Genomic DNA, 144,179 nt, shown 5'->3' with positions numbered 1-144,179 from the left:
AAATAGCTGTATCCTGTAAGATACAATTTTTTTTTTTTTTAAATGTTTGAGACAAGGTCTCACTGTGTTGCCCAGGCTGAATTGCGGTAGTGTGATCACGGCTCACTACAGCCTCGACCTCCTGGGTGCAAGCGATCCTCCCAACTCAGCCTCCTGAGTAGCTGGGACCATAGGCGTGTACCATCATGCCCAGCTAATTCTTTTTTATATTTTTTGTAGAGATATAGTCTCTCTATTTTGCCCAGGCTGGTCTCAAACTCCTAGGCTCATGCAATCTTCCAGCTTCACCCTCGCAAAGTGCTGGGATTACAGGCATGAGCCACTGCGCCTGGCCTGGGGTACAGTTTTTGAGTAATTTTCCTGACCTTAGAAAGCTAGTGAAAGATACATTTAAAAATTCCTAAACAATTAAAATTTTAGTTTATTGATATTGGATTCAAATGCTTTATTTGCAATTTCAATCTAGGTAAAAAGCCAAGAAAATATTGCATTTTTCTAAGTCTCACGTAGCCATTGCCCAGTCTTCTCTTGCAAAGCAGAGAAGCCAAATGGAAACTAAAATAGACAGAGTCCCCTGTCCCATTGTTCCCAGTTAAGTGCCTCTTTCATTTACTTATGCAATCATGACCTTCAGAAAACAAGTCTTTCATGAAAAAATCCAGGGCATGGTTAGGAGGAGGAAGAGGTCACAGAATAACCATTCGAATCATCCATTTGTGGATGGTGGGGACTGTACTTCTTTGACAACATGGAGGAAATTTAATATCAGCACTGTTAACTTTTTTTTGGCTTAAGCTACTTAATGTTTGAAATGCCAGTAGACTGTCTTGATATCTTTATAATTAAAATTTAATGTAGTGTACTTTATTTTGTCCCTGTTTTATTTTTAAACACAGGGAGTTATTTATTCCCAGACTGCTATGGAGAACTATGGTTCCCAGGGACAAAGCTTCTTTGAAGAGTCTTTTCAGAAAATCCCCGCTAAACGAATTGGTGTTCCTGAGGAGGTAAGGTATATTTCCAGCATTGATTAGAATTGCTGTGTGTTCTACTTTGGAATTTGTAATTCAGTGTCATTTTTATGCGGTCTGGATGACATTATTTCTCCCACTGCCAGCAGATCATTTCCCCTGTTCTTTCTGGCTCTCAGGGATATTCTGGTTGTGCTTTGACTACTGACAGCAATCTGTACTTGAGAGTGAATGCGGTATAAATTAATAACAGCGTTTTTTTTGTTAGTTTGTTTTACTGTATTTTCAGCTACATTATTTTATTACATGGCATTTGTTGGTACGCAGGACCCTAAGCAAATCAGACAGTTATGGCCATATGAAGTTCCACATGAGATTTCGGTTAAGGTTGAAGTCTGTAAAATCAGCAGCTTTCCAAACTGCCAACAGCAGTCTTTTTTTTTTTTTTTGCTTGAGACAGTGCCTCACTCTGTTACAGGCTAAGTACAGTGTCACGATCATAGCTCACTGCAGGCTTGAACTCCCACCTTGGCCTCCCAAAGTGCTAGGATGATGATGATGACGATGACGAAGATGATGACTTTTTCGACAGAGTCTCTCTGTCGCCCAGGCTGGAGTGCAGTGGCGGAATCTTGGCCCACTGCCAGGCTGGAGTGCAGTGGTGCGATCTTGGCCCACTGCAACCTCCACCTCCTGGGTTCAAGCAATTCTCCTGCCCCAGCCTCCCGAGTAGCTGGAATTACAGGTGTATGCCACCACACCCGACTGATTTTTGTGTTTTCAGTAGAGGTGAAGTTTCACCATGTTGGCCAGGCTGGTCTCGAACTCCTGACCTTAAGTGATACGCCCACCTCAGCCTCCCAAAGTGCTGGGATTACAGGTGTGAGCCGCCACACCTAGCTTTGCATCAGTCTTGAAATGTAATTTTTTTTTTTTTTTTTTTTTTTTTTTTTAAGAAAACGAGGCCAGGCGCAGTGGTTCACGCTTGTAATCCCAGCACTTTGGGAGGCCGAGGCGGGTGGATCACGAGGTCAGAAGATCGAGACCATCCTGGCTAACACAGTGAAACCCCGCCTCTACTAAAAATACAAAAAAAATTACCCAGGCGTGGTGGCGGGCACCTGTAGTCCCAGCTACTTGGGAGGCTGAGGCAGGAGAATAGCATGAACCTGGGAGGCGGAGCTTGCAGTGAGCTGAGATCACGCCACTGCACTCCAGCCTGGGCGACAGAGCAAGACTGTATCTCAAAAAATAAAATAAAATAAAAAAAAGAAAAAAGAAAAGGATGTCTTTCCCACAATAATAAAAATGAAAACAATTAGTAGTAAACTTACCTCTAAATGAAAAAAAATAAAAATAAAATCACCTGCCTCCTTAGGGCAGTGCGTCACTTTCATAAATGAAAAAAACAAAACAAAACAAACCCCTTTTTCTGTGGAGCAGCAAAAAGACCAGATTAGGGGCATATAATATTCCTTGATGGGGAGAACCAATTTTATTAAAAAGTCAGGTTTCCCTAAATTAATTTATAAATTTAATATCTTTTGGGAATTTAACACGCTGATTCTATCAAAAATATTTATGCAAAAATTGCCAAAAATGTTTTGAAAATGAATAATGAGAGGATTACCCTTCATGGTGTAATGAAACCATGAAGCTATATTTATTTATGTACTGTGTATTTACATACTATGAAGCTATATTTATTTACAGCATCTGGTGCTGGTAATGAAACATATTAAAAATAGTAGAACAGAACAGATTCTTGAATTGGAACCATATGTGGGAGTTTATGGAGTCAAAGTAGCATTTCAGTCTGTAAGGAAAGGATTAAACACTCAGCAAAGTGTTGGGGGCATTTGGCCGTTTAGTAATAAATTAGACTCCCTATCCTGTATTATATACAAAATGACTTTCAGATTTATTAAAGTGATAATTATAAAAGCAAACCCATGAAACTCTTTAAAAGAGTTATCATGCTTAGAACTAGCTTTTATTATCAGTTTGGTGAATGTCTTTCCAGAAATGCACTATGCATGCATTAAAAATTTGTATTTGTTGCCTCTTTTTTTTTTTTCTGAGACGAAGTTGCACTCTTGTTGCCCAGGCTGGAGTGCGGTGGCATGATCTCGGCTCACCACAACCTCTACCTCCTGGGTTTAAGAGATTCTCCTGCCTCAGCCTTCAGAGTAGCTGGGATTACAGGCATGCACCACCACACCTGGCTAGTTTTGTAGAGACAGGGTTTCTTCATGCTGGTCAGGCTGGTCTTGAACTACTGACCTCAGGTGATCCACCTGCCTCGACCTCCCAAAGTGCTGGGATTACAGGCGTGAGCTACCACGCCTGGCCTATTTATTGACTTTTTTACGAAAACAGGATTTGCTCTGTGTTATTTTCTGAAACTTGTTATGGGTATATTACAATATAATCAAATCCCATTATGATTTGGATTTTATTTATATTTTTGTTCTTGCGGTAATTCTGCGATGAACATTATGAATATAATCATGTACTCTTGTGTGAGGGGATATGTTTCTAGAAACAGAGTTCCTGAACCAAAATAGACTTGCATTGTATTTTGGAAGATACTGTTAAATCAAACATCTGATGAGCCATGTTAACCAAGGTCTTTGGATTTGTATTCTGAAAACTAAGAGTAATATTTAATGAATTTTAATCAAGGGAATTATACTACATTTTTATTTTGGATAGAATACTTTGGGAGGCTAGGCACAGTGGCTCACACCTGTAATCCCAACACTTTGGAAGCCTGAGGCAGGCGGATCACTTGAGGTAGGAGTTCAAGATCAGCCTGGCCAACATGGCGAAACCCCGTCTACACTAAAAAATACAAAAATTAGCCAGGCGTAGTGGCATGTGCCTGTAGACCCAGTTACCTGAGAGGCTGAAGCAGGGCAATTGCTTGACCCCGGGACATGGAGGTTGCAGTGAGCAGAGATTGCACCACTGCACTCCAGGCTGGGTGACAGAGTGAGACTCCTTCTCAAAAAAAAAAAAAAAGCTTTCCGGAATAGGAACAGCTCTGGTCTACAGCTCCCAGCATGAGCAACGCAGAAGATGAGTGATTTCTGCATTTCCATCTGAGGTACTGGGTTCATCTCACTAGGGAGTGCCAAACAGTGGGTGCAGGACAGTCGGTGCAGTGCATCGTGCGTGAGCCGAAGCAAGGCGAGGCATTGCCTCACTCGGGAAGTGCATCAGGGGTCAGGGAGTTCCCTTTCCTAGTCAAAGAAAGGAGTGACAGACGGCACCTGGAAAATTGGGTCACTCCCACCCTAATACTGCGCTTTTCCAACGGGCTTGGAAAATGGCACACCAGGAGATTGTGTCCCGCACGTGGCTCAGAAGGTCCTATGCCCACGGAGTCTCGCTGATTGCTAGCACAGCAGTCTGAGATCAAACTGCAAGGCAGCAGCCAGGCTGGGGGAGGGGCACCCGCCATTGCCCAGGCTTGCTTAGGTAAATAAAGCAGCTGGGAAGCTCGAACTGGGTGAAGCCCACCACAGCTCAAGGAGGCCTGCCTGCCTCTGTAGGCTCCACCTCTGGGGGCAGGGCACAGACAAACAAAAAGTCAGCAGTAACCTCTGCAGACTTAAATGTCCCTGTCTGAGAGCTTTGAAGAGAGTAGTGGTTCTCCCAGCATGCAGCTGGAGATCTGAGAATGGGCAGATTGCCTCCTAAAGTGGGACCCTGACCCCCGAGCAGACTAACTGGGAGGCATCCCCCAGTAGGGACAGACTGACACCTCACTCAGCCGGGTACTCCTCTGAGACAAAACTTCCAGAGGAACGATCAAACAGCTGAATTTGCGGTTCATGAAAATCTGCTGTTCTGCAGCCACCGCTGCTGACACCCAGCCAAACAGGGTCTGGAGTGGACCTCTAGCAAACTCCAGCAGACCTGCAGCTGTGGGTCCTGTCTATTAGAAGGAAAACTAACAAACAGAAAGGACACCCACACCAAAAACCCATCTGTACATCACCATCATCAAAGACCAAAAGCAGAAAAAACTACAAAGATGGGGAGAAAACAGAGCAGAAAAACTGGAAACTCTAAAAAGCAGAGTGCTTCTCCTCCTTCAAAGGAATGCAGTTCCTCACCAGCAAAGGAACAAAGCTGGATGGAGAATGACTTTGATGAGCTGAGAGAAGAAGGCTTCAGACGATCAAACTACTCTGAGCTACGGGAGGAAATTCAAACCAATGGCAAAGAAGTTAAAAACTTTGAAAAAAAATTAGACAAATGTTTAACTAAAATAACCAATGCAGAGAAGTGCTTAAAGGAGCTGATGGAGCTGAAAGCCAAGTTTCGAGAATTATGTGAAGACTGCAGAAGCCTCAGTAGCTGATGCGATCAACTGGAAGAAAGGGTATCAGTGATGGAAGATGAAATGAATGAAATGAAGTGAGAAGGGAAGTTTAGAGAAAAAAGAATAAAAAGAAATGAACAAAGCCTCCAAGAAATATGGGACTATGTGAAAAGACCAAACGTACGTCTGATTGGTGTACCTGAAAATGACGGGGAGAATGGAACCAAGTTGAGAAACACTCTGCAAGATATTATCCAGGAGAACTTCCCCAATCTAGCAAGGCAGGCCAACATTCAGATTCAGGAAATACAGAGACTGCCACAAAGATACTCCTCGAGAAGAGCAACTCCAAGACACATAATTGTCAGATTCACCAAAGTTGAAATGAAGGAAAAAATGTTAAGGGCAGCCAGAGAGAAAGGTTGGGTTACCCACAAAGGGAAGCCCATCAGACTAACAGCTGATCTCTCAGCAGAAACTCTACAAGCCAGAAGAGAGTGGGGGCCGATATTCAACATTCTTAAAGAAAAGAATTTTCAACCCAGAATTTCATATCCAGCCAAACTAAGCTTCATAAGTGAAGGAGAAATAAAATACTTTACAGACAAGCAAATGCTGAGTGATTTTGTCACCACCAGGCCTGCCCTAAAAGAGCTCCTGAAGGAAGCACTAAACATGGAAAGGAACAACCAGTTCCAGCCACTGCAAAAACATGCCAAATTGTAAAGACCATCGAGGCTAGGAAGAAACTGCATCAACTAACCACCAAAATAACCAGCTAACATCATAATGACAGGATCAAATTCACACATAACAATATTAACTTTAAATGTAAATGGGCTAAGTGCTCCAATTAAAAGACACAGACTGGCAAACTGGATAAGGAGTCAAGACCCATTAGTGTGCTGTATTCAGGAAACCCATCTCACATGCAGAGACACACATAAACTCAAAGGGATGGAGGAAGATCTACCAAGCAAATGGAAAACAAAGAAAGGCAGGGATTGCAATTCTAGTCTCTGATAAAATAGACTTTAAACCAACAAAGATCAAAAGAGACAAAGAAGGCCATTACATAATGGTAAAGGGATCAATTCAACAAGAAGAGCTAACTATCCTAAATATATATGCACCCAATACAGGAGCACCTAGATTCATAAAGCAAGTCCTCAGTGACTTACAAAGAGACTAGACTCCCACACAATAATAATGGGAGATTTTAACACCCCACTGTCATCATTAGACAGATCAATGAGACAGAAAGTTAACAAGGATACCCGGGAATTGAACTCAGCTCTGCACCAAGCGGACCTAATAGACATCTACAGAACTCTCCACCCCAAATCAACAGAATATACATTTTTTTCAGCACCACACCACACCTATTCCAAAATTGACCACATAGTTGGAAGTAAAGCTCTCCTCAGCAAATGTAAAAGAACAGAAATTATAACAAACTGTCTCTCAGACCACAGTGCAATCAAACTAGAACTCAGGATTAAGAAACTCACTCAAAACCGCTCAACTACATGGAAACTGAACAACCTGCTCCTGAATGACTACTGGGTACATAACAAAATGAAGGCAGAAATAAAGATGTTCTTTGAAACCAACGAGAACAAAGACACAACATACCAGAATCTCTGGGACACATTCAAAGCAGTGTGTAGAGGGAAATTTATAGCACTAAATGCCCACAAGAGAAAGCAGGAAAGATCCAAAATTGACACCCTAACATCACAATTAAAAGAACTAGAAAAGCAAGAACAAACACATTCAAAAGCTAGCAGAAGGCAAGAAATAACTAAAATCAGAGCAGAACTGAAGGAAACAGAGACACAAAAAACCCTTCACAAAATTAATGAATCCAAGAGCTGGTTTTCTGAAAAGATCAACAAAATTGATAGACTGCTAGCAAGACTAATACAGAAGAAAAGAGAGAAGAATCAAATAGACACAATAAAAAATGAAAAAGGGGATATCACCACCAATCCCACAGAAATACAATCTACCATCAGAGAATACTACAAACACCTCTATGCAAATAAACTAGAAAATCTAGAAGAAATGGATAAATTCCTCGACAAATACACCCTCCCAAGACTAAACCAGGAAGAAGTTGAATCTCTGAATAGACCAATAACAGGCTCTGAAATTGTGGCAATAATCAATAGCTTACCAACCAAAAAGAGTCCAGGACCTGATGGATTCACAGCCGAATTCTACCAGAGGTACAAGGAGGAACTGGTACCATTCCTTCTGAAACTATTCCAATCAATAGAAAAAGAGGGAATCCTCCCTAACACATTTTATGAGGCCAGCATCATCCTGATACCAAAGCCTGGCAGAGACACAACCAAAAAAGAGAATATTTCAGACCAATATCCTTGATGAACATTGATGCAAAAATCCTCAATAAAATACTGGCAAACCGAATCCAGCAGCACATCTAAAAGCTTATCCACCATGATCAAGTGGGCTTCATCCCTGGGATGCAAGGCTGGTTCAACATACACAAATCAATAAATGTAATCCAACTTATAAACAGAACCAAATACAAAAACCACATGATTATCTCAATAGATGCAGAAAAGGCCTTTGACAAAATTCAACAACTCTTCATGCTAAAAATTCTCATTAAATTAGGTATTGATGGGACGTATCTCAAAATAATAAGAGCTATCTATGACAAACCCACAGCCAATATCATACTGAATGTTCAAAAACTGGAAGCATTCCCTTTCAAAACTGGCACAAGACAGGGATGCCCTCTCTCACCACTCCTATTCAACATAGTGTTGGAAGTTCTGGCCAGGGCAATCAGGCAGGAGAAGGAAATAAAGGGTATTCAATTAGGAAAACAGGAAGTCAAATTGTCCCTGTTTGCAGATGACATGATTGTATATCTAGAAATCCCCATCATCTCAGCCCAAAATCTCCTTAAGCTGATTAGCAACTTCAGCAAAGTCTCAGGATACAAAATCAATGTGCAAAAATCACAAGCATTCTTGTACACCAATAACAGACAGAGAGCCAAATCATGAGTGAACTCCCATTCACAATTGCTTCAAAGAGAATCAAATACCTAGGAATCCAACTTACAAGGGATGTGAAGGACCTCTTCAAGGAGAACTACAAACCACTGCTCAATGAAATAAAAGAAGATAAAAACAAATGGAAGAACATTCCATGCTCATGGGTTGGAAGAATCAATATCGTGAAAATGGTCATACTGCCCAAGGTAATTCATAGATTCAATGCCATCCCCATCAAGCTACCAATGACTTTCTTCACAGAATTGGAAAAAACTACTTTAAAGTTCATATGGAACCAAAAAAGAGCCCGCATTGCCAAGTCAATCCTAAGCCAAAAGAACAAAGCTGGAGGCATCACGCTACCTGACTTCAAACTATACTATAAGGCTACAGTAACCAAAACAGCATGGTACTGGTACCACAACAGAGACATAGATCAATGGAACAGAACAGAGCCCTCAGAAATGATGCCGTATATTTACAACTATCTGATCTTTGACAAACCTGACAAAAACAAGCAATGGGGAAAGGATTCCCTATTTAATAAATGGTGCTGGGAAAACTGGCTAGCCATATGTAGAAAGCTGAAACTGGATCCCTTCCTTACACCTTATACAAAAATTAATTCAAGATGGATTAAAGACTTACATGTTAGACCTAAAACCATAAAAACCCTTGAAGAAAACCTAGGCAATACCATTCAGGACATAGGCACAGGCAAGGACTTCATGTCTAAAACACCAAAAGCAATGGCAACAAAAGCCAAAATTGACAAATGGGATCTAATTAAACTAAAGAGCTTCTGCACAGCAAAAGAAACTACCATCAGAGTCAACAGGCAACCTACAAAATGGGAGAAAATTTTTGCAACCTACTCGTCTGACAAAGGGCTAATATCTAGAATCTACAATGAAGTCAAACAAATTTACAAGAAAAAAATGAACAACCCCATCAAAAAGTGGGCAAAGGACATGAACAGACACTTCTCAAAAGAAGACATTTATGCAGCCAAAAAACACATGAAAAAATGCTCATCATCACTGGCCATCAGAGAAATGCAAATCAAAACCACAATGAGATAACATCTCACACCAGTTAGAATGGCAATCATTAAAAAGTCAGGAAACAACAGATGCTGGAGAGGATGTGGAGAAATAGGAACACTTTTACACTGTTGGTGGGACTGTAAACTAGTTCAACCATTGTGGAAGTCAGTGTGGCGATTCCTCAGGGATCTAGAACTAGGAATACTATTTGACCCAGCCATCCCATTACTGGGTATATAGCCAAAGGACTATAAATCATGCTGCTATAAAGACATATGCACACGTATGTTTATTGCGGCACTATTCACAGTAGCAAAGACTTGGAACCAACCCAAATGTCCAACAACAATAGACTGGATTAAGAAAATGTGGCACATATACAGCATGGAATACTATGCACCTACAAAAAATGATGAGTTCGTGTCCTTTGTAGGGACATGGATGAAACTGGAAATCATCATTCTCAGTAAACTATCGCAAGGACAAAAAACCAAACACCGCATGTTCTCACTCACAGGTGGGAATTGAACAATGAGAACACATGGACACAGGAAGGGGAACATCACACTCCGGGGACTGTTGGGGGATGGGGGGAGGGGGGAACGGACAGCATTAGGAGATATACCTAATGCTAAATGACGAGGTAATGGGTGCAGCAAAACAACATGCACATGGATAGATATGTAACAAACCTGCACATTGTGCACATGTACCCTAAAACTTAAAGTATAATAATAATTAAAAATATATATATATATACTTTATGTGGTTTACATTATCTATATTTGCTGTATTAGAAATTAAAACCAAAATTTAAGAAATACTATTAATTCATTTAAAAATAGTAATAAAGGAGTACATGCTAACATAAATAACATTTACTTTAAAATAGCTACATACAAAAACCTTTTTTTGTTTTTTTTTTGGTTCAAGCGATTCTCCTGCCTCAGCCTCCTGAGTAGCTGGGATTAACAGTCATGCACCAGCATGCCCAGCTAATTTTTGTATTTTTAGTAGAGACATGGTTTCACTAAGTTGGCCAGGCTGGTTCGAATTCCTGGCCTCAGGTGATCCACCTGCCTCGGCCTCCCAAAGTGCTGGGATTACAGGTGTGAGCCACCGCGCCTGGCCAGTTTTTTGTGTTTTTGAGGGAGTGTGGTTTACAGATTGTTAGAGGTTGTGATTACTTGGGTGGGATGGTTGTTGTCTGGATGGCATTTCAGAACGGAGCTCATTGGAGCAAGTCTCTTTTTGATGGGCTGACTTTAACAAACATGTTCATTGGCTGAGTTGTCACTACTGGATCAAACAGGGTTAAAACCAGCTCTGTTGCTTGATACCATGTCTCAGTACAATCTGCCTTTTTACAGCAATGTGGGACCTTTTAAATAGTGAATTCTATACCAGCCCTGTCCAATAGAAATATACTAATAGTCACATTTGTAATTTTAAACTTTCCAGGGGCCACATAAAGTAAAAAGAGATGAAATTAATTTTAATAATATATTTGACTTAGCCTAATACATCCAAAACATGGTCATTTCAACATGTAATCAACATGGAAAATTGAGATTTTTTTCTTCACCCCTTGGAGCATCCAGGATTAATGAGATATTTTACATTATTTTTCCCATACTCAGTCTTCAAAATCCAGTGTGTGTTCTATACTTATGGCACGTCTCAATTTGGACCAGTCATATTGAAAGTGTTTGAGTAGGTGACTATGGCTAGTGGCCTCGTTTTAGATAGTGCAGCACTGTACTAGCTGCTGGGAATACAAGGATGGAGAGAAGGCTTGGCTGCTCTCCAAGCTCTTAGAGTCTTAAGGAGGTATAGCCTTGTGAATATAGGACCAGGACTGGGATGAGGCAAGCAAGGTATGGACACAAAATTTAAGGACCCACTCCCTCTCAGGGAAGATTTTGCACTTGTGTAAACCTGAGAGTGAATACCTCCTTAAATCTTGCACCCTCGACACCTTATTTGCCTCACCCTAGTCCTGGCCCTGCCTGGGGACCTTTTAAACTGCAAAATCTGGGACCCCAACCTCAGAGCTTACAATTGCGATGATCCTGGAAGGATCTAGGAATCTGGAGTCTCAGTAAGCATCCCTAGTGATTCTAATGCAGGTGTTTTGGATCATCACCCTTGGAGAAACTCTGCTTCTTCCCACAGCCTCAAGTGAGAGCTCCTTTACAAGTCAGTGAAATAACTTCCTTCTGTTTGGGTTGGTCGTAGATGTTGCTGAACTGATCAGTTCCCTAGTTGAATTTTTAAGGAGTACAGTGGGAGTCTGAAGTGCCTTTAGTTTATTTTTTTTTTTGAAATGGAGTCTCACTCTGTCACCCAAGCTGGATTGTAGTGGTGCCGTCTCGGCTCACTGCAACCTCCTAGGCCCAAGCAATCCTCCCACGTCAGCCTCCAAAGGAGCTGGGACCACAGGTGCCCGCCACTGTGCCTGGCTAAATTTTTGAAGTTCCTCTTGTAGAGAGCTCCTTTGAATGTGTGTTGCTGGGCTTTTGGCCTGACAGGACCACAGACTGAACAAACCAGAATGCTAGTTTATTGCTAAACAGACACATTGACTATTTCAGGGACCAAAATATGAAAGGCACGAGGTAGTGATGGAAAATGGGGTTGTGGAGGACAATGAAAGGCATGGAAGGAAGTGAATTATTTGAAATGGGAAAGAGCAGAGCTGAAGCACTGAGTTCACTTATGGCTTCTTGATGTCATGTAGCTTGCTTGACACCGCCTAAGGATCCCTCATACCTTGCCACCTTTACCCTAGTCACCTACCTGATTTCGGTGATGCTCAGGGGGAAAGGGAAGTTGTGGGAAAAGGAAGTTGTCTATGTACTGTGAGGTTGTGGTGCACATGCACACACTGTTGGATTCATGTTACAATCATGTGCTTTGAGATGTCTTTACTAGGGAATGTGAGGCGGTTAGAAATGGGGAGTATTTGCTTTTACCTATGCATGTGTGTGTGTGTTTCTGTTTCCAGGTCTCCTCTGTGGTCTGCTTCCTACTGTCTCCTGCAGCTTCCTTCATCACTGGACAGTCGGTGGATGTGGATGGGGGCCAGTGTCTCCATACTTACTTGTATGAGGTACCAGGTGAGCAGCCGAGGAATGAGCAGTCACCAGCTTTATGCTGTGTCATTTTCAGGGGTTTAAAATTTATTATAAGTAGTTACTTAAGAGATGAGGGTGCTTTCTTATAGAACATCAAAATGTACAAAATGTTTATATTCATGATGTGATTTTTTTAATGAAATATTCCTAGTCACAGAAAATATCTATCTTTATTATAGAACTTAGCTTTTTGTGCATGCATAGGTTGGTGGAATTTGAACCCTGAAACATATTCTCAATATGAGTATATGTTTCTAAAGAGGAGACAGAAAAGAGGCAAGAGCGTGCTATAGTTTTAAAGATTTAATTCCATTTTATTCCTCCAGTAAATGGCTTACATATCTGAGCAGAACAATCAGGCCTGCTAGGTGGGGTGGGGTGCTGTGGTGCTATTTTGTGCTCTCTTTGAGATATATATTGAATGAAGGCATATGAAATTTCTGTATTCATCATTTTTTATGTACAAAAACAGAAATTTGGCCGGGTATGGTGGCTCATGCCTTTAATCCCAGCACTTTGGGAGGCTGAGGCGGGTGGATCACTTGAGGTCAGGAGGTAGAGACCAGCCTGGCTAACACGGTGAAACCCCGTCTCTACTAAGAAATACAAAAAAATTAGCCAGGCTTGGTGGCGGGTGCCTGTAGTCCCAGCTACTTGGGAGGCTGAGGCAGGAGAATGGTGTGAACTCGGGAGGTGGAGGTTGCAGTGAGCCCAGATGGTGCCACTGCACTCCAGCCTGGGCGACAGAGTGAGACTGTGTCTCAAAAAAATATATATATATATATATAATATATACATATATATAACAGTTAGTCAGGTGTGGTGGCAGGCACCTGTAGTCTCAGCTACTTGGGAGGCTGAGGCAGGAGAATCTCTTAAACCCAGGAGGCGGAGATTGCAATGAGCCAAGATCATGCCACTGCACTCCAGCTTGGGAGACAAAGCAAGACTCTGTCTCAAGAAAAAAAAACAAGTTTTATAAGTTTAAATCAAATATTGATATTACATGCAAATGCCTTTATGTGTGTGTGTGTGTGTATGTATCTCATGACTAGATAACAGAACTTTGCAGTTTCAAGGGTCCTAAAAGATCACAAAGTCCAGTATCCTAGTTTTATAAACAACAAAACAAATCCACAGAAGTTAAAAGGTTTATCTAAGCTAATAACTCTAAATCACTCCAAAAATGTAGTAAAGGATATAAAATGCAAATGTATTGAATTTCTGTTGCTAAAGATAATTAAGTGGCTCCTAGCAAATTAACATGTGGTTGATGTAACCCAGGTGAATTTGAATTTCATATCAAGGACCCAAGGTCTACGTACTCTTTCAGGTGCTGACAGTCTGATCAAGGCTTAAGGCCTTTTTTGCATTAACAAATGATTAGTATATCTGAGAGGTGATCAAAAACTCAAACTGGTTTTCCTCTGCTCTCACGATGCAACAACCATTAGCACAGAAGACTTCTGTGACCAGTTGTTTGGGGTTACTTCCCCCACACACCAACCAAGCAAGCAGTTCTGCAGCAGACCCCAGCTGGGCGTCCTCTCATTCAGTTCTGACAGTGGAGATAGGGTCAGATCCCACAGGCTGAGGGCTCAGTCCCACAAGATGCCCCCTGCTTTGGACACCGTCACAAGTCTGGGCCTCCAAAACTTCTGACTGACTAGCTTCAAGTTGGGGTTCCCATGACCCCCTCTTTGGGTTAGAGTAATTTGCGAGAGCAGCTCACACAACTCAGGAAAACACTTCGATTTACTGGTTTATGATAAAGGATATTACAGGAGATACAGCTGAAGAGGTGCGCAGGGCAAGGCATGTGAGAAGGGGCACATAGCTTCTGTGTCCTTTTTGGCCCCACCACCTGCCAGGAACCTTCATGTGTTCAGCTATCTGGAAGCTCTTGAACCCAGTCCTTTTGGGTTTTTGTGGAGGCTTCATTACATAGGCGTGGTTGATTAGACCATCAGCCACTGGTGATCAACTTAACCTTCAGCCCCTCTTACCTCCCCAGAGGTTGTGGGGTGGGTATGGGCTGAAGGTCCCAACCCTGTAATCATGCCTTGGTCTGTCTGGTGACCAGCCCCTATACTGAAGCTAACTAGGGGCTGCCAGCCATCAGTCAATCATTAACATACAAGAACACATCACTTTGGAGAGTCTAGGATATTAGGAGTTGTATGCAGGAGATGGGGTTGAAGACCAAATGTATGTTTCACAATATCACAGTATAGAACTTTGATTTTACTTATTATTTTCCCCTCCCACATATATTTCATTACTAATAACATCAGTGTGGTGATGTCCATAAGATACTGTGGTTTTAAGGGTCTTGGTTGGAAAGAAGAAATACTTACATGGTTTTGCCATGTTTTCTGAAAAAAATTCCAAGTAGTGAGGGTGGAGAGAATCTTTCCACTTCTCTCACAGTAGAATTCAGTCACTATTTCTTATCGTAGGTTGCACTGTTTTACCTTTAGAAGGGAAAGAATTTTCAAAGAGCTTCTTCCTTAGGCCTTCAGTGAAATGATTTTCTTTTGTAATTCTAACACTTTTTATCATTAAAAATATTTTTTAAGTTTTTGAGGAAAGCGGGTACATCTATCTTTTAAGAATATACTGCCCCCTCGAATAATGAGAGTATTCAGCCTTTCATTATGGTGTTTTCTTTTAAGACTGGCAGCTCCAAAGTGAGAATGCCTAAGATGGAAGCTTGGCTCTACCCTTATTAGCTGTATGATTGTGAGAAAGTTAATTTCTATAAGCCTCTATTTTGTTCCTATATGCAGGGACACATACAGTATTTATTTCATAGAGCTGTTGGGAGGATTAAATTAAATAAGGGACTTTTTCTTTTCTTTTTTCTTTTCTTTTTTTTTTTTTTTTGAGACAGAGTCTCACTCTTGTTGCCCAGGCTGGAGTGCAGTGGCATCATTTCGGCTCACTGCAATCTCTGCCTCCCGGGTTCAAGCGATTCTCTTGCCTCAGGATCCAGAGTAGCTGGGATTACAGGTGCCTGACACCACGCCTCACTAATTTTTTTGTAGTTTTAGTAGAGATGGATTTTCACCATGTTGGCCAGGCTAGTCTCGAACTCCTGACCTGAAGTAATCCGCCTGCCTTGGCCTCCCAAAGTGCTGGGATTACAGGCATGAGCCGCTGTGCCCGGCATTAGATAATGCACATTTAAAGCCCTATGTCAGGGGCTGGGCACCATGACTCACACCTGTACTCTCAGCACTTTGGGAGGCCAAGGTGGGCCAATTGGTTGATCCCAGGAGTTTGAGACCAGCCTGGGCAACCTGGCGAAACTATATCTCAACAAAACATTTAAAAAATTAGCCTGGCGTGGTGGCATGTGCCTGTAGTCCCAACTACTTGGGAGGCTTAGGTGGGAGGATCACTGGAGCCCAGTAAGTCGAGGTTGCCGTGAGCCATGATCGCACAACTGCACTCCAGCCTGGGTGACAGAGCGAGACCCTGTCTCAAAAAATAAAAATTAAAAAAAAAAGTCTTTTGTCAAATTGGATGCTTTTAGTCACAACTCAAAATGGTCTAATCAGTAAAGGAGTTTGCTGGCTCACATAACTGAAAAACAGGTAAGACTTGACTTAGTAGCTCACTGATCTCATCAAGGACAAGTTTTTCCCTTTTCCTGTTTTTGCCTCCATGGTGTTGGCTCTATCTTAAGGCAGGCTCTCCTCATTGCAGGATGGCTGCCTGCTGTTTCTGTGTGTAAGGCTGATACTTCTGTGTTCATACCCAAATGGACAGAGAGAGAGAGGGCTGGAGGAGTGACTTTGTTCCAGAATTTCTAACAAAATTCTGAGATCCACTCTATATTCGATCAGCTTATGCAAATGTCCATTTCCAACCAATAACTGTGGCGGGGTTATAGTGCACTGACTGACTTAGCTTAGACCACATGCCTTGGTGCCAGGCTTCCCTGGCACCGTCTAGGTCCTTCAATGGAAACAAGCTGTTGGAAAGAAGAGATGGGGACCTGGATGCTGGAGAGGCAAGTAGCAGTGCCTGGTACAAAGTAAGGACACTATTTTTAAATTGTGATTATTAAGGAGACACTATTTCTTGACGATCCACAGTGTGCTAAGCACTGCACACATGGTGTCACGTTTAACCCTCACAACTTTAAAAGGTAGATATTGTTATATCCTTTAATAGAGGAGGAAACTGAGGCTCAGGAAGAGTCATGTGCCCAAATTCAGGAAAGCTAACGCGCGGCAGACCTGAGATTCAAATTGAAGTCTTTTCTCAAATGTTTGCCCTAAGGATTTATTTTTTGGTGCTGAGAAAATGTGTGAACCAGGGAAATTAACAAGAGGATTTGGTGAGAATGAAGAGGACAAATGAGATTGGCAAGTGACAGGAGGCTTTCCACTTCTTTAACAGATCATGACAACTGGCCCAAGGGAGCAGGGGACCTTTCTGTTGTCAAAAGGATGAAGGAGACTTTTAAGGAAAAAGCTAAGCTCTGAGCTGAGGAAACAAGGTGCCCTCCATCCCCCAGTGCCTTCACATCTTGAGGGTATGCTTCTGTACTTTTTAAAAGCTTATAGTTGGTATGGAAAACATTTTTCTGATTTTTAAATGTTATGAATTATATCTATGGAAAAACTATTCCTGAAATATACATACTCTTATGTCCCAATCAAAGTCTTTTAACCTATGATTTAAAAATGTGTAAGTAACAGAAATTAACATATTTTAATGATTTTACTTTTTATTTCTAAGAAAAGTATTTGGAAAATGGAATAATTTTAAATCAATGATAATTCTAGGGATCATGAACTCCCAGAAGATTTTATTATTTAACTGTAAAGGTAGAGGCCAGACGCAGTGGCTCAAGCCTGTAATTCCAGCACTTTGGGAGGCTGAGGCAGGCGGGTCATTTGAGGTCAGGAGTTCAAGACCAGGCTGGCCAACATGGTAAAACCCTGTCTCTACTGAAAAACAACAACAACAACAACACAAATTAGTCGGATGCGGTGGCACACACCTGTAATCCCAGGTACTTGGGAGGCTGAAGCAGGAGGATCGCTTGAACCCAGGAGGCAGAGGTTGCAGTGAGCTGAGATCATGCTACTGCAGTCCAGCCTGGGCTACAGAGTGAGACTGCATCCCAAAACCTAAAAAACAAAAACAACAACAACAACAAAATTATAAAGGTAGAAAAAAATCTAAATTGTGTCATAATTAAGACTATTAAAATTAGAATTATACAATGACTTATTTTTGGTGGCAAATACCTTTGGAGCAATAAAGCCTTTATGGTAATTATTGATGTGTAGTTTCTTTTGTTCATGAAGTCAAATTTGTATAAATTCTCTTAATTCAAAGAAAAAGTTTTATGTGATTTATTTTTGGCAGTGCCTGATTTGTGTCCTGATTTTCTGTCCAAAGTATTCCCTTTTTTCCATGCATATCCTTTTGTAGGCAAAAACAAAATTTCAGTTGTATGCAAATGTATTAGGGTTCCATACTCTGCCTTCCGTGGCTCCAGTCTGATAGTTAGACCCTTATTGAAGAAATGCCTTTAGCAGATTGAATATGTTCATTCTTTGTCTTAATCAAAGTTCTTTCAAGTATCTGAGGTGAAGTAGCTATTTTTTTTTTTTTTTATCATTAACACTCACTTATTTATTTATTTATTTATTTATTTATTTATTTATTTATGAGATGGAGTCTCACTCTGTCACCCAGGCTGGAGTGCAGTAGCGTAATCTCGGCTCACCGCAACCTCCGCCTCCCGGGTTCAAGTGATCCTGCTGCTTCAGCCTCCTGTGTAGCTGGGATGACAGGTGTGCACCACCACGCCCAGCCAATTTTTGTATTTTTAGTAGAGGTGGTGTTTCACCATATTGGCCAGGCTGGTCTTGATCTCCTGACCTTACGTGATTCGACTGCTTTGGCCTCCCAAATTGCTGGGATTACGGGTGAGAGCCACCACGCCCGGCCTGTCATTAACACTCACTTTAAAGTGTGTGATTTACCAAGCTCTGGGGTTTGGGACCCAGAATCTGCAGCTTTCTCATGCTCCCAAGCAGGGCTAGCATGAGGGAGAGGCTAATGAGGTGCCCAGGGTGCAGCATTTAAGGAGGTATTCTCCATTGTCAGGTTTGTGCCAGTGCAGAATTGCCTCTGAGAGTGAGTGTGTCCTTAAATTTTGTGCTCATACTAATAATGTGGGAAGGTCAGAAAGCTTCATTTTCCTCCCAGATAGTACTTTAACAGTGGCCTTCTGGAACTGATAATATCATAACAACTGAGAATTACAAACCATGTTAGAGGGCAAAGTGGCCCTAATACAGGTTGGTGGAGAAGATGGAAAAGGCAGGGCTTGCTTTCACATGAGCTGTGTCAATGACTGCCATCGACTCCTTAAATCTCCATAGCGTTGCCATTTATTTCTGCTTAAGGCACAGAACCTGCCTATGTAGCACTAAACTGAGGTACAACTCCTTATTAGAGCTTCTTCTTAGACTATCACTGGACAGCTGGTCATTATCTATATTTTAGAATTATGAATTTATTATCCAGGACTCTTATGTACATCATAATAGTATCCTGTCAATAATGTACTTTTGCAACTACGCTTAGTAAATTTTGTTGTAGAGCGACTGTTCTTGAATAGGCTTAATAATTGGGAGCACCTAGTATGTATTTAGCATTATGTTAGGAGTCAGACATGCAATGGTGAAAAAATACACATGTATCTTGTCCTTATTAAGCTTACAGTAGAGAGAAAATGAGAGAGAACACGAGTGCTATAAAGGATAAGGCCATGATGCCCACGGCATATAACTGAAAGACAGGAAACAAAATGAAAATTCTATATTTATGTAAAAAGAGCTTGTTGATAAAGATGACCCTTGTGAACCTTATACCTCCCCCACACTCTAATCTTATGGTTTGTGGCTTATGTTACTTCAGGTCCTCTGAAAAGCAGGTGCCCAGACATAATGAGATTTGCATGACACTTATTGGGCACCCTGTGGAGGATAAGGGCAGGGAGCCAGAGAAGGCAGCGATGGCCTTCAGACCATGCTGCAAGGCTGACCCCTGTTAAAGAGAGGGGAGAGAGGATTGGGCAGGAGGCATCTCAGATTGCAGCAAAGTGATGCTTTCTTAAGACAGGCTTGCTGAAAGTATGCATTCACATTTACAGTGGCCCACAGGAATACCAGCAGGCACTCAATGGGTCATGTGGATTCCCTACTGTGTAAAAGTAACTCTGTCTCCTCCTGCTGATGCCTGGACAAAGGGAGTTCAGAGATCAGTTCAGGCATCAGTCAGTTTGTAGCTCACTGGGACCTTACGTCCCCTGGCAAGAGCCTCTCTCTTTGGGACCAGGATTTCCAGTGCTGCTATTCTCCTTAAATCCTGCAGCAGATCACTGGAAATGATGGAATGCAGGGCCACTCCCAGTTTCACCCACCAGATCCCAGACATGGTCCCAAACCTACTGAGAACATGCATCCTTGAAGACAGCACTCCATCCTGGCCCTTCAGCCCAGCCGGGTCTTGGTTGTTCAAGCCCTCTGTGAGGCTGGCTGTCCATGGATGGTGCGGGGTGTGGACGGACAGTGGTTCCACAACCAGGGGCTCACTCTTTCGTCTCCTTCACTGGGAAGTGAGTCACCTGATTGGATGCTATGCCCCATGGGATTCCATGCCTATGGACCAGGCTTTCTATAGCCCCCAGATAGTCATGGTGTCTGAGTCCCTGCAGGCAGGAAAGACAAACTCTTGCCTGGAAGAGGCATCTATCACTATGACGAGTGACGCAGAAAACACACGGCAATTTGAACAGGACAGTTAATAGTGAAGAGTGATTATCACAGCAGATTGAAGTAGTGAAGGACTGGCTAGTAGGAAGTAAAAAGAACTTGAACATGAGAATAGCAGATATCGGGAGTAGTCCTCACTAGGACTAAGAGTGAGAGCTCAAAAGAAGAGCCCTGGCTGGGCGCGGTGACTCACGTCTGGAATCCCGGCACTCTGGGAGGCTGATGTGGGCGGATCACCTGAGATCAGGAGTTCGAGACCAGCCTGGCCAACATGGTGAAACTCCGTCTCTACTAAAAATACAAAAAATTAGCTGGGCCGGTGGCTGGCGTCTTTAGTCCCAGCTACTAATGAAGCTGAGGCAGCAGAATCATTTGAACCTGGGAGGTAGAAATTGCAGTGAGCCAAGATTACGCCACTGCACTCCAGCCTAGGTGACAGAGTAAGACACTGTTTCAAAAAAAGAAGAAGAAGAGCCCTCCACGGCACCCCTGGGGCTGACACCCAGATTGAGTAGGGAGGGCAAGGCTGTGGCTCAGTGGAGGGCAGAGAAGTCTCTGTGGTGCTCTGCTGGTGGAACTTGCTAGAAAACTGCCCTCTGGGGTCCTGGGGAAAACTGCACAGAGAGATGTCCTACCAGAGGCCTCTGATGCAAAACTCCCTGAGGGAGATGCTGGGAAGCTGGTGCTGCTTAGCACCCCTGCGGAGCAGTCTGCACTGCACAGGTCAGGAAGCAAAACTCTCTTCCTCCTCTAATGTCTCTCCATCATCCTCTCCTGACAAAGCTTCAGAGCCCACTGGCCCAGGGAAACAACTTAGAGGGCCCAGATCCATTTTGACGGAACAGAGGAGCAGTACATCTGGAGCCTGCTGCTTGTCGACTGGCCATCCCGTGGCCTGTTGGTCTCCTTAAGGAGCAATGCCATTTCAGGGCTCAGCAGTGGTCAATGTTGCAGGCAGGTTGGACATTCAGAGGCAGCAACAGCTCCGTTGACCTCGGTTAATGGGGAGTCCATGCTAATGGGTCATCTATAGCCTCCCTGCATCCTTGTGCCTGTCACACCACTTCTGGGCTGGCCAGCTATCAACTGGCCGAATCTTCTAGGCTGCTTGGTTGTTGTATGCCTCTTCTGTGAGGATTGCATTCTGGGGACGTTAACATGGGAGGCGGAAATGACACTCCCCTGAAGAGCCCCACTCTCCTGGGCTCATCCGTAGGCCTCTATCCCAGACCTTGTTTCCTGGCCACTGTATATATTCTCATCTCGGGCCACTTTTCATTCCATTGCAGATACCAGTTGCACCCTTGCACGCTGTCCATTAGTAAGATTTTCCATCTCCACCATCACGGGGCCACTCCTGAACAGGGCTGTAATGAAGTTCTGACAACTGAAGGAGAGAGAGAAGGAAGGGAATTGGGTAGGAAAAAAAATCACAGACTGCAGTACAGTCCAAGAAAAGGAGGATCAGGTGGATGGGAAGTCCTCAAGCCAAAGTCATCCGTGGGAGCCACCCTTTTCCTAAGGGAACAGCCTAGATGGACAGCAGGGCTGTGCTTGTCACATGCCTGGAGCAGCCCGAGGGGAAAGGCAGTGGTGGATGGAGACGGGCAGCAGCTGGGACCCACAGCCAATCAGTTTTGTTTCCCGTAGCAGGAGGTCTAAGGGGTTTCTTTTCATGGTTGCCACCTGGCTATTCTGCAACTGTAAAACTTCACCGTTGATCTCATTCATTTTTTAACACGACCTGGGGCTTGGCTCAAAGCAGTGCCACCTTGTGGTTAGTTGTGGAACACCAGCCTGTCTGGGCAGTGGCTTCTTAGGATTCAAGAACTGGTTGCAAAGCTTCAACGTGAGCTTTTGTTTCTTGGCTTTGGTATTTCTTCTGCACTCCTTGTTTACAAGGATTTCATTTCAGCAAAGGAGGCATCTATTGAAATAAGATCAACCAGCGGGAAGATTCTAAACCATATTCAAGAAAGGTATGCTACATCAAAACTAGCGATTATTGAGCCCATGTTTTAAGACAGCCAAATCTCTAGGCTATTTTGGATCTTATCCTGGACAACACTATTTCTGATTTGTATGGTAACCAAGGCTCTCTGTGGGTTAGTGCCAGCTTTCAAGCAGCCGTGCCTCAGTCTAGTGAGAGGCACTCCTGCGTTCTGCCTGGTGGGAGTCAGAGTCTTAGGATCTGCCAAGCCCTGATGCCGTCAGCATTCACATTGCCTTACAGGGGTCTCCTCCCCAGTCCAGGATAGGTAGGCCCACCACCTGTTCTTGTCTGCAGCCTTCAGACTTGCTCTCCTTGAGGTCTTCATTTCCCCAACAGGAAATATCTTGAAATCCCCTTCTTTTGCTGAGGTTACTGACCTTTCTGCTTGCTGCTTCGTGGCATCCTGTTTCTCTGCTTATTTTACCCTTTTCTGCCAGTTCCTGCAGAGCTCTTGTTGGATTCTCTCTTTCCGTGAAGTACAGATTTTAGAGTGCACTGGAGTCCAACTGCTTGTGTTCGAATCCCAGCTTCTACCACTTACTTGCTCTTGTGAGGGCACTGAGACAGCTGAGGAATTTGTATGCAGACTTACTGGTCATTTTGTTTGACTTGATAATGGCATGGCAGTTGTTATTATTTTTTAATTTAGAAATATTGATTTCTAGGATTTACTTTAAAATATTCCAACTTAAAAAAATGGAGGAAGGCGGGTTGGTGAAATGAGATTGGCAGCGTGGTAATAATTGTCTAAGCTGGGTGGCAGATACATTATAAATTATACATTATCTGTCTGCAGCTATATTATACATTATATGGTTAATTCTACTAGTCTCTCAATCTTTGGGTAAGTTTAGAAGTTCCCCAACTAAAAGGTGTAAAGGTTTAAAATGTGTAAAATGAAAATGGCCTCATGAATTATGAATGAATTATTTGGATTCAAATAATTGTGGTTAGTTGTGGAACACCAGCCTGTCTGAGCAGTGGCTTCTTAGGATTCAAAACCTGGTTGCAAAGCTTCAACTTGAGCTTTAGTTTCTTCCTTTGATATTTCTTCTGCACTCCTTGTTTACAAGGATTTCATTTCAGCAAAGAAGGCATCTATTGAAATAAGACCAACCAGCAGGAAGATTCTAAACCATATTCAAGAAAGGTATGCTACATCAAAACTAGCGATTATTGAGCCCAAAATGAATTATTTGGATGGGGGTAACATGGGGAAGAGCGAGCTGACTACATATAAAATTTATGGGGAGAAAAAAGAGGGAGTTTGCACTGAGCCTCCCGTAGTTTATGGTGGTTCATGAGTGTGGCAGAGAGAGTGGGAGACCAGGTCCCAAACAGTATATATGTTTGATGGTGCAAAGCTATTGCCTTCTGACCTGGATTCTGCTCTGCAGGCCATAGGAAGACCCCTGTACCCCTGGTCAGCCTCCCATGGTGGGTTAGCATTACCAGTCAGCTCTAGCATAAGCCAGTTGGGTAAACGGAGAGTTGCAAGAAATGGACAATGCCATCCAATTATTCTATAGCATTGTTGTACCTGAGTTCATATGCTTTGAGTGGGGAAATTATATCCAGTTGGTAAATTTGGAAAAAAACTCAAACAAATCAGCAGAATAAAAACAATATTCCTTGTTTCTCTTGCATATTTTGGACCATTTGGCTTTTGTTTTCGTTTGTCTGGACTGAGTTACAAGTTTAGTCAGAGTTTGTAGTTCTAAGTATGACTCAACAGAGTCAGCTTTTTCAAATGCAAATGATTATCATGGACTTAAATAGCAAGGATTTGAAGAAAAAGAGTCATTTCTGTAAGTGATTCACAGTAGATGTAAGTTAGAATTTCTTACCCTGTAATTTTACCTTCTGCATGAAAAGCTGTCTATGAAAAGCTATTTTGTTAGATGTCTTTGGCTTCCTGTTCTCAGATCAACCAAGAAGAGAGGAACAGCCTATTTCTGGTTTTACTGAAGCCTTTTAAAAAATCCTTGATGATTTAAGAAATACAAAAATACAGAGAAGTGGAGAGGTTCAATTAGAGTTTATAGTAAAAGATGAGGAGGAAGATAAGGTCCTCAGGTAGGTAAGACTTGCTGTGAGATTTAGCTGTGAGACATCAAATCTGGATTGGTTTCAATGGGATTGATTGTGAAGTGGAGGTAGGCTGGTATGGACATTAGGGGAATTGGGGTAAATTGATGCTTTTATCCAATTCTTTCTTTCTTTCTTTCTTTCTTTCTTTCTTTCTTTCTTTCTTTCTTTCTTTCTCTTTCTTCTTTTCTTCTTCCTTCCTTCCTTGTTCCTTTCTTTCTTTCTTTCATTCGTTCCTTCTTTCCTTCTTTTTTTCTTTCCTTCTTTCCTTCCTTCACCCCTTCCTTCCTTCCTTCCTTCCTTCCTTCCTTCCTTCCTTCCTTCCTTCCTTCCTTCCTCCCTTCCTTCTTTCTTTCTCACTCTGTTGCCCAGGCTGCAGTGCAGTGGTACAATCTCAGCTCACTGCAACCTCTGCCTCTTGGCTTCAAGCAATTCTCCTGTCTCAGCCTCCCAAGTAGCTGGGTTTACAGGTGACCACCACCATGCCCGGCTAATTTTTATATTTTTAGTAGAGACGAGGTTTCACCATGTTGGCCAAGCTGGTCTCGAACTCCTGACCTCAGGTGATCTGCCTGCCTCAGCCTCCAAAAGTACTGGGATTATAGGCGTGAACCACCATGTCTGGCCTATCCAATTCTTTCTAATGCGTTGTTACCATTTTACTTGGAGGAATGAAACAGAAGATAGATATTTCAGTGAGATACAGAGCAGATGTTTTGATGTGCAAGCAAATGAGAGAGAGCAGAGACAGAGTGTGTGTGTGTGTGTGAGAGAGAGAGAGTGTGTGTGTGTGAGAGAGAGAGAGTGTGTGTGTGTGTGTGTGTGTGTGAGAGAGAGAGAGAGAGAATGGGCTTCATAGTGGGCTTGTGTGTTCAAATTGGAATGCCGAAATAAATTGCCCACAGAATTAAACTATGGAATCAAAACATCTGTAATCCTAGCACTTTGGAAGGCCAAGGTGGGCAGATCACCTGAGGTCAAGAGTTCAAGACCAGCCTGGCCAACATGGTAAAACCTTATCTGTACTAAAAAAAAAAAAAAAAGAAATACAAAAATTAGCCAGTTGTGGTGGTGCGTGCCTGTAATCCCAGCTACTTAGCAGGCTGAAGCACAAGAATCGCTTGAACCTGGGGGCAGAGGTTGCAATGAGCTGAGATTGTGCCACTACACTCCAGCTTGGGTGACAGTGCGAGACCCCGTCTCAGAAAAAAAAATTGCAAAATATTTTGGGTAACAATAGCTAGCATTTATTAGGTGATTACTATATGCCTGACACTGCTAAGCCCTTTCCATGCATTATCTCGTTTCAGCCTTACAAAAACTCTGTGAGGTAGTTTCATTATTAACAGCATTTTACATTTGAGGAAACTGGCACGAACAGGTCAAGAAACTTGTTCAATATCTCAGCACATGGCAGAAGTGGCATTGGAACCAGAGGAGTTTGGCTTCAGAGCCACTGACCCCTGCCCTGTACTGAGAGAGACAGACCGGCACCAAGGACAATGAAGAGGTAATTTTGAAAATTTTTAATGGAATTTCTCAAACACAGGCTAAAGAGAATAGTGTAATAGTACCTGTCACCCCCAATTATCTATATTTTTACAAATTTGTCTATCTGTCCTTCTTGATTTATAAGTATTTTAGAGCAAATTTTAAAACCTTAGTCTTCCTTATAACCTTTTAACCTGTCATTTCAGAGCAAGCAGTAATTTTAAGGTGGTTGAAAATATGAATGTGAACACAAAAATGGGGCTCACAGTGGGAGACTGGTCCACCATGATAGCATATGAGAAGCCCATGTGACCACCATGAGCGTGTGCACCGACCATGGGCCATCAGAGATGCGACCCAGCCATAGGCCACAAACATTTGGTTTGCTTGGCATGCACATTCCTCTCTTGTAAAATGATGCATCAGACTCTCAGAGCTAAATTCATTAAACCATCTCCTTTTCCTCTGAATCCCTGTCAAAAACAAATCTAAAACTTTGATTTGCTGTGCAACTTTGCCTGAAGGGAAATACTGGACTATTCTGGCCCTAGGCATTTTCAGCCATTCTGGGAGTTTTGTGTTAGTCTAGGCCGTGTATTTCAGCTTCTGGCGAGTTTGTGAGCATGACCTAGCATCCTTGTATTTTGAGAACTCTGGAAAGAGGGATAACAAGTTTGAGTTTCTAGTTCTTCAAGCCCAAGGGCCAGCCTGGAGGCAGTGGGAGGTGCTTATTAGATCTTCTGCCTTGTCTTTATCATTTTGCCTTTGTTATCCTAACTCAGCAGCCTCAATCCTTTTGAGTCTCGTTCTCTCGCCAGGCAGAGTGCAGTGGCGTGATCTCGGCTCACTGCAACCTCCACTTCTCAGGTTCAAGCGATTCTCCTGCCTCAGCCTCCTGAGTAGCTGGGACTACAGGCGCATGCCACCATGCCCAGCTAATTTTTGTATTTTTAATAGAGACAGGGTTTCACCATGTTGGCGAGGATTGTCTCAATCTCTTGACCTCGTGATGTGGCTGCCTCGGCCTCCCAAAGTGCTAGGATTACAGGCGTGAGCCACGGTACCTGGCCAGCTTCAATCCTTCTTTACACCCCCTCCCATCAAGCTGCTTTCATCCTTTTATTTTAAAAGGAAATTATTTATTTCCTTTTAAATAAATAAATAAAGATGAATATAACATCTTTTGGATTGTACTGGTATTTATTTTGGAATTGCTACTTGTAAGTGCTCTGATCAGAAATTTGCATATCTTGAGTGGTCTGCACTTAATTCTATATTCCAATGAGGGAAAAACCAAAACTATGTCTCTCTTTTTCTCTGTCTGATAGAAAGAGCCTTATTTTTTCTTCCTTTTTCTTTTTTCTTTTCTTTTTCTTTATTGTGGTATAACTAATATATATAACATAAATTTTGCCATTTTAATTTTAAGTGTGCAATTATTACTGTAATTATAGACAATTACAGAATTGTCTGTAATTGGTAGAATTCCAATTTCTCAAACAGCAAGATAAAAATCAAATATGCATTACCTTAACCCTATACAAATTCAGATTCCCAAAATCCAAGTATAAATCCAAGTATGTTTGAGAAAATATCTAGAGTACATCGAGAAAAAAATGGAATTAAATAAATACACAATTATTGGAAAACTATGTCAGCTATCACACATTAAAATCCTGCCTAGAAATATCAAATGGAATTTTTTCTATTGATCTGTATATATTTTCAGATTATCTGTTTTTTTTTTGTTTGTTTGTTTGTTTTTTTGTTTTTTTTTTTTGAGACGGAGTCTCGCTCTGTCGCCCAGGCTGGAGTGCAGTGGTGAGATCTCGGCTCACTGCAAGCTCCGCCTCCCAGGTTCACGCCATTCTCCTGCCTCAGCCTCCTGAGTAGCTGGGACTACAGGCGCCCACCACCACGCCTGGCTAATTTTTTGTATTTTTAGTAGAGACGGGGTTTCACCATGTTAGCCAGGCCTGGTCTCGATCTCTTGACCTCATGGTCTGCCCGCCTCGGCCTCCCAAAGTGCTGGGATTACAGGCGTGAGCCACCGCGCCCTGCCTATCTGGGTTTTTTGAACAAATTAGTGAAAGACATCTCTGGTTTACAACCATACCATAATTTACATGTCATGTGTTTCCACTTAAAGCCTATGTTTTACATTATATTCACATGAAGCATTAGCAATTTGGTTTTAGTGTAGAAGTCCAAACTCTTGAATGGAAGTCAAAATGCCCTGCCTCAAATTCTAAACTTTTCCTTCTGAAGTAACTGTATTTACATAGAAAAATCAGAAAACTACAATGTTGAGAATTAAACATTAAAATTTCAACTTTTATTAAATAATTGACTGTGTATTTTGAAATTTAGCGTGTTTGAAAATTTATTCAACATTTTCAGATTTAGAATGCTTTTAGAAAAACAATGCAACTTGTGAATGACTTTTTAATCACAGAGGGTGGGGGAAGGGAGAGTTGGCTTGACTCTTTCTTGTTCAGAATGGACATTTTTGATATTAGGCAAATTTTAAACTGATACTTTATATTTCTTTCCTTCTTTCAAGGTCCTGGTATCTTAACTACCTCATGCCTTTTTTTTTTTTTTTTTTTTTTTGAGACAGATTCTTGCTCTGTCAGCGAGGCTGGAGTGCAGTGGCATGATCTTGGCTCACTGCAACCTCCACTTCCCAGGTTCAAGTGATTCTTGTGCCTCAGCCTCCCAAGTAGCTGGGATTACAGGCATGTGCCACCACGCCCAGCTAATTTTTGTATTTTTAGTAGAGATGGGGGTTTCACCATGTTGGCCAGGCTGGTCTCGAACTCCTGGCCTCGAGTGATCTTCCCGCCTCGGTTTCCCAAAGTGCTGGGATTATAGGGGTGAGCCACTGCACCTGGCTACCTTGTGGCTTTTGGACTATTATTCTTTTTTTTTTTTTTGAGACGGAGTCTCGCTCTGTTGCCCAGGCTGGAGTGCAGTGGTGCAATCTCGGCTCACTGCAAGCTCCGCCTTCCGGATTCACGCCATTCTCCTGCCTCAGCCTCTCCGAGTAGCTGGGACTATAGGCGCCCACCACCACGCCCGGATAATTTTTTGTATTTTTTAGTAGAGACGGGGTTTCACCGTGGTCTCGATCTCCTGACCCCATGATCCGCCCGCCTCGGCCTCCCAAAGTGCTGGGATTACAAGCGTGAGCCACCGCACCCGGCCTGGACTATTATTCTTACTTCAAAGTTAAATTTCTCTTAGAGAGCTTCTAACCCTACTGGGTAATGGTGGTGAAATGGTGGTGGCACCGCGTTATCCGTTTAAAGATAGTTCAATTCACGTATTTTTTAGCTTCCAACAAGTATATTCACACCATTGTTTTGTCTTTCTGTCACCAAACACCAAATGTATTACAGCGAAATATTCCTATACCACCTTTCACATTTTACCAATAAGAGATGATTTCATCAAGTATCTTTGAATTGTTTGGAGTGTGTCTTTGCAAACAGTTAATTATTTTGGAGACCCTGAATCTCTAAACATCATTTTTATTTCAAGAAACTTTAAAGAGTATATGATCATAACACTTCAAACTCCTTTTGAAGGAAAATATTCTTTACATGTAGACAGAAGTTCTCTCTCATGTTTAAAGTATAGATTTACATAATTTGGCTATCCAGAGCCTACTACATGGATAGGACGCTTGATTTTAAGTACAGATAGTTTTACCTAATTTGCCTTATGTGATGTAAGTTTACTCTGAAGACAGAGTAACAACATTTTAATAATTCCTAGTTATTAAAAAATTAAGGTTCTTACAGTACAGCATTAATTTTCATAAAGTGGGTTGTTTCCAGGGAAGAGATTTTTTGTGTTTGATTGTGTGTGTGTGTGTATGTTTTACCCCATTTTATTTAATTGAGGTGAAATTGACATAATGTAAAATTAACCAGTTTAGCCAGTTGTGGTGGCTCAAGCCTGTAATCCCAGCACTTTGTGAGGCAGAGGTGGGTGGATTGCTTGAGCTCAGGAGTTCAAGACCAGCCTGGGCAAGATGGTGAAACCCCATCTCTACAAAAAATACAAAAATTAGCTGGGCATGGTGGCGCATGCCTGTAGTCCCAGCTACTCAGGAGGCTGAGACAGGAGGATTGCTTGACCCTGGGAAGGTTGCAGTGAACCTAGATGGTGCCACTGCACTCCAGCCTGGGCAACAGAGTGAGACCCTGTCTCCAAAAATAAATAAATAAATAAATAAATAAATAAATAAATAAATAAACTAAAATTAACCATTTTAAAACGAATGATCCAGTGGCATTTAGTACATTCACAATGTTGTGTAATCATCATCTTTGTCTAGTTTCAAAACGTTTTCATCCCAAAAAGAAACTGTATATACATTAAGCAGTTGTTCTTCATATTCCATCCCCCACCCCTGTCCCCAGCAGCCACCAGCTGGAGTTATATCTCTCTATGGATATTTCATGTATATTGAATCATATAACGTGTGACCTTTTGTGTCTGGCTTTTTTCACTTATAATATTTTTGAGGGTCATCCACATTGTAGCATATGTCAGTACTTTTAGGGAAGAGTTTTCATCATGTTTATGTGGGTGAGACTGCTTCTACTTGTGGACAATTTCCTGAACCTTATTTCTAGAATGTTCCCTCCAAAGGGCCGAAGGCTTAAGTGTTCATGCCTGGAGGACTTCATCTTATGTTAAAGAAATCTGATAAAAGAATTCCTGGCATTTTGAGAGGAAGGAAATCCTGAGCTTGTGTGACTGCCTACAGGGATGGATTTCGGTGCAGGGATTGCTGGGCAGTGGCTGCTGAGATTCGTGGGCTCTAGATCCTCCCTCCGGAAGGAAGGAGCTGCTGGAAGTGTTGCCAGCCATGGCCCTAGCTGTCAGCCCATTTCTGGGACAGCCTCTGCTGAAGAAGGCTGCCTTGGCTAAGGCCATGTTCCTTTCCCAGGTAGCCCTCATCCAAAGACTGATTGTCATGGAGGGGACACAAAGGGCCAGTTCTCGCTCACTGACTCAGAACAGCTCTGAATTTTCATTCTGTCTTTAGGACTCCCCATAGGGTTGACTGAGGCCCAATCAGTTCCTTTGTGCCCTTCTTTTCCACAGGTGCTGGTTCCGTGCACACTCATAATAAATCTCCTGTATGCTAAATTCCATCTCAGAGTTAGCTTTCCTGGGAAGCTAATTGGCAGTACCAGATTTTCTACCAGTTATAGAGAAGGAAGGAAGGTCTGCACCTCCTCTAAGTTGAGAAGCTTTGCTTTTGGGCTACTGGGCTGTCTATGGGTAGTAGAGGTCTTCTCTCCTAGTTTCACAATTTTTGTCCTGTCGAGATCTTTAAATCAACCTCTTCTGGGTATCAGTGGGGTGGCAGCTAAGGATTTTGCCTTTATTAATAAGTTTTGCATTCCTACAAAACCATTCTCCTATGTTGCCATAGAGAAAACATAAACATTAAAATGAGATGTGCATTTTCTTGCATTCTCTTGCTTTTCGGGGATGTCATAGTGCCAGGAATCATGAAAGGGATACTCAAATTTTGAGTCAAACTGTTATGCCAGTTCATCTTTATAATACATTTTCTTTCTTTCTTTCTTTCTTTCTCTTTCTTTTTTTCTTTCTTTTTTTTTTTTTTTTTGAGACAGAGTCTTGCTCCGTCACCCGGGCTGGAGTGCAATGGCGTGATCTTGGCTTACTGCAACCTCTGCCTCCCGTGTTCAAGCAATTCTTTTGCCTCAGCCTCCCAAGTAGCTGGGATTACAGGGATGGGCCACCATGCCCAGCTGACTTTTTTTTTTTTTGTATTTTTAGTAGAGATGGGGTTTCACCATGTTGGCCAACCTGGTCTCGAACTCCTAACCTCAGGTGATCCACCTGCCTTGGCCTCCCAAAATGCTGGGATTACAGGCATGAGCCACCACACCCAGCCAATACATTTTCTATAGGCAAGAAACCGTATTTGTTTAACGACAACTGGACAGGTTCTGCTCTCCCTTGGACTGAAGAATACTTTGATAAGTCATCTGGCCTAGGGACAAAAGAGAGGGCACTGGGCCTCCTTTTTTTTTTTTGAGACTGAGTCTCACTCTGTCACCCAGGTTGGAGTGCAGTGGTGTGATCTATGCCTGGCTAATTTTTGTATTTTTAGTAGAGATGGGATTTCGCCATATTGGCCAGGCTGGTCTTGAACTTCTGACCTCAGGTGATCTGCCTGCCTCAGCCTCCCAAAGTGCTGGGATTACAAGCCCGAGCTAACGTGCCTGGCCGGCACCTGGTCTTCTTATGGGGTACATAGGAAAGATGTGAGCAATAGGGAGGGGTGGCCCAGTTTAAATTCCCTACCTGAAGTGACAAGGCCTTTCTAAATTGAAAAGAGCTCAAGGAGAGAAGACCCTGAAAGGCTCGGCATGGGAAGGGAGAGTGGAGCTTAGAGGCATCCAGTTTCAGCTCCACAAAGTGATTCAAAGGGGTACTCATGCATATACTTGAAAGGGCCCTCTATTTTGGTCAAGCAAAATATTTAATATTAAGCATTTATCAATTGGAGAGGCTGGCCAGGTGTGGTGGCTCACACCTGTAATCCCAGTACTTTGGCAGGCCAAGATGGGCAGATCACTTTAGGTCAGGAGTTTGAGACCAGCCTGGCCAACATGATGAAACCCTGTCTCTACTAAATGTATAAAAATTAGCTGGGCATGGTGGTGGGCGCCTGTAATCACAGCTACTCAGGAGGCTGGGGCAGGAGAATCACTTCAATCCTGGAGGCAGAGGTTGGAGTGAGACAAGATTGTGCCACTGCACTCCAGCCTGGGCAACAGAGTGAGACTCTGACACACACACACACCCCCAGAGAAATAAAATGTAAAAACAAAAAGTTTTAATGCTTCATTTAAATTGCTTCCGTTATATTATTTAAGAAATATATCTAGTGGCCTATACACTTTCCCATGGTTTTCAGGCTAATAAGTCAAATACCAATGCTTAATAAGATGAAATGAAATAGTAATACAATAATCAATGCTATTTGGCACATGGTAGCCAAGAAAAGAGAGGACTTACTTATTGCTCAATTTAGCAGTGCCCTAACAGGTTTAGAGTTTAGTTTACAGCTAGTTTAAATCTCCCACTTAAATATTACTATGTCCCTTTAAGCTCTAGGTTCATACAGGCATTGTGGCCACAGCAGCTTTCCATCTGTTGAGTAAAAGAAAGCTTTAGAACCTATTTGAGATCCTTAGCCCCATCTCCAAAGAGACTGCAGTGAATTTACAATTGGAGGCCAGGAGGTGGCAGCACAGAGGATAATAGGAGGGTTTGTATATAACCTTTGTGGGGAAGTCTAAGCTTTGTATATAACCTTTGTGGGGGAGGTCCACCTGCTGTCTTTACTTTGGTAGAACTTGTCCGGGAGAGTTGCAGGGTTCTGGCCTGTCGATGTGTCTCTTGAGTATTGTGGAGAAAGAAACCATATAAAGGAATGGCGAACTAAAAACCCACAGGCATAAATTCAGTTATCTTTAACACTCAGATGGGTAGGATCTGGGCTTAAAGTTGAGGCAAGCCTTCAGTGGCCTTTCATAGCAAATGCGAATGATGCTCAGGTTTTCTCCTACTATAGCTTTTGATGCATATTTTCTCCTGTTTTGTAACTTCAAGTCACCTTGCATATAGCAAGTGCTTAATAAATGCTTCTTAGAAACTCTGCTTCTACTTCTTAGAGTTTAATTGAATTAGGAAGCACACCCATGATAGCTGGGTCTAGGCTTATGTTTAATTTTGGTTAGGTATAATATGGAGAGACTTTGGAGAACACAGAAAACTTGGAATTGTAGGGGGCTTGTCTTCCGGAGGTAAGAAGAGGTTGAATTCCAAATCTCATCTCTGGGGCTGAGAATTGAGACTGTTCTGGGCATCTGGAAAGTGTTTGTTATGGCAGGAGAATTAGCTGTGACAACAGAGTTCAATATAGGAGTATAGTTAGAGATGGAGATATAATTAAAGTGGGAATATTGTTAGACATAGCAGTATAATTAACTATGGGAGACTAGTTAGAGATGTCAACATAGTTAGCTCTAAGAATCTACTTAGAGATTGCAGCATAGTTAATCATGGGAAATATGGGGGCGAGGTAGGGAAGAGCATATGGTAGGAACTGAAGGATGGGTGACTCAAGGCACAGATGAATACAGAACATTTGAGTTTCATAATTTTCTACTTTTGGCTCTGGGTAGTACTCTGAGGATGAGTACTATTATTATTATTATTATTTGAGACAGAGTTTTGCTCTTGTCACCCAGGCTGGAACACAGTGGCACGATCTCAGCTCACTGCAACCTCCACCTCCCAAGTTCAAGCGATTCTCCTGTCTCACCCTCCCAAGTAGTTGGGATTACAGGCGCCAGCCAGCCACCACACTCTGCTAATTTTTCTAATTTTTGTATTTTTAGCAGAGACGGGGTTTCACCACGTTGACCAGGCTGGCCTTGAACTCCTGGCCTCAGGTGATCCACCTGCCTCGGCCTGCCAATGTGTTGGGAGTATAGGCCTGAGGCACCACAGCCGGCCAAGTACTGTTTATTTTTCATCTTTGCATTCCACAAGAGGTTGAGCACAGTGCCATGCTTACACAGTTGATGATAAGTACTTGTTGAGTTGAATCCTTTCAGATGGTCACAGTTGGCTCTGGAAGCTGATTGGGTCAGATCTGACTAAAGTATGAATACTTAACAATAATTGCAGCTAACGTTTACGCAGTGCTTCCCATTTCCCATGAAACTGTACTAAGGGCTTTCTGTGTGTTATTTCACCCAATCCTGACAGCAGCCACAGGGAGGCACTGTTATGCCAAAGGCCATACTCTGAACAACCCCGCCAGTGGTTCATAAATTTGACATGCCTCAGAATTCCCAAGCCTCTGGAACAGGGGTGACTAGGGTGAGAGGGGAGTGAGGGGCCTAGGGAACAACATTAAAGGAGGCACTCACTTTTGGGGTTGTACAGTTGCAGGGTGGGCCCCAAAAGCGAGTGTCTCTTTAAATGTTGCACTCTAAGCTCCTCATTTGTCTCATTCTAGTCCCTTCCCTTCTCATTCTAGTCCCTATAACAGGCTTGGGAGCCTTTTAAAAATGCAGATTTAGCCGAGTACAGTGGCTCACGCCTGTAATCCCAGCACTTTGGGAGGCCGAGGTGGGTGGATCGCCTGAACTCAGGAGTTCAAGACCAGCCCGGGCAACATGGTGAAACCCCGTCTCTACAAAAAAAAAAAAACCCAAAATATTAGCTGGGTGTGGTCGTGCATGCCTGTGGTCCCAGCTACTCGGGAGGCTGAGATTGGAGAATTGCTTGAGCCCGGGAGGTGGAGGTTGCAATGAGCCGAGATTGCATCACTGCACTCCGACCTGGGTGACAGAGTGAGACCACATCTCAGAAAAGCCTAAAAAGCCTGACAAATACTAAAAACACGGATTCTTGGGCCCCTACCGAAGAACTTCAATTCAGATGATGTCAAATAGGGTCCAGGAATGTGGAGTTTCTGTAGTGCAGGTGGTTAGGATCATCGCTCTGTGAGAAACTCTGCTTCTGCCGACAGTCTCAGATGAGAGTCCCTTTGCATTCAGTGAAATAATTTCTCTCTGTCTGTTTGGTTTGGGGGTAGATGTTGGTGAGGTCACCAGTTTTCTATCTGAATTTTTAAGGGATGCAGTGGGAGTCTGACGTTCCTCTTGCAGGGAGCTCCTGTAGTGTGTTTTGCGGGGCTTTGGCCCGACAGGACTATTCCTTGTGGGGTTCTTTCTGTCCATTCTAGATGGCGGTCCTCCTTGGATACACACACCATGCTTGAAACAGTGCATCGCCAGCTGCTATTACCAAGTGCAGTAGATGTTTTCTCTGGCCCTGCCAGTATCCATTCCCCTTTTTGTGTTTCCAGTTGATTTTCCTTTGGAAACGAGACCTTTCCCACTCTTAGCCCTTTCCTGTCTCCTCAGTTCCTCTTCACTTGAGCTCTGCAAGGGTGTGCATGAGACTAGAACCTGCTAGGTAGATGTATTTTCTCCCTCCGAGCAGAGCAATTGGTTGCATTTGGGCCAAGGAGAGTCAAGCCTGGGCCTGTTGATCAACTGTCTGGGAAGGAGCTATCCTCTTTCTGCTAAGATCACTAACAGAAAAGAGGGTGCAATTCAGGCATAGTGGGGACCTGAGAATGCCATAACTCAGAGCTCAGAGATGAAAAGAGACCAATCTTTATTGTATCTTTGGAGGGCCTGGATCCAGTTATGTCTAAAGCTAGCATTATGTCTGAAGTTTCCAGTTACTTGAGGCAGTACATTTCTTCTTATACTTAAACTAGTTTGAGTGATGTTTTTTGTCCTTAATAATTAGAAGATTATTAATATCCAGAGGATAAAGGTCATAAATAGCTATACAAAAAGGTGTTGAACACACAACAGGGTTAGAATCCCTTCATGAAGGGCTGAAAGAGCCAAACTTTCTTGAAGAAAAACATCTTACCGTGCTCTACACCTCTTCCAGCCCAGCTTATGTGCTTTTTCTTCCTCCGTGGGAAAAATTACTTTCTCTTTTTAAATGCCCAGAATTATTCCCGAGTATGAAGTTGCCTAGAGAGTAATCTCTACTGAATTTTGAGGAGAAGTTATAATATGTTTGTTGCTTGGAACTGAAGAATAAGCAAAGACTATGACTATTAAGGTTTTCTAGAGTATATATTTTGGGGAAGGGAGGGAAGTGAAATTGACCAACAAACTTTACCCAATAAAAATAGTTTGAGGCTGGAAGCAGTGGCTCAAGCCTGTAATCCCAGCATTTTGGGAGGCCGAGGCAGGCAGATCATGTGGTCAGGAGATCAAGAACATCCTGGTAACACGGTGAAACCCCATCGCTACTAAAAATACAAAAACAATTAGCCGGGCGTGGTGGCGGGCACCTATAGTCCCAGCTACTCGGGAGGCTGAGGCAGGAGAATGGTGTGATCCCTGGAGGTGGAACTTGCAGTGAGCCAAGATCACGTCACTGCACTCCAGCCTGGGCGACAGAGCAAGACTCTGTCTCAAAAAAAAAAGTTTGAAAATTTAGAAAGTCCTTTGCGTTATGGGAAACGACAGAGTGATAGGACAGATAGAAACAGATAGATAGTGTCTATTTCTCTTCAGGGAGGTGAAGCCAAGCAGAGAAACAGAAATAAAAATCTCACCTGACTAAATCAAACTTTGGTGTGTTGTACCCTGCCTAAAAGAGGGCTGTGTTCTTTCAGGATTAGCTCTCTCTCTCATCACAATTACCCTTTTCCTGCCTCTTAACCCAGTTCAGGGGACTATATGGGGTTAGTTCTGAAAGCAACAGACTCTAACACTGGTTAACTTAAGCCAAAAAAGAAAAAAAACTTAGTATTGATTGAGAAGTTATGGAGTCACCCATAGAATGATGGGAATACTAAAGAGCTAGAATAATAGATCTTGTTTCGGAAATGCAAGAGCAGGAAAGCTCTAAGCATCTAAAGCCTGGAGCAATTATGGTTGGGTCTGCTCTTCAAGATGCTACCCTTAAAATAATTCATGCCTCACTCCAGCTGTTTTCCAACTTTGAGTCTTTGCCGTTAAGACGCAAATTATAGAAAGAGTGTTTGATTGGCTCATCTTGGTCACATGTCGATTTCTTAGTCACATGTCCATTTCTTGTTGAGGTTTAGGGGTGAGGGATGGAAGGTACCTTCATTGTTATAGCCAACCTATTGAATTGGGGGCATGTTCTTCAAAGGAAAACAAAACACCGTTACCAAAAGGCAGAGTGAGGGATACTACACAGGCAGAAACAAGAGACTCTTTAAGGACCCTTGGCGGATTTTACTTTGGTGACATTAGTCATGCCACTCCCTAATGTGACTTCTCTGGAGAGGTGAGGCATGTTGCTTCTCTATCTTGGATCACTCAGGGTGAGTGATGATGCTTGGCTCAGAGTACTGGTTTGTTTCAGAAGCCCTATTTTTTCTTTAAGGAAGACACTATTTGTTAGTTTTTCTCTGCTGGATGTGGGCAGCTCATAAATAGAGTCCTCAGAATTAAACATACCTTCCATGCCAACACTAAATAGCTCTTTTTCTGTTTTCTTGTGTTTATTCAGCACGTTTGTTAAGTGCCCACTATGTGTGTGCATTGTTCTAGATGTTGTCGTATGGCAAGGTCTGCACTGTTCTAGGCGTCGGGGATATTGCAAAGAACAAAACAAAGTCCCTGCCTCCATGAATGGACCCTACATTCTAGTTCACCATTGTATTCCCAGTTCCTGGCTTAATAAATTTTTGTAGAACGAATAACTGAATGATACCAGCTCATGCTATGTTGTCTAAGCACAACTTTTTGGTGAAATGTGTTCATGATGTGGCATTGGAGCTTAATTTTTTTTTTTTTTTTTGAGGCAGAGTCTCTTTCTGTTGCCCAGGCTGGAGTGCAGTGGTGTGATCTCAGCTCACTGCAACCTCTGCCTCCTGGGTTCAAGTGATTTTCCTGCCTCAGCCTCCCGAGTAGCTGGGATTACAGGCATGCACCACCACCCATGGCTAATTTTTTTTTTTTTTTTGTACTTTTAGTAAAGACGGGGTTTCACCATGTTGGCCAGGCTGGTCTCAAACTCCTGACAGGTGATTCGCCCACCTTGGCCTCCCAAAGTGCTAGGATTACAGGCATGAGCTACCATGCCTGGGCGGAGCTTCAGTGTTTTGAATCTCTAATTTTTCCTCCCTGCCTATGCATTTTCCTCTAACTCCCAGAAGTCGTCAAAAAATTCTTAAAGAGAGGGGCCTCCAAACTCTACTAGTTGTTTTCAAACCAGACTGTAGAGTTTCCCCTGCTATGGGGAAATCTGAAAATAGGAGCCAGCAGGTCTGCCTTGGAAACAAGCAGCTGATGGGTCTGTGAGTCACTGATGTCAGGGGACTGCCTACTCCCCGGACATCAGGTGCCCAGGGGGCTCTCGTTAAAAGTCAGATGCTGCTGCATGTGGTTGGCGGTGTTGGCTTCAACTCAGGCAGTATGAACCATCTAGCGCCACTCTAAAAAAGGGGAAGCTTGCTGCTTGCCTGTGAATGATATCTGAAATAGGATTGTCAAAATGTGACCTCAGCTACCATATTTGAATATGAAACTGGAGAGTTTGGTCACGTTTTTATTCCCATCAAAATTGTAAATTATCAACAAGGAAACAGTGAAGGCATTAAAATTCTGGGAAGATGAATGCTAAGAAAAACACTGATCTAAAAATCCCTAAAAACCTAATAAACAGAATACTCACATCAGTTAATAAGAATGAGGTAGTATTATGTATACTAACAAGCATTGCTCTCCGAGACATATTATTAAATAGAAAAAGCTTGCAAATAGATGCATGCATGCCTTTTAGATAAACAAAACAAAACTCACTACCAATAACGGCACACACAATGATGCTACATCACAAGTACACATATGTGTTTATGTGTCCAGAAAAAGTTTTGTACCTTATTGATAATAATGGTTACCCGGGGGGATGTGGAGGGTGGAGGTAGAAAGGCGATTAGGTTGTGGATAGTCAACAGAGGAAATCTGAACTGTAATATTCCAATTTTTTAGAAGACTATTTCATTTAGAAGTTTTAGAACTTAAAATTAATTTTAAAAATGTTAGTAACTGTTAGAGTTGGCAAACATTTAACGTGATCCTTAGCAAGGCAGGACATTAACCTCTTGATCAAGTTTGTTAAATAGATGTAGTTCTGTGGCTTTCTATAAATATCCTGTCTGAAACAAACCACATAAAAGATGCCTGTATATTGCAGAGGTACAAATGTCATATGCAAGCCAAGTAGTGCTGGAGCAGACATTTCCCCAAACGGGCCTATATTATTTGAATTTGTTTAATAATATTGAATTCTGATATTTCTTCAGGGCTTTATAAAGGTTTTAAGACTGTCTCATTTGAGTCTCACAACTGTGTTAAATAGGGTAAGAATTGTCACCTCTGTTTCATAGATTAGAAAACTGAGGTTCAGAAAAATTAAGTGACGTATTTAAAAATCAGTTAGTAATGGGGCACAGCACCTGTATTTCCCAGGAGCTGAATGCTCCAATTTCTCCATTCTCAGCAAATCCAACTCAAATAGTTACTAGTAGCTGTCCATCCCTAGATTTCATTTTCTTGCTAGCTGAGTTCACATTTTGGGACCCTCCTTTACCCACTTTCTATTTGAACCTAGGTGGATTATCTCAAAATCCAAAATCCAATTTCAGAATATAGTCATTTTTACCAGGGGATTTTCCAGCCAGTAGGAAGTGTGCTTTGTAAAACCACACTCAGCCTCCATCCTGGCACCAGGTGCGAGTGGTGAGTGACATGGTGTGGGCATGACAACACAGTCCTGTGCTGTCTGGTGACAGCTGGTTCTCTGTCACATCCTGTTAATGTTTCATGATGGGTCCATATCCTGTCTCCCCAGCTAAGCCAGAGGCTGCAGGGACCTTCTGTTATTTTTCCTTATCCCTTAGTAGCCTTTCAGTGAATATGTACTTGATAAGTCCCTTCAGCCTCACACTGTAGCTGGAACAGGACCAACCTATGTGTAGTAAGACACTTTTAAAAATAATACACCGCCCATGAGGATTGACACTTTCATAAGCTCTTGCTCCTCCTCCTCACCCTCCAAACCAGCTCCTCCCACACTCCTCTATCTCAGCCAGTGGAGATTCAGCCTCCAAGTTTATAAATCCAAAACTTGGGACTTACTTTTTTTTTTTTTCACACCCTATTTACAATCCTTCAGCATATCCTGTTGGCTCTACCTTCAAATTCCATCCAGAGTCCAGCGGTTCCTTACCACCTCGACTGCTACCACCCACCACCCTGGTCGAAACCACTGTCATCTGTCACCTGGACTATTAGAATGGCCTCCATATACATCTCCCTTGACACTTAGGTTTTTCTCAAGACAGCAGCCAGTGGATCCTATTACCATCTCAGTTAGACCATATCATTCCCTCTACTCAGAAACATCTGAAGATTTTCTCAGCTCATGTGGAGCAAAATCCAGAGTCCTTGCAATCAATGTCCTACAACGTCCCGTGTTCCGCTATCTCCTATAACTCTTCCCCTTCCATGGCCCCCTTCTCTCTAGGGCCCCTGGAGTCCATATCCTCCCACAGGTACCCTATAGTTCATTCTCCCTCCTCTGGGGTTTTGCCCATATGCACTCTGCCTGAAATACTCTTCCTGGCGATATCATGGCTAGCTTGCTCACCTCCTTCAAGTTTTTCTTACATGTCACAGTCTCAGCGAGGCCTTCCCTGACCACCTCATTTAAAAGTGCAGGCACCACTCCCCTCCACCCCACACACACGCACGCGCGCACACACACGTACGCATGCACACTCACATGCACGCACACACGCACGTGCGCGCACATGCACGCACATGGACGCGCGCGCACACACACACATGCACACTCACACACACCCCGCTCTCCCTGGCACTTCTTATTCTCTTCCCCGCCTTATTTTTCTCCATAGTACATATCGACTCCTAACATACTGAATAATGCTTTGTTTGTCTGACTTCCCACTAGAACGTTTGCTCCATGAGAGTAAAGATTTGTATTTGTCTGATTCACTGCTGTATTCCTGGCTCTTAGAAAATGCCCAGCACATAACAGATGAGATGCTCCATAAATATTTGTTGAATAAATCAGACTGGAAAAGACAAAACTTTAGATTGAACCTTGTATTTGGCGAGGGTATAGGGAAGTAGATACTTTCATATGTTGCTGGTCAGAGTGCAAATTCGGATTATTTCTTTGGGGAGCAATTTGGCAAGATCCATCAAAATTAAAAAGGCACCTGACCAATGACCCAGCAATTCAACTGCCAAACATTTATCCGACAGATATATATTTTTTAATCTTATTATTTTTTTGAGACGGAGTCTCGCTCTGTCACCCAGGCTGGAGTGCAGTGGTGTGATCTCGGCTCACTGCAACCTCCGCCTCCCGGGTTCGAGCAATTCTCCTGCCTCAGCCTCCTGAGTAGCTGGGACTACAGGCGCATGCCACCACGCCCGGCTAATTTTTGTATTTTTAGTAGAGACGGGGTTTCACCATGTTGGCCAGGATGGTCTCAATCTCCTGACCTCGTGATCCGCCCGCCTCGGCCTCCCAAAGTGCTGGGATTACAGGTGTGAGCCACCGCGCCCGGCCTATCCAATAGACATTCTTGCAGATGTGTTCAAATACGTTGGTTCAAGAATGTTCACTGCAGCATTATCTTAATAATGAAAGGCCGGAATCCACCCGTATGTCCATCAATAGGGGTCTGAGTAAGTAACATGCGGGCATCCTTAAAACTGCTTAGCATGCAACTGTTAAAATGAGAGGAGGATATCCACGCGCTGACAAGGGACAGCCTCCATGATACACGGATCAAAAAAGCCAGGTGCAGAAATGTGTGGAGCATGCCGCTGTCTGGGTCAAAGGGAGGAGGATAGGCACATATATTAACAAGTTTGTACAAGCACAAATAAATACAACTATATATAAATAGCTCTGGAAACTCACAAGTGGTTGTCTCACAAATAGGGGCTACTTAAGGACTAGGAGGTTTGAAAACAATTTTTCAAATCACTGTAAATATATTATTAAAAAAAAACCCTACGTCGATATGCATCAATCCATGCTTATTTGGTAACTTTTACTCTTGTGGAGCTGACATCAAAAACATGCCCAAAACTCTGCTTTGAAGGCATGTGGGGGTGGGGGAGGATCTTTAATTTCCTCGCGCATTGAAGCCAATAAAAGGTATGAATAGATTCAGCCCAATCTCGTGCTCTGTGGCTCCAGGGCTTTCCCCTCCCCGCCCTCCCCCAGCCCGGCTGCCAGCCTGCGGTGCCCTGGGATTTTGAGGACTGGCAGGAGTCCCTACTTCCCCCTTAGAGGGCGGCAGCGGGGCGTCTCGGGGACGCATGCGCCCCAAATTGCGCTCGGGGAATTAAAAGAGGAGGAAAAAAGCCCCAAGAAAACTCACGCCCCAAACAAAACGCAAGTAGAGGAGGGCGCGCGGCCTGCAGCCCTCTCCCGCGTCCCCGGCCGCGGCGTGATGTGCGCGGACCAGCCGGCGACGCCCGGGCTACCGCTGTCACCGCACCTGGACGCCAGCCCGGTGGCCGCGCCCCAGCCTCGATCGCTCGCCGCGGCGACTCGGCCCCAGGCTCCCGGCGCCGGTGGGGGCCCTCGCTCTCTATGGGGCTGAGGGACTGGCTGAGGACCGTGTGCTGCTGCTGCCGGTGCGAGTGCCTGGAGGAGCGCGCCCTGCCTGAGAAGGAGCCCCTCGTCAGGTGAGTGCGCCGCCCGGGCCGGGATCTGGGCTTACTTGGGCTGCAGCCGGGCGCCGAGAGCGTGGACACCTGTGTGCTTGTGTGAGTTGGGGAGGTGGGCTTGCTGGAAGGGCACGCGGAGGCGCCATCTCAGCCCCTTGGTTCCTTATGGGATGTTTTGGGTTTGTTCCTTGAGTAAGATTTTTGCCGAAAAGCACAAATCTTCGGAGACACCCGAGACCCAGCTGGATGTCTGTGCAAAGTGCGGAGAATTCGGGTGTCCTGCCTGGGCAGGGAAGTAAGGGAGAGAAGTTGATCAGAAGTTTCCATAGGGGTCTGATAAAATACAACTGTGACTGGGTATTTGATCGGTATACTACAGTGAAACGGGCGACTGTGGATTTCTGTGCCACTCAGCAAAAAAAGTTGTCTATTTCTCATTCAATTTTATTACCCAAAGAAGACGATTCCAGTGACTGAGTACAAGGAAATACTTTTCACATGAAAAAAATGCTTGTTTAATCAAGGGGCAGCCTATTCACTAGGATGTTGATTCATTACAGGTTAAGCTATGAAGTGTGAGGAAATGTAATGCTCATTAGCAATAAGCTAAGAGGCTTTGTGAAGAGACCATACCAGCCCAGTTTTGTTCAGGGCTGTGATTTTAAGCAATGATTTTCTATCCTGAGTTTGCTGAAATTGAGGCTGGACTAGGTCATGCCTCAGGGGTAGACATGACAGAAACAGAATATTTAAAATGGAATTAGGAAACAGTATTTCAGGTGGAATTCCAGGGTTGAGTAAGCAAATACTAAAGCCAGGGTTTCTTTCTTTTTAAGTATGAAACTCACGTAATACAGCTTGCACAACTTTTTCTAAGGAATGGTTTACCTTTTCTTACTCTATCAAGTCCAAACACCCCCTTGACTTTGGAGATCTTATATAACCCCTTCCTGCCTGTCCACTCTGATTTTCCAGTACATTAAACAGTGTACACTCCTTGCGGCCGTGGGAATAATCCACTCATTCGCTCCAACCCTCCCTCAGGTGGTGACCTTTATCCTTGCTCCTCCTTCCCAAAAGCTATTTTCAAGGCCTTCTCAAGCAATCTTCTTTGATTACTTTGCCCTTATCCATCTTCCTCTTCTAGGATGTAGGACTTAGAAATTACCATCTACTCCTCGCTGTTTGGTAAGCACACATGTATATAAACATGTAACTCATGTATATTATACATATAAAGTCATACACAAAATACACAGTGTTTTTGATTGCTCTTGTCAATGGCACTCCCACTTATATTTTTAGATTATTGTGCGTAGGGAGAAATGGAATAATCTATCTCTAATCTAATAGGTAGTGGGTAACTACAATCTACAATTTTATGCTTAGGTTATACGCTGAACTTGTCAGGGCTCTTAGTAACGTGAAATACAGACTTGAGCTTAGTTTCAACCTCAGGGGCTTGAGTATTTCCAATTTTCTGTCCAGGATTGCTGTTTCAGTTAATAGTTCTGGTTGTTTTAAAATCTAGACCCTCTCCTGTCTTGGCTTCTATCCAGTGAATACAAGTCAGTGAATTTTGCATGTGATTTTAAGAAGCCCCATGATCAATTGGAGCGGAATAGCATAGGGCTTGTGAATCAGGTTGCCTGGAATGAGTCTGCTCACCCAACTGGGTAACCTGGCACAAGTTATTAAAATTATTTGTGCCTCAATTTCATCATCTGTAAAATGGGAATGATAATAATACATACTTCAAAGAGTTGCCATGAGAGATGAAAGGCGATAATACATATAAAGTGCTTAGTATAGAGTGTGACACATAGTTAACACTCAATAAATTGTAGTTATTAATTATCATTGTTATTCTGAGCATGTGGGTATGAGTGGACTGGTCTCATGTGGTTTAATGTCATTCTGGCACCATTTCCTTATAACAATATTTTGGAAGAACAGCTTATTAATGGATACGTGGAGCAGTGGCGTGTGTGTATATGGGTACCTGCAGGTTCTTTCCTGTATAAGGCATCTGAAGATTGGATCTGAAAACTTTTTTTTAGTTGATTTAAACATTTTTTAAAGTATGCAATTCAGTAGTTTTTAGTATATTCACAAAGTTGAGGAACAATCATCACTATGTATTTTTTTTTGAGACGGAGTCTTGCTCTGTTGCCCAGGCTGGAATGCAGTGGCATGATCTCGGCTCACTGCAAGCTCTGCCTCCTGGGTTGACGCCATTCTCCTGCCTCAGCCTCCCGAGTAGCTGGGGCTGCAGGTGCCGGCCACTGCACCTGGCTAAGTTTTTGTATTTTTAGTAGAGACAGGGTTTCACCGTGTTATCCAGGATGGTCTCGATCTCCTGACCTCATGATCCGCCTGCCTCGATCTCCCCAAAGTGCTGGGATTACAGGCGTGAGCCACTGCGTCCGGCCGATCATTGATCATTTGTCTGTAAAATAGTGAGTGACTTTTGGTTTAAAATTTCATCTTATTAATTAAAAGAAATACTTGGAGTATGTAATCACTGGTTTTCTGTGGTTGCCACCACCACTTCCCATAAACGTGGTGGCTTTTAAAACAAGAGAAATCTGCCGGGTTCGGTGGCTCACGCCTATAATCCCAGCACTTTGGGAGGCCGAGGCAGGCGGATCACGAGGTCAGGAGATCAAGACCATCCTGGCTAACCAGGATGAAACCCCGTCTCTTTAGTGAAACCCTGTCTCTACTAAAAATACAAAAAATTAGCCGGGTGTGGTGGCGGGCGCCTGTAGTCCCAGCTACTCAGGAGGCTGAGGCAGGAGAATGGCGTGAACCCAGGAGGCAGAGCTTGCAGTGAGCCGAGATGGCGCCACTGCACTCCAGCCTGGGCGGCACAGCGAGACTCCATCTCAAAAAAAAAAAGAGAAATCTATTCTTTCACAGTTCTAGAAGCCAAAAGTCTGAAATCAATGTTTCGGCCAGGCCACGGTCCTTCCAAAGGGTCTAGGGGAGAATCATTTTTCACTGATTCCAGCTTCCGGTCGCTTCCAGTGTTCCTTGGCTTGTGGCCACACAGCTTCAGTCTTTGCCTCCCTTCATCTTTGATGTGTCTCTCCTCTGTGTTTCAAATCTCCCTCCCTCTCTTTTCTCTTATGAGGACACCAGTGATTGGATTTAGGGTCTGCCCTAAAACCTAGGATGATTTCATCTCAAGATCCTTGACTTAATTACATCTGCAAAGACCTTGTTTTCAAATAAGGTCATAATTATAGCGACTGGGGATTAAGACTTGGACATATCTTTTGGGGGGAAACTATTCAGCCCATTACAGAGTACTTTTGGAAAGATGTGTGAGCCGAAAGCATTGGTAATTATTTCACTTTTGTAGCATGGCTTTCTTCCATCAGTGATAGGAGCATGCTCTTGCCATATAAAAATCTACCTGAGGCCAGGTGCAGTGGGTCACACCTGTAATCCCAGCACTTTGGGAGGCCGAGGCAGGCGGATCACCTGAGGTCAGGAGTTTGAGACCAGGCTGGCCAACATGGTGAACCCCGTCTCTATTAAAAATAAAAAAAATCAGCCGGGTGTGGTGGCGGGCACCTGTAATCCCGGCTACTTGGGAGGCTGAGGCAGGAGAATTGCTTGAACATGTGATTCTCCTGAGCATGTTTGTGTTCCTGGAGGCACAGCTGCAGTCACCTTTAAGGAGAAAGATGCTCAGGTCTTCTGGCACCATGGAGCCTACTGCCATGTATGATCTAATACAGACATCAGAGGCCTGGGAGATGCTGAATCAGAACACAGAGAAGCTGGCTGTGGAGTGAATGTCATGCACCGAGGGATCTTTCACAAGAGTTGCTTTGAACTTTTTCAGGGAAGTACAATTGTTACTCTCTAATTTCTATTAGCTGTTAACTGATAATCAAACATCGTTACAATCTGTCTGATTTTTCAACAGCAAAAGAAGAAATGGAAAGAATGAACAACGATAGCTATGATTTTATGTGTGGCTCTCTCTTAAGCCACCCAAGTGGACCATATAATGAGCTTCCAAATCTGTTTTGCTCCTTGTTCATCTCGATGCCCACCTGCAGCTTCCATTCATGATAACAAACTTGATGCCCTCTGCAGGCAATGAATGGACAGACGTCACTGTTTTATTTTTCTACAGTGCCTGAATTCCTGGGAGGGAAAAGTAAAATAAAATCTGAGTTTGCTCTAGATGACTGTTTTGTGCCCACACAAAGGATCATTCTAAAAAGGAACTGATCAGGGCCTTCGGGTGTGGGCCAAATTCAAAACAAACTGAATTTTCCTGAATGGCCCACAGATACAAAGCATTTACAACAGTGCCTAGTCTGTCACAAGCACTAAGCCCAATCTGTACAGGATCAGGAGCATGAGGGCAGGGAAGATGAACTCCCCTGTCAGAGACGCTTTCCTCCTCAACTCAGTCTCTGCCCCAAGCAGCGTGACTCAAACTAAACCGTTTCTTCTATATCTGTTAATGAAATCCCCACCATAGCCCTATGAAGCACAGCTGATTCTTGTTGTCTGTGGTAGTTAGGTTCTGTAAAGTCACTTGAACACTGAATTAGTGAATACTGAACCGTTGTTCTTAGGGGAAATACAGGGTTAGGTTCCTGTGAGCCGATGGCAGGATTAGATCCCTGTCAACCAATCAATACATAACTTTGTTTTATGTGTTTCTGCCTAAAGACACCTTATTTAATATATATTGTTGATCTATCAACATTGAACTCACGGCCAACACCCTATATCTCAGGTTGGAGTGAAGCTTATCCAACATGTATGTTAGCACTTCAGCACTACACTTTGGGAGATATTCTAAACAGTGAAATTGCCAGCTAAAAGTACAAAAAAGGAAAAAAAAAAAAAATGCCGCTAAGTGGGGGTTGGGTGCGGTGGCTCACACCTGTAATCCCAGCACTTCGGGAGACCAAGGCAGGTGGATCACTTGAGGTCAGCAGTATGAGAACAGCCTGGCCAACGTGCTGAAACCCCGTTTCTACTAAAAATACAAAAATTAGCTGGGCGTGGTGGCACATGCCTGTAATCCCAGCTACTCTGGAGGCTGAGGCAGGAGAATCACTCGAACCTGGGAGGCGGAGGTTGCAGTGAACCAAGACTGAGACACTGCACTCCAGCCTGGGTGACAGAGCGAGACTCCATCTCTAAATAAATAAATAAATAAATAAATAAATAAAATGTTGCTAAGTGATCACAAAAAGGACGCTTGTTTCCAATCTGAGAGCTGAACCAAGAAGACTGAGTCTTGCCTTTTGACCTCAGCTGGGGCTGTGCGTCTCAGGCAACTCTAAATTTTTTGCCACTCTAAGCATGTTCACGAATGGCCTTGGAAACATCACTGGTATTGATTTTGGGGTTACAGGTAAATTTTGATGAGTGGGCGAATTTGCAAATGCAGAATCTGCAAATAATGAGGATTGGCTGTAATTATGTCCACCATCCCCATTTGGCCACTGAGGAAACTGAGACACAGAGAACTTCAGTAACTTGCTTAGAGGCACATGTGGTGGAACTGGGATTCATATGCTAGTAGATTTCAATGCCATAGAAAGAGCAGAGCCCTTCTGGTGTGCAGAGAGGTGTGGAACTAGCTGCTTATGTGGTGTGTGTTAGAAGTTGTGTTTGGAGTTTGAATCTTTCCCTGAATTGTTATAGCCCGGACTCCAGAAACACTGGGCCTTTTCCTGCATCCAGGCTAGGGAAACCAGGTGCCAGTGGGAAAGAAGGGTGGGGGTAAGGGAGGGCTCACACATGTAAAAGGGAATCACCACCAACTCTAGAAGTATAATAATCTTTTACATTTGTAGAGTTTTTCATTTTACAGTGTGGACTCACATGACCTTGGAGCTGACCAAATCGTCTTCTCCCCGTTGGAAGGGCTTTTAGAAAGTGTTGACAAGTATGTTTATGTCAGTGAGATTTCTCAGACCGGGGCCCAGATGGCCTGACTTTTTTCCCACCACATACTATTGGGTTTTCCGGAGCCAGGTCTCTGAGCAGATTGGGAAGATTGGCACACCTCATCTGTGGCTTCCTGCAGAAACCTGCAGTTTGCAAAGCCGGTAGCTCTGGGGCCAGACAATGATTCACAGGAAGTTTCTGCAGGGGCACAAAGGGTTTTTACTGGAGGAAAGTGCCCTGGCTGGAAGATTCCCATTGCAAGCCTGGCACTTTTGCCTTCTTGAAAGACAGGGCAGTGATAGGGGAGGGCCAGAGGTGCATGAGTGCTGTCCCAGGGACTGGGCTTTAGGCCCAATGAGTAGGAGGCATGCTCTTTATAAGAAGTTAGCTGTCCAAAATTCACAAGGATGACTTTTAAAGGTTTTCTTCCCCGGAAAGCCACAGCATCCCTCTTCTCTTTTTGTGACTTGCATTAGTCAGTCTCAGTGCCATTGGAAGTTCCCGAGAAGATGAAATTTCTTTCTCCTACACATCATGTGAGAGTTTCCTGGAACTTTTTATTCTCTAGAATCTTGAAGTGATCTTATCACTACACCACCTATGTTTAAAAAGTAAACTCTGCTTAAATGCTGGGTAAAATAGTTTATTCTGTTAGCAACTGAAGTCATTTTAGTCTGGTTAATAAATCTTTGTTTTGTGACAGTTATATACCATGCACTCTATTCTTTTGTGTCCTTTTAGGAAATAATTTTGGTGACATAGTGTGCAACTAAAGAACCCCTGGACTGTTTGACACTGTCCTGAATTGGCTCTTACTTAGCTTTTTTTTTTTTTTACAAAAATCTTTTAAAACCTTGTGTTCCAATGTGTGATATTACAGACAAAAAACCATACACAAATATGTTCAGTATAAAGAATAACTACAGGCTGGGCGCGGTTGGCTCACACCTGTAATCCCAGCACTTTGGGAGGCCGAGGCGGGTGCATCACTTGAGGTCAGGAGTTCGAGACCAACCTGGCCAACATGGTGAAACCCTTTGTCTACTCAAAATACAAAAAGATTAGCTTGGTGTGGTGGCGACACTTATAATCCCAGCTACTCTGGAGGCTGAGGAAGAAGAATCACTTGAAGCTGGGAGGCAGAGGCTGCAGTGAGCCAAGTCTGTGCCACTGCACTCCAGCCTGGGTGACAGAGCTAGATCCTGTCTCGAAAAAAAAAAAAAAGAATAACTAGAAAGTGAATACTCTTGTAACCACCTCCCATGGCAAGAGATAGCTATTGCCAGCCCCTTATCTTCTCCTTGATCATATCTAGACTTCTAGCTTTCCCACCTATGTGTGCACTTTAAAGATGTACTTTTGTTTTGCCTGCCTTTAAACTTTGCATAAACGGGATCAAACTGTGTGTTCTCATAGAACTCACTTTGTTGGTGGAGCTTTGTGAGATTCCTCCGTGTTGTTGTGTGTAGCCTTGTTCATGGTTCTTATTGCTTTAGAGTGTATTCCATTTTGTTCCCCTGTTCTACTGTTTGTGGACTTTTGGGTGGTTTCCAGTTTGGGGCTATTAAGTATGGTTTAAAGTCAGCATATAAGGTGAAATTAATTATTCATCCCTCAGTCATACTGGCCTCCCCCTGGTTCCTCAAATATACCACCCACACCCCTGCCTCAGGGCCTTTGCACGTCCTGCCTGCCCTGCCTTGAAGACTCTTTCTCTAGTTTTCTGTGTGGATAACTCCTTCACTTTATTTAGATCTCTGCTCAAAGTCATTTTATCAGAACATTCTTCCCTGACCACTCTCTTAAAACAGTGCCCCACCTTTCACTGTGTCCCTTACTCACTATGTATTTCTTTATAGTCCTGAATGCCACTTGACATAAACATATGTGCTTATCATCTGCTTCCTCCCACAAGACTGTAAGGCCAGTTTTCATAAATTTAAACAGCTAAAAAAAAATGTTAGGAGCTTGTCTGTGAGCTTGAAGGCACAGAGTCATACTCATCTCTACAGTTTACAGCCTTGTGAACTTGGGAAACAAGAGTGCATTGGTTCAGCAAATATTTATTGAGCATTTACTATGTGCCAGGCACTGTTTTTTTTTGTTTGTTTTTGTTTTTGAGACAGAGTCTAACTCTGTCATTTAGGCTGGAGTGCATTGTCATGATCTGTGCTCACTGCAACCTCTGCCTCCCGGGTTCAAGTGATTCTCCTGTCAGGCACTGTTTTAAGCACGTGCGATACATCACTGAGCAAAATAGATACAGATCCCTGTCCTCATGGCTTTTGTTCTAGTGGTGGTGGTGGTAGTGTTGGGGAGCACAATAAACAGTAAACATAATAAGTAAACTAGGAGATAAATAAGTGTGTAGGAAACAAAAGTAGAGCAAGGGAGGGAGCATGTTTGCAATTTTAAATAGGTTGGTCAGAGCAGGCCTTGTTGAGGAGGTGGTGTTTAAACAAAGACTTGAAGGAGAGGGAGGAGTGAGGACGTGGCTGTCAGGAGAAAAACATTCTAGGCAGATGGAGATCAGCCAGTGCAAGGGCCCTGAGGTCAGAGTGTGACTTGACTAATGGGTTCAGGGAACTGAAGATTGCAGGGTGGTCGGACTGTCACTGCAGGCTTGTGGACCACTGCAGGACTTTGGCTTATCCTCTAGGCCAAATGGGTTAGCCACTGGCAGGTTTTGAGCTGAGGGATGACATGATCTGATTTACATATTAAAAGGATCACTTTGGCTGTTGTGTTAAGAATAGAAAGAAATAGCTGGGTAAAAAAGACAACTGTAGAAATTCTTATGCAAAACATAAGAAGCCTTGGCTCAGGGTGTAGTGGTAGAGGTGGATATTTTTTGAATGTGGAGCCAATAGGATTTTCTGATGGATAGGATATAGGGGATGAGGGAGTGGGGGATGCCATCAAGGGTCTTGGCCTGAGCAATGGGAAGGATGGAGTTGCCATCATCTGAGTGGGGAGCCTGTGGATGGGTTTAGCGGGAAGATCAGGTGCTTGGTCGGGACCACACTGAGCTTGTGTTGTCTGTGAGACATCCCAGCGGAGATGGGAAATTTGAAATTTGGGAAAGAGTACTGAGCTGGGGATTCCGATTCGGGAATCTTCCTCAGGTAGATGATGTTTAAAGGCACGGCACTAGATGAAGTGACCAGGTGTGAATGAAAGCAGAGGAGACACCAAGGACTGGGTCTTCTTCCTGAGCCCTCGTGTTTCCTCAGCTGGATGACATAACAGTGCTTGCTTCACAGGGTGCCTGTCAGGACCGTCTTCAAGTCTTGAATGCAGGGCACAGATGTGTGAAGCAGCATCATATAGGGCTCTGCCTCAGCGTGAGAATAGAAAGCCCAAATGGTAGGAGCACATCAGAGTGGGAGGCCAGGAAAGGGGTGCCCAGGGCTTTTCTTCCTTCACACTGAGGCAGGTCACATCTCTGGGGTTGAAGGAGGTCATGAGTGTAGGTGGCGAGTGCTGAGGAAAGCGCTGGAACCAATGGAACAGTCGCCCCACCGTACCCCAGCTTGGGCAACAGAGCAAGACTCTGTCTCAAAAAATAAAAAATAAATTAAAAAAATAAGAAATAAACTTGGGGATAAGACGTATTTAAACACTGGATCAACTAGGTAAGAAAAAGCCAGTATTGGAAAGAACAAAGGAGAGGTAGAAAGAGAGAAAAGAGAGAGAGAAGGAAAGAGGGAATGAGAAGGAAAAAGAGAGAGGAGGAGAGGGAGAGAAAGAGAGAAGAGAGAAAGAGAAGGAAAGGGAGAAAGAGAAACAAAGAAAGGAGAGGAAGAGAGAGGGGGAAGAAAGAAAAAAGAAAGAAAGAAAAGAGGAGAGGGAGAAAGGAGGGACTGAAGGAAAGACAAAGAAGGAGTGCGAGGAGGGAAGCAAGGCGAGGATGGAGAGGGAGAAGGTCTTTGGTTCACCCGCTCCATCCCAGGGAAGTCTCAATAGAGGGAAGAAGGGAAGTCTTGAAGCCAGGCGGGTAGCAGACCCATCTCCGCTGGGATGTCTCACAGACAACACAAGCTCAGCAGGCCAGCGACTTCCTAGCAGGAAATCAGACCAAAAGTCTGTGAGTGTCAAGGGCATGGACCTGGCAGCCTGTTTTACTGGACCATTGATTGCTGTTGACTGGAGATTTTCTTTCTTTGCTTTTTCAGAGTTTCAGTCTTAAGCTAGTGGCCACTGCCACATGGCCTGTGGGGAGAGCAGTAAAGTCACTGGAACTGCTGGTGTCGGCAGCCAGCCTGTGTGCACTGTATTTTGTGGAGCCCTCTAAGGTCTTTTACATGCAGCCCTTGTTAGTAGTGAGGAATCCTGAGGAACTCTTGGTAAACAGCTTCAATGCTGACTAGCACTTTGCAGCCATATCCCCAGGCAGAAGTTAGTATTTACAAACCTTTGTCTCTTTTTTAGCTATAGATCATATTGAAAGAAAAGACTGGATTGATTGGGTCTTGAGCCCCTGGGTGGGATTAAGGGTGAAATCTGAGACTTCTCTTACCCTACCTTTTGAGAGTAAAAGCAGCTTAGTATGTAACATCAGAGCCACCTCTCAAATGCCTGATGTTAATAAAATATTTATCATCAGCAGATGGTGGCTAGGGGAAGAACAACCACTCTCACTTTCTTTAGAGCCTTTTAGAACTCATGATATGGGGGAGGAAGAGAAAGGGAAGCTTCTGACTTATGGTCTGTTTCCCCCCATCTGTCTTCCCAGGGGTTTTCAGGCCCAGACCCCTGGGCATTTGAACTAAATTCTCTTGACACAGGCCCCAGAGCCCTTCATGGTCTGGGATACATAGAGGTTCCAAAGTTGCTTCTCTTTATGCCATTTGCTATAGGCTTCTCTCTGTTCTAGTTTCTCTGTCCAAAGCGTTAAAAGTTTTAAAACAATGTGGCTTGATACCTTGACCTGGTGGCTGTGCAGGAGTGAAAGGGGCAGGACCAGAAAACGGGACCCAGGATCTGGTGAGCCAGGCCAACTCTCACAGATGCTTCTGACACTGCTGAATGAGCTCACAGCCCCTGCGCATTTTCACCAGTATTTTGAAAAAAGTTCTTTATTTATTTAACAGTGGCACCCCACCTTTGCTATGCCCCAAAGAAACCTTGTAATTACTGAATAAGAACTTAGCAGGAGCCAGGTCTGGGTCTGGAGAGGGAGTGGGCAGAGTGGAGGAGGCTGCTTCGTAGCCACGAGCAAGTCAGATCCTGCTGGGGAGGGCCCAGGAGGTCGCAGAGAATCCCACTGCTGGGAGGCATTGCCGGTCTAGGGGCACAGCGGTTGGTTCTCTTTCCTGATTTACATCATCCCCTGAACATCAGTGGCTAGGCAGAGTTGGAGGCTCGTTAGGGGAACACTGCTTCTAATTAGGGCAGGGCTAGATATGGTGAGAACCCAGGAGGCACTCACCTTCTGTAGACGTGGGTACTTCTAAACAGGCTGGGGTTGACCTTCCTATAGAGCTTTACTTGGGCTTGTAGATTAAAGATGAGAGCCTAGTGTTTTATGCTGGCTGAAGTCATGCATGTATGTGTGTGGATGGATGTGATAGGCGAGAAAAAGAGGAAAGACAGAGATGCAGTGACAGCTAGAGAGAGGAGAGGAGAAATAAACAAACAGGAAAAGAAGTGATAGTGAGAGAGCAAGAGAGAGGAAAGAGAGACAGAGACAGCTAGACAGAGGAGGGACAGAGAGACAGAGACAGAGGTTGTGAGAGGGTTGGGAATTGGCCAGGGAGGCAGCTGAGATCGTCATTTTAAAATAGGAAAAATAAATTGTGGCTTAGTAAAGTAAAAGGTGGCTAGATTATTCACGGTCTAATGTTATTTTTACTGATTTTTCAGGCACATACTGGCTCCTTTCTAAAGCTCCTGCTTTAGGGAAATTTTTAAAAGGCAGTAACCATGACTTATGTCTGGGATTTCCTTCAGCAGATTGGGATCACAGCACAGTTTGTTGCATTCAACAAGTACTTTTAAGGCAACTGCTGTGTCCTAGGACCCTGCTATGTGATGTGGGGAAGAAATGTAGAAATGTAGAAGAAATACTGGATACAACCCCTGCCCTATAGGAACTGACCCACCTGTTGAGGAGACAAGACATAGAAATGAAACACATCTGGGGGAAGATGGAAGACCGATGTCAGGAGAAGTACCAGGGTTTCATTGCTCTGGAGGTGCAATTATTGTGATGTTGGAAGCCATGGTTGCAGCTGTTGGTGGAAGCTCTGTGCCAGGTCTGGGTGACTCAAGGAGAGTGCATCCTGGGGACAAGCCACAGGGGAATGTGCTGGTTTGTACAGGGAGCATCCACACAGGTAGTCATTATCTGAGCTGCTTCACTGTGAGTGCATCCCTGTCACAGCATTTGGATGTTGAGTTATATGACAGTGGCTGCTCTGAGATCCCCACCCAGGAACTCATGTTGGGGGGACTGTCAGCTGGCTGCCTGGCCCAGAAGAAGTCAAACACTGCAGTATTCTTGTCCCTATCTGCAAAGTGGGCCAATGCCACCCATCCTTCTTACCTTAGATGCTTGTGTAACGTGAGGGGTGGAATGCAGGAGCCCTTGGCTCAAGCCCTGAATATATTATGCGGTGGTTGCATATCATTGGCTGCAGAAAGAAATTGGAGTCAGCATCTTTCATGTTATTGACACTTCCCTGGTGTCCACCTGCTCTTTGGAATTCCTCTTTGTCCTGCCTGATCTCTCTTTCTTGACTCACCTATTCTCTTCCCTCTCCTAATCCCCTAAGTCCGTTCTTCTGATTCTCTGACCTGCTTCTGTGATGCCATGAAATGCTGTGTATTGCTCCCACATCTAGATCTTTGCCCTGTCCTCGCTCCTAAACCCAGATCCCTGACATCTCCCTGAACATCTTGCAGGCTCATAATGTCAGCCTTGGCTTCTGCTCCATGTGTTGCAGTTAAAGGCATCACCTTTGCTGGTACCTCTGTGCCTCCCACCATGGGCTGCTGTCACTCCCTCTCCGATGCTGCTGGAATCGGTCCTCATTTCCACTCTCACTGCTATTTCCCTTGCTCTCAGCCTCGCTTACTTTTATCTGAATCATAATATCAGAATGTTCAAAATTATGTATTTGTTTAGCAGTAGAACCCCATTTTTCCTGTACCTCAAACAATCTTCCTTCTAGTTCTAACAAAGACTATTTGAATGGAGAAGTTGCTCTGGTTGTGGTTGGTTCGTGGGCTTCTTTTTATCTCTTCCAGAGAAGCCCTGCCCATCTCTTTCTCTACTCCTGCCCCACTGTGGTCCCAAGGCCCCCTGACACCAGGACCTCAAAGAGCATGGCTTGAAAATTACACCTACCCCCGTGTGACAGTTGATTGTGACACCCTCCTAAGCCATCTTCTTGTTCTTCCTTCACCCAGAGTTATTTCTCTAAAATCCAGACCTGACATGGCTCAAAATCCTATTGATAATGTTGCAGTTCACAGAATGAAGCTTGGACGCCAGCACTACTTTTAGTCTGACCCCCACATTACCTTTTCTTCTTCATGTCCCTCCATTTTCCTTGCTCCACACACCACGTGCTGCAGTCATGCAGGATACTTTGATTCCCCAACCCTGTGGGCTCCTGAAGCCTCCATATACTGTTTTGGCTTGAGCTGATCCTTCTACAGGGAATAACTCTGCCCTTGTTTCTCTTCCTGGTGGAAGCCTAATTCAGTCCTGAGGTCTGGTTAGTTCTTGAACTTCCTTCTCATCATATATAACATATCACTTCTTCCTGTTTGTTCCTACAACAATCTGTGTATACTTTTTTATAAAAAAAAGTACTGATCTCATTGCATTATAGTTATGTTAAGGGCAGAGACAATGTCCTATTTATCTTCATGTGCCCATGGCACCCAGCCCAGTACTCAGTATACAGCAGGCATTTATTCCACATTTGTCGAATAAACAAACAATGGAATGAATGAAATGAATGAATTTGACATGCTCATAAAAGTTCATGGCCGGGCGCGGTGGCTCACGCTTGTAATCCCAGCACTTTGGGAGGCCAAGGCGGGCGGATCACGAGGTCAGGAGATCGAGACCATGGTGAAACCCCGTCTCTACTAAAAATACAAAAAAATTAGCCAGGCGTGGTGGCTGGCGCCTGTAGTCCCAGCTACTCGGAGAGGCTGAGGCAGGAGAATGGCGTGAACCCTGGAGGCGGAGCTTGCAGTGAGCCGAGATTGCGCCACTGCACTCCAGCCTGGGCGACAGAGCGAGACTCCGTCTCAAAAAAAAAAAAAAAAAAAAAGTTCACATGGGCAGGGCCCAAAGGCATCATTTTCCTCCTCTTTCACTGGTTCATCATTCTTAGGAAGATTCAGGCTGTGGGGCTGCCTGTGTTCTAGCTTTTGTGGTATCAATCAGTAAAAAGAGAGTGGTTCTGAGCATAGTGTGCTTGAGCTGTGTCTGATTTCCCATCATCTGCACCTTTCCCCATACAGCCAGGTACTTTGTTCAGTTCTAGACCCTAAACTTCTGACCTGCAGCCACAAGGATTTCAGGAGCACTGTGGAACATTCAGTCTCTAAACCCCATGCTGATTCAGGTAGCTAGCCTCCTGCTAGCCTTGGTTCCAAGATTCTGTCCCCACTTTTTGCCCTAGTTTTTGTAAGTGGGCCCTGGTTATTGTCCCAATTATTATTATTATTAATATTATTATTATTATTATTAATTTTGTGAGATGGAGTTTTGCTCTTACCACCCAGACTGGAGTGCAATGGCGCGATCTCAGCTCACTGCAACCTCTGCCTCCCTGGTTCAAGCGATTTTCCTGCCTCAGCCTCCCGAGTAGCTGGGATTACAGGCATGTGTCACCACACCTGGCTAATTTTTGTATTTTTAGTAGAGATGGGGTTTTGCCATGTTGGCCATGCTGGTCTTGAACTCCTGACCTCAGGTGATCCACCTGCCTCAGCCTCCCAAAGTGTTGGGATCACAGGCGTGAGCCACCATGCCTGGCCCTGTCTTCCAAAATTTGAGACTGTGATTGGCAGTCTGACCTGTACCTCATCACTCTAGGGCTGGAGCCCCTCCCTAGCTGGGTGGGTTCCTGCTACTGAACCCCAATCTGGGGACTGGCACTTTGCTTCCTGTTGCAAGATTTCCTTAGTGCCAATTTCTAAGCATCCCATATTGACATCTTAACATTTCCTGTTTCCTTCCACCCCAGGCCTTTGAAGATGCTGTTTCCCCTGCCTGCACCTCTGTTCTTGTTTTTCCACTTAAAGGTCCAGCACCTCTTCTTCATGACGCCTACCTGATGCCCGCCTTCATGAGGATTTTCTCTTAGCAGCTTGCATATGTTCTCATGGCCTCCTGAGCTCCCACTTAATGGCACTTAACACAATTTTTATTTTATAGTCACGTGATCATTCATTGATGTGTTTCCCATGCTAGACTCTAGTGAGGTCCAAGGACAGGGATGATGTCTATTTTGCTCACAATTTTATTGAGCCCTGTGATTAGCATGTGGTCAGTGCTTTATACATATTACTAGATGAAGTGAATAGCTTCTGTATGACCCCTACCTGTCCTTCCCACAGAAGTCAACTGGGGGTTACAGAAGTTAACTGGGGCTGTGTGCAGGCATGCCGCAGATGTGATGCTGTGTCACTAATCTTCTCTGTAAGTCCACACCCAGGTACCACCTTATAAGGCATAAATCATAAAACAAATGTACAGAACGGGACAACTGAAATTCTCACTCAACATTCTGCCTTGTTTATTGAAAGTCTCTGGGTATGCATGTTTATTACTTAATTTTCCTGGCATAAGGAATTTGATAGCTATTATATATCATTGTTCTCCAAGTTTACTATGCTTCCTTGAACTCAGAGGCAGTCAACCGTTCACCCTTTCATATTAATCGTTTTCTTCTTTTAATCACACAAGAATTCTATTCCTGGCTGGGCGCGGTGGCTCACACCTATAATCCCAGCACTTTGGGAGGCCGAGGTGGACAGATCACTTGAGGCCAAGAGTTCAAGACCAGCCTGACCAACATGGTGAAACCCTGTCTTTATGAAAAATACAAGAATTAGCTGGGCGTGGTGGCAGGCGCCTGTAATCCCAGCTACTCGGTAGGCTGAGGCAGGAGAATCACTTGAACCTGAGAGGTGGAGGCTGTAGTGAGCTGAGGTCGTGCCACTGCACTCCAGCCTGGGTGATGCTGGGTGATGAAGCGAGACTCTGTCTCAAAAAAAAAAAAAAAAAGAACTGAATTTCCTTTGTTGTCTTAGCTTCTGGGGTACTCGGTGCTGAATTTCATATTTAACTGTAGTAATTACCTCTGTTCAGGTACATCTGTTTTCTGTTCTTTTTAAAGTGATTTATTTATATTTTTGGTTTGTTTTTACTGCTCTGTTGTGTTATGCTTAATTATTAAAGACAATTCAGACCCTTTTGACAATATATTGATATATGACATAGTATAAGTTTTAATTGATATTGTATGTTGTATGCATGTGATATATAACATTTTATATATATTATAAAACCCCCATCTTTCCTTTTTTTATACAACAGTGATAACAATCCATATTCCTCATTTGGAGCAACTCTGGTGAGGGATGATGAGAAGAATTTATGGAGTATGCCCCATGATGTGTCCCACACAGAGGCAGATGACGACAGAACCCTGTACAATTTGATAGTCATTCGTAATCAGCAGGCCAAAGACTCAGAGGTGAGCACATTTTGACGTCTTGCTGGGCGCAGATGATGCTATGTAGTAAAAAATAGTAATTCCGGAAAGATCCCCTTGAAATAACAAGAAGAATGAAGGATGAAATGTTTGAAATGAAGGGCAGGTATTTTAGCAGCATATATTATCACTGGTTGCTAATTATAGCTAGTCTTGATTGACCTGCTTGATATAGAGATAAGGCTCATTTCTAATTCCTACCTTAATGGCACAGATTACATGCAAGGCAATGCTGTTGAAGAGTGTGAAGATAGTTTGTCATCTTAAATGGCTTAAACTGTCCATCTCTAATCTTTCTAGTTGTTTAGTAAGCCACACTTATTTGATTCAGACTGAAGTTTGAAGGGTACTTTGCATTATCACTAATTTTGAATTAGTGAAGCCTGAATTAGTTTTTTTTCCCTCTTTAAAGGTCCTTAAATTGTGCATATTGATCAGACAGCAGTGTATCCACTATATATTTGAGATACTTCTTGTGATTAGACTTGAACCCTCGCAATAACTCTAAATCCAAAGCGATTGATTTAAGAACACCAGAATATTAAAAAGGAGAGAACTCTGTAAGTTAAAAAACAGCAAAGAGGATCATACTTTTTTTCTCCTTTCTTTGAAAAGTCATGTTTGAGTTAGGTTTCCTGACTTCTGTGTTCATCAGCTACCTCTGAGGAGAAACCTGTATTAAATATACACTCCATCCTTCTTTGTACAGAGGAAGTGAGCAGGGTAGGGAAACTTATAGTTGGGTTTAGTGTGTACGTTGGCGGCCAGGGGCAGGTGGAGGTGCTGTGGAGCTTGTCTTTTCCTTATCGAGGTTTCTTTATTTTTGGTAATTGCTAACTTTTTTTTTTTTTCCCAAAAAAACATATTTTAGCAGGAGGTGATAACTTTTAGAAGTGCCATGTGTCCCGGTCCTTTTATTCTGATGGCACTTGGATGCTTTGGAGGGGTTAGAGATGCGAATCACAGGATGGGGGAAGGGCCGGCAGTTGCCTCTGCTATTGAGGACCGAGGAAGGGTGGACTGGGACTCCTTCAGTGGCTGCTGTGTAGCATCCCACTAGTGACCAAGCACCCACTACCTCTGGCTGCCCATGTCCCCAGCAAAATCCCCTCTGTGATGGGCAACGCTGAAGGCAAGTCATAAATCCTGCTGCTGCCGAGAACTGCACCCCCTGGCTGCCCTTTCTGAGCATATAATTGGCAATGCGTGGCCTTGTTTTCTCTTTAGTGGAAAGAACAAATTCTCACACTCCTGTATTATATTAACCAGTTAAGGTTTCTGCTAGTTGAAAACAGAGTCAGTTCTTCTCTTTTCTTCCTCTTCTTCCCTGACTCTGCCCAAAGCAATAACAGCAATACGGAAATAATGTATAGTGTCTCTTTCTCTCTTTCTCTTTTTCTGTCTCTCTCTTTCACCAGGGCCCCGTGCAAATGTGAAAGGAGCTGGAAAAGGTATTTGAAGCTGAATTTGGCAGTTCTCCCTGGAGGAGCTCCCACCTTTCTTCCCACTTATCTTTACTTTTCAAAAGACAGCAGAGGAACATAAACGACAAAGCCCTCTCGAAAAGCACAGCTTCTAAAGTGGCCCATTGTGTCTTTTTTGCGCTAGTCCTTGGGGTTGGTGTGATGGGCCCTCCAGAAGCTTCCTCCTCCTCCTCCCCCTCCTTCTTTTCTTCTTCTTCCTCTTCCTCTCCTTCTTCTTCCCCTTCTTCCTCTTCTCCATCTTTTTTTAAAAATTATACTTTAAGTTCTGGGATACATCTGCACAATGTGCACGTTACACAGGTATACACATGCCATGGTGGTTTGCTCACCCATCAACCTGTCATCTACATTAGGTATTTCTCCTAATGCTATCCCTCCCCTAGGCCCGCACCCCCTGACAGGCCCAGGTGTGTGATGTTCCCCTCCCTGTGTCCCTGTGTTCTCATTTTTCAACTCCCACTTATGAGTGAGAACATGTGGTGTTTGGTTTTCTGTTCCTGTGTTAGTTTGCTGAGAATGATGGTTTTCAGCTTCATCCATGTCCCTGCAAAGGACATGAACTCATCCATTTTTATGGCTGCATAGTATTTCATGGTGTATATGTGCCACACTTTCTTTTTTTTTTTCTTTTTTTTCTTTTTTTTTTTTTGAGACAGAGTCTCGCTGTCGCCCAGGCTGGAGTGCGGTGGCACGATCTTGACTCACTGCAGGCTCCGCCCCCCGGGGTTCACGCCATTCTTCTGCCTCAGCCTCCCCAGTAGCTGGGACTACAGGTGCCTGCCACCTCGCCCGGGTAATTTTTTGTATTTTTAGTAGAGACGGGGTTTCACTGTGTTAGCCAGGATGGTCTCGATCTCCTGACCTCATGATCCACCCACCTCGGCCTCCCAAAGTGCTGGGATTACAGGCGTGAGCCACCACGCCCGGCCACATTTTCTTTATGCAGTCTATCATTGATGGGCATTTGGGTTGGTTCCAAATCTTTGCTTTTGTGAACAGTGTTGCAATAAACATACATGTGCATGTGTCTTTATAGTAGAATGATTTATAATCCTTTGAGTATATACCCAATAATGGGGTTGCTGGGTCAGATGGTATTTCTGGTTCTAGATCCTTGAGGAATCACCACACTGTCTTCCACAATGGTTGAACTAATTTACACTCCCACCAACAGTATAAAAGTGTTCCTATTTCTCCACATCCTCTCCAGCATCTGTTGTTTCCTGACTTTTTAATGATAGCCATTCTAACTGGTGTGAGATGGTATCTCATTGTGGTTTTGATTTGCATTTCTGTAATGACCAGTGATGATGAGCTTTTTTTCATATGTTTGTGGGCCACATAAATGTCTTCTTTTGAGAAGTGTCTGTTCATATCCTTTGCCCACTTTTTGATGGGGTTGTTTGTTTTCTTTCTCATAAATTTATTTAAGTTCCTTGTAGATTCTGGATATTAGCCTTTGTCAGATGGATAGATTGCAAAAATTTTCTCTCATTCTGTAGGCTGCCTGTTCACTCTGATAATAGTTTCTTTTGCTGTGCAGAAGCTCTTTAGTTTAACGAATCCCATTTGTCAATTTTGGCTTTTGTTGCCATTGCTTTTGGTGTTTTATTCATGAAGTATTTGCCCATGCCTATGTCCTGAATGGTATTGCCTAAGTTTTCTTCTAGGGTTTTTATGGTTTTAGGTCTTATGTTTAAGTCTTTAATCCATCTTGAGTTAATTTTTGTATAAGGTGTAAGGAAGGGGTCCAGTTTCAGTTTTCTGCATATGGCTAGCCAGTTTTCCCAACACCATTTATTAAATAGCAGATCCTTTCCCCATTGCTTGTTTTTGTCAGGTTTGTCAAAGATCAGATGGTTGTAGATGTGTGGCATTATTTCTGAGGCCTCTGTTCTGTTCCATTGGTCTATGTATGTGCTTTGGTACTAGTACCATGCTGTTTCGGTTACTGTAGCCTTGTAGTATAGTTTGAAGTCAGGTAGCATAGCACGGTGCCTCCAGCTTTGTTCTTTTTGCTTAGGATTGTCTTGGCTATACAGGCTGTTTTTTGGTTCCATAAGAAATTTAAAGTAGTTTTTTCTAATTCTGTGAAGAAAGTCAGTGGTAGCTTGATGGGGATAGCATTGAATCTATAAATTACTTTGGGCAGTATGGCCATTTTCACGATATTGATTTTTCCTATCCATGAGCATGGAATGTTTTTCCATTTGTGTCCTCTCTTATTTCCTTGAGCAGTGCTTTGTAGTTCTCCTTGATGAGGTCCTTCACATCCCTTGTAAGTTGTATTCCCAGGTATTAAATTCTCTTTGTAGCAATTGTGAATGGGAGTTCATTTATGATTTGGCTCTCTGTCTATTATTGGTGTTTAGGAATGCTTGTGATTTTTGCACATTGATTTTGTATCCTGAGACTTTGCTGAAGTTGCTTATCAGCTTAAGGAGATTTTGGGCTGAGACAATAGGGTTTTCTAAATATACCATTATGTCATCTGCAAACAGAGACAATTTGACTTCCTCTCTTCCTATTTGAATACCTTTATTTCTTTCTCTTGCCTGATTGCCCTGGCCAGAACTTCCAATACTATGTTGAATAGGAGTGATGAGAGAGGGCATCCTTGTCTTGTGCCGGTTTTCAAAGGAAATGCTTCCAGCTTTTGCCCATTCAGTGTGATATTGGCTGTGGGTTTGTCATAAACAGCTCTTTTGAGATACATTCCGTCAATACCTAGTTTATTGAGTTTTTAGCATGAAAGGGTGTTGAATGTTATCAAAGGCCTTTTCTGCATCTATTGAGATAATCATGTGGTTTTTGTCATTGGTTCTGTTTATGTGATGGATTACGTTTATTGATTTGCATATGTTGAACCAGCCTTGCATCCCAGGGATGAAGCTGACTTGATTGTGGTGGATAAGCTTTTTGATGTGCTGCTGGATTCAGTTTGCCAGTATTTTATTGAGGATTTTCACGTTGATGTTCATCAGGGATATTGGCCTGAAATTTTCTTTTTTTGTTGTGTCTCTGCCAGGTTTTGGTATCAGGATGAGGCTGGCCTCATAAAATGAGTTAGGGCAGAGTCCCTCTTTTTCTATCATTTGGAATAGTTTCAGAAGGAATGGTACCAGCTCCTCTTTGTACATCTGGTAGAATTCGGCTGTGAATCTATCTGGTCCTGGGCTTTTTTTGGTTGGGAGGCTATTAATTACTGCCTCAATTTCAGAACTTGTTATTGGTCTATTCAGGGATTTGAGTTCTTCCTGATTTAGTCTTAGGAGGGTGTGTGTGTCCAGGAGTTTATCCATTTCTTCTAGATTTTCTAGTTTCTTTGCATAGAAGTGTTTATAGTATTCTCTGATGGGTAGTTTGTATTTCTGTGGGATCGGTGGTTATCTCCCCTTTATCATTTTTTATTGCATCTATTTGATTCATCTCTCTTTTCTTCTTTATTAGTCTTGCTAGTGGTCTATTTATTTTGTTAATCTTTTCAAAAAACTAGCTCCCGGATTCATTGATTTTTTTTAAGGGTTTTTTTGTGTCTCTAACTCCTTCAGTTCTGTTCTGATCTTAGTGATTTCTTGTCTTCTGCTAGCTTTTGAATTTGTTTGCTCTTGCTTCTCTAGTTCTTTTAATTGTGATGTTAGGTTGTCAATTTTAGGTCTTTCCTGCTTTCTCCTATGGACATTTAGTGCTATAAATTTCCCTCTAAATACTGCTTTACCTGGGTGCCAGAGATTCTGGTACATTGTGTCTTTGTTTGCATTGGTTTCAAAGAACTTATTTATGTCTGCCTTAATTTTGTTATTTATCCAGTAGTCATTAAAGAGCAGGTTGTTCAGTTTCCATGTGTTGAGCGGTTTTCAGTGACTTTCTTAATCCTGAGTTCTAATTTGATTGCACTGTGGTCTGAGAGACTGTTATGATTTCTTTCCTTTTGCATTTGCTGAGGAGTGTTCTTCCAATTATGTGGTCAATTTTAGAATAAGTGTGATGTGGTGCTGAGAAAAATGTATATTCTGTTGATTTGGGGTGGAGAATTCTGTAGATGTCTGTTAGGTCTGCTTGCTCCAGAGCTGAGTTTAACTCCTGTATATCCTTGTTAATTTTCTCTCTTGTTGATCTGTCTAATATTGACAGTGGGGTGTTAAAATCTCCCACTATTATTGTGTGGGAATCTAAGTCTCTTTCTAAGTCTCTTTGTATGTCTCTAGGAACTTGCTTTATGAATCTGGATGCCCCTGTATTGGATACACATATATTTAGGATAGTTAGCTCTTTTTGTTGCGCTGATCCCTTTACCATTATGTAATGCCCTTCCTTGTCTTTTTTGATCTTTTTTGGCTTAAAGTCCATTTTATCAGAGACAAGGATTGCAATCCTTGCTGTTTTTGCTTTCCATTTGCTTGGTAAATATTCCTCCATCCCTTTATTTTGAGCCTATGTGGGTCTTTGCATGTAAGATGGGTCTCCTGAATATAGCACACTGATGGGTCTTGACTATCCCATTTGCCAGTCTGTGTCTTTTAATTGGGGCATTTAGCCTATTTACATTTAAGTTTAATATTGCTTTGTGTGAATTTGATCCCATCATTATGATGCTAGCTGGTTATTTTGCCTGTTAGTTGATGCAGTTTCTTCATAGTGTTGATGGTCTTTACAATTTGGTATGTTTTTTGCAGTGGCTAGTACCAGTTTTTCCTTTCCATATTTAGTACTTCCTTCAGGAGCTCTTGTAAGGCAGGCCTGGAGGTGACAAAATCTCTCAGTATTTGCTTGTCTGTTCAAGATTATATTTCTCCTTCACTTATGAAGCTTATTTTGGCTGGATATGAAATTCTGGATTGAAAATTATTTTCTTTAAGAATGTTGAATATTGGCCCCCACTCTCTTCTGGCTTGTGGGGTTTCTACAGAGAGATCCGCTTAGTCTGATGGGCTTCCCTTTGTGGGTAACCCGACGTTTCTCTCTGGCTGCCCTTAACATTTTTTCCTTCATTTCAACCTTGGTGAATCTTACAATTATGTGTCTTGGAGTTGCTTTTCTCGAGGAGTATCTTTTTGGTGTTCTCTGTATTTCCTGAATCTGAATGTTGGCCTGTCTTGCTTGGTTGGGGAAGTTCTCCTGGATAATATCCTGAAGAGTATTTTCCAACTTGGTTCCATTTTCCCCGTCACTTTCAGGTACACCAAACAAACGTAGATTTGGTCTTTTCACATAGTCCCATATTTCTTGGAGGTTTTCTTCGTTCCTTTTCATTCTTTTTTCTCTAATCTTGTCTTCATGCTTTATTTCATTAAGTTGATCTTCAATTTCTGATATCCTTTATTCCGCTTGATCGATTTGGCTATTGATACTTGTGTATGCTTCATGAAGTTCTTCTTCTGTGGTTTTCAGCTCCATTAGGTCATTTACCAGTTCTTCTCCAAACTGGTTACTGTAGTTGGCAATTCCCCTAACCTTCTTTTCAAGGTTCTTAGCTTCCTTGCATTGGGTTAGAACATGCTCCTTTAGGTTGGAGAAGTTTGCTATTACCCCCTTTTGAGGTCTACGTCTGTCAATTTGTCAAACTCATTCTCTGTCCAGTTTTGTTCCCTGCTGGCAAGCGGTTGTGATCCTTTGGAGGAGAAGAGGCATTCTGGTTTTTGGACTTTCCAGTCTTTTTGCACTGGTTTTCCTCATCTTCGTGGATTTATCTACCTTTGGTCTTTGATATTGGTGACCTGCGGATGGGGTTTCTATGTGGATGCTCTTTTTGTTCACATTGATGCTATTCCTTTCTGTTCGTTAGTTTTCCTTCTAACAGTCAGGCCTCTCTGCTGCAGGTCTGCTGGAGTTTGCTGGAGGTCCACTGCAGACCCTGTTTGTCTGGGTATCACCAGCAGAGGCTGTAGAACAGCAAAGATTGCTGCCTGTTCCTTCCTCTGGAAGTTTTGCCCAGAGGGGCACCCGTCAATACCAGCAGGAGCTCTCCTGTATGAGGTATCTGTTGACCCCTGCTGGGAGGTGTCTCCAGTTCTGGAGGCATAGGGGTCAGGGACCCACTTGAGGAGGCAGTCTGTCCCTTAGCAGAGCTTGAGCACCATGCTGGGAGATCCACTGCTCTCTTCAGAGCCAGCAGGCAGGAACATTTAAGTCTGCTGAAGCTGTACCCACAGCCACCCCTTCCCCCCAGGTGCTCTGTCCCAGGGAGATGGGAGTTTTATCTATAAGCCCCTGATTGGGGCTGCTGCCTTTGATATGCCCTGCCCAGAAAGAGGAATGTAGAGAGGCAGTCTGGCTACAGACTGGGTTTATAGCAAACTCTGGGTTTGCTGAACTGCGGTGGCTCTGCCCAGTTCAAACTCCCCAGCGGCTTTGTGTACACTGTGAGGGAAAAACCACCTACCCAAGCCTCAGTAATGGCGGATGCCCCTCCCCCGACCAAGCTCAAGCGTCCCAGGTCGACTTCAGACTGCTGTGCTGGCAGCGAGAATTTCAAGCCAGTGGATCTTAGCTTGCTGGGCTCCATGGGAGTGGGATCCGCTGAGCCAGAACCCTTGGTTTCTTGGCTTCAGCCCCTTTCCAGGGGAGTAAACGGTTCTGTCTCGCTGGTGTTCCACTGCCGCTGGGGTATGAAAAAAAACTCCTGCAGCTAGCTCAGTATCTGCCCAAACGGCCACCTTTTTTTGTGCTTGAAACCCAAGGCTCTGGTGGCGTAGGCACATGAGGGAATCTCCTGGTCTGCAGGTTGTGAAGTCCATGTTAAAAGCATAGTGTCTGGGCTGGAGCGTACCGTTCCTTACAGCACAATCCCTCACAGCTTCCCTTGGCTAAGAGAGGGAGTTCCCTGACCCCTTGCTTTTCTCTGTGAGGCGACGCCCCAGTCTGCTTCAGCTTGCCCTCTGTGAGCTGCACCAACTCTCTAACCAGTCCCAATGAGATGAGCCATGTACCTCAGCTGGAAATGCAGAAATCACCCATCTTCTGAGTTGATCTCACTGTGAGCTGCAGACTGGAGCTGTTCCTATTCAGCCATCTTGTAATAACCTCTTCCTCTTGCCTAGGAAATAAAATCAGGCTTGATTGTAGAGGAACAGGAACTCTGTTACCAAGACAGGCAGTCAAATAAATAACATGAAGATGTGATGATAATTATGCATGAAATTATTTGAAATAATCCTTTTCATAGTGCTTCCTTCTTCTTCTTCTTTCTTTTTTTTATTTTATTTTGAGATGGAGTTTCACTCTTGTTGCCCAGGCTGGAGTGCAATGGTGCGATCTCAGCTCACTGCAACCTCCGTCTCCTGGTTTCAAGTGATTCTCCTGCCTCAGCCTCCAGAGTAACTGGGATTACAGGCATGCGCCACCACACCCGGCTAATTTTTAATTAACTACCTGGTAAATTTTGTATTTTTAGTGGAGACAGGGTTTCACCATGTTGGTCAGGCTGGTCTCAAACTCCTGACCTCAGGTGATCCACCTGCCTAGGCCCCCTAAAGTGCTGGAATTACAGATGTGAGCCACTGTGCCTGTCTACTTTCTTCTTTTAAAAGTATAAAAGTAATGTAGTTTTTAAAAGTTGCTTACGTTGCCGGGTATGTTGGCTCACGCCTGTAATCTCAACACTTTGGGAGACTGAGGTGGTTGGATCACAAGGTCTGGAGTTTGAGACCAGCTTGACCAACGTGGTGAAACCCTGTCTCTACTAAAAATGCAAAAATTAGCTGGGTGTGATGGCACTTACCTGTAATTCCAGCTACTCAGGAGGCTGAGGCAGGAGAATCGCTTGAACCTGGGAGGCAGAGGTTGCAGTGAGCCAAGATCGCACCACTGCACTCTAGCCTGGGCAACAGAGCAAGACTTCATCTCAAAAAAAAAAAAAGTTGCTTATGTTTTCTTCTAAAATGTTAAAATTCATTTTCCCTACAGATTTGGATCACATATGATGTACTGTTCTGTACTTTGCTTTTTTCCCACTTAATATAATTTGGACATATTTCCATTTTAATATGCTTAGATTTACTTTTTTGCTTTAGGGAACTCTCTAGTATTCTCTTGCATGGATTCACCATCATTTATTCAACCAGTTCCTATTGATATTTAGGTTGATTTATTTTTTTTCCTGTTGGAAGCAATATTGTAGTGGACGTCCATATATATTTTTATGACCTTCCACAGTTTTTTCAGTAGAATTGTTGAATCAAAGTATGTGCATTTGAAATGTTGGAATTGTGACAGTGCTTCATGTATTAGTCTGTTCTCATGCTGCTAATAAAGACATACCCAAGACTGGATAATTTATAAAGGAAAGAGGTTTAATTGATTCACAGTTCCTCATGGCTGGGGAGGCCTCACAATCATGGCAGAACGCAAAGGAGGAGCAAAGTCGTGTCTTACATGGCGGCAGGCAAGCGAACTTGTGCAGGGGACTTGTATATATAAAAGCATCAGATCTTGTGAGACTTACTACCATGAGAACAGAATGGGGGAAACTGCTCCCATGATTCAATTATCTCCACCTGACCCTGCCCTTAACATGTAGGGATAATTACAATTCAAAGTGAGATTCGTGGGGCCACAGCCAAACCATATCACTTCATTCTTGGGAAACTAGGAAAAACACTTCAAGGTGGAGAACAGAGGTTGCAATCTTAGATGTCTCCAGGAACTAGGCAATAACATCAGTGAGGGAAGTGGGCACTCTCTGCCCTTCACCCCGCATATTGAATGGCATTGGAAACTCATAATGGTTTTAATGGCAGCAGCTGTTAAGCTCTAGATAGCTGCTTGCCATGTTGAGAATGTGAACCCACTCGCCATGTTAAGAATGTGGACCCACAAATACTGGAATTTTTAGTTTTTCAAAAGAAGCTGAAAATCCAGATTTTCATATAAAATGTCCAGATTTTCAAATAACTCAATTAAAAAATATGCCAGCTAAACAAATATGTTTTCTTCCCAGTAGGAGATAGCTTAAAATAAAATAAAATAAAATATGCCTATGAGCTATTGATATGTAAAGACATTTATAGCAAAGACTACTACTAGTTATGATTATTGTTGTTTTGTCCAAGATAATTGAAAAATGAACTCACCATTGATTTAGAAGGTGAAAGTGGGAAGCTAGAGGGGGGTTGTTTTAACTTTGAATAAGTTCCATATTTATTACTATTGCTTATTTTCTTTTCCACACAGGATAAAATTGGTACAGATTTTAATTAAAAAAAAAGAATTCTGGTTTTGGAAGAAAATCAAATTTCACTTACTAAGGAACAAGGAACCCTAGATATTTTTTGTATTATACAATTTAGAAACTCAAGAAAGGTATTAAGAAAAATGGAACATAATGTTTTTCCTTGAGTAGCAACAGCACAAAAGACCTAGGAATGTCCATATTTGGAATTCTCTGAATGATGACAAATAAATTCAAGACAGTGTATGTACTATCTGCATTCTCCTTGGAATCTGAAGCTGGTGGAGGAAGGACCACAAGTAATTAAGGCTAAATTTACAGTGTTCCAAATTGAAAAAAAGTCAGGAAAAAAAAATATATATATAGAAGAGCAAATAATGAAACAAAGGCATGAGCTTAAAGTCATTTGGTGTCAAAAAAATGCGAAACAACATTATTTAAATCTCATAGACAGAATCCACCTTCATTTACATAAGGCTTCTGGAGCTGACGGAAAACAGACCTTCAGCAGAAGAAATGATGCATTTGCAAACCTCTAAGTAGTGGAAAAATTATTGTTCTTGTCTTTGAATGATGCCATAAAGTACATTATGTTTGCCTAAGAAGTAGTAAACAGCCTCAGTGTCCCTAAATCATTATCCTTATGTTCATTTTCATTAAAGTAGTTGTACTTTACATAACGTGCTCTGCTCTAGGGAGCTTAATAATTGTTAATGAAATATGGATACAACTTATTATTTATTTAATAATTGTAATCATACTGAGTGAACTTATTCTCTAAGATATTAATAATAATGAAAATAGTGCCAGGCACTGTTCTAACCACTTTGCATATGTTAACTGTGTCCTCTTTAACAACAACTCACTGAAGCAGGCACCATTATTATTTCCATTTTAAGCAACTTATCCAAGGGCACACAGCCCTTGAGTTTGGATGCAGGATTTGAATCTGGCTTTGTGGCTCCAGAGATATATAATGAGTATCAGGATTGAAATGGAGAGAAAGGAACAGATATTGTTTGTGACTCAATATAGATTTCAAAATGTATAAGCAAAATTTGCTCATAAGCCTGTCTCTGTGTCTTGTTGGTGCCAATGAGTATGAAAGGGATTTTCATATCAGTGGGATGACAGCTACATTTAGTCTGAGGATGGTGACCACGTTTCAGGAAGTGTTTCCAGGCACAACACACATTTTTCCCAAGTTATGCTTTTCCATGGCGATTGCAGCTGGTTAAGACTTATTTCCTGGGTTTCTGTTTTATTACCTCCAAAATATTTCATTCTACTCTGTTCCATCCCTTCTTCACTTTGTTTAGTGTTCTCTGAACCGTTTTAGTGCCTCTTTCTATGGTTTGGCAGTTCCTTTAGGAGTTTGTACATAGCTTTCACATTTTGACTCTGCTAAAAAAGCCTTAAATTTTTTTTTTTTTTTTTTGTGACAAGGTCTTATTCTGTTGCCCAGGCTTCAGTACAGAGGTGCAATCATAGCTCATGATAGCCTCAACCTCCTGGCCTCCAGCAGTTCTTCTGACTTGGCCTCCCAAAGCATTGGGATTACGGGCATGAACCACTGTGACTGGCTGCTTTTACATTTTTGGTTAAGGAGAGATATGCTAACTGATATGGTTTGGCTGTGTCGCCACTCAAATCTCACCTTGAATTCCCCCATGTTGTGGGATGGACATGGCAGGAGGTAATTCAATCATGGGGGCAAGTCTTTCCCATGCTGTTCTCTTGATAGTGAATAAGTGTCATGAGATCTGATGGTTTTAAAAAGAGGAGTTTTCCTGCACAAGTTCTCTCTCTTTGCCTGCTGCCATCCCTGTAAGATGTGACTTGCTCCTCCTTGCCTTCTGCCATGATTGTGAGGCTTCCCCAGCCACGTGGAACTGTAAGTCCAATTAAACCTCTTTCTTTTGTAAATTTCTCAGTCTGGGGTATGTCTTTATCAGCAGCATGAAAATGGACTAATACACTAACTATCAGATCATTCTCATAAACCTTTCGAGTACTGTTTTGGTTCAAAAATAGGTGATGTTTATTTGGCATAATGAGTGACAGAAATTCTATGCTTATCCTTTAAGGCTATTAAGTAATTGTATGCTGACAAATGCATATACCTCTCATGACATGTGTCTGCCTGCTTGTCACTCATCAGCAGGAACCACATGGTCACCAGATGCTTGTGTGGCTGGAGTGATCTCTGAAAACCACACTTGGCCAAACCCCTGGGAGCAGCTAAATTTTATTTTTTTAAAACTACAGAGGCAATACTTCATAAATACATGCAATTACTACATGTCAACTAAAAATAAAAGTGAAAAATTAAAACTACAGAGGCAGACACATAAATGATCCTCATTTATAATTTATTTGCCCCCAGTACATAAAGACTACCTGCTAGGGTATTGCCAGACATTGTAAACAGTTCCTTAAAAATGTTTTAAGATAGGAACAGACCTTCTCCCAGGGGCTGTCTCCAATGTCTGGATCATACACTTAGCCTATCGTGTCCCGAATACAAAAAGGGACAACAAAGCAGAGTTGATTGGAATATTGGGTGGAAGAAACAGGGAAAGGGGGGTTGAATTGATCGTGGACCAGCCACATAATGCTTAAGCACTCAGAAACTGAGATACTCCAGTTTGGCTCTGCATTACTGTGTCTCAATATGTCCCCAAGAATTGGACAAAGCCCACTCTTTCGGGGCCATCTGATTTTTCCAGAAGTGGATGAACATTGGCTACATTTGGAGATAGGACTGCAAGTTTTACCCCAACCACGGAGGAGTAAAATAACTGGAAAAAGGAAGCGATTCTCTAGATAATTTTGGGATCCTCCGAAGGCTTCTTTCTTTGAGGTCCAGATTATCTGGATTATTGAATGCATTTATTCTTTCTTTTACTTTGCTAGTGACTATTTGTGTTTAGAGGATTTGGGGCAGGGTGGAGGGAGAGAATAAACAAGCTTACTAGGATCTGAGAATCAAGGGTTCTTGCACTCTATTTTCTAGGTAATAATATTTATAGAATATTACCCTGTATGCTAAGCAACATGCTTCATGTTCTCCATACAAATACTGAATCCTCACGGTAACCCTATGAAAGAGGCATTTTGACTCAGATGATTGGAGACTTTGTCACTGGTACAAAGTGTTGGAGGAAGTGACTGGGAGCATTGGGATCCCAGCTCAGGTCGGTGTGACCCAGAAACCTGCATGACTAGAAACAGTACTCCAGGCTCTCCAGTGAGTTTAGAAAGAGCATCAGTGGGACCTCTTTGGTCAAAGACAAAGTTCCCAAGCGGATGTTGTCTTCCTGCCTCAAGTAGACACTCCGGTCTGTGTTTGCTGATCATTACTCACCCTGTGTCAACTGAGTCACGGAGTGACTGGTTTTGGTGTTGGTTTTGTATCTACCTGCTTTGGGCACTGCGTATCACATGGCCCTGATGCTACTGCACCATTCAATTACTAAAATCCATGGATTATACCAGAAGATGTTCTGTTCATCGGTCTGTGATGTTTCTATTCTTTGCTCATCCCCGTTCTCCTTTTTCAAAAATATGTAAACATTTCTTTCTTTTTTTTTTAATAAGCATTTCTTTTGATTAGCATTAAGAGAGAATCAATGTTTCTTTTTCTTTTTTTTTTTTTTTTGATGCAGTTTTACTGTGACAGTTTTGCTCTTGTCACCCAGGCTGGAGTGCAATAGTGTGATCTTGGCTCACTGCAACCTCTGCCTCCCAGGTTCAAGTGATCTTCCTGCCTCAGCCTCCCAAGTAGCTGGGATTACAGGCATGCACCACCACATCCGGCTAATTTTTGTATTTTCAGTAGAGACGGGGTTTCGCAATGTTGGTCAGGCTGGTCTTGAACTCCTGACCTCAGGTGATCCACCCGCCTCAGCCTCCCAAAGTGTTGGGATTACAGGTGTGAGCCAACGCGCCTGGCCAGTGTTTCTTACCAAGTAGGTAGCACCTCAGTGCTCCATGTAAGTCAGCAGAGTTGACACAATAAATAGTGGCAAACCTGATGTAGACCGGGGAGCAGCATCATTAGCAATTCTGCAGGATGTGTGGTGGTGAAGAACGTGGGCTCTGGAATCAGACAGATTTGAGGATAAGAATCATACCTCTGCCATATTCTAATGAGATGATACTGAATAGTTATTTAATCTTAGAGTGATTATACTATCTGTTGTCCAGTTTGGGACATAGTCACTTAAGTTCTTAAGTAAGAGGAGAGGGGCTGCTAATATTAAGTATTCCAGGCCAAAATTATAAACTGGGACTGCCCTAGACAAGGATCATCTTTCTTTTTTAATTTAAAATATATAACAAAAATTTCCTCTTGTAATCATTTTTCAGTTAAGTGGTACAGTTTGGTGGCTTTGAGCACGTTCATATTTTTTGGCAACAATCACCATCATGCATCTCCAGAACTTTTTTATCTTCTCAAACTAAACTCTGTGCCCACTAGACAATAACTCCCCAGCTTGTGGCAACTTTCTACTTTCTTTATAAATTTGGCTACTTTAGGTACCTACTATAAGTGGAATCATGCAGTAGCTAGCTCACTTCACTTAGCATAATGTTTCCAAAGTTCATTCACACTGTAGCAGCTGTCAGAATTTCCTTCCTTTTTCAAGCGGAATAATATTCCATGGTGTGTATATGCCACATTTGGTTTATTCATTCATCCATTGATGGATACTCAGGTTGCTTCTATGTTTTGGCTCTTGTGAGTAATGCCGTTGCAAACACGGGTGTACAAATATCTGCTTGAGTCCCTGTTTTCGGTTCTTTTGGGCATATACCTAGAAATGGAATTGTTGGATCATAGAGTAATTTATTTAATGAGTTATTAATTATTTAATTTATTTAAGTAATTTATTGAATTTATTTAAGTAATTTATTTAATTTGTTAAATTTTTTGAGGAACTGCAATACTGTTTCCCACAGTATCTGTACCATTTTACTTTTTCACCAGCAAGGTACAAGAGTTCCAGTTCCTCTACATCTTTGCCAACACTTGTTATCAATAGTTCCCTTTCCTTCCCTTCCCTTCCCTCCCCTCCTCTCCCCTCCGCTTTGCTTCCCTTTTCTTCTTTCTTTAAGCCAGAGTCTTGCTTTGTTGCCCAGGCTGGAGGGCAGTGGCGCGATCTCCGCTCACTGCAACCTCCATCTCCCGGGTTCAAGTGATTCTCCTGCCTCAGCCTCCCGAGTACCTTGGCCTCCTCAAGTGCTGGGATTACAGGCATAAGCCACCGCGCCTGGCCTCTATCACTTTTCTTAACCTCCAAATTGCTCAATAAAAAAAGAGCTGGCAGCTTCACACTGATCAGTTTTCACACCTGCATAAAGCAGATGCACTGAAACTGTGGGCCAGTCACAACCACTCAATATCATCATGAGGGATGTAAACCTGGAAGAGGCTGATGCCTGGTGGAGCCTCCCTCGAAGCTGCTTGGCCATGGAAGGTAAAGGAAAGAACAGGAGACTGGGGAGCTTTTTGTAACTGAATTCTACTCTGTTTTCTGGACATTTATATTCTAGGATGTGATGACCAGGCCTCCTTGTTTTACTCTTCTTTAGAGTCTGTCCTCATTGACGTCACTCCCTTGGAGCCCCAGAAAAATATATGAAGGCCAAGGATAACGTACTTTGTGAGTCCTGACGGGACAGTGAAATAGGAAGGATGGACAACAAGTTGGGGCCCTGCAGGAGAATGCAGTTCCTAGAGGAAAAGGGCAGATGCTGGCCAAACTTCTCCATATCCAGAACCTTGCTGTCACAGCAGCACATTGCTGCACCTCTGTTTCCTGAGTATTGTGCTTGTGATGGTCAAAATTTCTGGAAGGCCACATATTAATTGGCAGGCATGTGCAGGATAATTTGCTGAGAGAAATGGGCTCTTTCCATTAGTTTTTTTTTTTTTTCACATCTTGCATAAAACAGGGCCTGAAAGGAAACTGAAAGCATAAAGCTGCCTCAAAGGTTTTATTTTTTAAAAAATCACAGTTGATGACATATACCTTTTGAAACAGCAGGGGTTAATACCAAGTCAAGCCTCCAGTGACCTACTCAGTATTGACTTTGGTTTTTCTTAGAGTATCTGAGATCATCAGAGATGCCTGCCTGCCATACAGTCAAGGCACCTCCTATAAGCATTTGCTGGCTTCTCACGGCAGTCTTTTGAGATAAATAAACTATTTATTTTAAAAGAGAGTGAGTGAGAGACCCAAGAGGTTAAGTGACTTTTCTCAGTAGTGCCCAAGCAGAAATGCGCTTCTTACTTGGTGTCAGTGCTGTTTACTATAAAGTGGAGAGGGAAAGCTACAAGGTTCAGTGAATTTAGGGCAGATAATTGAATAATTTTGCTTACCTTTTATTTTTTTTATTATTATTTTTTGAGATGGAGTTTCACTCTTGTTGCCCAGGCTAGACTGCAATGGTGTGATCTCGGCTCACTGCAATCTCCGCCTCCCGGGTTCAAGTGATTCTTCTGCCTCAGCCTCCCGAGTAGCTGGGATTACAGGCATGCGCCACCATGCCCGGCTAATTTTGTATTTTTAGTAGAGATGGTGTTTCTCCATGTTGGTCAGGCTAGTCTCGAACTCCCAACCTCAGGTGATCCACCTGCCTCAGCCTTCCAAAGTGCTGGGATTACAGGCGTGAGCCATCATGCCTGACCTATCTTTTATGTTAAATGTGAACAGGAATAAGCTTATAGGCATAGAACTTTGTAGAAAAAAAATGTGAGATAGTGTCCAGCTTATTTCCCTCTTAGGAAAACTCCAATATGTGATTGTTATTTCAAAGGCATCTAGGCTTTTGTCATACACAGGGCATGCTTTAACAAAAGTTCAAATTCTACCCCATGTATCCTTTCATCAGTTAATTTTATTCAAAATGATGTGTCTCACATTAAATCAGGAAGCTTTGATTAGTAATTAGAGTGTTGTCATTTCTTCATATACCTGAAAGGCTACTTTTTTCTGAGTCTTGATGGTAATTTTGGCATAGGAAATTCCTTTCTGTTTTTCCTAGATTCCTCACCTCTCAAGTCAATATGAGAACTGACTGGTCGATATTGCCACACATTAGATTTTCTCCATCCACCATAATACGGGCCCACTTCCAGTTTTGCATCTATTCTTAGGGTCAGCATGGTAGATGTGTGAGGAGGGAGGCTGGTTGATTGTTCATGCAAAGCTCACAGGCTTGCAGTACTATCGGTGTGGTGACTTCTGCTCTGATGATCAGCTGTGCAGGTCTCTGAACTTGATTTTTTTCAGGGTTAGGGCTGTTCAAACTTAGTGGGTATATTAGTCAGCATCCTCCAGAGAAACAGAACCAACAGGATGGAGAGAGAGAGAAAGAGAGAGACAGAGAGACAGAGAAAGAGAGAGAGAGATTTATTTTAAGGAATTGGCTCACATGACTGTGGAGGCTTGGCAAGTTCAGAATCTGAAGGAAGCCAGCAGGCTGGAGACCCAGGGAAGAGTTGTAGTTCAAATCAAAAGGTAGTCTGCTGGCAGAATTCCTTCTTGCCTGAGGCAGGTCACTCTTTGGTCTATTAAGGCCTTCAACTGATTAGATGAGGCCTGCCCACATCATGGAGGGTAATGTGCTTTACTCAAAGTCCTCTGATGTAAACATTAATCTCACCCAAAAAACACTTCCAGAGAAACATCAGAATAATATTTGACCAAATATCTTGGCACTGTGGCCCAGCTAAGTTGACATGTAAAATTAACCATCACACAGGGTTTCACTGACACTAACCAAATTCTCAAAAACTGCTGTATAAACCCACATGCCTATAAGCATTAGGTGGGACATAAACTTGACTGCTCAGTGTGGTCTCTCCCCTTTAACAAAATCTGTTAGAGAAGACAGTGAACACAACAGTGAACATACAAGAAGGTGACTTGGTGAAAAGGAATCAGATAATAAGAACAATGACAACTGACATTTATTTATTTATTTAATTATACTTTAAGTTCTAGGGTACATGTGCACAACGTGCAGGTTTGTTACATAGGTATACATGTGCCATGTTGGTTTTCTGTACCTATTAACTCGTCATTTACATTAGGTATTTCTCCTAATGCTATCCTTTTCCCTGACCCCCACCCCATGACAGGCCCCAGTGAGTGATGTTCCCCACCCTGTGTCCAAATGTTCTCATTGTTCAATTCCCACCTATGAGTGAGAACACGCGGTGTTTGGTTTTCTGTCCTTGTGATAGTTTGCTCAGAATGATGGTTTCCGGCTTCATCCATGTCCCTGCAAAGGACATGAACTCGTCCTTTTTAATGGCTGCATAGTATTCCATGGTGTATATGTGCCACATTTTCTTAATACAGTCTATCATTGATGGACATTTGGGTTGGTTCTGAGTCTTTGCTATTGTGAACAGTGCCACAATAAATATACGTGTGCATGTGTCTTTATAGTAGTATGATTTATAATCCTTTGGGTATATACCCAGTAATGGGATGGCTGGGTCAAACGGTATTTCTAGCTCTAGATCTTTCAGGAATCACCATACTGTCTTCCACAATGGTTGAACTAGTTTACCCTCCCATCAACAGTGTAAAAGTGTTCCTATTTCTCCACATCCTCTCCAGCATCTGTTGTTTCCTGACTTTTTAGTGATCGCCATTCTAACTGGTGTGAGATGGTATCTCATTGTGGTTTTGATTTGTATTTCTCTGATGACCAGTGATGATGAGCATTTTTTCATGTCTATTCTCTGCACAAATGTCTTCTTTTGAGAAATGTCTGTTAACATCCTTTGCCCACTTTTTGATGGGGTTGTTTGTGTTTTTTCTCGTAAATTTGTTTAAGTTCTTTATAGATTCTGGATATTAGCCCTTTGTCAGATGGGTAGATTGCAAAAATTTTCTCTCATTCTGTAGGTTGCCTGTTCACTCTGATGGTAGTTTCTTTTGCTGTGCAGAAGCTCTTTAGTTTAATTAGATCCCATTTGTCAATTTTGGCTTTGTTGTCATTGCTTTTGGTATTTTGGTCATGAAGTCTTTGCCCATGCCTGTCCTGAATGGTATTGCCTAGGTTTTCTTCTAGGGTTTTTATGGTTTTAGGTCTAACATTTGAGTCTTTAATCCATCTTGAATTAATTTTTGTATAAGGTGTAAGGAAGGGATCCAGTTTCAGCTTTCTCTATATGGCTAGCCAGTTTTCCCAGCACCATTTATTAAATAGAGAATCCTTTCCCCATTTCTTGTTTTTGTCAGGTTTGTCAAAGATCAGATAGTTGTAAACGTGTGGTGTTATTTCTGAGGCCTCTGTTCTGTTCTATTGATCTATATCTCTGTTTTGGTACCAGTACCATGCTGTTTTTGGTTGCTGTAGCTGTGTAGTATAGTTTGAAGTCAGGTAGCATGATGCCTCCAACTTTGTTCTTTTTGCTTACGATTGACTTGTCAATGTGGGCTCTTTTTTGGTTCCATATGAACTTTAAAGTAGTTTTTTCCAATTCTATGAAGAAAGTCATTGGTAGCTTGATGGGGATGGCATTGAATCTATGAATTACCTTGGGCAGTATGGCCATTTTCACGATATTGATTCCTCCTATCCATGAGCATGGAATGTTCTTCTATTTGTTTGTGTCCTCTTTTATTTCATTGAGCAGTGGTTTGTAGTTCTCCTTCAAGAGGTCCTTCACATCCCTTTTAAGTTGGATTCCTAGGTATTTTATTCTCTTTGCAGCAATTGTGAATGGGAGTTCACTCATGATTTGGCTCTCTGTTTGTTAATGGTGTATAGGAATGCTTGTGATTTTTGCACATTGATTTTGTATCCTGAGACTTTGCTGAATTTGCTTATCAGCTTAAGAAGATTTTGGGCTGAGATGATATGGTTTTCTAAATATACAATCATGTGATCTGAAAACAGGGACAATTTGACTTCCTTTTTTCCTAATTGAATATCCTTTATTTCTTTCTCTTGCCTGATTGCCCTGGCCAGAACTTCCAACACTGTGTTGAATAGGAGTGGTGAGAGAGGGCATCCCTTTCTTGTGCCAGTTTTCAAAGGGAATGCTTCCAGTTTTTGCCCATTCAGTATGATATTGGCTGTGGGTTTGTCATAAATAGCTTTTATTATTTTGAGATATGTTCCATCAGTACCTAGTTTATTGAGAGTTTTTAGCATGAAGGGCTGTTGAATTTTGTCAAAGGCCTTTTCTACATCTGTTGAGATAATCATGTGGTTTTTGTTGATGGTTCTGTTTATGTGATAGATTGTGTTTATTGATTTGAGTATGTTGAACCAGCCTTGCATCCCAGGGATGAAGCTGACTTGATTGTGGTGGATAACCTTTTTGATGTGCTGCTGGATTCGGTTTGCCAGTATTTTATTGAGAATTTTTGCATCAACGTTCATCAGAGATACTGGTCTAAAATTCTCTTTTTTTGTTGTGTCTGTGCCAGGTTTTGGTTTCGGGATGATGCTGGCCTCATAAAATGAGTTAGGGAGGATTCCCTCTTTTTCTGTTGATTGGCATAGTTTCAGAAGGAGTGGTATCAGCTCCTCTTTCTACCTCTGGTAGAATTCGGCTGTGAATCTGTCTGGTTCTGGACTTTTTTCGGTTGGTAAGCTATTAATTATTGACTCAATTTCAGAGCCTGATAGTGGTCTATTCAGAGATTCAACTTCTTCCTGGTTTAGTCTTGGGAGGGTATATGTGTCTAGGAATTTGTCCATTTCTTCTAGATTTTCTAGTTTATTTGCATAGAAGTGTTTATAGTATTCTCTGATGGTAGATTGTATTTCTGTGGGATCGGTGGTGATATCCCTTTTATCATTTTTTATTGCATCTATTTGATTCTTCTCTCTTTTCTTCTTTATTAGTCTTGCTAGTGGTCTATCAATTTTATTGATCTTTTCAAAAAACCAGCTCCTGGATTCATTAATTTTTTGAAGGGTTTTTTGTGTCTCTAACTCCTTCAGTTCTGCTCTGATTTTAGTTATTTCTTGCCTTCTGCTAGCTTTTGAATGTGTTTGCTCTTGTTTCTCTAGTTCTTTTAATTGTGATGTTAGGGTGTTGATTTTAGATCTTTCCTGCTTTCTTTGGTGGGCATTTAGTGCTATAAATTTCCCTCTACACACTGCTTTAAATGTGTCTCAGAGATTCTGGTATGTTGTGTCTTTGTCCTCATTGGTTTCAAATAATATCTTTATTTCTGCCTTCATTTCATTATTTACCCAGAAGTCGCTCAGGAGCAGGTTGTTCAGTTTCCATGTAGTTGTGCAGTTTTGAGTGAGTTTCTTGATCCTGAGTTCTAGTTTAATTGCACTGTGGTCTGAGAGACAGTTTGTTATAATTTCTGTTCTTTCACATTTGCTGAGGAGTGCTTTACTTCCAACTATGTGGTCAATTTTGGAATAAGTGCAATGTGGTGCTGAGAAGAATGTATATTCTGTTGATTTGGGGTGGAGAGTTCTGTAGATGTCTATTAGGTTGGCTTGTTGCAAAGCTGAGTTCAAATCCTGGATATCCTTGTTAATTTTCTGTCTCGTTGATCTGTCTAATATCGACAGTGGGGTGTTAAAGTCTCCCATTATTGTTGTGTGGGAGTCTAAGTCTCTTTGTAGGTCTCTAAGGACTTGCTTTATGAATCTGGGTGCTCCTGTATTGGGTGCATATATATTTGGGATAGTTAGTTCTTCTTGTTGAATAGATCCCTTTACCATTATGTAATGGCCTTCTTTGTCTCTTTTGATCTTTGTTGCCTTAAAGTCTGTTTTATCAGAGACTAGGGTTGCAATCCCTGCTTTTTGTTGCTTTCCATTTGCTTTGTAGATCTTCCTCCATTCCTTTATTTTGAGCCTATGTGTGTCTCTGCACGTGAGATGAGTCTCCTGAATACAGCACCCTGATGGGTCTTGACTCTTTTTCCAGTTTGCCAGTCTGTGTCTTTTAGTTGGGGCATCTAGCCCATTTACATTTAAGGTTAATATTGTTATATGTGAATTTGGTCCTGTCATTATGATGTTAGCTGGTTATTTTTTCCATTAGTTGATGCAGTTTCTTCCTAGCATCGATGGTCTTTACAATTTGGCATGTTTTTGCAGTGGCTGGTACCAGTTGTTCCTTTCCATGTTTAGTACTTCCTTCAGGAGCTCTTGTAAGGCAGGCCTGGTGGTGACAAAATCTCTCAGCATTTGCTTGTCTGTAAAGGATTTTATTTCTCTTTCACTTATGAAGCTTAGTTTGGCTGGATATGAAATTCTGGGTTGAAAATTCTTTTCTTTAAGAATGTTGAATATTGGCCCCTACTCTCTTCTGGCTTGTAGTTTCTGCTGAGAGATCCGCTGTTAGTCTGATGGGCTTCCTGACGACTGACATTTATGGAGCACTCCCTGTACTCCAGATGCTGCTCTAAATATGTTACCTATACCACACCAACTACCATTGTCCTCAAGCTATGATAACTTGGTGCTTTCCTCTCCATTATGAAGTTATTCATGCCATTTGGCTAGAACCTCCTGTCCTTTGATGGTGGTAGATGGTGATTTCTGAATGTCATCCCCAGGTGAGTAGTAGCCTTAAGCACTGGGTACAGGCAGAAATTTGGGAAGGCAGGTAGCAGAATGTGGAATCAAGGCAAATCTAGAATAATGTAATATTGTGTGAATATGGGGCTAAGAGGAAGGGATGTATTTCAAATAAAGGCTCTAGTTGAAGAGGCTGGGCAGATACCCAGATAGAACCAACAGATTTGGAATAGAAGGCAAGATGCATGGGATAGAATGGAAGGTAGAGTTTCAAGAAATTGTAGTCCGAGTGAAACACACAGATTGTTGCAAGCAGAACTTAATGCACTGCTAAGGCTCAGTGAGGAAATGACATCCTACTGTCCCATTTTTTTCTTTTTTTTTTTTTTTTTTGGGACGGAGTCCTGCTTTATCACTTGGGCTGGAGGGCAGTGGTGCGATCTTAGCTCACTGCAACCTCTGCCTCCTGGGTTCAAGTGACTCTCCTGCCTTAGCCCGGCTCCCCCATACCACGCCCCCTGCGAGTAGCTGGGATTACAGGTGCACACCACCACACCCGGCTACTTTTTGTATTTTTAGTAGAGACAGTGTTTCACCATGTTGGCCAGGCTGGTCTTGAACTCCTGACCTCAGGCAATCTGCCCGCCTCAACCTCCCAAAGTGCTGGGATTACAGGTGTGAGCCACCGTGCCTGGCCCCATGAAACTTCTTGACTGTCTTCCTGTCAAATAATGATATCATCTCTGTTGCCCATGGATAGTTACACTTTCCCAACTGAAGGCTTATTCATTTTCTTGATTCATTATTTAATATATAAAGCTGACTGAAGGTACAGAAACCTATGAGGTTATCAAGCTTTGGGGAATCTCTGCCCGAATGGACTGTGGCAGTGTCTAGTAGAGATTTACATTTTTCTCTTGGCTGAGCCCATGGGAAGTGGCTGCCCCCAAATGGTATTCCTTGTGATCAAAACAGCTCCTTGGCTTCTGTGGCAGTCATTTAGGTTGCACTGACTAGCTCTTTTTAAGGTAGAATAGCCTACATATTGCATCTAAATTAAATCAACTCATTCAGCAGTTTTGCTGTCAATCTAGCCTATGGTCAGTGGGCACCATTCTCACACTGCTAAACAAAGTTATATGTTCCCTGGAGTATGGTTATGAAAGGCAAAAGTATAGAAATAAAACTACACAATGAAAGTACTGGTTAAGTATATCTCAAGTGGCTTCACTAATGAATGCTATATACCTTGAAAAATAATGAGATAGGATTTATAGATACTGACTGGGAAAGACAGTATGATCTATTGCTAAATGGGTATGTATAATGTTATCCCATTTGTGTAAAAGCATATATATGCTAATGTACAGTGAGAAGATTTGTGGACAGTTACCTGCATTAGAAGTAGGTGGAGGGAAGGAGGCTTTTACTTTCCTTTAACTTTATAGTTTTCTGTACAGTTTGAATACAATTCAGAGGTATTATTTCATATATATATAATTCATATAAAATCAAATTCTCTCTCTATTATTTCCTAACACATTTTGTGGTGGCCGTTTTCCTGGGTCTTTCTAAACTGTTTTGCTTTGATTTACTGTGGGTGTGCTGGAGAAAGTGGGAGGTGGAGAGAGGGAGAGAGAGAGTGTGTGTGTGTGTGTGTCTGTGTGTGTGTTTGTGTCTATGTTTAGGAACTGGAGCAGGCTTTGAGGAATTGCACCAGAGTAGATAAAGCAGAAAGGCGATGAAGCCATTGGTCAGCATTTATCTTTGCAAGGATCCAAGATTCTTCCTTTATATCAGAACCTTTCTTTGCAGCTGTCTTCCCCTCCCCTGCCTGTAAAGTCACATGCTAATTAATAGATCTTTGTGTGTTGCCTTTTTCAACACTGTGCCCTCACCACCACTCCTAGCCCTGCCTCTTCCCTTGGTTGATCTGGCTCCTCTTACAGTAAAAATGGCTCTTAATTGCATGGAGCCCAGGAGAGTCCCGGATACAGATGCGGTGGAACCTCCTGACATGCATGGGCTCAGGTGGGGCATCGAGGAGGGTTCTGAGGAGCCCTCCGTAAGAACACTGGGCTTGCTTTCTGGCTTTAATTGAATATGTGGGGAAATGAGAGCACCTGCCCAGTTCTGATGGGGGCTGAGACCTGCTGCTTCTCAGACTTAAATCCACAGTGTTCTGGAAAGAGACCGTATTTTTCTTGACCTGAAACAGTCCTTTCCTTTGGGTGCCAGGTCCCTGGATACCTGTTGTTACATAGTACTTACACACAGTCGTGCTGTTTACAGCCCAGGAGTAAGCTGTGTCATTTTATGGTTTTGCAATCTAGGAGGCAGGCCACACAGCAAATGAATACAAGCTGGGCACACCCTCTTGAAATAATTGCCATGTTGAATTACAATTTAGGTGAGGTAAAGTCACACCCAAGCTCTTTTACCAATATGCTGTTGTCTTTGTTGTTAATAAAGCACTTAACATAGGGTGATTTTCAATGGACCCGAGTCCAAATTAACCTAGTTTCTTCTTCCATAAAAAACATGTTTTGCAGCAGGAGGCCACAAGCATGCAAGAAGTATGTTGGAGCCACAGATTGCCAGACCTGGCTGTGGAGTTGCATTTTTCAACTAAGAAGTAGAAGGTTCAGGTGCCCTTGATGGTTAACCAGGCCCAGGTATTGGGCTATCTTCAGAGAGGGCTGTGATGGGAGTCAGCCTGTTGCAGCACAACCAAAATATTTTTTGTTCCAGTGTACAACCGAATGTACTTTAATCTGTTCTAGTTTGTTTTCTTTTCTTTTTTTGCCAGCGTTGGTGAGTGTACCAGAAAGTTTGGAAAACAGGTCGAAGTGGTAGAGATAAAAATCTACCGCAGTTGAATTTGTTGATAAGCCCAGGACATGCCTCAGGGATGTGCGTTATCCATTTGCTCCAATCTCTTTCCCAGCGATCACTTAACATTTGGGGGAGCTGGAGGATAGCTGGGAGTGGGCACGCAACAGCTTGTAAGGAGGGAGAGGCCTGTGGACTGTGGACTGGACAGGGTGTCCACTCTTTGAATCCAGCCTTGGCAGTCTGCAAAAATAAATTCAAAAATGCTCTTTATCATCTTATGCTGCATGTGGTGTTATCTGTTTAATGTTGATGACGTTTCAGCGTTTCTTTCAATGGGGAGTGACTACAGTACATGCTCTTGAGCCGTTATCTCTTTGCTTCTCCAGGCAGAAGTTTGGAGGGAATGGGCTTTGGAGTAGGACTGAGCTACCCAAAGATGTATTTGTAACCAGCAAGGTGGGCTGCCTTTGCATGCAAGGTCATTCCCTCTGTTGTCCTGGGTTCTCCTTTTAACTCTCGAAGGGCCCCTTCTCCAGGGTCATCCAGCCTCCAAGGTTCTTGTCCTATCATCCTCTGGCTGTGCCCCTTTTGGTTGCTCCTTACCAAGTCTGGCTCACCCCCAAAGGACCCCAACGCTCATATTTTTTTTCTCCCTTCTTTTCACCCAGTTACATGTCCATTCACTCTACCTAGGCTTAGCTCACCTGGGAATTGTTAAAAAGCAGGCATTAGGAGACAACCAGAGGAATTCAGTGAGGGGTGTGAATGGTGGATGAATTTAACCTGCTCTGCAATTTTGGAAGAGGAACCTGTAAACCCCAATTCATCGTAATTGGTGAAATTGAGGGAGAGGAGAGGTTTTTTGTTGTTGTTGTTTTTTAAAAAATGATTTTATTGAGGTATAATGGACATACAATAAACTGCATATATTTAAAATGTACAATTAGATAATTTTTGCACACATTAAATCATCACCACAATCAAGGTCATGAACATATCCGTATCCCAAAATGCTTCCTCTATCCTTTTTTTTTTTTTTGAGAGAGAGTCTCACTCTATTGCCTAGAGTGAAGTGCAGTGGCACAACCTCGGCTCACTGCAACCTCGCCTCAGACTCCCAGGTAGCTGGGATTACAGGCAAGCACCACCAGGCCTGGCTAGTTTTTGTACATCTAGTAGAAATGGGTTTTCACCATGTTGGCTAGGCTGGTCTCTAACTCCTGGCCTCAAGTGATCCACTTGCCTTGGCCTCCCAAAGTGCTGGGATTACAGGTGTGAGCCACTGCACCTAGCTTCACACCTCTTTTTAATCCTATCTTCTTATTCCTCCTTTTCTTTTTTAATTTTTTATGGAGAGGAGAGGTTTTCTAAATAGAGAGGCCAGTTCGGTGCTTTCTTGCTGGAGTTCCAGATAACCCGTGGATAATGCTACTGAAGTTTTTGGTCTTTCCCAAGTTGGAGTTGGAGTAGCCTCATCATCTGAGAAATACTGCCAGAGGCTTGGGATCCAGGATTCCTAGGAAGGAGACAGGGTCCTGAAGGTAGAGGACATGGCACTGGACCATCCAGGTGGCTTCCTGTCCGAAACGATCTTGTGGAGCCCAAGGGCTGAATGGTCTAGAGGGGGTGATCCCTGGCATGAGCTGGCAATCAGCACCTGGCATATCTTGGAGTTGCACCATTGGGCAACTAACTGTGGATGCCGGGAATGTCTTTCCCATCTGACGGGTTAGGTAAAGCAGTGGGTTTGAGAAATGACCTCCCTTCTCCCTGGCAGATCCTTGGCTGATGTTGAAACACAGACTGTCCTTCATATACTCACTCTACCTGTTCCTCTGCCCTAGTTTCGAAAGGTCTTTTCTTGCTCTTTTGTCTCTGCTGCTTTGGACTCTTCTCCCAGCTACAGTAAGTTGAGAGCAGGGCCGTGTAACACAGGCAGGAAAGGAAGCAGGCAGGACCTCTGCTCCTTTGATCCATGTTTTTCTATTCAGCTTGCCCAGGATATTCTACCTTATTCTGCCTGTGCCTTTCTTTATGCGAACTTCTCATCTGACACAGGGCAAGAACAAGTCATCTGGAGGAACTGGCTCAGGACCAGATATATCTAGGCTTTTGATTGCTAGGTGTCCAAAAACATAGAATTTCATTGACTCCTTAATATTTTGATCCATGACGTAGTATTTACCACTTACCTGTTTTGAAGTAATGGTTGGGGAATAAAAGGCACCTTAGGGTACATGGAAACTGGAGAAAGGACATATGCTGACGTGTCAGAATGATGATTTTCTATTGAACTCCTGCCTCCAAGCATGGATAGCAGTTGTCACTATTTTATTATTTTTTAAATTTTACTTTAAGTTCTGGGATGCATGTGCAGAACGTGCAGGTTTGTTACATAGATATACATGTACCATGGTGGTTTGCTGCCCCTATCAACCCATCATCTAGGTTTTAAGCCCTGCATGCATTAGGTATTTGTGCTAATGCTCTCCCTCTCCTTGCCCCCCATCCCCTGACAGGCCCTGGTGTGTGATGTTCCCCCACTGTGTTTGTGTATTTTCATTGTTCAACTCCCAGTTATAAGTCAGAACATGTGGTGTTTGGTTTTCTGTTCCTGTGTTAGTTTGCTGAGAATTATGGCTTCCAGCTTCATCCATGTCCCTACTAAGGACGTGGATGAACTCATTCTTTTTTATGGCTGCATAGTATTCCATAGTATATATGTGCCACATTTTCTTTATCCAGTCTATCATTGATGGGCATTTGTGTTGGTTCCAAGTCTTTGCTATTGTAAATATCAGTATTATTTTTAACCCACTGTAGCAGCTGAAGCTGTGATCATCTTGTCCTGATAATTAACATTTGTACAGCACTTTTCTTTGCAGTGTGCTTTCTTGTGTAACGTTTGAGCTTTACAAGCCTGTGGCATTGGCAGGCAAGTGTCTTCCACTCTACAGTTCGTAAAACTGAGGTCACAGAGGCTGAATGACTTGCTAGTCAGGGGTGAAGCTCAGACTCAGACCCAGAGCCCATGCTGTTTCCCTACTGCCCTTGTGCATGTGTGGCTGTGCAGATGAGTAAGAGACTCTTGTTGGAGAGGCTTGAGTCACAGTCCTTTGATGCAGAAGTCTCAAAGTAGAAAAACTCATATTTCATGGATGGCTCTGTTTATTTGATTCATCTTGTGAATTCAAAATGGAAAATACATTCATTTGGTGGGTGTATTGGTTTGCTGGGGCTGCCATTCCGAAGTACCATAAACTGGGTGGCTTAAACAACAGAAATTTGTTCTCTCACAGTTCTGGAGGCTAGAAGTCTGAGATGAAGGGTTGGTACGTGCTGAGGGCTCTGAGGGAAGGATGTTCTCCAGGCCCCCCTCCTTGGCTTGGAGGTGGCTGTCTTCTCCCTGTATCTTCATGTTGTCCTCCTGTGCATGTGTCTCTACCTAAATTTCCCCTTCTTATTGGGAAAACAGTTGCCCTGGAATAGGGCCCACCAGAATAACCTCATTTTTAACTCCATTACTTCTGTAAAGAGATTGTGTCTAAATAAGGTCACATTCTGAGGTACTGGGGCTTAGGATTCAACATACCAATTTTGGAGGGACTCAATTTAACACATAATGATAGGCATGCAGTTGATAAAATAAAAAATTTAGGCCATGGTGAGAATTTTTAACTCTATCTTAAGAGGGATGGCGAATGCTTTCTAACTAAACGAGTAGAAAACACTTCTTTGTCCCTTTGCAAGGTTTTTTCTTTCCCTCTGAACCTGCTAACTCCCAGCCTGGGACGCTTACATTGGGAGTCCTAAGTAGGCCTAGCTTTAACTGCCCCCGACCCCTCCATGAGCAGAGGCATCATCTGCCCTTTGTTCTGGACTATCTTTTCAAGGATGCTTATATAATGCATGGCCTTGGGAGGTGGACATACTGTCTCCCTCTGGCACAAAGGGCAGGCAGGATTATTTCCTATTATAAAAGATTCAGGTTCCCTAAGTTCAGGGTTTCTTCTCTGTAATGCAACCTACTGTATATGCATCATTTGTTGTTCTTTGCCTTGCAATATGGAAACTGGCACTCAGAGAAATGGCATAAAAAATGCTGATCCAGGAATCTCGTTTCTTTTGCCAGCACTCATGAAATTGACAGGAGAACTTGTTAGCTTGTAAAGAGGGTAAAATCTCAGATGCTTTACAATTCTTGACACACTTAAAATAACTTCTGTACTGGCATTGTGGTTCAGATCTTGATCATGGGTCAATGCTTTGGCATAAGTCTATGGTTTTTAAGCTTTTTTATGTTATCTCTGGAACTCTTTTCCTTCAAATGAAATCCACCAGGGAACTAATACAATTAAAGCTTCTCTGGGTGAATGACATAGGGGTAGAAGCCTAGATTTCTCCATCTTAGGAAGCTCCCAAGACATCTTTGGAGAAGCTGCCCAATTTCAAAAACATTGTGTTGGGCTGCTAAAGGCCCCTTTAAAACTCAAATCTGATGTCTGGGAAGAATAACACATTAAATTCTTAGCAGACAATGCCAGGTGCAGTGGCTCACGCCTGTAATCCCAGCACTTTGGGAGGCTAAGGCAGGAGGATTGCTTGAGCTCAGGAGTTTGAGACCAGTCTGGGCAACATAGCAAGCCCTCATCTCTACTAAAAATAAAAACAAAATTAGCCAGGCATGGTGGTGTGCACCTGTAGTCCCAGCTACTCTGGAGGCTGAGGCAGGAGAATCGCTTGAGCTTTGGAGGTTGAGGCTGCAGTGAGCCATGATTGCGCCACTGTACTCTAGCCTGGGTGACAGAGTGAAGCCCTGTCTCAAAGAAAAAGTTCTAATGAGACAGATTAATTATGTTTAGCAAAAAATTAAGTTACCAATTACTCATAGGTCAGCACAAATTAGTTTTTCAAAGGACTGGGCTCCAGGACTAGTAAGTTTTGATTGTAGGCTACGGAGTGGAAGCTTGTAAGAGGGAACACTGCATCGGTGGGCCCTGGGCATAGGGCAGGGCTGGAGGTAGAGGAAGGGAGTGCTAGAACTGAGAGGTGCTAAGAGTATAGTAAATGGTAATGAAAATCACTTTTGAACTACTTGGTTTCTGTGATCATTAGGATTCCTTCAAGCTGTCCCATGAGCTTTGGGTAGGGCCAGGCGGAGGGAGAGAGGCACCTTTCTTTCATGTGTATTTTATGTTGGGGTTCTGTTGTGAGGCATCATTTGAAAAAAATCACTATCCTGCTGAAGCAAGATTAAAAGCTCATCTTTTTTACTCTGTTACCTGACACTGTGGTAATGAGTGTTGTAAAGTAAAACAGATGCTTGTTCCCTAGAGCACAAGAGGAAGGTGGCTCAGCAGAAAGAGTTCCTGGGGTTTGAGCCTAACTCTAGTACTGTCTTCTGATTCTACTGTGAATTTGCTGTGTGACCTTTGGCTGGCCACTCACCTCTCTGGGCCTGTTTTCTCATCTAACAGAAAGGATACCTCCTTCTGGAGATATGATTTCAAAAAGTCCCCATATTTAAAGCCTGATGTACTGTGAAAAGGTGATGTAGCTTTTAACCCCAAAAAACATTAAATATTGGATTCCTATGTGTTTACATCTTAAGCTGCTAGACCTCATTCATGCCAGACCTCATTCATGCCCTTTGAGCAAGACGCATGCACTGGGCCTGAAGTGGAAGTTGTGGGCATTTTTGAGAGTAAAATCGGTGGATTTGATTCCTCCTGCTATGTTTCCCTTCACACTTAGGACACACTATGACACGTGAGTCAAATCCAGTTTGCTGCCTATTTATAAGTAAAATTTCATTGGAACCCAGTCATGCCCATGAGGTTACATACTGACTATGGCTGCTTTTGTGCTACAAATGATGTCTCACACAGAACCCCAACATAAAATACACATAAAAAGTTTGCTGGCCTCTACTTGAGGCCACTTGGTGCTCAGTAGACTTGGCCCAAATGACTGTGTGGATTTAATTTTTCATACAAAAAGGTCACATTAACAACCTCCTCTTTGAGGAAGACTTCTTATACCCACTGATTTATGATACTTTGGAAGAAGAGATCCTCTTTAGAAATTGAGAGAATCTTCTAGCTTTTTCATTTATGGGTATAAAACATTTTTCATTTGCTGGTGATTTCTTTCTTTTGAAAAGTGACTAAACGGTGCTCTATTATGTGAGATTAGTCTAAGTGAAAAAAATGCACTATAATTTTCAAATATATTAAAATGCATACTGTCTTGGACTAGTGCCACTCTGCTATTTTCCTTTCATATTCTGGAGTTTTAATTCACAGGAAATGTTTTAATGGCTTTGTTTGAAGCCTATCACGTTGACAAAGAGGCAGGCAGATGACTGACAAGGTAAAGGTCTCAGAAACTGGGAAAGGCTGTGGAATTCAGGATCCACAAGGCAGCTTCCTAACTGGCTTGGTGAGGAGTCATTCATATGTCCATAATAGCGAGGAAACACTGGGGTAATTATAAACAAATGTGTTAACCAGTGAGTTTCCAGACAATCCCAGGACTGCTTCAGCTTAAGTGATTATTTTGCCTGAGGCTTTTGGCATCAGGGTTTGTAAGAGTAAACCCCAACACTTGAGTGGGGGAGGCAGAATCTGTAGGCTCAGTTAAAGATTATGGGGGAGTAAAAATGGGCAGTGAATGGGATACTAGAATTGTAAAGGAAAATGTTTGCCAGGTGCGGTGGCTCATGCCTGTAATCCCAGCACTTTGGGAGGCCAAGGTGGGAAGATCACGAGATCAGGAGTTCGAGACCAGCCTGACCAACATGGTGAAACCTCGTCTCTAATAAAAATACAAAAATTAGCCAGGCGTAGTGGTGCACGCCTGTAATCCCAGCTACTTGGGAGGCTGAGGCAGGAGAACTGCTTGAACCTGGGAGGCAGAGGTTGCAGTGAGCCGAGATCGTGCCACTCACTCCAGCCAGGGTGATAGAGTGAGACTCCATCTCAAAAAAAAAAAAAAAAAAAAAAAAAAAGGAACATGTTTTACAAGGCTTACACTTAAGTAATAATTCTCAGCTGTTAAAGGAACCCTATTGCCATTGACAAGCACAACATACTGTCCCTTTTATTAAAGGGTCAGTGTGGCCAGGTTTGTTTGTAGGGACACAGTGCGCTCTAGATGTGCTTGGGGTGATTAGGGAAGTGGTTTAGTTTGTGGCTCTAAGTCTTAAAAAAAAAATATATAGGTAATTTGAGAAGATCTGGGGTAGGTCATGAAAATATGGAAAAATTAGAAAGTAGAAATCAAGCTATGGAAGTAGGGTGGGATGAGCAAAACCCATTGTCAAATCAGATCCACGCGGATGGTAAATTTTACCCATCATTAAGCTTTACTAATAATTTCAAAGAGGCAGGCAATTGAGAGGCTCAGATAAAGCAGACAGAGGCCTGGGGCATTGAGGATGTCTCCCTGGGACCCCCTTTCCCTCCCTAGACCTTTCCCTCTGACTCACAGTACTAAATGGGTGTAAGGTGTACGGTGCAAAGCTTTTAAGTTATAAAAGAACTCCATTTGATACCCCTCATTATTTTGTTGGCTACATGACATTTTCCAGGGAGCCATGCCTCAAAGATTTTGGGTATTGCAATTCTAAGAAATCCTTTGGCCGGAGACATCCTTCTAAGGGCATTCAGTAGACAAGGTTTTTCCTCCTAGCAAGGATCATTCCTTTCATTACCTGGAGGTGCAATTGATGAGCAATTAGATTGGTTCACCTGCCTTCTTTCCTGGGATCATTCATTTCTTCTCACCAAGTCCCCTACTCCCTTTAGGTGAATGAATGGATCACAGCCCTGCTGCTTAAACTTCTTCCTCCTAGGGAGTAAAGGTAAAAAGGACTGTAATTGTTCAGTGTCAAGCAGAGATAAACAACTTGACAGCTTGCAAACAAAGGAAGAGCAAGTGTAAGTAGGGTCCATGGTGATAGGTATCCTGGAAGAATAATTAGGAAAGGGTTGACCACTACAACAAGAAGCTTTTGGGCTACAGAATGAGAAACTGTCAGATTTCTAGGATTGTTGGTTTTTTTTTTTTTTTTTTTTTTTTTGAGACGGAGTCTTGCTCTGTCTCCCAGGCTGGAGTGCAGTGGCACAATCTTGGCTCACTGCAAGCTCCGCCTCCCAGGTTCACACCATTCTCCTGCCTCAGCCTCCCGAGTAGCTGGGACTACAGGCGCCCGCCAACACGCCCGGCTAATTTTTTGTATTTTTAGTAGAGACGGGGTTTCACCGTGTTAGCCAGGATGGTCTCGATCTCCTGACCTTGTGATCCGCCCGCCTTGGCCTCCCAAAGTGCTGGGATTACAGGCTTGAGCCACCGTGCCCGGCCTGGTTTTTTTAAAAAAGCACATTTTAACTTTCTAATTTCTTCTCTTCCTTCCTCCCACTGTATCCCCTGCCTATCTCTGCTGAATGTTCTCCCCTACCCCCCGAGATAACCTCAACTCTGCTGGGGCTCCTGTCCTTGTCGTCACCTTGTTCTTGCTGTTGCCATGCTCCGTGTCTGCCTCCTCCCCTTTGAGGCTGGCAGAGATCCTGGAATTCAATGCCCCACAGAAGCAACAGTGTTTTTGGCTGAATACTGGGACATGAACAGGAACCTGCAAATGTGTCAATAGGATTTTCAGTTTAACAAAATTCTTTTTTTAAAAATTAATTAATTAATTAATTTAATTTTATATTATTATTATTATACTTTAAGTTTTAGGGTACATGTGCACAATGTGCAGGTTTGTTACATAGGTATACATGTGCCATGTTGGTGTGCTGCACCCATTAACTCGTCATTTAGCTTTGAAATCAGATGAGTTATGGTCTGTGAGTTGCCATCTGAAACATAGCAAATACCTTTTAAAATGAATTTAAGTTACTATAGTACTCAGACCTAGACTTTTCCATTTTTGAGTTAATTAGATGCTAGATTAGGTTTACAAAGGAAGCTTTAAAAATAATCATTCTTAGGGATTTTAAAGTTTCTGTTCTGATTATAAAAGAAGTAAACGAGCATTGTGGAAAATTTGAAAAGTACAGGAGGAAAAAAGTCACTCATACATTATCCTAGCCAAGATAAATACTATCGTACTGTTTTATTGCATTTTTCTTCTGGCATTTTAAAAAGAGATATCTGTCTATCTATCTATCTATCTATCTATCTATCTATCTGTCTGTCTGTCTAGATTCTTAGAACTGGAATTCTTGGGTTAAAGATTTTGCCCATTTTTATATGCTTTGATACATCCTGCCAAATAGTTTTCACAGAAAGTGACAGAAATTTTATAACTCAATTATAATACAAAATAACCCCTTTCACTAGACCCTCTCCAGCACTGGGCAATTTCATTTTATTTTTAATAGATAATTTGGCTAGACAACAATAGCAACACAGTGTTCATTGTTTGAGAATTTCTTTGATTATTATAGGGTGTATATTATGTCTTAATTGATTTTTTTTTTGAATTATCTCAATGCCCTTTTCTCATTAGTGTGATTTTCTGTTCTTTTCTTTCTTTCTTTACTTTTTGAGACAGAGTCTTACTCTGTCATGCAGGCTAGTGTGCAGTGGTGTAATGTTGGCTCACTGCAACCTCCACTTCCTGGGTTCAAGCAATTCTGGTGCCTCGGCCTCCTGAGTAGCTGGGACTACAGATGTGGGCCTCCAGGCCAAGCTAATTTTTGTATTTTTAGTAGAGACAGGGTTTCACCCATGTTGGCCAGGCTGGTCTTGAACTCTTGACCTCTAGTGATCCACCTGCCTCTGCCTCCCAAAGTGCTCAGATTACAGGTGTGAGCCACCACGCCTGTCCTGACTTTCTATATTAACCCCTTGCTATATTTGTATCAAATGCTTTTTCTGGTATATTGCTTGCCATTTTATTGTGATGTTTTCCCTAACTGTATAAAAGCTTCAAAATTTTACTAGTGAAGTTTATCTTTTCTGTTGTCTTGGAAGTCTGTTAAAAGTAATGAGACGTGTCTAAGTGTAGCTATCAGTTAAGTGAGATTATGGGTATGAAAACATTTTTGCAAACTGAAAGACACTATTATTTCCTTCCCGTCACATATAAAAGTTCAGATTTGTATTTAGTCAAATGTATTTATCTTTCTTTCTTGTCTTAGAGGTCTTTTCAAAGCAATGACGTTTGTCTAGGTGTAGTTATCAGTTAACGAATTATGGGTATGAAAGCATTTTTGTAAACTGAAAGACACGCTTCAAATAAAGGACTAAAAGGGGGATGAATCTTCACCTCCCCTATCACTTGGAGAGGGCCTGCAATTCTGAAGGATCCACACAAGAGTGTTTTCTGGTGGTATTAGGCTAAAAAGACATTCCTTTGCAAGTTTTGCCATACTTTAAACGATTGAGTATAATGTTGTGTGGATCAGCATTGCCCAATAAAAATACAATGCAAGCCATATAAGTCATTTTAAATTTTCTAGTAGCCACGTTAAAAAAGTAAAAATAAATAGGTGAAATTAAATTTAATAGTCTTATTTAATCAGTTATATAATAAAATTATCATTTCAACATGTAATCAATATAAAAACTCCATTTTTTTTGGTTTGTTTTCTTTGAGATGGGATCTCACTCTACCACCCAGGCTGGAGTACAGTGGCATGATCATGATCTTGGCTCGCCTCAATATCCTCCTCCCAGGCTCAAGCCATCCTCACACCTCAGCCTCCTGAGTAGCTGGGACTACAGTATTTTTGGTAGAGGCGGGGTTTTCACCATGTTGCCCAGGCTGGTCTTGAACTGAGATCAAGTGATCCATCCGCCTCGGCCTCCCAAAGTGCTGGGATTACAGGTGCAAGCCGCGTCGCCTGGCCAATATAAAAACTCTTAATGAGAGATTGTACGTTCTTTTTTTTTCTTTTTGAGACAGGGTCTCGCTCTGTCACCCAGACTGGAGTGCAGTGGCATGATCATAGCTCACTGCAGCCTTGACCTCCCAGGCTCAAGCAATCCTCCTATCTCAGCCACCTGAGAAGCTGGGGCTACAGCTGTGCGCCACTACGCCTGGCTAATTTTTGTATATTTTGTAGAGACAAAGTTTTGCCACATTTCCTAGGCTGGTCTCGAACTCCTGGACTCAAGCAATCCATCTGCTTTGGCCTCCCAAATTGCTGGGATTACAGGCGTGAGCCACCATGCTTGGCCCTTTTTTCTCAAGTCTTCAAAAATGTGATGTGTATTTTACCCTTACAGCCCATCTCAGTTTGGACCAGCTACATTGAGGTGTTCAGTAGCCATGTGTGGCTATTGGCTGCTGTATTGGACAGCACAGGTCTGGATGTGGAGGGATAGCAAGATCTTTGAGATGTTTTCTCTACTCTGGATTCAGAGTTCAATCTAAATTTGGGTCACTACTTTGAAGAAGTGGCCTTTCTCAGTGGTACATGCTTAAACTAATTGAACGAATTGGCAATTTCTGCCTTGTTAGAAATGTAAGTCTTCTTTTTCTATCCACGAGCAGGAATTTAGTCATATTATCCTTTGTCTTTGCTGTAACTAATTATCTTTCTTCCTTGCAGAGCCCCAGAACTCGGAGGTGGTTCCAACTAGTTGATTAGGAATAATAATATCGCATGGAAAATGGCAAGCCCCAGCCCTCCCCTGATAGCACTAGCAAAATCTCATCCTGAGTTTTGCTCTTTTAACCATAAACTGTACATGAGGTGGGAGTCCCCAAATTAGACAAAACTAGCTCGAATCTTATTGCTTAGTGGCCCCTTCCCGTGGCTTTGCAGACACACTTGGGCAGCAGGAGCTGTGAGCTCTCCCTTGGCTTAATCTGGTTAAAACCAGGATAAAGAATTAGGTCAGGGGCCTCTGGCTGCAAAGCAGTCTGTTTCCAGAACTCAAGTGGAGCCGTGGAATAAAAATAAATAGAATTGAAAAAGCATTACTCAGCCTTCACATTTGACCAGTTCTAGGTCAAAACTCTAGCTTGGATTCAGAGTCAAAACAGTTGAGCTTTGCAAAGAGTGGTGGGACTGCATCAGTAACCAGGCTATGAATGTGCCTGTCTAAGGTGCTCTAAGCAGTAACTCCAAGGTGTGATTTGGGGTTTGAGGCTCCGCATGGTATATAGAGATGAACTGCTCCCAAATTTCACTTTATTAATCTTTTAAGTATCAGAGCATCTGGGGTGGGGCCTTAGGGCCTGGTGATGGGAGCAGCAGGTGGTCCTAGGCCTGGGAGCATCGTGAACTTCACTAAGACCCAGTTTTTCCTGGGATTCAGTGAAAGGGCAAGTAGGCAGCTCTGGGTCAAAAAGGAGGAGAGACTAGGTGCGGTGGCTTATGCTTGTAATCCCAGCACTTTGGGAGGCCGAGGCAGGCAGATCATTTAAGGTCAGGAGTTCAAGACCAGCCTGGCCAACATGATGAAACCCCATCTGTATTATAAAATACAAAAATTAGACGGGCATGGTGGTGGGCACCTATAATCTCAGCTACTAGGGAGGCTGAGGCAGGAGAATTGCTTGAACCCAGGAGACGGACATTGCGGTGAGCCAACATTGCGCCACTGCACTCTAGCCTGGGTGACAGAGCAAGACACTGTCTCAAAAAAAAAAAAAAAAAAGGAGACCTGCATGTGAATCTGATACCTAGAAGCTAGTTCTCATCTCACTGAATGGGTAGGTCTCATGAGGCATGGAGAGAGATACCTACATCCGAGTTTGACCTGCCCAGCCAAAAAGGCTCATTTTCATCAGCTCTGGTTACCAACAAACAAACCTTTCTTAAAGGGAGTGCTCCAGGATGGTGGGACATCCAAGCTAAAGCATAAAGCCAACCATTGTTGGGAGTTATTGAGGGCCCCTCTAGGTCCTGAAGGTGCCAGACCGCTGGGCACAGGCCCTTCCTGGCCTCCACCCCCTGCCAACCGCTACTCCAAGCTTAGTCCAGTCTTTTGCCTATCCTCTAAGTCACTGTGTTTCTTTGCTGTGTCATTTGATCCTTTTCCATTTGGGCTGAGGTGAAGGCAGACAGTTAACGAGTGCACCAACTGTCTAGGAACAGTGAAATACAATCTTATCTTTTTCGCTTGCACACCATGCCTGGTAGATGCAGAGAGTCAGCTTTTGTAGTGCTGGAAGAGGGTACCCTCCTTGACACCGTCCAGGCCCAGGTGTTTTTTTAATTTTTTAAATTTTTTTATTTTTTTGAGACAGAGTCTCGCTCTGTCGCCCAGGCTGGAGTGCAGTGGCGCCATCTCAGCTCACTGCAAGCTCCACCTCCCGGGTTCATGCCATTCTCCTGCCTCAGCCTCCCAAGTAGGTGGGACAACAGGCGCCCACCACCACGCCTGGCTAATTTTTGTATTTTTAGTAGAGATGGGGTTTCACCATGTTAGCCAGGATAGTCTCGATCTCCTGACCTTGTGATCCTCCTGCCTCAGCCTCCCAAAGTGCTGGGATTACAGGCGTGAGCCGCTGCACCCGACCCAAATATCTTAATTATATAAACCTGCCTTGTTCAGAATTCACATGGATTATAGCCCAAGTGGCTTTTGCCAATAAAATTTAGTGCAGCTTTCTATCTTCACAATAGGCACTTGAGCACAGCCAGAACTTGGCTTTTACATGCATCATGATGTGCGGTGCAGTTCAGCAGCCCCACTGGAGGACCTGCTGTGTACAAAGCACTGGGTAGGACCTGGGCAAATCCCAGTTCTTGTGGTCAGGTAGCCTATACTCTGGTAATAAAGGAGACATTACAGATACCTATGGTATAAGAGTATCTTGGCTGGGTGTGGTGGCTCATGCCTATAATCCCCGCACTTTGGGAGGCTGAGGTGGGCGGATCATGAGGTCAAGAGTTCGAGACCATCCTGGCTAACATGGTGAAACCACATCTCTACTAAAAATACAAAAAATTAGCTGGGCATGGTGGCATGCACCTGTAGTCCCAACTACTCGGGAGGCTGAGGAAGAAGAATGGTGTGAACCCAGGAGGCAGAGCTTGCAGTGAGCCGAGATTGCGCCACTGCACTCCAGCCTGGGTGAGAGAGCGAGACTCCGTCTCAAAAAAAAAAAAAAAAAAAAAGGAAGTATCTATACAGTTAGTAACTCTACAAAAATTTTCATAAAGGAACTGAGGAAGTTCAAAGGAAGCAGCAGTTTACTTTCAATTGGTAAGAACAGCAGAGACTTCTCAGAGGTGGTGGCATTTGAGCTGAGCCTTGAAGGGTGAGTAGGATTTAGATCACAGAAGAAGGAGGCCATGAATGAACATGGTAGAGGCATGCAGGTTCAAGGTGTGCTGGAGGATAGAGTGATGGTCCCAAGTGTCAGAGGCAGACTGTGTGTGGAGGGCTGTCATTGGGAACAAGACCAGAAAGGTCAGATCATGGGTAACCTTCTTGGGATTGAAACTTTATTCAGTAAGCGGTATGGAACAACTGAAGTTTTCAGGGAGGGAAGTGACCCAACCTCATCTTTGGAAGACAGCAGGTTGGGAGGAGATTGGAGAATTTAGCTTCTGGAAGCAGAGGAACCAGTTTCTGCAGGCATTCAGGCCAATTAAGGCAGAAAAGAGTAAGAAACTTGTGCAGAGGGAAAATCAACAAGCTGAGGTGGCTGGCTTAGATTTGGAAGATGGGATTAAGGGAGTGAGCAGCAGTTGACACAGTTGGGAACATAAAGTGGAAGGGTGACTTGAGGGAGGATGGTGAAGTCTGACTGGGCTCATCCACATGTGAGCAGCCCGTCCACTTGGACACATCCAGCAGAAAGGTGGAAATTGAGACCTGGAGCCAAGGCTTGGGGTGAGGACTAAAGTAAGAGACTTAGGAGTCACTAGAGAGAAGTAATGACAAGAGAAATTGAGGCATTAGGGGAAATTATCTAGGGAGGTAGGGGTGAGAAGAAGACCTAAGACAGAGCCTTAGGAAAGGACTGCAAAGCAAGAGATGAAGGAAGAGGAACCAGCAGAGGGAAGAGAGCTGAGAGTGAGGGGGATCAGCTGGAGGATGTGCTTTAGAGGCAGCAGATCCCAAATCCCAGAGCTCCTCTTGGCTTAGACTCTAGGCAGGATACTGTCACTTTCCTCCCCAAAATAGGGATACTAATACCCCCCTCACAGGGTGGTGGGGGACTTACTACCCATGGCACTCAGTGGGCACTTAATAAATGCTCATCTCCTTTCCCTTTCCCATAGAAACCTAGAAAGGCATGTTAAGAAGGGTATGGCCATCAGGATTAAATGCTTTAGAGGCAGCGAGGGTCTTTGGAAAGGACTATAAGACTCCCCTAAATCAGGTCACTAGTGGGATGGGGAGGAAGTATTAATACCTTAGCCCTTTCCATAGAGAGCAGGCCTGAAGAAGGCAGATTGCTGGGGGCTGGTGATCAGGAGGAAGTGAGAAGAGCAATGGAGGCTCCCAGTCTAAGCCATTTGGCAGTGAAGGGAGGGATGCAGAATGAACTGGAGCTTGAGGAGATCAAGGAGTTCATTAAGGGCAGGGTGCCGTGGCTGCTTGCATCAGTGCAGCCAGCTGTCCTATGAAGAGAAGTGAGCTCGTTTCTTGCAGAATCCTTTTTCTCTTGGGTTTGGCAAATACAGTCAAACATTTGGGTGTTTGTTAAAATGTGCAGCTAATTAACTCTGGGAGGAAGAAGCCCATCATGTGAGTGAGTGAAACTGGTTTGCTGCACGAACTCTGAAGAGGACTTGGCTGGGTTCTGAATCAGGAGTTCTTTTAAAGCTGTAATCTCACAAGCTTGGGGGAAGAAGGGTGCATACTGTCCAGGGAGGTTTCCAAGGAGAGGCTTCTTTTGAGATGAGAGCTGGGGGAAGGAAGTGGGAAGAGCTGAGGAGGTACCTTAGGTAAGTCTTCCTGGGGATTTCTCAGTCCAGAAGCCTGAAACCTCCTTTCAGAAAAGTATCAGGGAGTCTCACAGCCCTCCCTGCTGCAGACAAGCACAGCTCAGCCCCAAATATTTACCTTCTCTCCTCAGTCCTTAGAATCTCAGACCTCTGCGGCTCCTGCCCGCCTCCTCTCTTTCTTCCTCTTGAGGGGAATGGTTTACCTTCATTAAACTCCTTGAGAGATGAAGTGGGGATAAAGTGGAGAGGAGAGTGTGCGGGAGGGAGGGATGGGAAAAGTATGAGGGGCTGGAGTGTCCTGCCGCTGGCTCTGAGGAGGAAGAGGAGTGCTGGAGTCCCCAGAGGAAGCACCAGGGCGCTGTGTCCTGTGAATCCACCCTTCGGAAAAAGGACATCCTTGGGTTTGGCAGCATCCTTTGCTGGATGTGGGGAATCCTCTGCCTCTAGAAAAGTTCTGTTTTCTCCCCAGATTTCAATTGTGTTTTCCTAGTTCCTCCTCAGGCATAGCTGATGTGGCTTCAGGTTGGTGTTTTCTTGAATCAGTTGCTTTTTCTCTATTTTTTCGGCTTTTTTTCCTTCCTTCCTCCCTTGCCCACCCTCTCTGGTCCTGTTCTAACAGGCAGTGTGGATGGTGGCTCAATGTGTCAGCCGCACAACCAGACTGTCTGGGTTTCAAATCCCAGCTTGTCACTTACCTGCTGTGTGTGCTTGGGGGAGTTACTTCAGTCTCAGTTTCCACATCTTAAGATGGATTTTAAGGGTATCCATCTCATAGGGTAACACAGCCCTCCCCAACTGGAACACTGAAGTATAATTTCTATACTTTATACAGAAATACACTATATGATTTTTAGACCATGTATGGTGGCTCACGCCTGTAATCCCAACACTTTGGGAGACCAAGGCGGGAGGATCACTTGAGCCCAGGAGTTTGAGACTAGCCTGGGTAACATAGTGAGACCTCATCTCTACAAAAAATAAACAAAATTAGCTGGACATGGTGGTGCACACCTGTAGTCCCAACAACTCGGGAGGCTGAAGCAGGAGGATTGCTTGAGTTTGGGAGGTGGAGGCTGCAGTGAGCCATGATCATGCCACTGCACTCCAGCCTGGGCAACAGAGTGAGATACTATCTCAAAAACAACAACAAACAACACCAAAAGAAATGTACTATAAAATTTTTAATTTCTAGAAATTTAATTTCTACAGGCTCTTTCAATATAATATGTTATTTTCTGTATCACCTGACAAAACCCAAAAAGGATTTAAAGGCATCTGCAAGAAAGGGCAGGTAGAGGATTGATAGATTAGATAGGTAGGTAGGTGGATGTAATATTTACAGAGTATTTACTATTTTCTAGGTACCACTCATCTCTTTACATATATTAACTCAGTTAATCCTCAGGAATGCCACATTTTGGGTAGATTCGGAACATTTGGTTTATCCAAGCCCTCAGCCTTTCTTTCACATGAACTGCTGTGTAGGCCGATCCCTGGATCTGCTGCTTTGGCTGTGTTGGTTTTTTTCAACCTAAAAGTAGGGTGTATTTTTATTTATTCCTAATAAATTTTGGCCTTTAGATTGTACCTCACAGGCTTTATTTGTTATACGTTTGACGTTATGATTCTATGTACTAGTAATCCTTTTTACTTTTGTGATCTTTGACTTCATTGAATCGCTGATAAAAATCAGCTCCAAAATTGAGCCCCATGGTGCATTACTGGAGACCTTTCTCCAGACTGACATCAACAGTTCTGTGTACTCTTTAGTAGCAGCAGAACTATCCTAGTCTGCATTATCTATTTCACATTTCTCTGTGAAAGACAAACATGAGAGGATTTCTTAGATGCTGTTGATAATCCAGATTCCCACTGTGTATTATATGTCTTTCTCCACCTTATCTGATATTTCCTACTACCTGCAAAATGAAAGAAAACTAAACTGGAGAAGCAGTCAATACATTTTTTCTATCTTTTAGATAATCCCTCTTCATTTTAAGTAGCAGCAGCATAAGATGATGTCAATTGGTGAAAACTGAAAGGAAAGAGACAACAGTCATCGTATTCAAAAGAATTCATTTTACAAAGAAGCTGCCACTTCCAAGTAAAAGTATTTAACTACTCTAATTTTTAGTCTGTGTTTTAGATGTATTTAATTTTTGTAATGCAGTGTTGTCATCGTCCCAGCAGTGTGGCATATTCTTTTAGTTTGTTGTTTGAGTTGAAATGAAAATTCCCAAAGGGTTGTATATGGTGCATGAATCCATGTGGGAGCTTAATGCTTTTCAACACTGATATTGGAAAGAATGACTAGGAAGTGAAAAATCTTAAGGAATGTTCAAGTTTTAAGGAACATGCAGGAAAATATTGTAATATGGGGGGCATTTTCTATAAAACAAATATGTTTATTATTCCATTTCTGCCTATACTAAATGGTAAAAAAGTCAAAGAAAGAGCCCAAATCTTACATTTTTGATACAGGCTGATTGCTAAAACATACTATTAAATGAAAAGTGCAAGGTATAATATGCTACTGTTTATGGGTAAAATGCTGATAAAATCGGTAAAATTAATTACCTGTGGAGAGAACACTAGTGACTGGGGGACAGAGCCTTTAGTATTTTTTGAATCATATAAATATATTACCTTAACAAATAATGAATGTGGCCAGGTGCAGTGGCTCATGCCTGTAATCCCAGCACTTTGGGAGGCCAAGGTGGGTGGATCACCTGAGGTCAGGAGTTTGAGACCAGCCTGACCAACATGATGAAACCTCATCTCTACTAAAAATACAAAATTAGCTGGGCACTATGGTGCATGCCTGTAATCCCAGCTACTCAGGAGGCTGAGGCAGGAGAATTGCTTGAACTCCGGAGGCGGAGGTTGCAGTGAGCAGAGATCGTGCCATTGCACCCCAGCCTGGGCAACAAGAGCGAAACTCCTTCTCTAAAAAAATAAAATAAAATAGTGAATGCATAAGAAAAAAGAAGCATAATTTGAGGAAATAACAATAGTCATTGTTTTCTGTTTCTTCTTTTTTATAGAGTCTGTGGGCTTTGGAATTTGATGCACTTAGATTTGAGTTCTGCCTTAGCTGCTGTTTGCACTTGGGCGTGGGGCAAGTTACATAACTTCACCAGAGTGTCATCTATAACATTTGAGCAATACTCTTCTGGTTGTTTTCGTGTATGTGTGTGTGTGTGTGTGCGCACACAGATCGAATACAGTAAGGATCATTTTAGTCTGAGTATGAACATCTTCCTCTGAAGATGGTTTTTCACCATCCAAGAGAGACAAAAGACAAGGTCATCTTAATGGTTGGTCTTCAGATGGTGAACAGATTTTAGCTCAAAGTTTTTAATCAAAAGTGAACTTTGAACTGGTTATTAGATCCAGCCAGAAGGATTCAACCTGTCTTCATAAGAGAGTTGAATGCTTAAGCCAATCATAGTTAGACCCTTCTTGCTTGGATCTTTGGAAGAAATTAGCCAATTAGATGTAAGCCACCTCTCTCCTTTGTTATAGCAACATCTCATGAGAGTCAGAGGCTTTGCTCTGCTGGACAGAATTCACAGGAGGCACCATAAAGTAAGCCCTGGCTACAGACAAGGGCTGCTGTTATATCTGTGTCATTCCGTAAGACACTTTTGGGACAGAAAGATTGGGATCTAGGCAGAGCCATTAACACTGCATCCGCTGTAAGCCCTATCTATTCCTTGCTAGATAAATCTATGCACTGAAAATTTTTCCTGGGGGCGAGGGTGGGAAAATAGGAAACTAACATTTTGTGTGGTATCTATATTGTCCTTTAAATACTCAATGAGTGGGCTTTACGACATGAATGTTTCCAATGCAAGGGCCAGAAAAAGAACTCCAGTTGTCTAAACCCAAATGGAATTGGCTAAGATGACAGAGAGTTCCTGAAGTAGGTCTGACTTCAGATGAGAATTGACCCAGAGGCTCAGGATATCCATAGGCTCTGTATCTCTGTGATTCTTTCAACTGTGTTCTCTGAGTGTTACTTCTTGCTTAATCTAGCTCTTCTCAGGCTAGTCAAAGTGATGAGAGCATTTCCAGATTTTGCACCTTCATATCACATTGTGGAGGAGAAGAGAAAACACCATTCCTGATTGCTCCAGAAGCTTCATGGATTTCGCTGCCTCTCTTTTGGCTTGAGTTGGGTTATGTGCCCATCCCTGAAACAGTAGGTTGTGCTAGTTGGCTTAGGTCACTGGATCGCAAACCTGGAACCCCTTCAAGGGATTCTGATGTCATTGGTCTGAGAAGTGAATCACATGCATGGCTATTTTAAAACACTCCCTGGATGATTCTAATATACAGCCAAAAATGAGTTTATTGGCATAAGCCAATCAGTGTCTGCTCTGAGAGCTAAGACTATAACTGTTCTGCAAGGGAAAGTCTGAGTGTACTTAATAGATTGATGGGAGAAGGGGATAACAGATGTTGGCAAAGAAAACATCATATTACATGTGGCAAACATTTTAGCTGCCCCGGTGTTCATGCCCTTTCTTTCTTCCTTGCCATCAGAATCCAGCTTTTGTTTGGGGCAGCAAGGTGCCAACCTTAAGGGATGAATCGCGGTTGGTCCAAAGTGCTATTGATAATCTGCTTCCTCACTTTTCCAGCCTCCTTTGCAATGAGATAGGAGAGAGAGAGGGGGAGAGAGGGAGAGAGCACATGTGTGCACAGAGGAAAAGCTAAGTTACTCTTTGTTCATAGAGGGAGTACAAGGAAGTTTAAAGTTAACACATGAGAAATTGGAAGTATAAGCCTATTCTTGGAGTTATGGAAGTAGCTATCAGAAAAAGAAGAAGAGGAAATGTTCAACAATAGCTATCTCTGAGGAATTAGACTGGAAGAAGAGGATTAAATGAAAAATGAAAACCTCTAGTTTTCATTTTGTATCTTTCTGTCCTCTTTGATATTTTATTTCTATGTGATTATATTATTTTTATAATTAAAAATAAATTGATCTCTTTTGAAGTTGTTCCTAAGAGTTTAAGATGATTTAAAATATATGTAAGTTATTGTTAGAATATATTTCTTTAAGTGTATAAGTCACCTTTTTTATAAGAAATAAAAAGTACTTTTAAACAATCCCATTTATCTACAAACTCAGTAATACAGATGAGAATCAAACGCTGTGTTTTAATTTTAAAATATTTAATTGACAAGTGAAAATTATATATATTCAAGATATACAACATGATGCTTTGATATACATATACATTGTGTGGTGATTGCCACAGTCAAATTAATTAACACATCCATTACCACTCATAGCTACCATCTGTGTGTGTGTGCACATGCATGTGTGCAGTAAGGACAATTAAAATCATATTGAATTCCAAGTAAACAATACAGTATTATTAACTATAGTGACCATATATACACTATGGAGATGTATATCTGTACCCCCATGTTCATTGCAGCATGATTCACAATAGCCAAGATATGGAAACAACTTAAGTGTTTATGGATGAATGAATGGATAAAGATAATTTGGTAAATACATCACAATGGAATACTATTCAGCCTTAACAAAGAAGGAAATCCTGCCACTTGTGACAACATGGATGAACCTAGAGGTCATTGTGCTAAGTGAAATAAGCCAAGCACTGAAAGACAATTACTGCATGATCTCACTTATATGTGGAATCTAAAAAAGTCAAACCCGTAGAAGCAGAGTAGAACAGTCATTGCCAGGGGATAGAGGGTAGGGGAAATGGGGAAATGCTGGTCAAAGAATCAAATGTTGTTTTAGTTTTATGCATGAGAAAGTGATCTGAGGAGCTTAAATGAGGACTCAAGGTCAAGGTCAGCTCCTGGGGATCTAAAGCTGGAGGAGAATTAGCCATTAATGGTGGCAGGACATTGAGTTCTTTCTGCCTTTCATCTTGTTGCCTCAACCTTCTTATCTAGCATCCCCAATCTGATTTGGCCAACAACAGATGAGGAAAAAAACCCCAAGAATTCAGCTATAAACATCTTCAGTTATTGATTCCAATTATGTTTTTCAGTTTGACTTGTTCTCAGGTATCTTATGAAATTAGCTCAATATGTTTTCTTTTGCTACACCTTTGCTAATTGAGCCATTGTTAAAGTTCAGGGCCATGGCATCACATTGACCACAATATATTATTTCAGAAATTAAGGAGAAACAAATAAAATATTATTTTAGAAAATAAGACTTTAACTTTTGATGTCTGGTAGAATTGCATTGAAGTCACTTGGGAAGAATATGTAATTGACCTTTAACTGTTATTTTCAAATTATTTGTTTCAAGCTTAAAAAATCGTTACAATTTAAAAATTGGAGAGGGACATCAGAAGACTTACTCTAACGCCAGGGAGTAGGGGAGTTAGTTTCTTTAGTTGTGGAGAGATGTAAGTGGATAAAATTTTTTACATTACTATTTTTCATTTGCTGCATTTCAATCTGTATTAGCTTGTTCTCACACTGCTATAAAGAACCACCGGAGACTGGGTAATTTATGAAGAAAAGAGGTTTAATTGACTCACAGTTCCACAGGCTGTACAGGAAGCATGGGTGAGAGGCCTCAGGAAACTTACACTCATGGCGAAAGGGTGAAGGGGAAGCAAGCACCTTTTCACATGGTGGCAGGAGAGAGAGAGAGAGAGAAAGAGAGAGAGAGAGAGAGAGAGAGAGAGAGAGAAGGGGGAAGCGCTGCACGCTTTCAAACAGCCAGATCTTGTGAAAACTCTATCACGAGACAGCACTGGGGGATGGTGCTAAACCACTTCCATGATCCAGTCACCTCCTACCAGGCCCCTCCTTCAACACATGGGGATTACAATTCGATATGAGATTTGGGTGGGGACACAGACCCAACCATATCAAGATCCAATTCTTTGGAGTCACATGTTTAAGAGGAATCCAGATTCTCCTCTTACCAATTATTTAATCAAGTGCCTATTCTTAGTTAAAACCCTACCAACTTCTACTGGTTTTAGAGCTTTAAATTTTGCATAAAATTTCCAGATACTTTCATGTATAATTATTCATGACTATTCTGTCAAAAGAAGATAGTAATAGTATGGAAGTATGACATCCGTAGTTTCATTCCACTAATTTTAACAAGCACCTGTCATGTGCAAGCTGTCCCCAAACCATGGTAGAGGAAGGTGGGATCCAAAGATGCATCAACTATGGATCCATCCTTAGCAGATCTTTAATCTCATATTATTAGTTATGTGTTGCTTCCCCATGAAATGTTTTATCAGAGTAACAGACACTGAAACTGAATGAATGCGTATGACATTCATTGTAGATATTTAGGAATAGCAAAATGACTAATAGATGGACAGCAGGAAGGGAAGGATGTTTTAAAAGTCAAAGCCTGGATGATCCAATGATGAATGAGTCTCTGAAAAACAGAGATTTGGCTGCACTTACAACAAGGCCTAAGACATCAGCCTAAGGAGCTAAAAGAAAAATTGATAGAGACCTTTAATTGCAAGTTGGCGAAGCCACCTAGTGGTTTGTTTCATAAGCTAAAGTTGTGTGAACATATGAGGCCACTCATCCGTGGATTGATTGAGTTGGTCTCTAATCAAGTGTGACTAAGAATCCGGTCACTTTTCATGAAGTCCAGAAAGCAGGGTCATTTTCATTGAGAATAAGCACAGTGTAGCTCTGCCTAATATTTCGTTTATTTTATTGCCATCTTTTTATCTAAAAGGAGTTAAGGCAACTTACATGAAAGTGTAGTGAGATAAGATAAACTAGAATAAGACAGGAAAGAAAGAGGAAAATATGAATAAAGACACAAAAAGTAGCCAGAAATTGAAGTAATTCAAAAATGCTTGTGCAATACTGTATGTATATATATATATATATATATATATATATATATATATTTTTTTTTTTTTTTTTTTTTCCTGAAAGGACTTGAAATTTTCAGGCACAAGTGGAAACAGATCAGTTATAAAATTTACAACATCCAGAAGGATGAAATAATTTTTAGGAAAGATAAACCATCTGATACTTAGAGCAGAGAAATTTTTCTTGTGGAGGTCCTCACAAATTGCATACTGCATAATGTAATGTATCATGTCCTCCGTGCTCATAGTAGAAATAATTCTGAGTCCTGGAGGATTTTTTTTTTTTTTTGAGACAGAGTCTTGCTCTGTTGCCCAGGCTGGAGTGCAGTGGCGTGATCTCGGCTCACTGCAACCTCTGCCTCCCAGGTTCAAGCAATTCTCCTGCCTCAGCCTCCTGAGTAGCTGGGACCACAGGCGCACACCACCACGCCCGGCAATTTTTTTGTATTTTTAGTAGAGACGGGGTTTCACCATGTTGACTAGGCTGGTCTCGAACTCCTGACCTCAAGTGATCCACCCGCCTCAGCCTCCCAAAGTGCTGGGATTATAGGCGTAAGCCACCACGCCTGGCCCTCTTTTTTTTTTTTTAAGACAGAGTCTCACTCTTGCCCAGGCTGAAGTGCAGTGGTGTGATCTCGACGCACTACTGCAACCTCTGCCTCCTGAGTTGAAGCGATTCTCCTGCCTCGGCCTCCTGAGTAGCTAGGATTACAGGTGTGCACCACCACCTCCAGCTAATTTTTGTAATATTATTATTATTTTTAGTAGGGACAGGGTTTTTGCCATGTTGGCCAGGCTGGTATCAAACTCCTGACCTCAAGTGATCTGCTCACCTCTGTGTCCCAAAATGCTGGGATTGGAGGTGTGAGCCAGCATCCTTGACCTAGGATTGTTTCTTAATTGTGCTACACTGATTTGGAGAAGCATGTGGACCAACCTCCATTTTAAGGGCTTGTATTAACTCATTTGATCCTCACAATAAGCCAATGAGGTAGGTAGGTAGTTTTATTATCCCCATATTGCAGATGAGGCAATTGAGGAACAGCGAGGTTAAGAAATTCCCTGAAGTCAGGCTGTCAGTAAATAACAGCTGGCATTCGAACCCAGACACTCAGGCTCAGCACCCACAGTATTTTCCAATATGCTATACTGAGTGGCCAAGTACGTATAATAAGGCCCATCCAATGAAGACAGCAGTACTTGAGTTTTTCCCCCTACAACTTTATATAGTCTGTGGGGGATTAGATAGGTATGCTTTAACATGATGCTGAAGATACGGCCAGGGTTGCATATTTCTTATATGACTTAGTTAACTTTGCCCTCTTCCAAGGTCACAGACTTTGTCCCTGACCCCAATCACCATGCACATGTGCTCATGCACGTTCAACATGCCTTTGGTAAAATAAAAGAGGACCAGGCGAAAGTGTTCAAACTTGCCGCTTCTTGACTTCTAGAAAATAGCTGAAAGCCCATGCCCTGCTGATGGCATATCCTCAGATTCAAGATCTAAAATGCAGTCGTAACAAAACACAATTTGTTTTGCTAGCTTTTCTTTTTCCAAGTGGTATCTATAAACATTTGCGAATGGCAGCTAAATTGTTTTTTCTTAACCAGTCATGAGTTGATGAGCAATCAACAAGGCAAGCCTCGAACAGAACTTAGTAGAGAAATAATGGCATCATTGAAACATTTTCAGTTAAAGGAGTCAAAATATATAACTTGAGTCCTAAATTGAACATTTAGAATGATGTTCTTTTGGGCTGTGCATTAGGATAGCTGTGTGGTTAATGTCTTTGCTAAGAAATAGTAAAAGGTATACTCTAAAAAATGACTGCTCCATAGTGACAAGGCTTCTTAAAAACAAATTTCTATGACATTTTAAAGGCACACTTACCTCAATAAAGATCCTAATGCTTCTAAAAGATTCAAGTTCTGTATTGGAACAACATGATGGCCTCCTATACATAGGACTGATAAAGAGCTTTAATCGTTGATAAAGTTGAATTTGTGACAGATTCATCCTATCAAAGGAAAATGAATAAAAAAGAATGTTGCTGAGATATGGTGAAGGAAGCATTGCCCAGGAATCAAGAAACTTGGGATTTTCAGGTCTACTTTATTCTGACTACAAAGGGAGACATAGATTTTTTTGTGTGTGTCAGTTTCTTATGAACTTTGGAGCCAGACTTGGGTTCAAATATCTATTCTGATACCTATTGGCTGATGACATTGGATTAGCCAAGGAAGCTCTCTGGGCCTCAGTTACTGTATCTATAAAATGGCTTTAATAACATAGATTTTATTAGGTGCTCACTGTGTGCAGATATTGTGCTTTCTGTATGCCATCAATCTTTATAACATTCTTAAATGGAATATTTATCATTGTTAACTCCACTTTACAGGTGAGATCACTAAGTTGAGAGAATATGTAATAGGAAGAGTTTTAGTAAGATAATTTATGCAAGGTGCCATATCACCTGGTGCAGAGCAGATTCTCCAGCAGTGGAAGCTGATACTATTCATATCAACTTTATCTCATCCATTTCCTTCTCTTCTTTTAGGCATGCTTTGAAGATTAATAAAAGAGAAGAGCCATGTGTTTAGGCAGCATGAAGTTTGGGAATGAGATAGAGGTTTAAGCCAAGGGGTATAAATAAAACTAAACTTTTATTTTCCTACAGGAGTGGCAGAAACTCAACTATGATATCCATACCCTGCGGCAGGTTCGAAGGGAAGTAAGAAACAGATGGAAGCGCATCTTAGAAGATTTAGGTAAGTCTGAAAGAGATTGTGAAATGGTAAAAATAACTAGTTGTGATCATTATTCTTCAATTTCTCCACCATGGTTTTTATAAATGGAATGTCAAAAATTGACTAATTAAGGCTGCTGTGTACTAATTATTTTCCCAATCTTGCTCTTATATCCTCAAGCATAAATGCCTGATGTTTCTGTTGTCACCAGTCCATGTCTTCAGGACACGCTCTGCCATGTGTTACTCCATCTGTCCCTGGTATAGGGTACACAGGCCAGTGCAGTCATGTGGGCACTACCATTTACTTTTTTGGCATTGTACATTAATTTAATTAGATGGGGGTGTTGGCCAATTAGTCATAGCTTTGTAAGATGAAGCAGGTTGGGAGAAATATTGTTTGCAAGACAGACAGCAAAACTCAGTGTAGAATTTCAGAAGAAATATGGAAGAAAACTTCGAGGTTGGGAAAAATACTTGTGGCATTAAGGTAGATACCTGCCCTCATCACTAATAGTTAATGATAATGATTTTTCTCAGTTCTCCCAGGATTGTGATACAATAAATGTGGCCCCCACATTATAAAATATCCTGCTTCAATGTTTAAAAAGTGAATTTATCAGTTCTGAAATCCTTGATCCTTTTGCTTTGAAAGAGAGCATGACATCTTGGCATCATCACTTTCCAAGCGTGGGGTGCCATGTGACCAGTCTCTATGGCTTTGGTTGGCATGCAGTGGGATGGGATAGGACCTCTGCCCTCTTTGCATATCCAGTATTGTTGTGAGCTAATAGCCTTTTTTTTTTTTTTAAACAATGTAAGTTACTCCAAGTAGATTTAAGTCTTTGAGTCCTTTATACTTTTGGGTAAGTGATTTTTACCAGCTAATCATATTACCCTGAGGAAGGAAATCTAGGTTTGGAGAAGGACAGCCTGGAGGGAACCACTTTGCAGGCTGGGAGGCAGGTAGGAATTCTGGGGACAGGGGAGAAGGTAAAGAGTAGAGAGGACAGGAAAGAGGGCTTCAAACCAGAAACAAGGTGACAAGCAGCCAGTGGATGAGTATCTGAGGCTCTGAGGGAAAAGTTAACAAAGAGAAAAAAATACCAAAAGAATTGTAATTAAATATCCTGCCAATTGCATGGATCTGGGAGGCAGCACATGGAATAGTGCCTTCGGCTTCAGTTTTCTGATGCTTTATGCTTGTACAGAATCCACATGCGTCTGTTCGTAATCTCCTGCTGGGACCGTATTGCGGGACACTTGTTAACTTGGGACTACTTTACTCGAGTGGTCCATTTTTCTACCTTAGGTTTTCAAAAGGAAGCTGACTCTTTGTTGTCAGTGACTAAACTCAGCACCATCAGTGATTCTAAAAACACAAGGAAAGCTCGAGAGATGTTGTTAAAACTGGCTGAAGAAACCAGTATTTTCCCAACAAGTTGGGAGCTCTCAGAGAGATATCTCTTTGTTGTGGTAAGTGGATGCTTTTTTTCATTTGCCCTAATTTTGCTTTAATTGTTTGCCTTTTTAAAACTATTCACTATCCTCCGTATTCCAACACCACCATCACTATCACATATGAGGTGGCAGATGCTGGCATTATATACTCTGGTTCCCAGCGGCCCACAGCATCAGAATCACCTAAAGAGCTTTAAAAGTTCAGATTTCTGTATCACACGTAGACCTACTGAGGCTTGGGTTCCAGCTCAAGAGTTTGTATTTTTCAGTGAATTCTACTGTGTCGTCTATTTTCTGAACCATTTGTAGGTCAAAGAGATGTGAGAAGTATTGTTTATATAACCTATAAGACTAAAAAATAATCTGAAAGGACGCTAAGGAGTGGGGAAATATTTCTTGGATAATGTAACTAAAGGATTAAGGCTTGTCTCTACATTTGTTGGGAAAAAATTAATAAACGTCTTACTTGCTCATTGTCGTCTCCAGGGTGGGTTTTGTTGTTAGATTGCTTTTTCCCATCGACATGTCTTGGTTCCTATCTTGCCAGCAGTTTTTTGGTTTGTTGTTTGTCTTTGCAGGACCGTCTCATTGCACTTGATGCTGCAGAAGAGTTCTTTAAGCTTGCTCGTCGAACTTACCCCAGGAAGCCTGGGGTTCCATGCCTGGCAGATGACCAGAAAGAACTGCACTATCTTCCATTTCCAAGTCCCTAAAGGAGAGGCTCAGGGGCAGAATGGGAATTCTTCCATGAGGACTCAGCAGTCAACCAAAGTTGGACAATTACATGTAGAAGAGAGTGAGCAAATAGAGTTTGCTTAGTGACAAATGATACTGAATTCTACATAAATGTAAAGTCTTTAATCTGAGGACCCTGCCCCGTGAATTGTGCAGGCTGCACTGAAACGCCTTGGTGATCTCACATTTAGGAAGAAAGTTAAAGAGTTGGTCAGATGGATAGTTCATAATGGGTGCTTCCATTGTGAGAGCCCGTTGCCCCAGCTTTGGTTTTGGTTGTGTCATAATCTCTGATTATTAATCCTACTGACTGAGTGGACTATTTCAGTTAATAAAACAATATGATTAATAGAGAGAGCTGTCATTGAGTCCCAAAATGGATTGCCAGTTTTAAAATAATTATTATAAAATGTATGCTAACCCCAAAATAATACTAGGCATGATGTGACCTCTCTGATTTGGTCACCTTGTAGAACCTTGGAGGGTGTCAGGGCATCTCTTTGATTATCAGTTATGATTATTCAGAAGTATAGATGTATCAGATGATAGAAATGACAAGGAATGGCTGGGCGCAGTGGCTCATGCCTGTAATCCCAGCACTTTGGGAGGCCAAGGTGCGTGGATCATGAGGTCAGGAGTTCGAGACCAGCCTGACCAACATGGTGAAACCCGGTCTTTACTAAAAATACAAAAATTAGCCAGGTGTGATGGCATGCGCTTGTAATCCCAGCTACCCAGGAGGCTGAGGTAGGAGAATCGCTTGAACCCGGGCAGTGGAGGTTACAGTGAGCTGAGATTGCACCATTGCACTCCAGCCTAGGCGACAGAGCAAGACTCCGTCTCAAAAAAAAAAAAAAAAAAAAAAAAAAAAGAAATGACAAGGAGTGCTGCTCAGAAGGGAGACCCAAATGGAACTTCCTACAGCTGCATTTAAAGAGTTATGTGCTCATGTGTGGCACATGCATTTTAAATTCCCAACATTATTGATATCTGGTTCTCTCATCTTTATATATTGTCCATTTCTATTCCAAAAGCCTTTGGCTTTTTTTTTTTTTTTTTTTTTTTGATGGAGTCTCGCTCTGTTGCCCAGGCTAGAGTACAGTGGTGCAATCTCGGCTCACTGCAACCTCTGCCTTCCGGGTTCAAGTGATTCCCCTGCCTCAGCCTCTGGAGTAGCTGGGAATACTGGCGCGTGCCACCACACCCAGCTAATTTTTTGTATTTTTAGTAGAGACGGGGTTTCACCATGTTAGCCAGGATGGTCTCGATCTCCTGACCTCGTCATCTGCCTGCCCCAGCCTCCCAAAGTGCTGGGATTACAGGCGTGAGTCACCACGCCCGGCCAAGCCCTTGGCATTTTGTCTGGAATAGCATTTGTAAACTGGAATGTTTGACCTCTGTTTTCTTCTCTCGTCTTTCATCTGTTTCTGATTCGTTGGCTGGCAGCTGCACCTGTGGGGTGACCTCTCATGCAGACTTGCACATATGCAGGGAGTATTGCATTGAAGATCTTTGCTGGACCTTCTTCTGTTCAGAAGATAATTTTCAAAAGGGAGCAATGCTGCGAATGCAGCTTGCTTCTCTCTACAGATTGAGAAGTCCAGCTTCAAAAGTTACTTGCCACTTAAGCAAGGAACTTACCAAGAGATCATGGTTCATGTTACTGAAAAGACTTTAAGGATTTGTAAGGTTAATCCATAGATTGCTGAGAACAATGGCAATATTTTTATTTTTACAGATTTTGCACTTCTGAATTCAGGTTAAAAACTAACTTGTATTTAGTCTGCTTAGAGGACTGTGACTTGAAAATTTTTATATACCAATGAGCTTTTTGGTAGTGTCCACAATGTTTAAAACATTTCATAGGCGAGATCCATGTTCTCCATTTATTAATGCATTGTAGACCAATTTAACTGCTGTGTTTCTGGAAAATTCTTCCTAGTTTAATAAGTAAGCTAAAAGTTTTATATTTTATATTTAGTGCTTAATCTTTGTCTCATGTTATGTAAAATTAGCCTGCAGATATTTTCTCTCAATTCTGTAGGCTCTTGCAAGATAAACATTCGAACAGTGAAACAAACAATAAAATAAATAAATCTAAGGATGTTGTATTGTTTCACTCTCTGTCTCAGAATTTGTGTTTTGCCTTTCTGCCTTTTTTATGTCAAAATAGGTGAGATTGTGTGCATCTATAAATTGTTACCACGGTATTTTTGATAATGAATAAGGACAGGACTATCTCTGTGATTATTAAAATACATGGAATTATCCAGGAAATTTTCCTTATAAGGAATTAAAAGACTCCTGTATTTACTTTTCAGCTGGATGTGTGTTATATTTCCGACATAAGAAGGGATAGATATTCTTTCCATAATCCCTTTAAATTAAAGGGCAGAGAGGCTGAAACACTCATGGGTTTAAGGGCCTCCCATCATCCTAAAGCCAGTCAAGGATTAGATGTGTGTTAAGTCCAGTGGACATGGCAGTGCATGAGAGAGGCACAGGGGGGCCTCAGGTGGCCACTGCATATGTCACAGTGTGCTTGGCAGGACCAGCAGCCACAGATGTGTGGAAGGCCAGAGAGTTTCCCACTTTTTGTCTCCCTGTCGACTACTTTAGTGCCCTTTTATGTTTTTTTAATTTTCTTACTTTAGTACTTCTTAAAGGCTCATCTGTGTATGCAGGTTGATTTGGGGTGGTAGATGGATGGAAGTTTTTATATTAATATTTATTTTAATATGCACTGGGGAAAAACCCTCTAACTAGTAGATCAAACACCTGGTTTTACAGTTCATGGATGTATTGCACAGAATATTATTTATGTTTTCTTAAGGGCAAAGGGACACCCAGGAAGGCACAGAAGACACATGTACTAAAGGGATAAGGAATGCACTGGTGAGAGGGCACCAGCATCCCTGAGAAGCTCAGTGGCAGTTCTGAAGGCCAGATGCTGTTACAGAAGTGAGCTCACTGACAGCAATGGACGTGGAAGAACAGAGGCCCAATGGCAGTGAGTCACTATCAGAAGCCAAATTGATACAGCTATCACAATGAGTGGCCAGGTTGAAGGATTCCTGCACAGAGCTTTGGAGACAGTTAATGGAACATGCCATCTTTAGGAGCAAAATAGGTCTAAAATGAGTATTGCTCAAATGATACCTTCAAAAGACCCCAAGGATGGGTGATCAGGAGATAGGACACAGCCACCTTAATAAAAGGTTATAATCTTTTGCCAAATTTTCAGACCTTTGTTATTTTCCAAATGCAGAAACTGCTGATTGAAGGAAAGTCTGGGTCTCCAAGAAGGTCTTTGTAAAACCACTGCAAGTGTGTATGGCAATGATGTCCCTATGGTTATTTACTTGGATAACTGTACGCTGGGGAAGGGGAGTACATGAATAATCTGAGGGCTCTGGGACACAAGGTCCAAGCTGACATTGATACTTCAGGACCAGAGTATCACTAGAGTCCACCTTTTGGAGTGAGAGGCATATGGGATTCAGGTAATAAATGGAATTCTTTTCCAGGTATTACTTAACACTAGGTCCACTGAATTCACGGCTCTACCCAGTGGTAGTCTCCCTGTCGACTACTACTTTCAGAATAAATAATCATCCCCCTACTTAGATTCCCTGTCATCTCCTTACTTTCAGGATAAATAATCAGACTGAACATACTTGGGAGTTGACAGAACCGCCATTCCTTTCTTGGTGTGTGTGTTAGAATTTTCTTAAAGGGAAAGCCATGTGGAAGCCTCTGAAACTGCCCCACCTCCTGGCCAAGATAGTAAACCAAAATTAATATTCCATCCCACATGAAGGCAGAGATTAGTGCTACCCTTCCAGACCTAAAGCGTGTGGGAATGTTGAGCCTTATCATAATTCCATTTAATTCACCACTCTGACCTCTATAAAAACTAGACACTGGAGGATGAAAGTGGACTATTGAAAACTCAGCCAAGTAGTAACCGTAACTGCAGCATCTGTACCACATGTGAAACCTTGGCTAGAATAGACTAAGACAATGTCAGCTACATGGTTTGTGGCCACTGATCTGTCAAATGTTTTCTTTCTCTACCCATCAGAATGGTAGATCAAAAACTGTATTCAATTGAGATAGAACGTATTTGTGATGGACACACACACACACACACACGCGCACACACACAACACACATACCCTTACATTGCTTGAGAGTTCCCTATTAGGTTGGCTGAGGCTTTTGTTGTGACTACATTTTAGTAAAATCTCTCCCTTTCCCCAAGCCTGTCTTCCTTCTCTCCTGCACAGGAATTTGCTAATAGACTTCTTTCATGTCAATCTCCATTTCAAAATAATTTCCCTCGGGGAACCCAACTGTGACAGTATCTGAGTTGCCAATACAATCACTAGCACATATTTTCCAATGTGATGGTTTTTCAAGACCATCGTCAAGTGTCTTTTCTTTAGTGAGGACATTAAATGTAAGTTTCCCTAGGAGTTATCTGACTAATGGCAGTAACTTTTGGAAAAGAACTGCAGTGATAGCAGCAGAAACCAATTTATCTGACTACTTTCCAATGCCCAGAGAGGGATCATGGCACAATCCTGGCTTCCTTTCCATTGAATTAATGTATTTATTCATTTCCTCGGATCACTTTCTATTACTAATATCACAAGAAATATTTTGCAGTGAAGGGAGTATACTCTCATAACTTCTAAATCACAACTACATACAGGATGAAAATGGCTAGCCACTTTGTACTTGCTATTTACAATGTTTCAGCAAGTGTTATTAACTTCTAGAATATTCTTCCATCTTCTGTTTTGACACACTGTGGATGGACATTTGAGTATCCAGTTTTCAAGTCACTTAACATATGGGTTTAGAACAGTGGGTTGTGGAGAGCTAAGTCAGGCAACCAGATTTTAGCTTGGGTCTCATCATTTGATCACTTATTAGCTATAGGGGATTTATTTGATATTGTTTCTCACCTATGTTCTAAGTATTTAAAGATAATAAATTTGGAGAGAATAGAATTAGAAATACAAAAATAAAATTATGACATAATAGCTAGAGGAAGCTTAGGCCTATAGATCATTACTTTTTAAAAAACCAACATCTGTAGTTTTTATGCAGCAATTTATTTTAAACATTTTTAAACATGTAGTGTGAATTATGCATATGTGTAACTGAACTTTATCATATATTCTAGAGACATATAGTTAGCATTTGAAGTATCTTAATCAGGAATCCACTTTCTAGAGATGGTTGCTTAATCATTTCAATTATCTTCATCAAAATTTGTATCCGAAAGTTTATTAAGCTGTGTAAACGATACTAGGAATACTTTTCTGTCTGGTTTCCATCACCTTTTTTAGGAAGAAAAAAAGTCTGTCAAACCCAGCAGTACTCAAGGCCTAGCGCTCCATTTGTTTTTTATCTGCCTACTTCACACACCTGACAATATATTGTCGGATCTTATTACTGGAATATTGTTGTGTCTGCCTAAGAATGAAACTTTCTCTCCCATTTTTATTTCAATATTTGTGCCTGAGAACAGAAAGGAGGACTTATTTGGGATTACAGGAAGCAAAGGTAGAATTTCTGGCCAATAAGAGTTGTATGTTTAGAAGAATTTGGGCCAACACTTGCTTTCATTGTAACACGCCACCTGGTTACAAGATTATGGGGAAATAAATATATCGTCTTCACTTTCTCTTTTTTGTTGCTGGAGATTATTGGTATTTACTAAAAGACTGGACATTTACTGAGAGGTCACATTGGCTCAGGTTTCTAATTTCTAATTTCTAACCCATTTTCCAAATAAAAGAGTAGTGCAGAAAATTAAAAAAAAAAGAAAAATCAACTATAATATCAGAACTGTAAGACAACCAAGCATTCGTAGCAATTTGGGATATTTCATTCTTTTTTATGTGCATATTTAAAATTTATGTGTATAATAATAATTTTTTTTTTTTGAGATGAAGTCTTGCTCTGTCACCAAGGGTAGAGTGCAGTGGCGCAATCTTGGCTCACTGCAACCTCTGCCTCCCGGGTTCAAGCAATTCTCCTGCTTTAGCCTCTCAAGTAGCTGGGACTACAGGCACCTGCCACCATGCCTGGCTAATTTTTGTATTTTCAGTAGAGATGGGGTTTCACCACATTGGCCAGGCTGGTCTCAAACTCCTGACCTCAGGTGATCCACCCACCTCAGCCTCCCAGTGCTGGGATTACAGGTGAGAGCCACTGTGCCTGGCCTATATGTATAATTTTAAACCCTGATTTTTTAAATTTAGGTCAGGGATTATGAACTCAAATGCTTCCAAGAGCCATTGGACTGGGACTGTGGATCAAAGGGGATTATATGTTTTTTGTCCTAAAGGGAATAGTTACTACTCAGTTGCAAACAATTGTCATGTACAAGGGCTCAGTTTTGCCAGTTATTCTGATTTTTTGAGTAGAGCCAAACAAACATATTTTTGTGTAAATTTTCTCAGTATGAAAATGTTCACTAAATTAAAATTTTAAAAACATTGCATAAGCCAAAAATATATATATGTATATACGTATACATATATATATACATACATATATCTTTGGCTTATGCAATGTTTTTAAAATTTTAATTTAGTATATATATATATATGATCTGGTAGTTTACCACATTTCACAAGTCATAAACATTTTATGTTACTAAATAGCCTCTGAGAACATCATTTTTACAAAGCTATATAATATTTGAGTAGATGTAACAAAGTTTACAATCTTTCATCTATTTTTGGACTTTTAGAGGCTGTTTCCAATTTTTCTCTGCAGTGAACGTCTTCACGCATATTGCTTTGTCCTGTGTTCTTAGTGAAATTGCAGAATCAAAGGTCATGAATATATAAATCATTCTTTATGCTTATCATCACGTATCTTCCAAAAGACCTGTACAAATTTATGCTATCACTTACCAGTGATGTATGAGAATATAGTTTCACTATGTCTTTGTCATCACTGAAATATACACTAGTAAAAAAATTGGTAAGGAAAAAAATTGGTATCTCCTTGTTGATTTAATTTGCATGTTTATTAGTTATGTTGAACATTATTCCATATGCTTGTTTACCATTTTTATTTCTTTTGTGACTTGTCTATTTGTTTTCATTGTCCCTTGTCTGTGGGGGAGAAACTCTACTTTGAAATTTTAACAATGTCAATCTACGCAGCAGCCAGGTGTAAATAAACATCAACACCTGCTTCATGTTTAAAACATCTGTTTTATGGGGCTTTTCTGTTCTCTACTACTTGTCAGCTTTTATCCTTGGGTCTCTGTCTCACATGGCAGCATTTGTAATAGAGGCAAAATGGATTGAAAGGCGTCTTTGAATGCCTTTGATACTGGCCGAGTTCATGTTGTGGGACATAATTCTCAAGGACTAAGATGCTTAAGTTTTACATTTACCTTTTATCATTAGTTTCTGAATTATGTTCTAAATTATTTTGAGTTTACAAATCCAAGTTTTAACACTGTGATATTGAGTGCAAGACTAACTCCTGGCTTTGAGATTCCACAGTGAAAACTCCAGAGCTCAAATGGATCTCAAATGGATCTTCTATTCCAAACTGATCATTTTGCTAATGTGGGTTCAGGTCACTTCTCGGAAGCCACAAAGCTAGTAAGTGACTGCAACATGGTCGACTACCTGCGACTATGATCTCAAGTTTAATTTTCTTTCCGCTTCATCATTTTCTGTTTGCATGTTGCTGCATGTTACTGCTACATTTTGCAATATAATTTGGTCCTGATGTATCTTAATTCAAATAAGGAATGGCAGTATTTTCGTTATATTCATGTCAGAAATCTGTTACAGAGGAGTGGTTACTTAGCTCTTTCAAGCCTGATTAAAAATTTCCACAGCCATGGAAAACTTTTATAAATATTGGTTTTGTTACTTTTTTTTTTTTTTTTTTGAGACAGTGTCTCGCGCTGTCGCCCAGGCTGCAGTGCAGTGGCGCAATCTCAGCTCACTGCAAGCTCTGCCTCCTGGGTTCACACCATTCTCCTGCCTCAGCCTCCCGAGTAGCTGGGACTACAGGCACCCGCCACCAGGCCTGGCTAATTTTTTTGTATTTTTAGTAGAGATGGGGTTTCACCATGTTAGCCAGGATGGTCTCAATCTCCTGACCTTGTGATCTGCCCGCCTCGGCCTCCCAAAGTGCTGGGATTACAGGCGTGAGCCACCGTGCCCGGCTGGTTTTGTTACTCTTTGAGAGATACAGTGGTGAGCCAAGATGCAGGACAAATTAACCATTAAGTGTTTTACTTTGTTAATGGCAGAGTGCAAAAACGCAGTTTAGATATCTTATTGGAGGTAATTTTATTAGCATTATTACTGCAAGAGGTTCAAATCCAATTTTGGGGCAAAAATTGAACTGATGATTTCTATTCAGAGGCATTTGATGGCAATATAATACACGAGACAAAGGAACTGGCTGCTGTGTTCTAGAAGCTAAGTATCTACTCTTTAGTATCCTGAACTGCGTCTCTGTTGAAGCTTCTGCACCTTTCTTTTGGGCAGCTGAGCAGGTGGCTGCAAGGGTCTTGCCTTGTAAGTGTAGTAGGAGTTCCAGCTAAGCCTAAATTAGTTTTCAAACCTGGGGGTCTTGTTAGATATGTAGGTGCCTGCATCCCACTCAGGATAGTCTAATTCTGAAGGACTAGCATGAGGCCTGAAAACAGGCATTTTTAATAGACTTTTTATTTTAGAATAGTTTTACATTTATAGAAATTTGCAAAGATTGTACAGAAAGTTTTCATGAGCTGGGCACAGTGGCTCATGCCTGTAATCCCAGCACTTTGGTAGGTTGAGGCGGGTGGATCACCTAAGGTCAGGAGTTCGAGACAAGCCTGGCCAACATGGTGAAACCCCATCTCTACTAAAAATACAAAAAATTAGCTGGGTGTAGTGGCGGGGGCCTGTAATCCCAGCTACTAGGGAGGCTGAGGCAGGAGAATCGCTTGAACCAGGGAGGCAGAAGTTGCAGTGAGAGGAGATCATGTCGTACTCCAGCCTAGGCAGCAAGAGCAAAACTCTGTGTCCAAAAAAAAAAAAGAAAGTTTTCATATACCCCACACCCAGTTTTCCATGTTATTAACATCTCACATGAGTATGGTACGTTCGTCATATCTAGTGAACCAATACTGATACATTGTTATTCATTAAAGGCTCTACTCTATTCCTATTTCCTTGGTTTTTACCCAGTGCCACTTTACATTTAGTTGTCATGCCTCCTTAGGTTCCTCTTCTTGGGCATGATAGTGTCTTGGACTGTCCATGTTTTTGAGGAGTATTGGCCAAATATTTTGTAAAATATACTTCAATTGGGATTTGTCTGATATTTTTCTTGTGATTAGATTGGGGGAAGGCCACAGAGATGAAGTGTCATTTTCATCACATCATTTAAAGGTTACACATTAACAAAGCAACTTAGTATGATGGTATTGACCTTGATCACCTGCCTGAGAAACTAGACAGCTTTCATGCTTCCTGCTCCAGGAGAGTTTGATGCAGGTGATCTCTGGAGCACCTTTGGAGAAAGACTGGGTGTTGTGTCCACTCAAGGATTCAGGCATGTCTGCAGATGTCTAAGGGGCTTATATCCAAAAGACAGGCAATGACAAATGCTGGCAAGGATGTGAAGAAAAGGGAACCCTCATACACTGTTGGTGGGAATGGAAATTAGTACAACTATTATGGAGAACAGTTTGGAGGTTCTTCGAAAAGCTAAAAATAGAACTGCCATATGATCTGGCAATCCCACTGTTGAGTGTATACTCAAAAGAAAGGAAATCAGTGTATCAGAAAGAGATATTTGCACTCCTATGTTTGTTGCAGCACTGTTCACAATGGCCAAGATTTGGAAGCAAGCTAAGTGTCCATCAACAGATGAATGGGTAACAAGAATGTGGTGCATATACACAAGAATGAGATCCTGTAATTTGCACAACATGGATGAACTGGAGGTCATTATGTTAAGTGAAATAAGCCAGGCACAGAAAGACAAACATTGAATGTTCTTACTTATTTGTGGGATCTAAAAATCAAAACAATTGAACTCATGGAGATAGAGAGTGGTAGAATGGTTATCAGAGGCTGGGAAGGGTAGTGGAGAAGGGGTTTGAGGGGAAGGTAGGGATGGTTAATGGGTACACAATAAATTAGAAAGAATGAATAAGATCTAGTATTTGATGGCATAACAGGGTGACTATAGGCAATAATAGTTTAATTGTACATTTTAATGTAAATAAAAGAGTGTAATTGGATTGTTTGTAACACGAAAGATAAATGCTTGAAAGATGGATACCCCATTTTCCATGATGTGACTGTTATGCATTGCATACCTGTATCAAAATGTCTTATGGACCCTAGATGGATGGATAGATAGATAGATAGATAGATACATAGATACATAGATGATAGATAGATTTCTCCTTTTGATTATGTTTCTTGGAAGAGTACTGACTAACAATGTGAGTGACTTTGGGCAAGTTATTTAATCACTTTAATCCTTAGTTTCCCCTGTAGTTAAATGGGTAAAATACTTGTTATAAAGTTTAAATGAGCTAATGCATGGGAATTGATCAATTCACACAGCACCCACTAAGATCCCACTTGAAGTGGTTCCAGCTGTGGTTTCTGAGTAAATCAGGCGCCCAGAGATTTTGGAAGGAATTTAAAGGTGGTGAGGGTGGCCACAGTGAGTTGAGATGAAACTGGAGAAATTTTGTTTTGTGATGGCTCTTGAAACTTTATAGTAACTTCTTAGCCGAGATGTCCTGAGAAATGTAGTTTCACACATGAGGGCAAGGTTGAAAAGATCTGATTTAACTCTTGTTTTTCTTTTTACTGTCCAGGCCTCTGGAAGAGGCAGCACATCCACCCAAGACAGTGATGGTGCCAGGGAAATTACCAGCTCTTCTGAGAGTTCTGCTGATTCTGGTTAATAAACTGGGGCTTGGAATTTAGAGGAGAATGGAACAGAGTGGTGGAGAGTACAGGCTCTGGAGCTGGAGTGCTCATCTAAGATGAGTTTAGTTGTGTACAGTTGGGAAAGTTATACAACCTTTTGTGCTTTGGTTTGGTCAACTTAAAACAGGAGAAATAAAACCACCTAATCTGTATAGATTTTTGTATGAATTATATAATTAATTTATAAGGCAGTGACTTTTTTTTTTTTTTTTTTTTGAGACAGGGTCTTGCTCTGCCACCCAGGCTGGAGTGCAGTGGCACCATCAGGGCTCACTGCAGCCTCAACCTCCCAGGCTCAAGCAATACTCCTAACTCAGCCCCCCTGAGTAGCGGGAACTACAAGTATGTGCCACCATGCCCAGCTAACGTTTTGTATTTTTTAGTATAGATGGGGTTTCACTATGTTGGTGTCGAACTCCTGAACTCAAGCAATCCACCTGCCTTGGCCTCCCAAAGTGCTGGGATTACAAGCATGAGCCACTGCACCTGGTCAAGGTAATGATTCTTATATAACAGGGGAAGGGAGCAATTTTGCTCCCCAGGGGACATTTGGCCATATCTGGAGACATTCTTAGCTGTCACAACTGGAGCAGGGGTTGGGGGAAGCAATTCTCATGTGGTGGGTGGCCAGGGATGCTGCTAAACATCCTACAATGCTTAATACAGGCCCCCATCACAAAGAACTGTACATCCCAAAATACTAGTAATGCTGAGATTGAGAAATCCTGAGTTGAAGTATTGAGAAGAAAGCCTGTCTTATGGCAATTGCTCAGTGTTACCTATCATTAATAAGCTTTGAGTAAGAATGACTTACATCTGACACATAGTTTACTGAGTGAAAGAGATGGAGAGGAATCTTCATTTTATTCTCTGATAAGCCATACAATGACATTTCAGCCATAAGGGCTGACTTCCAGGTTTTTTGTTGTTTAGAAGATGCTGTTATTATTATTATTATTTTGAGATGGAGTTTCACTCTTGTTGCCCAAGCTGGAGTGCAATGGCGCGATCTTGGCTCACTGCAACCTCCTCCGCCTCCTGGGTTAGACTGTTTCTCCTGCCTCCACCTCCTGAGTAGCTGGGATTACAGGCACCCACCATCACGCCCAGCTAATTTTTTGTATTTTTAGTAGAGATGGGTTTCACCGTGTTGGCCAGGCTGGTCACGAACTCCTGACCTCAGGTGATCCACCTGCCTCGGCCTCCCAAAGTGCTGGGATTACAGGCGTGAGCCACTGTGCCCGGGCTTATTATTTTTATAATCTAGGTAAACACGTAGTTTCCAACCATAACAAATGCTGGCCTTTTGGTTGGGGTAGTTTGGAATATGCCCAATTATGCTTTCTCAGTGAATGAAGTGAATGAATGAATAATTATAGAGGAAGCTCCAAGGCACATGGTGTTAGGAAGATACTGCCCACTGACTCTCCTTTCAGTAAACCTTCAGATTTTTGCTGGCACTTTCACCAGTAACTTGCATCTATGGGCAGACAGGTGGGCAGCCCCCGGGAGGGCTCAGGAGGGTATAAAATCTCTCAGAATGGCAAGGAGAATTTCCCAAAGGATCTGATGGCATCCTCAGCCAAAGACATAATGCTATCAGCAAAGTGGTGAGGATGAAGGCAGGGCACCTTGGTGGGTATGGAAAACAAGGGAAGCTTGTCTTTCCAACTGCCAAAATGCTGCTAAGCCTCCTGCTTTTTGTAGCTTTCTGTGTCTGCTAGGTTGCATCTTAACCTGCATTAATGTACCTTGTATCCTTTGCCCAGGTCTGTTGGGTGCCTTTCTCTCACTTTTCTCCTAAAGAAAACAGATCCAAGTTTAAAAGGCTTGTGTTACTCTAGGAGGACCTACGTCTCTGCAGATAAACCTCAGAAGCCGGGAGTGGCACGGGGCTGGGCCAATAGGGTGGGAGGCCAAGGAGAGTGGGGTGAGGAGAGGCAAGAGAAGGGTGGGAGTTCTGGAAGGCTGAGTGCCTGTAGGTCTGGTTTTTCTACACCAACCCCCCTTTAAAGAGATCAGCTATAGATTATGTATGTGTATCTATTCTTTGTAACATTGTCATTCCAAATATCTCATGTTTTTCCCTTAAATCATTTCATTGCTGGGGAAAAATGGTGAAAATCACTGGCATACAGAGATCCAAAATCACCCCTTATTTATAGATTGTAGCCGATTAAATAGTTTCCCCAGAATTCACTATTCACTGAAGAGTTCAGGGTGTCCAGAAAAAAGTCAAGGCAAAAACAGGATTATTTCCAACAATTAACGCAATCTATTCCATTTACTCCAGAGAAGGCTGTTAAACCATCTTAGAGGGCTTCTCCCCTTTAGGGACTCTCAGGCACATAGTCCTGTCTTTGAGTTTGAGTCTGAGGGGAAGCTGAGATGAGGCTGAGATGCGGGTGAGATGCATGCCAAGGCTGTGTGATGTTCGGTCTCTCTGGAATTAGAACAACCTGCGTCCTTCTCCTGTGAACATCTATGGAAGCTGCACCATAAACACTCGGATGAGTGCTTCTCAGTGATTTTCATGAGTGGATAAATGTAACTGATTTGCCTCTTACAATAACACACAGATCCTTCCATCTCCAACGAGGGGCTTTGCAGGATTCTGATTGAACACTAGATGCCGCTGTTGACTCACTCTGTGTTCTGTGAGCTTCAAGATATCATCCCTCAGCCTCCATCAGGAGAGACAATTTTTAAAAGCCTGAGTCAATTAACGAAGTTCTGTCTATTTTTCCACATTTAGTGATTGATTTAGAGGGTTTTTATTTATTTATTTTTTGGTGAATTTCAGAGGTTGTCTTTTTCTTGGAGAACATTTGGAAATTGGCAGAAAATGAAACGACGAAAGGGCATGGATGTCTTTTAAAGAAGAAAGGTCAACTCAGACTAAAGGCTTGTAAATAAGATCATTTTTGGATTTCTGAGTTTCTGCCCCAGAAAAAATTCAAGTAACTCTCAGGCCTACCTGTTTCTCTAGTTCTGTAGCATGCCAAATTGTGTTTGTCTTCGGCATGTATTTGAATATTATAATGTGAGATATGCCGGATAGCTGCCTCTACTGCATTCCAGGTTGCTAGTGTCATTATTGGTTTTCTACTTTCTAAAGCAACTTCTTACTTTGGCAAATTTTTAAAATAAAAGGGGAAAGACTAGTGAAGTGTGCTCCGAATACCCATTCCTTTTAAACCTACCAAATTTTAAATAATCATCTAATTAATTTTCCTCTTAGGCAGGGTGGTAAAGGAGATGCCTCTCTCAAAAGGCAGATTACTAAAAGGGATTTGGAAACACAGAACATTGCAAATAAAACCGGAGAGCCCTTGCTCCATTTTTTGTCTTCAAAATTCCTTGATTCTTCCAGAACAAATATGACTCAGACTTGGAGAGAGCTTTATCTCTGTGCTTCAATAGCAAAAGTACTCAGAGCATTTATCATTTTGCATTGAAATACATGTTTACATTACTCTGTCCCTGTCCCCCAGAAAAGACCTCTTTTAGGGTAGCACCAAATCCTGGTCAACCACAAATCCTGGTCGTCTTTGTATCCCTGTGACCTGATCTTTTCATAGTGATCACGCCACTGCACTCCAGCCTGGGCAACAGAGTGAGACCCTGCTTCAAACAAAAACAAAAAGCAAATATTTATATAAGGCATTTGAATAAAAAGAAAAGATTGGATCCAGTTTCTAATGGGTAAGGCAGATGAGAACAGAGTAGACAAACAAACAAGGTAACTATAATTTGCAAGCAGTGCTATGACATGAACACTGGATGAGATAAGGTGGAACTGAGTGGGGCCCCTCTGTGCAGGGTGGTCAGGGGCCTCTTCTCTGAGAGAGGCCTGAGTTGGGACCCTTAAAGGATGAGTCACAGCCAATCAGTCATGCAAAGATGTGAAGGAAGAGGGGCCCAGGCAGAGGGAACAGCAAATGCAAAGGGCTGGAGGTGATAAAGGCTTTGGCATAGCTGAGGGCGAAAGGGAGCAGAGCATGCCTGGAGTAGCTTAGGGGGTCATGATGAGCATAGCGCTGGAGGCACGAGGAAGGGTGGATCTTCAGTTCCTGCCTTGTGCGACCAGAGAAGGGTGTCTGCCGTGGAGAGCCAGGAGCTGACTTAGATTGTGAAACAATAACTTGCCATGCATTGCGAATGGATCGGAGGATGGCAAGAATGGGAGCAAGATGTGTCAGAATTGAGAGAGGGTGATGGTTTGGACTAGGTTGGTGGCATTGAGGAGGAGCATAAATGGGTGAAGTGTGAGGTGTATTTTGGAGAGGTAATGGACAGGAGTTGCTGATGGATTTGAATTTGGGGGATGGTGCAGGAAGAGGAGAAATCAAGGATCACTCATAGCTTTCTAGCTGTGACAGAGTGTGGGGCCATTTGTTGAGTTAAGGATGTCTTGGAGAAGAGGCTAGATCAGAACAGAATCAATTTTGGATCATTTTGATGAAACACCGTGAGTTCCTCCCCGGACCCCCAATAATCAGAGAACTTATTTTGTTTCTAAGCACATGTAGAATATTGTGGGGTTTTTTTGGTAACAGTTTCATTGAGGTATAATTCACATACTATGCAATTCACCTATTTTAAATACATAATTCAATGGTTTTCAGTATATCCACAGAGTTGCAATCAATTTTAGAATATTTTCATTACCCTAAAAGAAACTGTACCCTATTGCAGTCACTCCTCCTTCATTCTTCACATCTACCCTCCTCATCCTAAACCCTAGGCAGTCACTAACGTAGTTTCTGTTTCTAGATTTATGTGTTGTGGATATTTGTGTAAGTGGAACCTATGGTTATATGGGACCCTTGTTCCTGACTTCTTTCACTTAGTATAATGTCTTGAAGATTCAACCATATTGTCGCATGAATCATAATTGTATTCCTTTGTATTGTGGAATAATTTCCTTCATTTTTATGAAATAATATTTCATACAATATTATAACATTTTATGGATCCATTTATCAGTTAATGGGCATTTGGGTTTGTCTTAGTCTGTTTGGCTGCCACAACACTCACTGTAGCCTGAGTGGCTTAAACAACAGATGTTTATTTCTCACAGTTCTGGAGCCTGGAAGTCTGTGATCAAGTTGCTGGCTGGTTCAGTGCTCAGTGAGGGAGCTCTTGCAGGGTGCCATCTTTATGCTGGATCCTCCTGTGGCAGAGAGAGATGATCTCTCTCCTCTCTCTTCTTCTAACAGCACAAATTCCATTCACGAAGGCGCCTCCCTCATGACCTAATTACCTCCCCAAAGCCCCACCTTCAAATATCATCACAATGGAGATTAAGACTTCAACATATGAATTTTGGAGAGACTCCGTTCATAGTGAGGTGGTTTCCACTTTGGGGGTATTATGAATAATGTTGCTAGGAATATTTGTGTGCAGATTTTTGTGTAGATATCCAGGAGTTTTGTTTCAACATGAGAATTCTGCAGTGTTTTTAGGACAGTGTTTGTAGGACAAAACAAGCTGCTGCCCTTCATTCCGTGCTGTCTTCTCACAGCTGAGCATCCTGTGACCTTTGCCACTGAGTTTAGGAGACTCCATTCCACTGTAGACAAAACAACCTGAACCCTCATGTCTCCACCTTGTGTCTCTTTCTGTTCTGTATCCAGCTGCTACATATTTCGGGATGAAATGCCCTGCAGTTGGTCTGTTGGTGGGCATTTTACGTGGGAGTTGGCTCACACTGTTGATGTGTGAAGAATGATGTTGTTGGCTCACGAGAACGTGGGGTGACTTCCTGGAGGAAGGAGGACAGCCTAACATGTATCACAAGAGGGAAGCTATGAGGGCAAGAGAAGCTGCATCCACGAGGCAGTCCTGGGTGGGACCTCCAGCTCTCCACTTCCTAACTTGGGCAGATTGCTGAAACTTCCTGGCCTTCATCTGTAAAATGGCAATGCCAAGTAAGATTTATTTCATCAAGCTGTTCCTAGGAGTAAATAGGATCATGCTGATCACTGTCCTGGTGTATAGTAATTTCTCAATAGCGGAGGTTTATTATTATTTTTATGTGGCCACCTCTTCATGGGCTACAGTTTATTCAACTCAACATAAATTCATTCCTCTCTGGTCAGTCTGGCCATCTGTCAAGTCTGGTGATTCTCTCACTCTCCATCAATAACACATGGAAGTCAGCAATGTGGCTCATGCCTGCAATCCCAGTGTTTTGGAAAGCTGAGGGGGAAGGATCAGTTGAGCCCAGGAGTTCGAGACCAGCCAGAGCACCACAGTGAGACCTTATCTCTACAAAAAATTTAAAAAATAGCTGAGTGTGGTGGCCTGTGCCTGTGGTTCCAGCTACTCAGGAGGCTGAGGTGGCAGGATTGCTTGGGCCTGGGAGGTCGAGGCTGCAGTGAGCCATGACTGCGCTACTGTACTCCAGCCTGAGTGATAGAGGGAGACCTGTCTCAAAAAAAAAAACCCAAAAACCAAAAACCAAACAACAACAACAACAATAAAAAACAAATAAAAAAAACCCAACACATGGATAATAAGACATGCTCCATAGGTTATTATAGATGTTAAATTAGATAAGAACTGTAAAGGATTTGTCATAAAATAAATGCCCCTTCGTTAAGAAGGTATCTTTTTTTTTTTTCTTTTTACTTTAAGTTCTGGGATACATGTGCAGAACATGCAGGTTTGTTACATAAGTATACATATGCCGTGGTGGTTTGCTGCACCCATCAACCCGTCATCTACATTAGGTATTTCTCCTAATGCTATCTCTCCCCTAGCCCTCCACTCCCTGAGAAGCCCCGGTGTGCGATGCCCCCTGCCCCATGTCCATGTGTTCTCATTGTTCAGCTCCCACTTACGAGTGAGAACATGCAGTGTTTGGTTTTCTGTTCTTGTGTTAGTTTGCTGAGAATGATGGTTTCCAGCTTCATTCATGTCCCTGTAAGAAATGTATCTTTGGAACATCTACTATGAATTGCTGTTCTAGTCATGGGAATGCAGCAGTGAATAGAATGAAGTCTCTGCCCTTGAGGAATCCACATTATCACCATCATCGTTATTATTGCCAATCCGGTCTGTGCTGTTAGGAACAAAAGGGAAAGGAGAACTAGGCATGTCTCAGGTGATGCCTAAGTAGGAACATTGGCTGTATTACTACTTTACCCAGAAAAGCAGGCTCAGAGCTTTGGTCTTTTTCCCCCTCATAGGAACAGACAAACAAAAACTCCAAAAGAATTTGAGCTGTTAGGATCACAGCCTGTTGACTCTTCCCTTGGACTTTCCCATGGTCCTTGCCTGGCTCCCTGAAGAGTCCCACTGTTCAGTCAAGGCTGTCTGCTCACAGACTACAGCGATGAATTCTGCTCCGTGTGTACTGTTTTAAGTTGAATTGCTTGCAAACTTAAAAATTATTATTGATGTTCTCAACTGTTTACTAGTGTGGCAGTGACTATGATTTGTGCTTTAATATTGTTTTCAAAGCCCATTTACTTTGTAAGTTCAATTCTAAAGTGCTCAGAGAGATTCCCAAGTGGCAGATGGTAATGGATGGCTGTGCTGGATGACCTGTCGGAAGATGGCAGTAGAGACATGTGTATGCAGACCCGGATCTCTTAGGCAGGGTTTGTCATACCGTACAGTATTCAAAAAACAAATTTATTGTTGCTCTTGTTTGGTTTTTCATGTAGGCCTCATAGATAATCCACTTAGGTGCTTCTTCTAGTGCCCTGAGAGGTCCGCATCCTTCCAGGAACAGGACATTTTAAGGGATCCATTTGTAAAAGTGAACAAGATTGTTTGCAGATAGGGTCTTCCATCCCTTCGCAATTGCTCAGTAAGTTGTTGCTGATTGACTTACGGTAGTAGATTAAAAGTGATTAACAAGAAGCAAAGTGATGGTTCCTGCCTTGCCAGTTTTTAATAGGTTTTAAGCTTATTCATAGGTTTGTGAACAATCCAGAACACTGAATGAAAAAGGACTGGCAAGAAGAGGATGGACATGAAAGTGGATTTGATTACAGATATTAAGATTCTTGTCCTGGATCATTTTTGTCATCTCTGCAAGGACGATCAGAGCAGAGCCCTGCTGCCCTCGCAGGAAAGAAAAGCCTCTGCAGCTTCTCTCCAGCGTCTTTGAGAAAATTTTTATGTCGCACGATCTGCTGACTGCTACTTGGTGCCCTGTATGGATTTTCTAGACAGTTTGATGGGCAAGAAGAAAATATGCAGATGCTTCAGAATCCATGACACAAGTCTATTTTCCAGCTTCGGCTCTGCCATAACCCAAAGAGAGTTTTCAAAAACAGAACGAAAGCATGCACTACTATAATAAAGTGGAATGTTAGGAGAGAAAAAAGAGGGTAGTGGAGAACATATGGTTCTACTGCATGAAATGGCTGAGTGTCTCTTGCACAGGCATTTGCATGCAGGGCCAGCTACGTAATGTGCAGGGCCCAGGGCAAAAGGAAAATATGGGGCCTCTCATGCAAAATTATTGAGAATTTCAAGATGGTGAAGCAGAGGATTACATCAAGTACAGGAACTGTTCTGAGTATGGGACCCTGCTCATGTGCACAGGTTTCACCCCTATGAAGCCGGCAGTGTGTGTGTGTGTGTGTGTGTGTGTGTGTGTGTGTGTGAGAGAGAGAGAGAGATGGAAACAGAGACACACATAAATATACACATGAGAGAGGGAGGAGCTTTCTTAACATTCTATTTTTACTGCTTTACGTTTTAAGGCAGAGATTCTCAACCTTTGCACTAACGACATCTTGGAACAGATAAATCTTAGTTGTGGGGGTCGTCCTGTGCATCACAGGGTGCCCAGCCGTCTCCTTCTTATTCTTTACCCACTACATGCCAGCAATACCTCCCAGTGCCAGTTGTGACCATCAAAAATATCTTCAGACATTTGCCACATTTCTTTGTGGGGCAAAATCACCCTTGTTGAGAATAACTAAGATAAGATTTACCACATTCCCAAAGAGAGCTTAATGGCCTTTCTTTCTTTCTTTTTTCCTTACCCAAGCATGAATAAAATATGAAAGACTTGAGCCCAGTGGGTGCAAAATACTGACCATCTATACCAGGCTCATCTGGTTTGGGGTGAAGGCACATCCCGGTTCTTCATATGTGCACCTTGTTCTGGCTGCCTTGGGTGAATATGCATTTCACAGACTGTCTGTTCTCTGAGCCCTGGAAATGTATCCTTTAATCTTCAACTCAGAAAACCCCTTGACTCTGGAATGAGACACCAAAGGCCTTCCAGTGACAGGCAGGGAGAGGGCTGTTTGGATTGCTAATTTGTTTTCACTCTTTAGTCTGTTTTTCCTTCATGCTGATGTTCCTCTTTAGACCTTGAGTATGAATAATTCTGCATAGCCTGAGGGGAGAAGCAGGAGGCCTGCTTGTAGAGTTGTTTGTACTGTAACGAAATAGAAAGTTTAAAAGCTTACTAAGCCTGAACAGTTGAAAAGGGAGGGAGGTCTAGTAAGCACTTTCAAAATTACTCATAAAACATGACAAATTCTGGATGTCTCTTGGTGGTCAGGGAAATGAATTGCCCATTTCACTTAACAAAGACAACCCCAAGCAGAACAGCTCCCCGAATGTCAAGTCCAAAGGCAGAGAGGTCCAATCAAGAATGCTCATCAAGATAGCCTTCCTAACTCTGTATTTCATGAATTGTGAACTTGAAAGCCAAAGTAAGCCCTGACATTTTTTGGCTTGTGAGTATTAACTTGATAGCTACTTTCATGCACGTCCGTGTGAAGAGACCACCAAACAGGCTTTGTGTGAGCAACATGGCTGTTTATTTCACCTGGGTGCAGGTGGGCTGAGTCCGAAAAGAGAGTCAGCCAAGGGAGATGGGGGTGGGGCCATTTTATAGGATTTGGGTAGGTAAAGGAAAAAGGGGGGTTGTTCTCTGTCGGGCAGGAGCGGGGGTCACAAGGTACTCAGTGGGGGAGCTGAGAAGGAATTTCACAAGACAATGTCATCAGTTAAGGCAGGAACAGGCCATTTTCACTTCTTTTGTGGCGGAATGTCATCAGTTAAGGCAGGAACCAGCGATCTGGATGTGTATGTGTAGGTCACAGGGGATATGATGGCTTAGCTTGGGCTCAGAGGCCTGACATTCCTGTCTTCTTAAACTAATAAGAAAAATAAAACGAAGTAGTGGTAAAGTGTTGGGACAGCGAAAGTTTTTGGGGATGGTATGGAGAGATAATGGGCGATGTTTCTCAGGGCTGCTAGCGGGATTAGGGGCAGCGTGGGAACCTAGAGTGGGAGAGATTAAGCTGAAGGAAGATTTTGTGGTAAGGGGTGATATTGTGGGGTTGTTAGAAGGAACATTTGTCATTTAGAATTATTGGTGATGGCCTGGATACAGTTTTGTATGAATTGAAAAACTAAATGGAATAAGAGAAGGAGAAAAACAGGTATAAAAGGTCTAAGAATTGGGATGACTCAGGACATCTGATTAGAGAGTGCCTAAGGATATTCAGCATAGTCCTGCCAGCAAAGATTATTTACTTACTTCAGGAGTTAAGAGTGGCAGTTTGGGGATAGCACCAGGAGATATCAGCTGTGATGGCTTGGAGAAACAGTTTAAACTGGCAGTGTAAACAAGAGCACGGCATGTATGAGTAGTTGAGAATGGTGAATAGGAGTATGACTAGACAGAAGATAGTAGGGATGACAAGTTTTTTTGGGACACAGTCTAAGCTGGTCTGGTGTCTGGAATGAGACTGTGGCCTAATAAAAAGGAGCGTCTACACAGGAGCTCAAATGGGCTGTACCTTGTAGCATTCTGAGGACAGGTCTGACTTCTGAGAAAGGAAAGTCGTAAAAGTATTGTCCAGTCCTTTTTAAGTTGGTGGCTGAGTTTGGTGAGGTGTGTTTTTAAAAGACCTTTAGTCCGTTCTACTTTTCCTGAAGATGGAGGACCGTAAGGGATATAAAGTTTTCACTGAATACTAAGAGCCTGAAAAACTTCTTGGCTGATTTGACTAATAAAGGCTGGTGTGTTATCAGACTGTATAGAGGTGGGAAGGCTAAACTGAGGAATTATGTCTGACAGAAGGGAAGAAATGACTGCGGTGGCCTTCTCAGACCCTGTAGGAAAGGACTACCTATCCAGTGAAAGTGTCTCCCTAGACTAAGAGGTATTTTAGTTATCTGACTTGGGGCATGTTGAGTAAAGCTAATTTGCCAGTCCTGGGTGGGGGCAAATCCTCAAGCTTGATGTGTAGGGAAGGGAGGGGGCCTGAATAATCCCTGAGGAGTAGTAGAATAGCAGATGGAACACTGAGAAGTTATTTCCTTGAGGATAGATTTCCATGATGGAAAGGAAATGAGAGGTTCTAAGAGGTGGGCTAGTGGCTTGTACTATAGCATAGCCTGACTTTGCTGGTGTGTGGCGATTAGGCCTGGTGGAACTGCCATCAATAAATCAAGCATGGTCAGGGTGAGGAACAGGAAAGAAGGAAATATGGGGAAATGGGGTGAATGTCAGGTGGATCAGAGGGATACAGTCATGGGGGTCAGGTGTGGTATCAGGAATAATGTGGAAGGCCGGATTGAAGTCCGGGCCAGGAACAATGGTAATTGTGGGACTTAACAAAGAGTGAGTACAGCTGAAGGAGCCAGGAGCAGAAAGTATATGTGTCAGGTATGAGGAAGAAAATAGATTTTGGAAGTTATGAGAAATGTAGAGAGTAAGTTGAGCATAGTTGGTGATTTTGAGGGCCTCTAAAAGTATTAGGGCGGCAGCAGCCGCTGCATGGAGACGTGATAGCTAGGCTAAAACAGTAAGGTCAAGTTGTTTGCACAGAAAGGCTACAGGGTGCAGTCCTGGCTCTTGTGTAAGAATTCTGACTGCACTAACCATGCCTAGGAAGGAAAGGAGTTGTTGTTTTGTAAGGGATTGACGTTTGGGAGATTCATCGGACACGATCAGCAGGGAAAGCACATGTGTTTTTATGAGAATTATGCCGAGATAGGTAACAGATGAGGATGAAATTTGGGCTTGACTGAAGTAATGGGGGCTGTCTGTGAAGCCTTGCAGCAGTACAGCCCAGGTAATTTGCTGAGCCTAATGGGTGTCAGGGTCAGTCCAAGTGAAAGCAAAGAGAGGCTGGGATGACGGGTGCAAAGGAATAGTAAAGAAAGCATGTTTGAGATCCAGAACAGAATAATGGATTGTGGAGGCAGGTGTTGAGGATAGGAGAGTATATGGATTTGGCATCACAGGGTGGATAGGCAAAACAATTTGGTTGATAAGGCACAGATCCTGAACTAACTTGTAAGGCTTGCCTGGTTTTAGGACAGGTAAAATGGGGGAATTGTAAGGAGAGTTTATAGGCTTTAAAAGGCCATGCTGTAGCAGGCGAGTGATAACAGGCTTTAACCCTTTCAGAGCATGCTGTGGGATGGGATATTGGTATTGATCGTGGTAAGGGTGATTAGGTTTTAATGAGATGGTAAGGGATGCATGATCGGTCACCAAGGAGGGAGTAGAGGTATCTTATACTTGTGGGTTAAGGTGGGGGAATACAAGAGGAGGACGCAAAGGAGGCTTTGGATTAGGAGGAAGGGCAGCAATGAGATGCAGCTGTAGTCCAGGAATAGTCAGGGAAGCAGATAATTTAGTTAAAGTGTCTCGGCCTAATAAGGGAACTGGGCAGGTGGGGATAACTAAAAGGAGTGCTTAAAAGAGTATTGTCTAAGTTGCCACCAGAGTTGGAGTTTTAAGAGGTTTAGAAGCCCGGCTGTCAATACCCACAACAGTTATGGAGGCAAGGGAAACAGGCCTTTGAAAATAAGGTAATGTGGAGTGGGTAGCCTCCATATTGATTAAGAAGGGGACGGACTTACTTTCCACTGTGAGAGTTACGTGAAGCTTGGCGTCCGTGATGGTCTGGGGGCTTCCAAGGCAATCGGGCAGTGTCAGTCTTCAGCTGCTAAGCCAAGAAGATCTGGGAAGCAGTCAGAGACCTTGGGCCAGAGTTCCAGGCGCTCTGGGAGTGGCTGCCAGGTGAGTTGGACAGTCCGATTTCCAGTGGGGTCCCGCACAGGTGGGACGCAGCTTAGGAGGAATCCCAGGCTGCAGGCATTCCTTGGCCTGGTGGCCAGATTTCTGGCACTTGTAGCAAGCTCCTGGGGAAGGAGGTTCTGGAGGAATGCCTGGCCACTGCGGTTCAGGCATTTGGAAGTTCTTGTGTGCTGGAGATATGGCTTGGGTTTGTCTCACAGTGGAGGCAAGGAATTGCAACTTTTTTCTATTATTGTACACCTTGAAGGTGAGGTTAATTAAATCCTGTTGTGGGGTCTGAGGGCCGGAATTTAATTTTTGGAGTTTTATTTAATGTCGGGAGCAGATTGGGTAATAAAATGTATTTTGAGAATAAGACGGCCTTTTGACCTTTTAGGGTCCAGGGCTGTAAAGTGTCTCAGGGTTGCTGCCAAAGGAGTCATGAACTGGGCTGGATTTTTATATTTGATGAAAAAGAGCCTAAACGCTATCTGATTTGGGATAAAGAAAAAGGAGCATTAACCTTGACTATACTTTTAGCTCCAGCCACCTTTTTAAGAGTAAATTGCTGGGCAGGTGGGGGAGGGCTAGTCACGGAACGAAACTGTGAGCCAGACCAGGTGTGAGGAGGGGAGGTGATAAAAGGATTATAGGGTGAAGGAGCGGAGGCTGAGGGAGAATTGACACCTAGCTCGGCCTGGCGAGGGGCAGCCTGGGGAGGAGGGGAGAGGTCAGATGGGTCTGTAGAAAAGGAAGATTAGAAAGACTCAGAGATGCTTGGGGTTGGGACTGAGGGGACAGGTGGGAGGGAAAGAAGGAAGATTTGGGATAAGTTGCATTGGGAACAGAGACTAGAGAGGGACTGATGGGTAAAAGAATGCCTGGACATCAGCCACCTCAGACCATTTGCCCATTTTACGACAAGAATTATTTAGATCTTGTAGGATGGAAAAATTGAAAGAAGTGCCATTTTCCAGCTATTTGGAACTACTGTTGAGTTTGTATTGGGGTCAAGCGGCATTGCAGAAGAAAATAAGACACTTAGATTTTAGGTCAGGTGACAGTTGAAGAGGTTTTAAGTTTTTGAGGACACAGGCTAAGGGAGAAGAAGGAGGAATGGAGGGTTGGAAGGTTGCCCATAATGAAGGAAGCAAGCCTAGAGAAAAGAGAGAGTAGAGACACAGAGACATGGAGGGAAGGGGTTCGGGGGTTCTTACCTTCCAGAAAAGTGGGAAAGGGGTTGGGGCATGGAAATAAGGGGTTGGGGCACAGAGATAAGAGGTCGGGGTGTGGAAATAAGGGATGGGACACAGAGATAAGAGGTCAGAGCATGGAAGTAAGGGATTGGGGCGCAGAGATAGGTCGGGGTGCGGAAATAAGGGATTGGAGTGCAGAGATATAAGAGGTTGGGGTGTGGAAATAAGGGATTGGGGCAGAGATAAGAGGTCGGGGTGCCGAAATAAGGGATTGGGGTGCAGAGATACGAGGTTGGGGTACTTACCCCTCCTCTAGAAAAGAGGGACTTGCCACTCAGGGCGAAGGAGAAGTGGTTGGGGATTTCTTGTCCCCCAGAAATGTGGAGAAGGGGTAGAGACACGGAGAGAAGGGGTTGGGGTACTTGCCTCTTCCCCAGAAAAGCGGGACTTGCCGCTAAGGGTGAACCAAGGCAGTCATTCCCGCGTGGTCTGACACCTCTGAAACCTGGGTGAATAATCAGAGAGGCGTCTCTGCAATGATTAAACACCAAGGGAAGGCTGCCTTCCCTAGTCTGTGACTGGCGCCAGAGTTTTGGGTCCACGGATAAAATGTGTTTCCTTTGTCTCTACCAGAAAATGAAAGGAGTTGAAATTAAGAGAAGGGAGAGATTGAAGAGTGGAAAGGAGAAAGTGGTTGAGGGACAGTGAGAGAGGTTGGAGAAGAGAGTAAGAAAAGGCCGCTTACCAGATTTAAAATTGGTGAGATGTTCCTTGGGCTGGTCGGTCTGAGGACCTGAGGTTGTAGGTGGATCTTTCTCACGGAGCAGAGAACAGGAGGATGGGGGATTGATCTCCCAAGGGAGGTCCCCCAATCCGAGTCACGGCACCAAATTTCATGTGCGTCCGTGTGTAGAGACCACCAAACAGGCTTTGTGTGAGCAACATGGCTGTTTATTTCACCTGGGTGCAGGTGGGCTGAGTCCGAAAAGAGAGTCAGTGAAGGGAGATAGGGGTGGGGCTGTTTTATAGGATTTGGGTAGGTAAAGGAAAAAGGGGGGGTGGTTCTCTGGCGGGCAAGAGTGGGGGTCACAAGGTACTCAGTGGGGGAGCTTTTGAGCCAGGATGAGCCGGGAGAAGGAATTTCACAAGACAATGTCATCAGTTAAGGCAGGAACCGGCGATCTGGATGTGTATGTGCAGGTCACAGGGTATATGATGGCTTAGATTGGGCTCAGAGGCCTGACAGCTACTGTGTGAGATATCTCGCCTCTCCTATTTCATATTCAGAGAGGTTCTGGTCTGGAGATGGTTGGGCTTATTTTAAAACTTAATGACTCTTGGCTAACACACGGTGAAACCCTGTCTCTACTAAAAATACAAAAAAATTAGCTGGGCATGGTGGTGGGCGCCTGTAGTCCCAGCTACTCAGGAGGCTGAGGCAGGAGAATGGTGTGAACCTGGGAGGTGGAGCTTGCAGTGAACCCTGATTGCACCACTGCACCCCAGCCTGGGTGACAGAGCAAGACTCCATCTCAAAAAAAACAACAACAACAACAAAAAAGAAACAATGAGAAAAACTTTAAGGACCTTATGCTTGAGTGCTGTGCTGAACCTTTAGTTGCGTTAAGTAGCCACAGGCTGGACATCTCCTGCAGAACAGTTGTCCTGAAAATGTATAGGTTTATTATGTGCTGCATGGCTACATTATAAATACTCATTTATGTGAAAGTGACCCTTTCAAACTGTGAGCTCTTTGAGGTCTGTGAATTCCCAGCAAATAAAACAATGCTTACCGTATAGTAAATGCTCAATTAATGACCTGAACTCATTTCAAGCTATAAAATAGATGAGATGAAAGATTGGGGATCAGTTAAAAACATCCTCATTAGTTCACACCACTGCACTCCAGCCTGGGCAACAGAGCGAGACCCTGTCTCAAAACAAACAAACAAAAAACATTCTCATTAATGGGAGGACAAATTAGCAACCTGCCATTTTAATAAAAGAAGAAAGGCAATACAGAGTGGCAGAAGAGAGTTTTAACTGCTCTTCCTCCCCTTTCACCGAAGGCATCTTTGACTACCGGAAATAGCATAACACACTCGAGTTTTGGACTGATGGATCAGAATACTAGTACTGGGAAGATTTATTTATTTTTTGTAGCTGTAATATGCCGAGGGAACAGAAGAATTAAAATATTCTCCTCTCCTCCTTTCAGTTAGGGCCGATTCTTAGGCAGCAAGTTCTAAGTGTTACAGGAAAGGGGTCCCGACCTGGACCCCAAGAGAAGGTTCTTGGATCTCACGCAAGAAAGAATTCAGGGGGAGTCCATAGAGTTAAATGAAAGCAAGTTTATTAGGAAAGTAAAGGAATAAAAGAATGGCTACTCCATAGACAGAGCAGCCTCTAGGGCTGCTGATTGCCCATTTTTATGGTTATTTATTGATGATATGCTAAACAAGGGGTGGATTATTCGTGCCATATAGGCATGTAGATAACCAGTAGTGACACAAACAGTTCTTTGTCCATAGACATGCAAGTAAATTTTGTTTTCTGTAAACACACCATTGGTGTTTCTCCATAACCTATTTTAGACCACATAGGGTAACTCCCTGAAGTTGCCATGGCATTTGTAAACTGTCATTGTAAACTGCCATGCACTGGTGGGAGTGTAGCAGTGAGGACAACCAGAGGTCTCTCTCTTGGTTTTGGTGGGTTTTGCGATCTCTCTCCCTCTTGGTTTTGGTGGATTTTGCCAGCTTCTTTACTGCAACCTGTTTTTATCAGCAAGGTCTTTATACTCTGTATGTTGTGCTGACCTCCTATCTCATCCTGTGACTTAGAATGCCATAACTGTCTGGGAATGCAGCCCAGTAGGTCTCAGCCTCATTTTTCTCCACCTCCTATTCAAGATGGAGTTATTCTGTTTCAAACACCTCTGACATAAGGGTAAATGGCTAAAAAGACTGAGAAGACTTTAGAAGTGGAAGTGGGGAGAGAACAAGGTAGAGACCAGACAGGAGGGGTTCTTTGAGGCCCACCTGAGGTGGACTTCATGGATTCTTCAGTGGGGAAAGTAAAGAATAATTTTGTACTGTTGTCTGGGTTTTATAATTTTAAAAATAGAATAGAATCACGAATCTCAAATATAAAATGAATACACATTAGAGATTTTACTTAAATCATTAATTAATGAGAGAACTAGTAAGATGTTACAACTAATTCAAAGGAAAATTTAAAGAACCAGCAAACGATGCTGCAATAAATTTACAAATAGATGCAAAACTGTCTCATTCCACAGTGGAGGAGGAAAACCAATGGTGTATTTTCAGAGAACAAAATTGACTTGCATGTTTATGGACAAAGAACTGTTTGCGTCACTACCAATTATCCACAACTTAAAGAGTTGTAAAACAGTGAAAGTCAGGGAAAGTCACAGAGGCCTCATAGAATCACATAACTTGAAATGATGTATTTAGACAATGCCTAGTTCTCCACTGAAGACACCTTACAATAACTTTGGTCCATTTCAAAGTATTTTACATTTTTTTGCTTTATTTATATATGTTTGATTGTCTGATAGTAACACTTTCTTTGAGGTAACAGACTACTTTCAGGAAAAGAAACTGATCTGTAACTTCCTCTTTGAACAACTTCAGCAGGCCAGGATGAAATGTTTGTGGGTAGTGTCTTAGTCCATTTAGAGTTTCTGTACAGAAATACCTGAGGCTGGGTAATTTATGAAGAAGAAAATGCTTGTTTGGTTCACGATTCTGATGGCTGGAAGATTGGGCATCTGCTGAAAGCCTCAGGCTGCTTCTGCTCTCAGTGGAAGACGAAGGGAAGCTGGCGTGTGCAGAAATCACATGGGTGAGAAAGGAGGCGAGAGAGCGAGGAGAGGTACCAGGCTCTTTTTGACAACCAGCTCTCGCTGGTACTAATAGAGCCAGAGCTTATTCATGACCATGAAGACAGTGTCAAGCTATTCATAAAAAATCCATCCTGGCTGGGAACGGTGGCTCACGCCTGTAATCCCAGCACTTTGGGAGGCCAAGGTGGGCGGATCATGAGGTCAGGAGATCAAGACCATCTTGGCTAACATGGTGAAACCCTGTCTCTACCAAAAATCCAAAAAAAAAAAAAAAAAGATAAAAAAAATTAGCCAGGTGTGGTGGCAGGTGCCCGTAGTCCCAGCTACTCAGAAGGCTGAGGTAGGAGAATCACTTGAACCTGGGAGGCAGAGGTTCCAATGAGCCTGGCAACAGAGCAAGATTCGGTCAAAAAAAAAAAAAAAAAAAAAATCCATCCCCATGACTCAAACACTT

The 144,179-nt window shown here is 42.5% G+C and overlaps 2 protein-coding genes across 4 annotated transcripts in view; both read left to right on the top strand.

Moving 5' to 3' along the window:
* PECR (peroxisomal trans-2-enoyl-CoA reductase) overlaps window positions 1–17,820 on the top strand; it is a 50,042-nt gene extending 32,222 nt beyond the window's left edge. The window contains exons 6-8 of the mRNA XM_055290551.2: window positions 897–1,007; window positions 12,393–12,504; window positions 16,933–17,820. Coding sequence (XP_055146526.1) covers window positions 897–1,007; window positions 12,393–12,504; window positions 16,933–17,018 — 309 coding nt within the window. The 3' untranslated portion in view covers window positions 17,019–17,820. The remainder of the gene's footprint in view (window positions 1–896; window positions 1,008–12,392; window positions 12,505–16,932) is intronic.
* A 24,990-nt stretch (window positions 17,821–42,810) lies between these two features.
* MREG (melanoregulin) lies at window positions 42,811–116,218 on the top strand. Of its 3 annotated transcripts, XM_055290549.2 has the most exons (6): window positions 42,811–43,280; window positions 59,764–59,923; window positions 98,748–98,906; window positions 112,376–112,466; window positions 113,757–113,920; window positions 114,484–116,218. In XM_055290549.2, exons 1-6 carry the CDS (start codon window positions 43,186–43,188, stop codon window positions 114,616–114,618), a joined length of 804 nt encoding a protein of 267 aa, XP_055146524.1. In that variant the 5' UTR covers window positions 42,811–43,185; the 3' UTR covers window positions 114,619–116,218. The 3 variants fall into 3 exon arrangements, with proteins under 3 accessions (XP_055146524.1, XP_055146525.1, XP_063501775.1); XM_055290550.2 differs by lacking the exon at window positions 98,748–98,906 and having other exon boundaries at window positions 42,823–43,280; XM_063645705.1 differs by lacking the exons at window positions 42,811–43,280; window positions 98,748–98,906 and adding an exon at window positions 57,486–59,318.
* Window positions 116,219–144,179: the final 27,961 nt, after the last annotated feature.

This window comes from Symphalangus syndactylus, chromosome 8 (genome assembly GCF_028878055.3).
Source record: "Symphalangus syndactylus isolate Jambi chromosome 8, NHGRI_mSymSyn1-v2.1_pri, whole genome shotgun sequence".
Classification (NCBI taxonomy): Eukaryota; Metazoa; Chordata; class Mammalia; order Primates; family Hylobatidae; genus Symphalangus; species Symphalangus syndactylus.
This window is presented reverse-complemented; position numbering and strand designations above follow the sequence as displayed.

What these genes read in the sequence shown, in the direction of transcription:
- MREG (XM_055290549.2), top strand. Translation starts at nt 43,186, where the DNA reads ATGGGGCTGAGGGACTGGCTGAGGACCGTGTGCTGCTGCTGCCGGTGC. An exon ending in AGCAGGCCAAAGACTCAGAG is followed by an intron (nt 59,924 to 98,747) that starts GTGAGCACATTT and finishes CCTTTCTTAAAG; the next exon opens with GGAGTGCTCCAGGATGGTGG. An exon ending in AGAGATATCTCTTTGTTGTG is followed by an intron (nt 113,921 to 114,483) that starts GTAAGTGGATGC and finishes TTGTCTTTGCAG; the next exon opens with GACCGTCTCATTGCACTTGA.